Genomic DNA, 144,179 nt, shown 5'->3' on the forward strand with positions numbered 1-144,179 from the left:
GCATCTAGGTTAAAGTTGGGGTATATATATTGTAAGACGATGGCTGGTCAGGTAGTGGAGGTGGTGTACATCTCATCCAGACTACTAAACTGGGTGAGATGAGAAAACTCCAGAAAGAACGTTTCTCAGCAGATAACTATTGTCTGCTGAGGGTTATTTCATAGTTCCAGTTACTGGGCTGGATTTTTAGGAATGGCAGGTAGGTTGGTAGTGGGACCTGTCATTTCACCTCCCTCCAGTCCACACTTTGGGGATGTTCTGGCAGTGACTCAGCTGCAGAGAGTCTGCTCATCAAGGGAGGCTTAAGAAGTCAGCTCCAGCAGCAGACTGTGGCAGAGCTTGGCTGGAGTGCCAAACATAGAGGTCATATTTTTGGAGGTGTGTCCTGAATGATTCTTCTGGCTTTTGATTTCTGTGATTCTAGGTGAGGTAACCTATTCTATGTTTAGTTATAGCCTTGCTTGGCAGGTTTTTTTTTTTTTTGTACTGTTTCCTTTTGTTGCTGCACTACCTTTTTTGAGTGAAAATAAAACTCTACCTATGTTGTGCACTAAAGAATATGGACTTTTGTGTCTATGTCACCCCACCTTGCAACCCCAGACCCTGACAATTGGTGGAGAATGCAGGCATACAGCGGTTGCTAGGGGCAACAACACGTCCACTCCTTGCTGGAGAATTTTTTTTTTTTTTATGTCTTGGGTGAAGGCTGCTGCCGCTATACAGACCCAGACTATGGAGGAGATACTGAAGCATCTTGTACAGTCCAATGTGCAGCAACAACAAACTAATCATTTACTGATGGAGCAAATTGTGCTCCTTAAAGAGACTGTTGTCACTAGCCCGCAAAGACCTGTGGAGCACAGAGATGAGAAGTGGGCTGTGCAAAGAACTTTGCAAAAGATGACCCCAGATGATGATGTGGAGGCCTTCCTGACTGTATTTGAGAGAGTGGCCGAATGGGAGAAACTGCCAGCTGCTGCTGCTGCTGACTGGGCAGACCTCATTGCACCCTATTTGACCGGTGAACCCCAGAAGGCCTATTATGACCTCTGCCAGCAGGATGTCCAGGACTATGATAAACTAAATGGAGATACATTTTGCTGCACACACCATTGGTTTGAGGTGTAATCAGGTGTAATCATTTATTATACAACAGTGAATATGCCATTGAGACAATGCAAAAAAGTAGGTTTGAATAAAGAGCTGACTAGGTCAAGTAATGTTGACGTTTAGGTCGTATGACCTTCATCGGAAATGATCTAGTATAAGGCAATGTAGGAAGGAGTGTCAGGGCGTGTCACAGACACAGAAACTGCCAGCTGCTGACTAGGCAGACGTCATTGCACCCTATTTGACTGGTGACCCCCAGAAGGCCTATTATGACCTCTGCCAGCAAGATGTTCAGGACTATGATAAACTAAAGGCGGAAATTCTTGCTCGGCTGGGGGTAACCACTGCCCGTGCCCGGCGGGTACATGCCTGGAGCTACCATATGAACAAGCCTGTCAGATCCCAGATGTATGACCTGATTCACCTGGTGAAAAAGTGGTTGGAACCAGACACCTGTACCCCTGAAAAGATGGTGGAGAAGGTGGTCCTAGACCGGTTTACCAGAGCTCTTCCTCCTGCGTTGCAGCGCTGGATTGGACATGGAGACCCTAAAGATGCCAACCAGCTCTTATTTTGGTGCCTACTGTGGAGAGCAAGTTCTTAGCAAAATGGCAAGGCCCATATGAAATTGTGGAAAAAGTAGGGCCAGTCAACTATAAGGTTCACCAACCAGGGAAAAGGAAGCCTTTTCAAATCTACCATGTGAATTTGATTCAGCCCTGGAACCAGAGGTGGCCTCAAACACAGAGGTGGGTGATTCATTGCCACCAATCCCTCCAGTCCGTGTGAATGAGACCCTATCAGTGCCCAAGCAACAGGAGGCAAAAGAGTTCCTGCAGAAAAATAGACACAAGTTCTCTGATCTCCCAGGGCATACACACCTGATAGAGCACCATGTAGAGACAGAACCTGGGAGGAAAGTAAACCTCAACCCCTACAGAATACCAGAGGCACGTAGGGAAGTAGTATCAGCTGAGGTTAAATGTATGCTGGTGTTAGGTGTAGAGATGAGCGAACACTAAAATGTTCGAGGTTCGAAATTCGATTCGAACAGCCGCTCACTGTTCGAGTGTTCGAATGGGTTTCGAACCCCATTATAGTCTATGGGGAACATAAACTCGTTAAGGGGGAAACCCAAATTCGTGTCTGGAGGGTCACCAAGTCCACTATGACACCCCAGGAAATGATACCAACACCCTGGAATGACACTGGGACAGCAGGGGAAGCATGTCTGGGGGCATAAAAGTCACTTTATTTCATGGAAATCCCTGTCAGTTTGCGATTTTCGCAAGCTAACTTTTCCCCATAGAAATGCATTGGCCAGTGCTGATTGGCCAGAGTACGGAACTCGACCAATCAGCGCTGGCTCTGCTGGAGGAGGCGGAGTCTAAGATCGCTCCACACCAGTCTCCATTCAGGTCCGACCTTAGACTCCGCCTCCTCCGGCAGAGCCAGCGCTGATTGGCCGAAGGCTGGCCAATGCATTCCTATGCGAATGCAGAGACTTAGCAGTGCTGAGTCAGTTTTGCTCAACTACACATCTGATGCACACTCGGCACTGCTACATCAGATGTAGCAATCTGATGTAGCAGAGCCGAGGGTGCACTAGAACCCCTGTGCAAACTCAGTTCACACTAATAGAATGCATTGGCCAGCGCTGATTGGCCAATGCATTCTATTAGCCCGATGAAGTAGAGCTGAATGTGTGTGTTAAGCACACACATTCAGCACTGCTTCATCACGCCAATACAATGCATTAGCCAGTGCTGATTGGCCAGAGTACGGAATTCGGCCAATCAGCGCTGGCTCTGCTGGAGGAGGCGGAGTCTAAGGTCGGACCTGAATGGAGACTGGTGTGGAGCGATCTTAGACTCCGCCTCCTCCAGCAGAGCCAGCGCTGATTGGCCGAATTCCGTACTCTGGCCAATCAGCGCTGGCCAATGCATTCTATTAGCCCGATGAAGTAGAGCTGAATGTGTGTGCTAAGCACACACATTCAGCACTGCTTCATCACGCCAATACAATGCATTAGCCAGTGCTGATTGGCCAGAGTACGGAATTCGGCCAATCAGCGCTGGCTCTGCTGGAGGAGGCGGAGTCTAAGGTCGGACCTGAATGGAGACTGGTGTGGAGCGATCTTAGACTCCGCCTCCTCCAGCAGAGCCAGCGCTGATTGGCCGAATTCCGTACTCTGGCCAATCAGCGCTGGCCAATGCATTCTATTAGCCCGATGAAGTAGAGCTGAATGTGTGTGCTAAGCACACACATTCAGCACTGCTTCATCACGCCAATACAATGCATTAGCCAGTGCTGATTGGCCAGAGTACGGAATTCGGCCAATCAGCGCTGGCTCTGCTGGAGGAGGCGGAGTCTAAGGTCGGACCTGAATGGAGACTGGTGTGGAGCGATCTTAGACTCCGCCTCCTCCAGCAGAGCCAGCGCTGATTGGCCGAATTCCGTACTCTGGCCAATCAGCGCTGGCCAATGCATTCTATTAGCCCGATGAAGTAGAGCTGAATGTGTGTGCTAAGCACACACATTCAGCACTGCTTCATCACGCCAATACAATGCATTAGCCAGTGCTGATTGGCCAGAGTACGGAATTCGGCCAATCAGCGCTGGCTCTGCTGGAGGAGGCGGAGTCTAAGGTCGGACCTGAATGGAGACTGGTGTGGAGCGATCTTAGACTCCGCCTCCTCCAGCAGAGCCAGCGCTGATTGGCCGAATTCCGTACTCTGGCCAATCAGCGCTGGCCAATGCATTCTATTAGCCCGATGAAGTAGAGCTGAATGTGTGTGCTAAGCACACACATTCAGCACTGCTTCATCACGCCAATACAATGCATTAGCCAGTGCTGATTGGCAAGAGTACGGAATTCGGCCAATCAGCGCTGGCTCTGCTGGAGGAGGCGGAGTCTAAGGTCGGACCTGAATGGAGACTGGTGTGGAGCGATCTTAGACTCCGCCTCCTCCAGCAGAGCCAGCGCTGATTGGCCGAATTCCGTACTCTGGCCAATCAGCGCTGGCCAATGCATTCTATTAGCCCGATGAAGTAGAGCTGAATGTGTGTGCTTAGCACACACATTCAGCTCTACTTCATCGGGCTAATAGAATGCATTGGCCAATCAGCGCTGGCCAATGCATTCTATTAGCTTGATGAAGCAGAGTGTGCACAAGGGTTCAAGCGCACCCTCGGCTCTGATGTAGCAGAGCCGAGGGTGCACTTGAACCCTTGTGCAGCCTCAGCTCTGCTACATCAGAGCCGAGGGTGCGCTTGAACCCTTGTGCACACTCTGCTTCATCAAGCTAATAGAATGCATTGGCCAGCACTGATTGGCCAGAGTACGGAATTCGGCCAATCAGCGCTGGCCAATGCATCCCTATGGGAAAAAGTTTATCTCACAAAAATCACAATTACACACCCGATAGAGCCCCAAAAAGTTATTTTTAATAACATTCCCCCCTAAATAAAGGTTATCCCTAGCTATCCCTGCCTGTACAGCTATCCCTGTCTCATAGTCACAAAGTTCACATTCTCATATGACCCGGATTTGAAATCCACTATTCGTCTAAAATGGAGGTCACCTGATTTCGGCAGCCAATGACTTTTTCCAATTTTTTTCAATGCCCCCAGTGTCGTAGTTCCTGTCCCACCTCCCCTGCGCTGTTATTGGTGCAAAAAAGGCGCCAGGGAAGGTGGGAGGGGAATCGAATTTTGGCGCACTTTACCACGCGGTGTTCGATTCGATTCGAACATGGCGAACACCCTGATATCCGATCGAACATGTGTTCGATAGAACACTGTTCGCTCATCTCTAGTTAGGTGTAATTGAGGAATCCAAAAGTGAGTGGTCTAACCCAATTGTATTGATACCAAAGCCCAATGGTACTTGGATGTTCTGCAATGACTTTTGAAAATTGAATGAGATTTCAAAGTTTGACGCTTATCCCATGCCCAGGGTTGATGCCAGTTACAGAACCACACTGGACCTGACAAAAGGTTACTGGCAAACACCTTTATCTAAAGAAGCCAAGGAGAAAACTGCCTTTGTTGTTCCAGAAGGGCTGTTCCAATACAGGGTTATGCCATTTGGTTTGCATGGAGCTCCTGCTACCTTTCAGAGGTTGATGGACCAGATCTGGCGGCCTCATCGTGACTACGCAGCGGCTTACCTGGTCGATGTGGTCATTCATAGCCCAGACTGGGGAAGTCACCTCTGTAAGGTGCAGGCAGTACTGGACTCCATGAGTGAGGCAGGCCTTACTATCAACCCTGAGAAATGTGCTTTAGGGCTGGAGGAAGCCAAGTACCTGGGCTATGTCATTGGCAAAGGGGTAATAAAGCCCCAAATCAATAAGGTGGAGGCAATACAAAATTGGCCAAGACCATTGACCAAGAAGCAACTCAGGGGATTTATTGGCATTGCTGGCTAATAGTGGAGGTTTGTGCCAAACTTTGGCTCTATTGCAGCTCCTCTCACTGACCTGACAAAAAGTGGGAAGTCAGTGATGATCCACTGGACACCAGAGGCAGAGGAGGCTTTCCAGAGGTTAAAGCAAGCTCTATACCAGCAGCCACAGCTGATAGCCCCTGACTTTAGGAAGGAGTTCCTGGTGCAGACAGATGCCTCAAATGCAGGTCTAGGAGTGGTACTGTCCCAGGTGGTAAATGGTGAGGAGCTTTCAGTAATGTACCTGAGCAGGAAGCTGTCTCCCGCTGAGAAAAACTACGCCATTGTGGAAAGGGAATGCTTGGCCATTTGCACTGGATGCCCTAAGGTATTACCTCCTGGGGAGAAAGTTTAAGTTAATAACTGACCATGCTCCTCTTACATGGATGAAAATGAATAAGGACAGACATGCTAGGGTTACCCGATGGTTCCTATCCTTGCAAAATTTTTCTTTCAGTGTGGAGCATAGACCCGGGAAATTATTGGGAAATGCTGATGCCCTGTCAAGGGTCCATTGTATGACGGCCACAAATGCCCAGCCCTCCGGTCTGGAGAAGGGGGGGGGGTATGTAAGCCAATGGCTGGTAAGGTAATAGAGGGGGTGTACATCTCACCCAGACTACTAAGGTGGGGGAGATGAGAAAACTCCAGAAAGATCATTTCTCAATAACTATTGTCTGCTGAGGGTTATTTCAAAGTTCCAGTTACTGGGCTGGATTTTTAGGAATGGCAGGTAGGTTTGGTAGTGGGACCTGCCATTCCACCCCCTCCAGTCCACACTTTGGGATGTTCCGGCAGTGACTCAGCTGCAGAGAGTCTCCTCATCAAGGAGGCTTAAGAAGTCAACTCCAGCAGCAGAACGGGGGCAGAGCTTGGCTGGAGTGCCAAACAGAGAGGTCGTTTTTTGGAGCTGTGTCCTGAATTATTCAACTGGCTTTTGATTTCTGCTACAGGTGAGGTAATCTACTCTATGTTTAGTTAGAGCCTAGCCGGGCAGGTATTTATTTTTGTGTTGTTTTCTTTTGTTGCTGCACCGTTTTGTTTTGAGTCAAAATAAAACTCTTCTTTTGTTTTGGACTAAAGAAACTGGACTTGTGTGTCTATGCCACCCCACCTAGCAACCCTAGACCTTGAAAATATATATATACACTCACCGGCCACTTTATTAGGTACACCATGCTAGTAACGGGTTGGACCCCCTTTTGCCTTCAGAACTGCCTCAATTCTTTGTGGCATAGATTCAACAAGGTGCTGGAAGCATTCCTCAGAGATTTTGGTCCATATTGACATGATGCCATCACACAGTTGCCGCAGATTTGTCGGCTGCACATCCATGATGCGAATCTCCCGTTCCACCACATCCCAAAGATGCTCTATTGGATTGAGATCTGGTGACTGTGGAGGCCATTGGAGTACAGTGAACTCATTGTCATGTTCAAGAAACCAGTCTGAGATGATTCCAGCTTTATGACATGGCGCATTATCCTGCTGAAAGTAGCCATCAGATGTTGGGTACATTGTGGTCATAAAGGGATGGACATGGTCAGCAACAATACTCAGGTAGGCTTTGGCGTTGCAACGATGCTCAATTGGTACCAAGGGGCCCAAAGAGTGCAAAGAAAATATTCCCCACAAGATGACACCACCACCACCAGCCTGAACCGTTGATACAAGGCAGGATGGATCCATGCTTTCATGTTGTTGACACCAAATTCTGACCCTACCATCCGAATGTCGCAGCAGAAATCGAGACTCATCAGACCAGGCAACGTTTTTCCAATCTTCAATTGTCCAATTTCGATGAGCTTGTGCAAATTGTAACCTCAGTTTCTTGTTCTTAGCTGAAAGGAGTGGCACCCGGTGTGGTCTTCTGCTGCTGTAGCCCATCTGCCTCAAAGTTCGACGTACTGTGCGTTCAGAGATGCTCTTCTGGCTACCTTGGTTGTAACGGGTGGCTATTTGAGTCACTGTTGCCTTTCTATCAGCTCGAACCAGTCTGGCCGTTCTCCTCTGACCTCTGGCATCAACAACGCATTTCCGCCCACAGAACTGCCGCTCACTGGATGTTTTTTTCTTTTTTGGACCATTCTCTGTAAACCCTAGAGATGGTTGTGCGTGAAAATCCCAGTAGATCAGCAGTTTCTGAAATACTCAGACCAGCCCTTCTGGCACCAACAACCATGCCACGTTCAAAGGCACTCAAATCACCTTTCTTCCCCATACTGATGCTCGGTTTGAACTGCAGGAGATTGTCTTGACCATGTCTACATGCCTAAATGCACTGAGTTGCCGCCATGTGATTGGCTGATTAGAAATTAAGTGTTAACGAGCAGTTGGACAGGTGTACCTAATAAAGTGGCCGGTGAGTGTATGTATCTGCTGGAAAATGAGGTATATTGATAAATACTCTGGTATGGGTTGATTTTTCACTTTCTATGTCTGCATTATTGATTTTGTGGTTGTTATGTTTGAATCAATACATTAATCGTAATTTTAAAAAAAGAATTAAAAAAGAGAAAACAATGGAAAATAAATACCTCAACTCAGCCCTGGTTTGGATGTAGAGGCAGAACTCTGATTGGTTCTCTGTCTCAATGTTGTGACTGGTTGAGCAGACCCAAACAGACCACCTAAAAGCAATAGTGGCAAAGTAAGTGCTGTACAGTATCTACCCCAGCAACACTGTGCCGAAGGGAATGACATCTGATGGGTTCCCAAAAGAGACTAAAAAGTGAAGCACCCAGCTGTGCCACACTATAGAATGTAAGCCGATGGCTGGTCAGGTAATGGAGGAGGTGTACATCTCAACCAGACTACTAAGATGGATGAGATGAGAAAACTCCAGAAGGAATGTTTGTTCTCAGCAGACAACTTTCGTCTGTTGAGCATTTTGGTAAATGCTCAGTATTAGGCTGGATTTTTAGGAATGGCAGGTAGGACGGTAGTGGGACTTGTCATTCCACTCCCTCCAGTCCACACTTTGGGGATGTTTCGGCAGCGATTCAGTTGCAGAGAGTCTGCTCATCAAGGGAGGGTTAAGAAGCCAGCTCCAGCAGCAGACTTTGGGACAGAGCTTGGCTGGAGAGCCAAAGAAAGAGGTCATATTTTTGGAGCTGTGTCCTGAATGATTCTACTGGCTTTTGATTTCTGTTATTCTAGGTGAGGTAACCTATTCTATGTTTAGTTAGAGCCAAGCCGGGCAGGTATTTATTATTGTATTGTTTCCTTTTGTTTCTGCATTACCTTTTTGAGTGAAAATAAATTCTACCTTTGTTTTGGACTAAAGACTTTGGACTGGACTTTTGGTGTCTATGCCACCCCACCTAGCAACCCCAGACCCTGACAAGAAGAATATTCATCGCCCAGGTCACACCGTGCTCTGAGTCTGAAGAAAGCTTGCCATCCTCCCATTAAGATATGTGCAGAAGTACCTGGAGTACGACTATTGTGTGTCAGACGGTACAAGGCGAGTTAAGTTGAATGTCTACTGTGAATGCAGAGTAAAAGCTGGTGAATAGGGTTGAGACGATTTTGAGATTTCAGGAATGATTTTAAAATCCGATTTCCGATCATTTTTGATTCGAACCCGATCCTAATGTAAGTCAATGGGATTTTTTTTAATGATCAAAGAACGGATTTTAAAAACGATCCTGTTCACTACACATCGTGGATTCCAAAAATTGAAGCCTCCATGCTGTGTAGTGATTAAAAAATCCGCCAGCTACTTAGTCCCCCCCACTTATCTGCACAGAACTGCTGCTGCCTCCTCTCCCAATGTGTACCCCGCTCCCCGGAGCTCCGGGGTGTTGTTCTCTCCTCTCTCTCTTCTCACGCCGGCAGAGCGCTGTGCCCACCCCCTTGTTGTGGCTTAGGAGAGTGTGGGCGGGTACCTCTCCCCTCTACTGGCGTGAGAGGAGAGGAGAGAACAAGTGCTCCGGGGAGTGGCAGCGGTTCTGTGCAGGTAAGTCGGTTGAGTGATCAGGATCGGAATTCTGTTCCCGATCTTTTTTAGGTGGGATCGGAACCCAATCGCGATCATGAAATTTACTGGATCGCCGATCGGGATCCGATATTTTTCTATCCCGATCGCTCAACCCTACTGATGAAGCAATTTTCCTTGAATGAATGTACACAGGTCACACTCTATTGTATACCAGCTATTGCAACTAATGAAAGTCATGAATTGATTCTGTAACTGTTCATTAGACCGTTTTGTGCTAAGTGTATAACAGCCAAGCTTATGTGCCTCTAAGAGCTCTTGTTTGCTAGTACTATGAAGTATTTGTAACACTAGGATGAGTTCACACAGTTTTTTGGTCAGGGTTTTGAGGCAGTTTCGGCCTGAAGAAACATCCTCCTCTGGACTAGGCCCATTCATCGGGCCTAATGTGGAGCAGAGTGCACGACTGGATGCCAGGGAAGTGCACTGGCTTTCATTCGCGGCTACCTGGTTTTTGGATCGGAACCTGAGTCAGTCTCCGCCTCAGGTTCCAGACCAAAAAAATCCATCTGAGCTTACCCTTACAGTGCAAATATATGGCACAGGACTCTCCCCATCACATAATATTATTCCACTTGAAATGAATGAGGGTGGAAAAGCTGTCAGAATGTAATATATTTTGTTATTACAAAGAGATCCTGTGGAAACTTGGCAGTATTTTATGAAGGACCTTCTAATACAGGATACATTCAATCTCACTGATGTATTAAAGCAGCACAAGAAAAAAATGTTTAATGTGCACTTTAACAGCAGACCTTAGGCTTACTCAGCTAAATGTTTTATCTCCATATTCTCAGGAGAGCAGAGCTCCACTGCTGAACTGACTGATGGCTCGGAGTGAATGTAAGCCAGCAAATGGTGAGTAGTGGTCATTAGCTGGAATGACATTAGGGCAGCATAGACCAAATGTCTATGCAGTTTAAGAGAAACTCCAGTGAGAAGTGGAGTTTTGCATGATTAATTCCTGCTGGCAGCCCTGTGTGCTATGTCTGCATCACAGCTCCCTCATTATAATCTTACACATGCGTGTATACTGCACGGTGCCTGAACCGGCCATGGAGCTATTGGGGCCTGCACAGTACTATAGGGAATTAATATACTGGGAAGATACTCAGTAACACCAGATCGTCAGCATATGTAGGACTATCCTCTGCCCGCGACTTCATCTACGTGTTGTTGGCATCAATGATCTGTCTATATTCAGCAAATTGCTGCCATTGATGGTTCACCTGCTCCGGCGTTTCGGCAGTTCTCAAGCTGTCCTGGTGCTAAACCTGTTCCTTGTGCCGTGCCTGTGATTGTTCCAGCATCTTAGCAGTTGGCTGGGATGCCATATAATGAGCGTGTTGTTGGCGTCGATGTTCAGCCTACTCCAGTGTTTCGGCAGCTCTCAAGCTGGCCTGCCGCTGAACTTGTTCCTCGCACCATACCTGTGATTGTGTCAACATCTCAGAAGCTCGCTGGGACGCCATATAATGAGCGTGTTGTTGGCGTTGATGATCTGCCTGCTCACGTGTTTTGGCTGCTCTAAGAGCCGCTTGATGCCTAGCTTTTTCAATCCTGCTGAGCTCTGCTTGAAGAAAAGTCTGTGTATCTTTATCTCACAGCCCTGCCCCCCTGTCCGCAGGGCCCCCCCATGTGGAAACTGTCTCTCCCTGTGCACTGGCTCCCCTCTCCCTCCCTCACCCCCCCCTACTGTGGCCCTAACCTGGAAGGCACCTCCAACACCCACCACCCCTGAGCAACCCCCCCTTCCCCAACATCCCCTGCTGTGGCACCTCCTTCCCCGCGGGCAAATAACTCTGCGTACTTACCTAAGGCTGGGACGCGACAGGGTGTGCGAGTGCAGACACAGGCTGCATGATCGCTAGCTCACGAACTGACACAGAGAATGCATAGGCCGCTGTGGGACAGGAGGTCGAACAGAGCATTCCGGCAGTGGCGCCGGTGACCTCGGGCACTTTTGCGGCGGACCAGCTCGGACCATTGGTAAGCGCAGACAGCCGGCACAGGCGATGCAGTTTTGGCAGCCACACACTACGGCGGTCTGTTCAGGACGTGCAGGAGGTTTGCGAGCCGCCATGTTTCTCTGCTGGCTGGCCGCCGGCTGGCGCCGCCCACGCAGTCCAGCCAGCCAACCGAGTGAAAGGCTGAAGGGCCTGGGATGACGGCGGCGGTGAAGTCCAGGGGTGTACGTGGATTTAAAGTACCCTATCTTTCAATCCCGGACCCAAGTACTGTATGTGTGAAATTTCAAGGTAATCTGTTCGTCCATTTACACGTGATTCTGGAACAAACATCCAAACACACAAACCCACAACCATCCAAACACACAAACTTTCATATTTTTATAATATTAGTAGGATTAGTAGGATAGTATTACAGTGAAGGAGCCATAGTGTAGGCTACTACCAGGAAGCTGTTGGGTGAGATCCCTCAACAAATTCCTCTAGTGGGCTCTAGGCCCTTCAGTCTGACACTGGTGTATGGGGTCATAACCTGGGGTATAACTGTTTTGTAGTCAAAGTTCACTGAAGCAAATTAACGGGTTCACTGAGACATGGACTTTGCACATTCAGAAATTTGAGAACATCTAGTCTTACAGTCAATTTTTTTACGTCTGAAACTCCCTTTAATGTCTGAACACTGGGCAGGGCTGCTTTAACCGTAGGGCAAATTGTGCATCTGTACCAGGCTCTATGATAGTGGGGGCACCCTCAGCTGACCTGTATTATGTAGAACAGTCCTACACTTCGGGTACAGCCCTGCTGTTTTGCGCATCAAAGGATGCAGATAGAGTTTAATACAATGGTGGAGTTATCAACTCTAGGCTACACTCTTCAGGGTAAGTTCACACAGAGTACTTTGGTCAGGATTTTGAGGCCGTATCTGCCTCAAAATCTTGACCAAAAAGATGGCTCCCATTGAAATCACTTTTTGCCGAAGCGAGATGCTCATTCTTCAGGCCGAGTTGCCTCACGATTCGGCCTGAAGACACTCCCTCCTCCGGACTAGGCCCATACATTGAGCCTAATCCGGAGCAGAGCGCGCGGCTGGATGCCATTGCAGTGCACCAGCTTTCAGTCGCGGCTACTCAGCTCAGGTTCCGATCCAAAAAACCCTGTGTGAACTTACCCTCAGGCTTTAGCTGACGATGTTTGCTGCAGAGATGCCTGATGAGTGCTGAGCAGCAAACATCACTACAGCCGTAGGCTGCAGGCAACTCCTTGGAGACGGGGCTCGGTGAGTATCTTTGTTTGTTTTTTTTTACTTGTATGTAATATACTGTACAATGAAGCCTCTTCAAAAGACCACTTCTTTGAGAAGACCACCCCCCCCCCTTCACTAGGCCTCATTTGTCTGATGCTTTGAGTGTTTATGTAAAATGTTGAATTTAGATGGATGTAAGTGTAGCATGTTGATTTATAGTGTAGGGTAACTTGTACTGTATATCATGCTATCATACTATGTATGACGACTGTACTGTATATATTTATTGCGTACTGTGTCTCAGCCTGCGCTATATTACACTACATTGCTTGTTGACAACTGATTGCCTTTAAAGGAATTTTCAATAAAAATCAGTACAGATTGGTGATGGTCCAATACCTGGCACTACCGCTGATCAGCTGTTTTAAGCGGTAGTGACACTTAGATGAATGCCGCTTCCACTTCACAGGCCTGTAGGTTCACATTCATTAGTCAAATAACCCCTTTACCAAGTTATAAATAATATCAATATCTTTTTATGTTATAGACAGGACTTTGGTCCCCCTAGGCTGAAGGGCCTGGTAGTGATTGCTACTTCTGCACCCCCTATAATTATGCCCCTGTTACTGCCACTTAGTGAACATGGGCCATTGTGTTAATACCTGGGCAGTAAGTACAGACTATTGCAGAATGTGCAGGAATTACATACATGTTGCAGACGGATGTGATATCGGTTTCATCTTTACAATATATTCAGCATGTTAATCTTATTCATTGTAGTGCCTGTTATACCCACTGACTCATCATCATAGCATTGCTCTAGTTATATAGTTCTAGTTATATTCTTGTTTATCCTAATGGAAAGGAAGGATCCCACCAGTGGGAGTATGGGCTTTGGAGGGTGGTGTGAGGGGAGGGGTATAGAGGTGCCCTCCCATCCAGCCACTAGTCCAGCTTGCTGTGTTGTAGCTCCTCGCCCTGCTTAGCCTAGCCTCTGGAGCTGGCATGTGCCACCTTGCAGCGCTGATCCCCTGAGGTGTGAGCTACAGCCTGCCTGTGTGCCTGCATTGCACTAGGGAGGAGGAGAGAAGGAAGGAAGGACTGAGGGAGGAGGAGGGAGCGTGTGGGCAGCCAGATGCTGCTGCTGCTGCTGCCTTGTATTGTTGATCTTCTGCCGCTGCTGGGATCCCTCCATCTCCCCGTGTGGTATTTCCATGCAGAGCCCTTATAATGTGGCCCATCCTCGAGCAGTGCTGGAGCTTCCTGTACACAGACTGAGGTATCTTCTGCAGCACAAGCCTGGCACAGCTAGTGAGGGAGCCTGAGGTGGGTGCTGCTCTTCTCTGTATGACAGGATTGTATATACGTGAGTGTGTAATGGGCAGACATGGGCAGCTGTGTGTACATACAGATCTGTTATTCTGTCTCATAACCACGCCTTGCATGCTACTGGTGTGTTACCACAGCACACAGCCGCGCTGCTCCCATAGACGGGTGGGAGGAGCCTGGCAGGTGGGCGGGGCTCCCATGTGTGCAGCATGTATAAGCAACGATCTATGGACCCTCAAGAACTGACTGTCTGGGCATAGACTGGCTGGGCATAGACTGGCTGGACTTCATATCCCACTAGTGCCAAGTCTTGCACTGACTTACTTGCTGAAATACTGATTTTGATGCCCATTTGTGCTTTGAATATCTAACATTTGATGATGTCATTGTGCCCTGTGGTGACATCACTCAGCCATGTCCATACTGTGTCAATAAAATGAGTGCACTTATCTTCCTAACATGGCAATTACATATTTAGGATAACTGTTACATTGGGCCAATAGAGATAATAGGACTGCCTGCCCTGATTTCTGGAGTATATAATGGCCCAGCACGTGTAACACAATACCAGGCCTTAGCTCACTTTACCCTTTCCTTTTGGAAATGGGCTGCCTGCCAAGCATGCCCCTCAAACAATGGTGTTCAATGCTGCGTAAGCTGTAATAACAATGTTATAAAAAGTAAGAGCTCCTCCTATTGTTGACTGCAGATTGCCAGATGGTACCCACACAGAGCCAGTCTCTGAATAAGAGTACATTACAGAGCATAGGATCAGATGTGGCTGGCACCACGACTAGCCCATGTGTTTGCATCACAGGACATATAGTTGGCACATGATCCTGTCCGTTACTAGTCAGAAATAAAGAATCAGAAAGTGTTTACTTAGAAAGTACAATGGCCATTAAAGTAAATCTCCCCATAGACATTAGCTTTTTGTTGTGAGATGTATGGACAATCTGATGTCCATAGGTTTGGGCAGACCATGACGGCTGACATCATAGAAGGTGGGCTTTGCTACTGCTTTCTTGAGAGTGGCGCCTGGCCACTATTTAACTGGCACATATTGAGGGAATTAGGAATAGCATCTGTGCCCGTGGCCAGTTTAGGAGTCTTCTATAACCTAAAGCTTAATATTTAGTACTTATTCATAATGTATAGATATTAGAGATGAGCGAGTACTGTTCGGATCAGCCAATCCGAACAGCACGCTCGCATAGAAATGAATGGACATAACCGGCACGCGGGGGGTTAAGTGGCCGGCCGCCGTCAAAGCGGAAGTACCAGGTGCATCCATTCATTTCTATGGAGCGTGCTGTTCGGATCGGCTGATCTGAACAGTACTCGCTCATCTCTAATAGATATGTCTTAACATTTTATTTCAAGATTTGGTACTATTCCGTTATCGGGCCAGCAGCAGCGCATTTCAGCACCAGCTTTCGGGACAGCAGTTCAGTTCAGCAGCGGGAATTACAATGACATCCGAGGACTGCTGGCCCGATGCTTGTGCCCAGTAGCCAGTACATCAATGACCCCCCCTCCATCTCCTCCTCCTTCCAGTGCTGCCCCCCAGCTCTCCTTACATCTACCCCGTACCCTCTCCCCGCCACATGACTAAGCCGATGCTGGCCCGATGATAGAGGCCGTGCTTGTGTGTAGTAGGCAGTACATCGATCGATGCCCTCATCCTCCTCTTCCTTCCAGTGCTGCCCCCCAGCTCTTCTTACATCTGCCCCGTACCCTCTCCCTGTAATAGGCCTCACCGTAAATCTTGAGCAATGAATGCTACTAGATAGCCGCCGGACGCTGCAGAAAGTTTGTCCCTCCGGCTCGCTGTAGCTCACCGTTCCTATAGTCGGCGTGTTTCTTGTCAGGGCCTGGATTGAGCCCCGGTGTCTTTCCTTTCGGTCTCGGTACTAGCGCTGAGGTGAGGCCTAGTCGTGTGGCGGGGAGAGGGTACGGGGAAGATGTAAGGAGAGCTGGGGGGCAGCACTGGCAGGAGGAGAAGGATGGGGGAGGGGGGTCATCGATGTACTGGTTACTGGGCACAAGCATCGGGCCAGCAGTCCTCGGATGTCATTGTAATTCCCGCTGCTGAACTGCTGTCCCGAAAGCTGCTGCTGAACTGCGCTGCTGCTGGCCCGATAACGGAATAGTACCCAAGATTTTTGTTAATACAAATAAAAATTCGCTCCAACCAATACTTTATCAGATACTATCATCAAGGGTGCAATTTTTGCAGAATTTTCAACTGGATGGCCTATCTCTTTTGTACATACCTCTGTGGGGTGCTGAACTGCAACACCCAATACAAGACATGAAAGAGCTTTTTTTGTTGCAGATTTTGCTGCGTTTTTTTGAGCCAAAGCCAAGAATGGCTACAAAAGGTATGGGAAATATATAGGAAGTACTTATATTTCTACCTTTTGCTGAATCCACTCCTGACTTTGGCTCAAAAAACGCTGCAAAATCTGCAACAAAAAAAAAGCTGCGTTTCCGCCACGTAGGGCCTCAGCCTAAAACAGGAATGACACATATGCGTTACGTAGCAAATAATGTATTATCTACATTTTATTCTAGACACTGCTTGACAATATTTTCTGCGGTGAATTATTTTCCCTCTATGTAACCCTAGGCTATTTACCTCCACATGAAAGCAACACAGCTTGATCTTCTGATGCTGAGACAACCCTACGGACGTGTTCCCACAGCCTTATCCCTCGTTCACATCTGCGTTGTTATTCTGTTCCAGGGAGTCCGCATGAGGATCCCCCGAATGGAATACCAAACGCAATTGCAGGCACTGTACAGTAAAAGCACACGGACCCCATAGACTATAATGGGATCCGTGTGCTTGCCGCCAGATCTCCACACAGAACATGCAGACAGGAAAGTAGTTCACAATCTACTTTCATGTCCGCATAATTCATGCGGGCAGTGCGCGGCAAGCACACGGACCCCATTATAGTCTATGGGGTCCATGTGCTTTTTACCGACGCAGATGTGAACCAACCCTAACCTGTTAAATCCCCTATTGCACCAGAATTGCCTATTCCAATGTGCTCATCTGGTCTTTGTTCACCAGGCTGCAATGGGAATCTTACATCAACAACATGTGACTGCTACAGTCAGTCACTGCCTCGGGGTACAGTCTCGTGTGAAGGGGTAGACATAATATCAGATAGTTTAACTTATGAATTTTACAGAGCACTGAGAAGAAATAAAGGTGTACAGGACAATGCAATATTATTCCAGACATGCCAAGACAGAGCACGAGAGTTATAATACTCTGCTATGCACGGTTAATCTTTTTATAATGCAATGCATGTTTTTTAATAATAGTGAGGTCACATGTCAGATAGCATTAAAAGGTGTTTCTGCTTTACTGCTCTGTTATAGCAACAGAAAAACTGAAATTCTGTCATGGTTGGATCCATCGTATGACTTACAAAACAGATCCTGATAGACCTCATTGTCTATATGTTGGGTATTCATTAGGGCCCCTTCACATGGAGTTTACGCTCCGTGTATTCTGTCTATGCTCCACTCATTTTGTTCATTTTAGGGCAAAAAGACGTGCGTTATATGAACATACCATTGAACTCAATGGCTAACTACATTTTACACGTGTATTTTTACACGTGTAAAATGTACAGAATACACCGAGCGTAGACAGAATACACAGAGTGTAAACTCTGTGTGAAGGAGCCCTAAAATGAGCGGAGCGTAGACAGAATACACGAAGCTTAAACTCCGTGTGAAGGGGCCCTAAAGTGTCAATAAAGTCCTGCATGCACTATTTCAGTTTTCCATATGATATGTTACAAAATGATTTTAAAAAAATAAATATTTGTGGAGTGGAATTGGGGAAAAAATGTGATTATGGCATTATTTAAGGTATTTTGCTGGCATGCAAATATGATGTTACATTTATTCTGTGGATCAGTGAGATTAGAGAAGAACCAAATGTAGGCTTAGGCCCCACGTAGAGTCCCAGAGCGCTTTTGACAGACAGTCTGTAGGGATTTTTGCCCGTTCACTACCTTTGCTTCTGTGGCCCCATTCATTCAATGAATAGTGCACGGCCATAAAACTGGACCGGAATAGAACCTGTCCTGAGTTTTGCGGCCTGAACTGTTGGCCCGCACATTGATCCATGTAATACATGGTCATGTGCGTGGGCCGACAGAAATAAATGGTCATCTGCAAAGGGCCTTAGGCTATTCATGAACCTGAACATCATGCAGGAGAAGGACTCCTAGTGTTATAGCTATAGTGAATTTGGGATAAGGCCCCATATAAAAAATATGTTTTTGCTGCATTTTTTTTTTTGCTGTGTTTTTTTTTACCTACGTTATGCTATGAGGGGTCTTGGCCTTTAACAGTTTATTGCTTATATAGTATAAGGTAGTATGTTAAGCCAGGCTTTATAACAACTGAATAAAGCTATGTTCACACATGGACTCTTAGTTGATATTGTGATAATAATAGTGCCATATTTTTATGTATTTTATAGAGTCTATTTACTATACATTGGGTAAACTGCCCTCAGTTCTTCCTTGTATCATATTGAGTGTGTCATTGTTTGTCTATAGCCTTATTTTTGTATGCTGTGTATTCTGACAAGCTCATACTTACGGCATTATTTGTTTTATAATAAGCATGATGTTGGTGCCACAGTCCTCCAGTATTGTAATACTATAGAATTTTACTTACCTAGGCTTACTCCGTGGTTCTTGCTGCGTTTATTGGTGCATGAAATGCAGATCATGAATGCCTTGCATTCCGTGTAAAAAAAATTCTGTAAATCTCCCAAATTGTTCCCTGCCCTCGGTGTACCTGTGGGCTGATTTTCATATCTCTAAGGCTGAAGCCCCACATGGTGTAAACTGAATCAACTGAATCCCGTCCACACATTGCAGAAAAATACTTGCATCGGAAATGTTGCGATTTCCAAAAGAGTTACGTTTTTAGAAATTGCAGCATGTCAATTATACCTACGGAAACGCAGTTGCTTTCCATATAGGTATAACTGAAGCAGAAAGTCCACAGAGGAAAACTCTGTGGACTTTCTGTGAAAAGCGCTGCAGGAAAAAAAGTGACACTTTTTTCCTGAAATGCTTTTTGACAGCTAGTGGAAATCAATGGGAGGCTTTTTTTCAGTGTGGAAAATTCAGCGCCAAATAGAGCGCCATTTTCCTCCGTGTGAATGGACCCTAAGCCTAAAAAGATTATTGCGTCATCAGTTTGTGGCCACAGAGATCGTCATAGGTTCCAGCACCGCCTCTCTCTTCTGCTTCTGAAAGGAGGAGACGTGTCAGGAACAGAAAATAAAGATGGCGCTGGAATTGATGACGCTGTGCTCTGAGCACAGGGGGACGCACTCTTTGATTTCTGAGCACAATTAACGGCGGCGCAGACCTTCAAAATAAAGGAAAGAGATGGTTTTTAATGAAAGAGTCCCTTTAAAGGCTACTACAAAGCAGTAACATTAGTTTAGGAGGCAATTAGTTTTAACTGTATGTTTATTAGAGAATTAACAATAAACAAAACAACATAGACGTATAGAGCACATATAAAGCTGTGGTCACACAAGGGTTGGGTGATCGTTTGGGGACGCTATCCCCCATTCATCTTAAAGTATACAGAGAGGAAAGTCCTGCAAAGAGGAATTTTCTCTCTGCCGATTTTGGGTGGAAACCTGGCGGACACCATTATAGTTTCCATGAATAGCTGCTTTTTAAACGGATAGGATAACCACAACGGTTTTGGAAATCACAGTTTTTCTGCTGTGTTTATTTTTCTGCAATATGTGGATGAGATATGCTAGGATCCCATCCACCTTGCAGGGATTGTAAAAAAAACCATGATGTTTCTGCCACATGGGACCCCGGCTTGAAAATGTACAAAATAGGCAATTTGGACCTGATAGACTCCCTTTAAGTAAGTCATCTTCTGTATTCTCATAAGGAGTTCCCCTTTATGAAATATCAGTCAATGGCTGTCTGACAGTAGCACACAAATGCCTGATCTGCTAACATAGAAGCTTTGACTATGACATTCATATGCAGAATTGGAATTTCTTTCTATAGCCTTCAGTGTTCTCAAGAAATCAGTGCTGTTAACTTTGTTGCCTGACGTGCTATTTAGGCTCAATACTGTCAGATGGGCGGTGCCAGGAATGAACAGACAAGGGATGTGATTCTGAGCTCTGACACTGGCTGCCTCTCATTGGAGCTCTAAATCACGCCCCCTTGTCTTACACATAAAATATAGCATAAAACAGAGGGCATAAATGTTCTTTTTTAAGAGAGGGCAAAGGGCAGTTCAGGGTTGAGTCATGTATTTTGCATTAGTTGTGCTGAAATTCTGCTTGTGGAATTTGACTCGAACATTTCATACAATGACACGGTCAATTTATACTATAGAAAAACAATTCTTGCAAAGTTTTTTTTTTGGTGTTCTAGTAAAACACTTTAAGGGTGTGTTCACACAAAGTAAAATGGAGCGTGATCTGGCATGTATACGGCGTGTCAGAGTTTGAGCGGTCAAAAAGATCCCATTGATTTCAATGGGAGTTACGAGCGTATACGTCGCGTTATTTTGCGCCCGTAATTTTGCGGACGCAGATTTCGTTCTACCTCGCAGGAACTGTAATACACAGTGTTTTTTTATTGCGGAGCCCCAGCCTCACACTTGTTTACCCAGGAAAACACATCATTTATGAGATTTCTAATTTGAGTGCATATCTCCAGTACTCCTGTTAGTTTGCATTGTTATTAATATCAGATAAGGATATCAATGTTTTTACTGTTTATAACAGCAGTGTTTTAATTTTGCAGGTCTATTAAATAAGTTAGGTCTGTTTGTACAAACAAATGATCCTTCCTAGACATATGCCAGACAGATAGCCAGGAAAGGTGCCCATAAACATTGTAAGCGGAAAGCTGTTCTTCACAACCTACCACGTATAATGAAATTTGGCTTTGCCGAGGATGCTCATTCTCTGAATAGAGAGACGGAACTAAGCCATTACCATCTCTGGTGGCTGCTTATCACCAAGGAGAGCAAAGAATCAAGCCTGTTGAAATCCAACATGCTCTTTCCTTTTTCCGCTAACATCATGTTTTGGGGAGTCAAAACACCCTCATATTCATAACAATATGAATGAAGTTATATGGTCCTGTCAAAATCGTCTCTAATATGTATGAGGACCTTTGGTCCTCTAAGGCTGGGTTCACACTACCGATGTTAATGCCAGTTGCTATCTTTCGTCATAGGATGACTGCAACGGACATTAACCGTTGCAGAGAAGGGATACAGACTGATTCTGTGTCCGTTCCTATTGACACTAGTATAAATAACATGAGTGGCGCTATCATCTGTTATGTCTCTTTATGGAAGATAAAGTGGTGCAAACAGGTAGTATAGTTGAAGTAACATCACACTCAAACTTCTATAAGTGGCTGAAAAAATGAATTATGACCATTGTTTCAATATTGGTTATGAGACAGTGTGAATGATCGCATAGTATTTTATTAAACCAATTGGCCAAATCGAAATCAGCTATTACTGATGAGTGCAATGGTAGCCTTAAAAACAAGGTACATCCTGTTTTAATAGTCAGTGTTTTGTCACCCCCATATGTTGAGTAAAAGCATATATACCAGTAGGAAGTTTATTTTTTGCAAAAGATTTAGAAACTACATAGTGGGTCCAGTAACAGCCTGTAAGACCGCACCTCAGAAAGTATCTGTCATTAACCTTACGTATCAATTTAGCCTTGGAGTGTTAAGATAGCCTCACTGTAATTTCCAGTGCAAACAGCGTCGTTTGGTATGATTAAGGCATCTGTATGATCTCTGATCAGAAACTATCAGTGTGGACTTAGCCTTATGATTGTCTGGAATATTACAATATACTTCCTGTATTTGCAAACAGTAACAAGGTTAATGAGTTAATGTAGAGAAGTTGTTTGGGAGGCTGACATGCTTCCATGGCTCTAGCAGTGAGATGATATGACATGATAAACAGCAGGAAAAACTTAGTAGTAGGCTAATTCTAGTGACCTTCCCTGTGTTACCCGTATGCCTGTCTTATGGAAAAAGTCAGTTTGCTCCCTGTGTATTCTTGTGTTTCCAAAGAATTCACAAAGTTATTTGCAGTCATGCAAGAGATCAGTGAATGTGGGCATATTCTACACAGACAGGTTAGCACTTTGTATACGGGTGTGTTAGGGCTAGTTCACACGGGGACAAGGAGGCGGATTTTGACAGCGGATTTCGCCTCAAAATCCACCTCCATAGAATGGTGGTATATTTAGAGGGCTAGTGTTTTTTTCCGCCATTTGAAAAAAGAAGCGACATGACCTTACTTCAGGTGTTTTCCACCTGAAGAAAGCAATAGAAGTGAATGGGAGGCAAAAAACACTTGTTTTTTTCCGCGCGTTTTTTTTTTTTTTTTGCGGACCATTCACTTTACGGGAGGGGAAAACCGCCTGGTGTTTTTTGAAGCGGTTTATACAAAAAACGCTCCAAAAAAAGGTCCAAAAAGCGCCGCAAGGTCCAAAAAACGCTTCCTAATTCCGTTTTTTTTCCAGGACCAAAATAAGCCACACGTAATTTATGTGTGAACTAGCACTTATCCCTTTAATGTATGTGGAAAAATATGCATCATGTTGTTAAAAAATTATGGGTACATGTCCATACCTCCCAACTATCCATGATTCAGCTTGGTAGTCTGGAATTTCATGTGTGGCCCTGCTGTTCCAGGTGGTGGGTGGTATGTCTGAGCTTCAACTCTGTGTTCTCAGGATGTAGATAAAGTCAGATACAATAGAGAAGCAGGAAGCTCTCTAACTCATCTGTTTCTCCATTCACCCCATGTCACTGCAGTCAGCAGCTTAGACACAGGGGCAATGATGTCACTACATTGTGACTGCAGATCCAAGGTGCTGGAGGAACAGGACAAAGTGACTATTATTTTTTGTAGAATGTCATAAGGGTATGGGGAGACCACTGTGTTAGCGTTATACTATGTGTGGGGCATTATATTATGTGGAGGCCTCTATGGTTATATTATACAATATAATGGCACTATGGGGGCATGATATAGGCACTAAGGGGATGTTATACTATGTAAGGACACTAGTGGGGCTTTATACTGTGTTTGGGCACTAAGGGGGCATTATATTGTTTGGGGCATTATCCTGTGTGTTACTCCATGGCGAGATTATACTATGTGGTGGTGTTGTGGGAGCATTATAAGGCATTAATGGGGCATTATACTGTGTGGGGTCTCAGGGGTATTATACTGTGGGTGGACAATAATGGGGCATTATACCATGTGGAGGCACTAAAGGTGCATTATACTGTATGTGTATACTAAGAAGGCCTCATCACTGTATGCTAAAATGAGAAGGGCATTGCAATTGTATGGAGGCAAAGGGAACTGGATAAGGTGAAAGAGGCATGGGTGGGATTAGGGGTATAGTTTAGCATATGTATATTTGCTGGTTTGTCCCTCTTTTTGTTCTCTGAAATTTGGGTGGTGTGTTAAAGTTCAGCTTCAGGATGGAAGTACTGTATTAAATATTAAAGCCCAACTAAACGTTCAGACAACTTTAGATTTTTTTTTTTTTTTTTACTGCATTTGTGTCATTATTATTTCCAGAGATATTACTGGTTGAAAACACAGTCAGGATTAGCTTCATACAATATAGATATCCTAATCCCAATTGTGTTTTCAACCAGTGAAATCTTTGGAAATACTAAAGATAGAATTGCATTCTTAGACTCTCCTCTTTCATACATTACCAAAAGCAAGTTTCTATGTTTTATAATGCTCGAGATATAACTGTTTGAAGGGACCCTCCCCCACCCTCATTTTCTTTTCATTTCACACAAACTATACATTGTGTACATTGAGAAGTCAGGACAGCCTTCAATAGATAAGCAAGGAAAAGAGTAACAAAATTTGTTAATAACGTGTGTTACAAAATGTATTACACTACGTTCACACCTGCATTTGGGTTTCCGTTCATAGGGCCACTTGGAGATCCCATGAATGGAAACCTAATCCACTTAAAGAAGCAGTTACCTGTAGAAATCCGTGGAGCCCATAGACTATAATGGGGTCCGCCTGGTTTACACCCAAAAAATATGGAATGATGCTTGAATGGGCAATGAGCACAGGTGTGAATCCAGCCTTAAGGACACAAATACTGTTACAAAAACCTAAAGCTGTTTGTAAGTTTAGTTACATTTTACCTGTCACTTTTGTAATGGCAGTGCAGATTTCCTTATTTTAGGCATAACCTGACGGTCACTGTTATGGGGACACGGAGCTGACATTTTGTCTGGGCAATGACTTGTGACATTGTCTGTTATGGGATTTACTCTGGCTATTTGTTATGTAGACATTGCAGCTCATGTTATGAGTATAACATGGGCACATATAAGTGTTCCTCTTTTCCAATTGCAAAACTTGTGACAGATGCGTGTGTTAGATTTGCATACTCTTCTTTATCAGTTGTGTATTACTTACATTTAGGAAAGCTGTATCTGCAAAAGGAAGTGTGTTTTCTGGAGCCAGGAAACGACATGAAACCAGAACGCCTTCTTTATCCACACTATGTTTCGCCCTTTGTTTGTATTATGTTGTTCTGCTTCATTATAGAAAAAATAAATGCAGATGAAAAATGACAACTGTAGCTAACAGATCCCCTTGACTATAATGGGGGACTATAATGGGGGTCCGTTAGCTTTCTGTTAGGAATCCCAATATTTTATTGGATTATTTGAGAGCAAGAATAACAACCATACATGTTGCTGTCTGGCTATAGAGGACCTGGCATGTCCACGCTTTACTTACTGTAATAAATGATGGTCCAGAACTGGAAACTGCTGGGATTGGCTGTTCACTAGATTGGCTTGTTAAAGAGGACTTTTCACCACTTCCACCAGTTCAAGTTCTTAGCATCTGTTAATAGGTGCCGCTTCACTGATTTCAGCACAGTTGGAAATTTGAGGTGGGGCAGTCGTAAAGTGGATGGTTGGGTGGAAGGGTTGGTGGTTTGAGGTGCCTTGGTGTCTCGTCATTCTCCTCGTTTGGTAACAGGTGGACAGTGGACATATGGTGGGTGGGGATGAGTGAATGGGTGGGTGGTTTGGGGTGTAGTAGCCCTTGGGGGTCTCATCTTCCCCTCAGTTGGTGGCAGGTGGAAACATATTGGGAGGCTATCTCCACTGTAGACTCCTCTTCTCCCAGTAGGATGTAGAGTTTCCTTTTCTCATCTACATAGGTGAAATCTGGGATGTGGGCTGAGAGCCTTTGGAAGTAGACGGCCCTTACAGCTGAGTATTTGGTGCAGGAAGTGGGCCTCGTTCTCTATGGCCCCCTGGGCACAGTGTTGGCACAGTCTGTTCTCCCGTGGCTTGTACATCTGCCTGTGCTGCCCCTTCTCCATCTCCAAACACCCTGTCCAGCTTAAAAAGCGGTTACCCACCTACCCAAGAGACTATAATAGGATCCGCTGTGTTTCTGTCGTTTTTAAACTGAAACCAGCGAAGAGAAAAGTCACCCTTGTAGGACTTTTCTCTCCACCAATTTTAGATAGTATCTGCAGTGACACTTCAACTGTGATGTGAATCTAGCCTGGGTGTTTTTGAAAACGCAGTTTTTCCACTGTGTATTTTTTTCTGCATTGTGTGTATGATATTAGCCAGAAACTCATTCACTTTGCAGGTAATGTAAAAGGAAGTGTTTTTTCTGTGGCATTTACCCCATGAGCAAAACATTGTGTTTTTGCAACGTGAGGCTTCAGTCTCAGTTAAAGCCCCACGTTGTTGTGGAAATGCAGCTTTTTTGGTGAAAATTTTGGTGCGTTTTTTTGAGCCAAAGCCAGGAGTGGATTGTGCAGAAGGCAAAAGTATAAGACCTTCCTATATATTTCCTATTTCTTTTGTAGCCATTCCAAAAAAAAAACAAAAAACCAGAGCAAAATTTGCAACAGAAATAGCAGTGTTTCTGCAACTTGGGGCTTTAGTTTCACACAGTTTGGTAAATCTGCCCTATTATCTTATTGTCTATGAACTCAGAGAATTGTACCATATTTATCACTGCCACTAATTCCCTTTCTGCAAATATAACATGGTTAAGGCACTTTTCCCTGCTGTATCTTGCAGAGATAAACTGTTACACAATAACAGAGTTTGGCAGGATGGTGGAATGTAAGGGTCAGCAATAGTGCAATAGAGTCTGTGTACTCTTGCAGAATACTGCTTTTTTCCAGATAAATTTCTCCTTACAGAAGAAAACAGGGCCTGGAACAATTTTTTTTAAATGACAGGAAATTCACTTTTTAAGGATTCTCCATCCATAACACGTGTGTCAAAATATATTATACTATAAAGCAATAATAGATGTATGTTTGAAGTAGAGACTTATGGCCCACCGTCGTCTTTACACTGCTACACGCATGAACAGAGCTTGGCCATTACTTTGTTTGACTCTATGATGATATTTCTGGTCATGTTCCAAAATAGTCCTGTGCTGAGAGATCACTGAATATATTTATCACTATTATTAAAGGGGTTGTCTATCCAGAAGAAAAGTATTTAAAAAATAGCTGAGCATGTTACCAAGTGACAATGTATTTATCTTACTGATGTTTTCCATGTCCTTTACTGGTCTCTATTTCCTATTTCCTCTCAATAAGAACATGTAACCACTGCAGGCACTGAGTGACTATAGAAGGTCACTGCTGCGGCCAGTAATGAGCTGTAGTGGTCGCGTGCCTGTGTTGGACGTTGTTGCTGGAGTAGGAAGTAGAGACTGGCATAGTGCCCAGAAAACACTGGAATCGGACTGGTGTTAGTTGGTAAACTTCTTTAAATAACTCTGTATTGGTATAAAAGGGACTGGCACAAGGTAAATGTGGTGTTAGAACCAGGCAACTATGACCCAAATCATAGTCGCCAATTAAGTGAACATTTTTCCTCTGATCAAGAAACCTTTTTAGCACTTATCAGGGCTCAGCAACTGAAAGCAATTTGCAGAGTGAGAGAAAAGAATATATGTGCCCAGGAACAAGGACTGAGTCAGCAGCCCAATCAGAGTGGTGGTCTGTAACCTAGGCAACAAGCAATAAACAATGAAGAGACATTATAAGCAATATCTGATTTATTTATATGAAAAGGTGAGTAGAAGCCTAGACATTGGAGCAATTGGGGACATAGAGGGAGATTTCTAAAACTGTCTTTGTTGCCCATAGCAACCAATCACAAAACAGCTTCCATTTTAATTTAGACCGTTTCTTAAATCTGCCCCATAGTATTTTCTAACTTTGAAAAGGTTTTTAAAGGGGTTGCTGGCACCTATTGCATATCTCATACTAGTGACCAATCTAATCTGTGGGGGTCTGACATCTGGACCCCGCACAAAACAGCTTTTCTGGTAGAGGACAGGGATCGGATGTAGTCTGCTCCTATTCGAATAACTGAAGCAGACCCGCCCAATGAACAGTGGTGGACCTGGGGAATGGCAGCTCTGTACCTATTACTTGAAAAGGAACAGAGTGCGTCCACTCCCCGCCTTTTACTGTACCTGATCTGTGCGGGGCCAGATTATATGTCATATATTAAAAGAGCTATGGACTTGCCTGAATGGAAAATATTATTACCACTTTACAAAGAATTATTGCGGCCCTTTTTGGAAATCACACTTCAGTTGTTCTGTACTTTATGTACACTGTGTAGTGTTCGGCTCATTCAGCTTTATTCATTTGTGTAACCTTATCTCATAAAATGGCTGCACCACTGTATAAGCACTCCTACCTCTCGTGTCATTCTTTCTACATTATAGATTGCTAGTTGGAAGTGCCCTGTTATAGCTGATTTGTGCAGCTACCCATTGGGTCCATGGCAATATTCTCCCTCTGGGCTCTGCTGCAGTCAATGTGCTGCTTGTCACAGCCTGCCCTGTGTTTCCCCGCGTCATCCACGGATGATGAATGACACATGGACATTTGACTCCCTAATGATTTTTGTTGTATATACACACAAATAAAAAACTTCAGTGATGCTGCATTGACAGATGATTAAATACAGTTGGTAGTTCTTGTGAAGTGAATGAGACTGTTCTATCAGTGACTGGCAGACTCCCCTCTATGACTATGCATACACAGATAGTTGTCACTAACTGATAAGACCACCTCCTTGACTAAATAGCAAAGAGCTATTGACTATTAGAATAGATTTCAATGAATAGTATAATTATTATATTATTTATAATATATATTATAATTATACTGAATATTCCCCTACAAACCTATACCTCAGTCTGCTGAGTGCCCCCTGCTCTATAACACATTGCGTACAGATTGGACGACATTTATAATGTGACAAGTTTCCTTTAATTGGACATTTAAAGAGGACCTTTCATGTCCTTGGGCACATGCAGTATAATATACCATTAGAAAGCCAACAGTGCACTGAATTCAGCGTACTATTGTTTTTCCCGTTATGTGCCCCAGGCCAAGAGTTATCGGTGCTGTTACCGATAGCTCTTCACTTTCAGAAGGACGTTCCTGACAGTTTAGCTGGGCTGACAGTACTCATCCATAGACAAGTACTGGGGGCGTTCAGCACAGCTTAGCATCATCGCTGGGTGGTAATCTGACAGTATAGCGCTATGGACCGTACTGTGAGGAGGAGCGTTCCCCACAGCTCAGCTAGACTGTCAGGAACAGCTTTCTGACAGTGAAGAGCTATTGGTAACAACACTGATATCTCTTGCCTCGGAGCACATAACGGGAAAACCAACAGTACGCTGAATTCACTGTCGGCTTTCTACAAGTATATAAAAGCGCATGTGCCTGAGGGCATGAAAAGTCCTCTTTAAATTACATTTTGTTTAAGAGGAATCTGTCACCATAAAAATGCAGTCTAATCTTAAGGTTGCATATAATGTAGCAGGAGAAGCTGAGCAGATTGATATACAGATTTGTAGGAAAAGATTCATTAGAAATTGTTCATTCTGGGCTTGGAGTCAAATAGGCGGTCCTACTTACCGTACTGGCAGCTATCTTTATATGCACACTTACACACGATAAGCTGTCAGTGACTGAGCAGGAACACCCGCGTGACTACTAAGCCCAGAATGAACAGAAATATATGTGACAAGTTATCCTGTATCTTTTCTAACAAAAAAATGTGTCAATCTGCTCAGCTCCTTCTGCTTTATAACATGCTCCTGGCAGATTGCATTGCATCTTTCGTGCCATGGAGAGGGAGATATGGAAAGGTACTGTCACGTAATGGTTATTTATGCCAGTTTCCCCTCAATTTTGGCAACTGTACTGTATGTTCAGCATGGAGATCAGCTAAATAAATGTTTTTGTTTCCCTGAATGATTGTGCCATTGTCATGTTTATGCATAACAGTGTACTGTACTGTCTGGTTTTGTGGATTTTATTTGTTTTTCGGGAAACACAATGACAATGAATCAAACGTGGCATGTAACATTTTGAGTTGTCTTAAGTATTGGTTTTGAAACAATGAGCTTGTTTTCTTGTACTTTGTGATGTGAGTTATGACTTTCACTATTTGACCGGCTTTTAGCTTGCACCATTAATCACAATTAGAGTCCAGGTACAGGACTTATGCTAGCTTTGTCACATTTGGTTTTGTGTGACAGTTTAAGGGCTAGTTCACACGGCATTCCGCAATGGATTAGGCCCGAATGAATGTGCCATCCGCGGCAGGATAGGGAAGCTTGCTTCTTTTTTCCGCTACTAGTTAGCAGAAAGAACAAGCAAGTGGCTCCCATTGAAGTCAATGGGAGCAGCAGATTTTGAGGCGGATTCCCCATCAAAATTCACTGCCAACTTGCCCCATGTGAACTAGCCCTTACTGTTGTACAATTAACACTTCTATTGAAGTAATAGTTACATACAGTATGCCTACTTTTTATTGTAGTTTTCTTATTCATGAAAGACGTTTCACCACCTTCACCAACTCCAACTCTTTGCATCCTTCAATAGGTGCTTCTCCACTGATTCCAGTGCCATTGTATTTTTCTCTAACCTCCACCATTTCTGAGCAATCAGTTCTGTTAATTTCAGCACCCTATTTGCTAATTAGAGGGGCAGTAGAGGGTCCAGTTAGTAACTTTTTTATACTTCCATGTATATTTATAGAGCATCTTTTTTTTTGCTATTTTGTCAATTCATTTAAAAACTTTATACTCAAATTTTTATCAGAGACAAAACAGCAAAAAAACAACGTTTTTTTTTGTGCTCCAACGTTTAACCATACGTAAAAAATATTTTCATAAGTTTGTTGACCAGGCGCTTTCAGACACACGGATACCATATGTGTATGCATTTTACTGTAATTTGTAACTTTAATATGTATTCTAGGGAAAAGAAACTGAATTAAACCCTTCGTTCTTTAGGGTCTTGAACCCCAGGGGGTCTGATCACTAGTGCAATGTATTACAATGCTAATTCATTGCAAAATATTGGCATTTGTATGACAGGCTGCTTAAAGTAGCCTGTCATAAAAATGTATGGGAGATAAGCCTGGGAGCCTTCAAAAGGCTCCTGGCTGTCATAGCAAAGGGAAGTTGGCCCCGGATCTCGATCTTGCCAGGTACCGCTGGCAAAATGGTGCCTTGGTCAGGGGACACCAGGGGTTTTAATGGTCAGTGTGGGCACTGACCTTGGGCTTTGACGCTGGGTCTTTGCTGTATAATATAGCAGAGACTCGGTAGCTATGTCTGCTGCTCAGCTCCTGAGCAAACCGCCATATTTAAATACCCAACATCTGCCATACTGTTACGGCAGATGTCAGGAAGGGGTTAAAGGATGTAAAGAGTTGGAGTTGGTTCAGGTGGTGAAAGGGCCTAAATAATATAAATTTATATAGCAATGGACTTAAAAAAAAGTATCCAATGATTGTTTATATGCCATTTTTAGACATAGTAACCCACATTTACTAATACTAGTACAGTAAAAAAAAAAGTGACAGCTTTAGCACAGTGGCTGATGCTGGATGACAAATCTGGTGTACATTTCGACTTTCTAGTCTGAATTTTTTACATCCTATCAGTTGTCTTTCTTTGAGCCAGAATTTTATGGCAAAATTTTGGCACAATTTGGTGAATTTTGTTGCATTTAAACCACACCACTTTTATCTACAAAGCCATGTTCTTTAGTCTAGCAGGTAGCATTGAGCCAACTGGAACTTCTATTATTATGCTCTGAGGTCTCTTAAGATCTCAAGAGTACAAAAAGTGGAGTCCCAGTAAAGGCGTAAAACAGATCCCACTAACGTCAATGGGTGCTGGGTGGGTCAATGGGAGGCTTTTTTACCTATTGCTTTCAATATGATACGCACGTATCACATTGAAAGCAATAGGTAAAAAAGCCTCCTATTGATTTCAATGGGTAGCGCACGTAAGCCGGCACCCATTGAAGTCAATGGGATCTGTTTTACGCCGCTCACTCTGAATGAGTTTACGTGTCAGAATGAGCGGAGCGTAAACTCTGTGTGAAGGCACCCTTAATGTTATGCTGCAATTTCCATAACTGCAGCCATTTGGGAATTCGCAGCGTGCCTGCTGCGCATTTTGCTAGAATCCTATCCACTTTGCAGAGACTTCAAAATGCCAAACCAAAGCCCCTGCCTTACTCAGAAGTTTTACTCCTTTGAAGAGTATAATAGTGATTCGTCAGTGGCAGACCCCCAAAATTTTGGGTTTGGTTGAACCTGAAATTTTTGGAAAATTTGGATCAGATCCATCCCAAATAGTAAGTCAGAAAAAATTTATTTCAAAGAAGAGGCATCATGATGTTCCAAATTAGTCACATTTTGGTACTTTTTGAACTAGAGTCTAGCCTTAATCACAATAGTTAATCTGCTCCAGTGTGTTTTAAGCAGCTTAAACGAAACAACATGGACTAGCCCATATGGTGTATGACTGCTATGAACTGTAGTAGTAGCACTGTAGAAGAGATTTCATTAAATCTCATCCATTTGCTGCCCATGATGCAAAGTGATTAGTCAATTATTTCTCTGGATTTTACGCACAGATTGAGTTAGTCTAACCCAAAACCACTTAATGTCTGATGGCTTTTGCTATGCTGACTTGCAGGGGAACACGCATGTTCACACTATGTAACCTTAACCTTTCTGTGCATAAAAAAAAAACTACATGCAACTATGGACCAAAGATAAATTTTCCTAATCACAGAATGGAGAATGAAAACGGGCTATCCTAGCAAGTGACATGGATGTAGCTGTCAGAGGGCAACTCGCTCCACTTTATAATTCTACTCCAACTCCACTCCAAGTTTATAATTATGTAATGTATAAAAACATTGTTATCCTTAAAAGCTGAATACTAGCTATAGTTGCTTATGCTTGAAACCAGGATATAGTGATATGTTGAGAAGAGTATGTGTTATGACCCGGTCTCAGCAGTCTCGGCCTGTTAGGTTCAGGCGCAGAGTGTCCGGACGACATTCAGTGCGTGAACCACCTGATGCACGGCAGGGGAATGTTCACACCAGACATGCAGTTTCTGCTCTGGCACTCGGGCGTGGATCACGTGGTGAGTGGCCTGATGGATCAGTGCCTGGTGTGTCTTGGCCTCTGAAGGGGTTAAGTTCTCTGCAGTGCTGAATACTTTACAGGCCATGGGCGAGGCTTTCTCCTTACTATATAAGGTTGTTGCACATGCTATCTGATGCCGGTCTTAAACGTCTGTTCCTAGTGAATGTCTGTTGTCTGAAGCTGCTACCATCTGCATCCTGGCCCATCCAGTTTCTTGCTCCTGTTCACACAGGACTGGTTCGCTAAGTATTGAGCTTGTATCCAGACATAGTGTTCCGGGCGCAGCGAGCCCTAGGTATTTTTCTGTTTGGAAGTTTGGAATTTTGGTAGGGGTTTTTTGTGTGTGATCCTAAGTTCTGTTTTTTCCTATCCCTTGCTTAAGTTCAGTTATTCTGTGTTTCACGTTTATTCTCTTCCTATGCTTTTGTGTACTCACGTTCACCGTTAGTCCAAGTCTGGACATCCATGGGGGGCTCGTTCTGTATCTGCCTCTCCTTCGTAAACGTGAAGCTAGACAGGGGCTCTATTTCCCTTTGCAGGTTAGCTACTTCTCCGGCTGTGCTCGTGCCCATTCAGGCAAGTTAGTCGGGCCCACGGCTACTTCTAGTTGTGCGAGGCAGGGTGTAGGAGGATCCACACTAGAAGTCCAAACTGCTCATACTTATTATTGTTTGTTTTTATATATGTTTTTCCTGTACCGTACTGAGAAGTTATCAGTCCGGGGCCAGTCCGTGGTCAGGGATCCCCAAACCATAACAGGATGGCACCTGCACTTCAGAGTGCAAGGAAAACAAATGCAAGGCTTACTACCAGAAGACAACTCCCCAAGGTTACCACGCAGGACCAGGAGCAGCTGGCTGTATATGGAACTGCTTAAGCTTTTTCTGTTTGATTGAGATGAACCCTACCAATCAGGAATGAATATGAAAATTTACGTTGTTGTTATCTCTCTTACTTTCTCTGCTACTATTTAACCCCCGGTGGTCTTAAATAAAGTGCGTCAGCACACATTCCTCCACTAAGAGAAGAGTTAATACCAACCTCTGCGCCTGGTGTCAATTACCTGATCGCTAACCCTTAGCTCATATCAATTAGGACAACAACAGTTACCCGGGATAATTGGTCAATTAGTCATAAACGCGACTCTGACCTTGTCACACTGACTTATTCTTGCATTCACCATTTACTTAGGCTGCAAATTTAACTTAAATTGCACCCCAACACAGTTCACTCACTCCAAATACACCGAGCCACCACCATTGATTTGCCAGCTCACCGGAAACCGCACTAATGTATACGGGCATCTCTCCAACAGTCAGACACAAACAAACCTTAATAAGGTAATGGATTTATAAAGAAACAGAAAGTAACCTTAAATTTAACAATGTAATACCCAAAGGTTTCAGTGGTATATATACAAGAAAAGATGACAAAATAACACAACTGTCAGGAGTGTCAATTCAGCTGCTGCTTCTTTAAGGTTGCCATAATTACCTGGCAAAGCTTTTGTGTTGTATATTGCCATTAGCAGCTGAAGAGTCCTATATAAGGCTATTCCTTTCTGATATAGGTGCAGATTAATTATTTTGCTTCCTAGTTTGTGTCTCTATGTCTTGTCTGGGTATACCTGTTTATTTACTGACCTCTGGCTTGCTCCCTGGATTCCCTATTTGCCTTCTGATTCTGCCCTCGACATGCCTGTTTTGATTTGTGACCCTTGGCTTCTTTCCCGGATACTCTCGTCTCCTGATTTTGTATATTACGTTCTCTCCTGGTTTTGACTTGTGCTTGTATGACTTCTTATCTCTTCACGTCACTGTGTAAGTTTTAGTGGACTTTGTGTTGGTTTATGCAGCAGTGCATTTATTATTGGTACATCTTTCTGTTTGGTGACAATTCAAATTCCCAGATTCAGCACAAGTCCAACTGGCCTTGCAGTAAGGTGTGGTGAAGGTGTCTGGGGTCTGTCGTGGCTCATAGAGGTGTACTAGTTTTAAATAGCTGTATCTACTGCTCTCAGTTATTGGCCAATCTTATGCTATTGCTTTTATTGTGGCCTTGCATCTAACCATATCAACAACATTGCAAACAGCCTTTAAATAAATAGGACAAAAACAGAATAATACACTGACTACCAATAAGGACACTCATACAAATAAAGATATCTGTGGTCGCGATCTTCATCACACCTTCCGCCGTTAAATAGGAAACAGCATTGGCATTAGTTTCATGCAAGGTGCCACAAAGTGCAGAGTTGTCCGATTTCGAGAAAGGGGTAATTGTGGGGTACCACAGAAATGGTTGATCCTTAAGGGACATAGCAAGCGAACTGAATTACCCAAAATCGACAATGGCCTATGTGATTACGAAGTGGAAGGTGAACGGTGATTGTCGGAATGTGCCCCGAGTTAGCAGACCCCTGAAACTGGGAGACAGAGACCGACGAGTGCTGGCCAGAGAAACCGCACCCAACCAATGGCTCACATACACCAGGAGTTTCAACAGGCATCTGGAAGTATTGTGTCGATCAATACCATCTGTAAGGAATAGAGATGAGCGAGTACTGTTCGGATCAGCCGATCCGAACAGCACGCTCCATAGAAGTGAATGGATGCACCTGGTACTTCCGCTTTGACGGCGGCCGGCCGCTTAACCCCCCGCGTGCCAGCTACGTCCATTCATTTCTATGCGAGCGTGCTGTTCGGATCGGCTGATCCGAACAGTACTCGCTCATCTCTAGTAAGGAAGCATCTGCTGGATTCTACCAACTATTCAATATGAATAGATGTTGTTTTTCTATTCTACCACAGGTGTCCAAATACTTATTGGTAGAAAGTGTACTTAAATCTTTAGTTCCAGGAGCTTGGAAAATCTTCTATAGTGAAATTGACACACCCTTCTTACCTGGCGTCCACAGATGTGACATCAGTTCTAATATCTCATAGTTTCTTAAGGCTAGTGTTTAAGCACACCTCCCTGCTAGGGTGCCCCCCTCCTCTTACTTCTTGAGGTGAGGGGTTGAACAACTTATCTTTATCTGGGAAAGAGGAATCCCTTTCATAACTTGAAGAGTTTTATGTCTAATGCCAGCTCTGGAGGTCAGCACAGGGGCACTCCGCTTCCTCTCTCAGGGTCACTACACCCCTTACACTATCTGCCCAATCAAAACACACACATTAATACATAAGCTTAATTATATATATATATATATATATATATATATATATATATATATGGAACTGTATTTATATTTTAGTTTTCAAGCAAATTTGTCAGTTTTATTCCCCATTTCTCCTAAATTCTATGCTATTCCCACCAAACACGAACATAAAAAAAATGGCTATATTTAGTTTCAGATTACCCATAGGTCTAATCTACTGTAGCTATTGAGAAGTCATATTAATATGGCATATATAGAAGACCCGAGTGAAGAAGCAATTTATACCAAATGTAAAATGCTGCATTGTTCCTTGAGAAATATCAGTACTTCTTTTTAGTTGATCCGCTGAGCTCCTGTCATTAGAAATGTACCAGTAACTGCTTATATATTACATTACTTTGATGGTAAGCACTAATAAAGTATCTTCCCAAATGATGCTTTTACTGCATGATAAGCATTCTAATGTAGTTACAAAGTTTTTAGCTAGGTCCATAAACCCTATGTACTATGCCTCCTTCTGTTTTGGGTTATGTAAACAGTACCAGTGTGGCAATAAAACTGAACTAGGCATGGCATAAACATTTTATTATAGCAGCGAGAGAACATAAGGAGCCTTTATCTTCCATCGCTCTGAACATGAGCATGCACTGGCTATCCATATTCTTTAGAAATAGTAATATGAAAAAGAGGTATTGGAGCAGTGTAACTACATCCAATGTACATTCATTGATAGAAAAAAATAACAAATCCAGATGGAAATGTTGGATTGCAACAAAAGTTGGGATATTTCAGACACGTAGAGACTGAGTCTTTCCGCAATCTATAAAAATGATCTCATAAGCTACTTTTGGGTAGTGTATCTCCTAGTGAGAGATTGTCGAATGATAGACATACCTTTATGTTGCATTTAAAGACATTTAAAAAGTGGTGTAACCATAACGATGAATCTTCTTCCCTCCCAACCCATAAAGGTTTTTTTCTACAAATAAAGTTAGAATGCTGGTGCATGTTGCTTAGTAAGTCCACCCCATTGCGCCACTTAGAGTGTGCAGTACATTATGGAATATAATGTTTCATGAACAGCTTCTTCAGGCAGAAATTGTGAAATAAATGTCATAGTCTGGTCTTAGCCTGATGACATATCATAGACTATGTAAGGCAATAATTCTCCCTATTGTTTGCAGTGGTTATGTTTTCCTTTTGGCACGTTGCGTATGCCATGTGATCAGTTTTATGTCACTGGGTTTATTGCTCCTTCTGTCAGGAGATGTAGTTGATGTCTGATTACTTGGAAAGCAGGTTGTCTATTAAATTCACTTCTTTGTGTTGTTAAAGCAGGAAGAACAGTAGTGGAAATGAATCGGTGAAAAGAAAATAATCTCCTGACGCTGGAACTTGCCTTGGCTGCTCAGAGTATTCAACATGGACAGCAAGGAGGAAAAGAAGGAAAGAAGATCAGGCTACTTTGCAAGGTTGGTTCCTTTATTGCTCTCGGTGCTATTAGATTATAGGTACAGATTAGATTTTTCCTGTAGAATCTACTGGTGAGGATGTGCCTTACATAAGTTACAGGTATCATAAATATTTTTATGTTACATATGTATATAATGCAGACATTTCCATTTTTATATAGATACAATGTTTTCTTATTTCACAATAACTGTATAATAGAGAAAGCTTATACTTAAGGTAAGTTCTATAATGCACCACCTATTTTGGTTTGAGGGCCATATTGTCAGAATGCACAACTTATAAGTGTCGCAGTAAAATTTGTCATTCCATGTTAATTCCAATTGCAGTTAATGGGAATTACTGAAACAACTGAGTGTGTTGGAAACCTCCTGGCCTGAAGTTGAGGGCTGCTCTTTCTAAGCCACCTTTCTACCTCTTCTTGCCCTGTTTGTGAGGGTTCACAAAATGACATTGCAGGCTGTGTGTGGATTACATATTGTGTTATCATGTATTGTTATTATTATATTATCAGTGATTCCCAACAGGGGTGCTGTGGCACCCAGGGATGCCTTGGAAACCTGCCAGGGGGCAGTAGTATGTTGGCTGGGTGAATGGCTGCATGCCTTCACGTAATGTTATCTGTATTCTTAGGACATTTTTTTGTCTTTTATAAATTTTTTTGCTATGGATGCCCTAAGGAGATTTAAATACCAGGGCAGCCCTGAGTATGAAAAGCTTGGGAAACACTGATATTTTTAACATGTCTTAGACTGCGCAAGCACCAGCAACATCCTCCGACATATCTGTTATTTCCTGTAAGTCCAAGGAGAACATTTTCAGTTCTACAGCTGTATCTTAGATATTTCTGATTCTGAAGGCCTTGAGAGAAATTTTTATACACATTTGTGAATCCATTAAACGGGGTTATCCACCTTTCAGATGGCTTGACTTTAGGATGGATCATCAGTTTAAAATCTATAGGGGGTATTACTGGACCCCAACAGACTAGCTATTCTGGGTCAGAAGAACTCCAGGTAATGTTTACATCTTGAGAGCTTTGCTGCTTACTTGCTGTACAATGTAAAGCGGAGGTTTAGGTACTGCAGCGCTGTCCTAGACTTTAGTAGCCCCTTGTATTAATACAACGTGTGCTTTATAATTTAGGTCTACAGTTTCTTGAAATGTTGACGTTTTAATAAACTATATGGTCCTCTTTCGACACTAAGACATCTGGTGCATCTAACTCCCCATCAGATCTTTTCACTTCAGGTTTGATGGATGTGTGGAGTTACCAACATCTGAATGAAATGGTATATACTTTTTTTTTCACACCCCCATGAAATGTACTTGCGTGATTTGCATGTTTTTTACTGACTAGTCTCTCTTTGATAAAGTTCTGTTATCTTGTATAGGATGTGGTTGGACCATACCCCCATCACTAATACTACCTTTACGCAATGTAATAAATCTCCCTCCCCTTGGTAAATTAAACTTTTTATTCTAAACTCCCATAAATATTATTCCGCCCACAAATTACTTCTGAAGGAATTTTTTAATGATACTCCAGGTATCTCCCCTCCACCCAATGATGGCAAACCTTTTGAGCTCAGAGTGCCAAATTTGTAAAAATTTAAATCTAGCTTAACTCACATGCTGCGTTATAAGCTTTTATGGTTCCACACAGTATCTGATCCCTTTCTATGGCCCACAAACAGTGTGTTATCTGTTCCCCCCTCCCACAACATATGATCCTATGCACCAGTTCTGGCTACTATAGGCAACTCTGAAGAGCGCCAGGAAGCTGTATGTAGCATCCCAGCATTCTTCAGCATCGTGACATAAGTGTAGTGCTGCCTAGAGGAAGAAATGAAGGTTGACCAAGACAGTAGCATGGACAGGTGAGTGAAAATTATTGGCAGCTGCTTATTGCAATAACACAATAAGTATCTGCCGATTTAAAAAAAATGCCCCCCTCCCTTCCCCAGTTTACTTCATGAGGTACCGCCTGAGGCCATCGCCATCATGGAGTGTGCGCCCCTGCAGCTGCCACTTGGTTCAGGCGATGAGTGTCACCAAAATGTCTTGGAGTGTCACCTTTGAGCTAGTAAATGCTTTCAATTGTCACATGATATTCTCCATCTCACTTATTTAACAAAGCACCAGGTTTGTCCCCATAGAGCGAAAATTAGTTATAGCATCTGCTTCACCAATTAGACCTCTATGTGTATAATGCATAATGTATACCACCATGGAATTAATGGTGCTATATAAATAAATAAGAATAATAATATAGCTTTGCGTAGGGTTAAAGCTAATTATTATTAGGCTGAGAACCCACAGTGTGGAAACTAAGCTTTTTTTTATTTATTTTTTTGCCAAAGCCAGGAGTGGTTTAAGCAGAAGGTACAAATATAAGAACTTCCTATATATTTCTGAATCCTTATTTAGCCATTCTTGGCTTTGGCTCAAAAAAACCACAGCAAAATCTGCCACAAAAAAAGCTGTTTCCGCAACGTGGGGCCTCAACCATAACAGTATCAATCGGGCTGGTGCCCTATAGCCATTTCAGCTAAAACATCAGGCCTTCAAAAAAAATACCCCTTTTGTACTCAAAGCTTGATGAGTTTATTATGTCCCCTCAAAATACAGTCAGTTCTAAAGCCAACTTCATTTTATAACCTTAAAGAGAACCGTTCCAAGGCAATCGGTGTTGTTAGTTTTGATGCCTGATATGCTATTTAGGCTCTGCCCTTTCAGGTGGGTAGTGTCAGGTAGAAGCAGGCAGGGTTGTGATTCTGAGGTCTGACAGTGCCTGCCTATGGATTGGAGCTCTGGGTCGTAACCCCATGCCTGCTCCTGCCCACCTAACAGCACGGAAGCTAAATATCATATCAGGTGCCAACAGAGGAAAACTCTGCGTTTTTTTGGCAGCAACACACTACATGGGGCCTTAGGTGTAAACATACTCAGTGGCTGACTTCTATTAGGGCATTTTAGAAACAGAATTTGTATGTACCAATACCATTCCCAATGATTATCTAGACTTGGACTATTCACTGGTTATAATGCTTTTTTTTTTTTTTTACTCTCTTTGTTTTGCATTTCAAATTTGCTAATACATAAGAGATAGGATAATAAAAATACTAGTGGCTGTTGTCACCAAACAGAATCTTATAAACGTTCTTATCTTTGTATTCAATTTGCAGTGTCAATATCTATGGCAACTGTGCTGTCATTGGGTTAGCATTAGCAGCTGCACGTGCATTCATATTAATATCATTGCCCTTGTGAAGGACTTGCTGACAAATGAGTGGAAAAGCAACTGCCATTGTAATTACATTAGATAAAAGTCCTAAAACAGTCAGAACCTGAGATATATTACTGGAGTGGAAAGGGATTTTCAACAAGCACAACTTATATACGACTATAATGTCAGAGCTACAGCCACCTATTCAGCCTCTGCCTTCTTATAAAAAGTCTCCATATATCAGTCTGCCTCGGTAGACACTGTGGTGGCAGCTCTGGTGGAAGCCAAGAACATAAGACGTTCTCCCTAATCTTCCATAAAGGGAGACCATCGATATCTTCCCCACTTTTTATCCAGTGACATTCCTACCCTCATCATGGGTGACTTTAACATCCCTATTGCCCCCCCTCACTCCCCGGCTGCCTCACAGTTTCTCTCATTAACCACTTCTCTTGGTCTCTCACAATGTTCTTCTTCCGCCACACATATAGACGGTAACACGATTGATCTAGTCTTCCATCGACTCCTCACAGTCTCTAAATTTTCTAACTCTTCTCTGCCGCTTTCTGACCACAATCTTCTATCTCTCACCATCAGTGCTCTCTCCCCTTCACAAGACGCCCCTACCCATCACACATATAGGAACTTGCGTGCTATTGACACCCAGCACCTCTCAGATACTCTACAGTCCTCCCTGTCCCCCATCTCTTCAATCTCCTGTCCCAATCTGGCCACCAGTCACTATAATGATACCCTCAAAAATGCATTGGATGAGGTTGCTCCCCCCTCCACTCGTAAAGTCCCACATAGGAGGCATCATCCCTGGCACACGCCACAGACACGATTTCTTCAGCGCTGCTCTAGGTGTGCCGAACGTCTATGGAGAAAATCACGCTCACCTGCAGATTTCCTCCACTTCAAGTTTATGCTTAAAACATATAGCTCTGCCCTTTACCTTGCCAAACAAGACTATTTCACCGCCCTCATCTCTTCTCTCTCCAGCAACCCTAAAAGGCTTTTTGAAACCTTTCACTCCTTACTCACACCCAAGGTGCAGACGCCATTCACAGACCTTAGTGCTGATGACCTGGCCATGTATTTCCATGATAAAATTGATAAGATCCGTCAGGAAATTACTGCCCAAGCCCCAGGTGGCATTGACTCCCACACCTACGATAGTACTGATCCCCTCACCAGCCGCACTTTAGACTGTCCATTCTCATCTTTTGAACCTGTCACAGAAGAGGAAGTTTCCCAGCTACTTTCTTCATCTCGCCCCACAACCTGCAGTAGTGACCCCTTCCCCTCACACCTTCTCCAATCTCTGTCCCCTGCTGTCACTACTTACCTTACTAAAATATTTAACCTCTCTCTCTCTTCTGGAATCTTCCCATCCTCCTTCAAGCATGCTGTTATAATCCCGCTACTGAAAAAACCCTCCCTGGACCCATCCTGTGCTGCTATCGACCCGTCTCTAACCTCCCCTTCATCTCTAAACTTTTGGAACGCCTGGTTTATTCTCGGTTAATCCGTTATCTCTCTGCTAACTCTCTGCTTGACCCCTTACAATCTGGTTTCCGCGCTCTGCACTCTACTGAAACAGCTCTCACAAAAGTCTCTAATGATCTACTAAAGGCTAAATCCAATGGTGACTTCTCTCTTCTTATTCTTCTGGACCTCTCTGCAGCTTTTGACACTGTTGACCATCAACTTCTCCTCACTATGCTCCGCTCAGTTGGCCTCAATGACACTGCGCTCTCCTGGTTCTCCTCTTATCTCTCAGGCCGCACTTTCAGTGTATCATTTGCGGGCTCTGTTTCCTCTCCTCTTTCCCTTGCTGTTGGGGTTCCTCAGGGCTCGGTCCTCGGCCCCCTGCTCTTTTCTCTCTACACAGCCCCCATTGGACAAACCATCGCCAGATTTGGCTTCAGGTACCATCTTTATGCTGATGACACCCAATTATACACATCTTCCCGTGACATCACCCCTGCACTCATTCAGAACACCAGTGACTGTCTCTCTGCTGTCTCTAATATCATGTCCTCGCTCTATCTGAAACTAAATCTCTCTAAGACTGAACTACTACTGTTTCCACCATCTAACAGATCTGTCCCTGATATATCCATTGCAGTCTCAGGCCTTACTATAACTCCTAGGCAGCATGCCCGCTGCCTTGGGGTCATATTTGACGCAGACCTTTCCTTCACCCCTCATATTGAATCACTCGCACGTTCATGTCACCTCCACCTCAAAAACATCTCCAGAATACGCCCTTTCCTTACCAGAGATACACTAAAGACACTTATTGTCTCTCTGATTCATTCTCGCCTTGACTACTGTAAACCCTTACTAATCGGTCTTCCCCTCACTAAACTCTCTCCTCTACAATCTATTCTGAATGCAGCGGCCAGGCTCATCTATCAGGCTAGACGCTACAGCGATGCCTCCGGTCTGTGCCAGTCGCTACATTGGCTGCCTATTCATTATAGAATAAAATATAAAGTTATTACTCTCATCCACAAGGCTCTCCATAATGCCGCACCTCCCTACATTTCTTCCCTCATCTCTGTCTACCGCCCAACCCGTGCTCTCCGCTCATTCAATGACCTAACACTTACATCCTCTATTATCAGAACCTCCCATGCTCGTATACAAGACTTCTCCCGAGCTGCACCACTTCTCTGGAATGCTCTACCCCGGACAATCAGATTAACTCCCAACTTCTACAGTTTCAAACGCAAACTAAAGACGCATCTTTTCAGACAAGCCTATCACAATTCCTAATGCACAAAATTGTCTGAACACTGTATAAGCAATGCCGCCCCTGCTACCTCTTGTGTCACCCTCTCTACCTCATAGATTGTAAGCTCTTTTGAGCAGGGCCCTCAGTCCCATTGTGTGAAATGACGTTCTTTGTTATGTATGTCTGTATCTGAACCCTATAAATTGTACAGCGCTGCGGAATATGTTGGCGTTATATAAATAAAATGTATTATTATTATTATTATTATTATCTTCTGGTTGGGAATGTTGGAAGTCCCTTCTTGAGTGGCATGCTGCACTTTTTCATGGTTTATATAATTATGGGCCCCAAAAAAACAGATAAAAACCATTATAGCCATAATAGTAATTATGAGATTATTACCCTATACCATTTATGGCTTCAAGCAGTTATAAGCCAGAGGTTTGTGACTATTGAACCTCGTCCCGCCGCAAGCATTTTTCATTTTTGACTCCCCGCCTTCGAACCCCATAACATTTTTATTTTTATGTTCACAGAGCCATATGAGGGTTTAATGTTTGTGGGACAAATCCTGCTTCATAAGGTCCCATTTAAAATTCTGTATGATGTACTGGAAATCTGGGAAAAAAAATCTAAATGGGGTGGAATTGGAGAAAAACTGCTTTTGTGCAACTTTTTTTAGGGGCTTTGTTTTTACAGCGTACATTGTGCAGCCAAAATGATATATCTGTATTCTATGCCTCAGTATGATTCCAGGGATACCAAATTTCTTGGAGTCACCATATTTTGACATCTGTAACCTTTTACATTTCCATTTATGGTGATGCACAAAGCATAATTTTTTGCAGGGTTGGATGTACTTTTTACAATATGGGGAATGTCTATTGGTTTTTATCCAAATGTTTATGAGCTGAAACAATGAATAAACTGCTCTTTTAATTTTTTTTCCCACTATTGTGTTCACCATATGGGAATAATATTTTTATAAGTTTGAAGACTGGGCATTTTTGGACACAGTGATACCTAAAGTGTATGTGTTTCACACATTCCTAATGTGTTGTATGCATTTATTTTTATTTTTATGTGTGTTCTAGGGAGGGGGTGGCAGGATGATTTGAAATTTTTATTTATTTATTTATTCTTTTTTACTGTAATTATTCGACTGCCTAGGGGGTCTTGATCACTAATGCAATACATTACAATGCTAATAGAGCAGCCTTTACTACAAATGAATACCAGACAAGCCTGGAATCCTTCAATAGACTCCTGACTTTTATTCCCAGGGTCATTGAACCTCCCCAAAATTGCAGCGCCCATGCACCATCGGAAAATGGCACCTTGGTCAGCTTTTACCGAGGCTCCAGGGGCCTTTAAGCATGTTGCTCCTGATCAGCCTGACATCGGCGATACTATTAGAGGGCGATATTACATGAAGTGATTAAACGCTATTTGCGCTGATATTTAGCTGATATTTACCACGAGTGGTATTGTTAAACTGCTCCTGGCACTTTCCATAAAGGTGAGATTATCAAATTTATCATTGTTCATGCTAGCTTTTTGATATAGCTGGTAACTGAAATCAACACCAGCTACGAGATGTGATTGATAGGTTTTAGTCTATGGATAGTTACCTTGCACAGGATTTTTCACTACCTTCTCAAAACCATATGTGTTACAGCATTTAATAGATGCTGCACCACTGTTTCCAGCACAGATGGATTTTTTCTCTGATTCCCATAATTTCCAAGCAATTAGTGCAGTTAATTTTGGTTCCTGATATGCTAATTAGACTCTCTTCTGCCAAGTGTTTGATGTAAGAAGTAGACAAGGGTGTGTGATTCAGAGCTGACACTGGTTGTCTCTGATATGACAGTGTCAGAACTCACAATCACACCCCTTGCCTGCCCCTGCGTGTGATCACACACACACACACACACACACACACACACACACACACACACACACACACACACACACACACATACAGTATATATATATATATATATATATATATATATATATATACACACACACACATAAATATTATATACACACATGGACAAAATTGTTGTTACCCCTCGTTTAATGAAAGAAAAACCCACAATGGTCACAGAAATAACTTGAATCTGACAAAAGTAATAAATACAAATTCTATGAAAATGAACAAATGAAAGTCAGACATTGCTTTTCGCTTCAAATAATAATAATTTTTTAAATAATAAAACTGATGAAACAAGCCTGGACAGAAATGATGGTTCCCTTAACTCAATATTTGGTTGCACAACCGTTTGAGGCAATTGCTGCAATCAAACGATTCTTGTAACTGTCAATGAGACTTCTGCATCTCTCAACAGGTATTTTGGCCCACTCCTCATGAGCAAACTGCTCCACTTGTCTCGGGTTTGAAGGGGGCCTTTTCCGGGCTCAATAGGATTTAGGTCAGGGCTCATAGAAGGCCACTTCAGAATAGTTCAATGTTTTCCTCTTAGCCATTCTTGGGGGTTTTTAGCTGTAAGTTTTAGGTCATTATCCTGTGGCTATTTTTAAACTGATAGATTAAAGGCTAAATTTTAAAGACATCCAAGTGCTGTGGATCCTTCTATCTACTCGGAGACATGTCATAAAGTTTGCAGTGTACGTGCATGGTTCGAGGAGCACCAGGATGAGTTTACCATACTCCCTTGGCCAGCAAATTCCCCGGACTTGAACCCAATCGAGAATCTGTGGGACCACCTCAATCGGGTTGTTTGCGCCATGGATGCTCAACCGCGTAACCTAGCGCAGCTGGCCACAGCACTGGAGCTGGCATGGCTCAACATCCCAGTGAACATCATCACAACATCCCCTCTCTCCCTGCACGTCTCGCTGCGGTCCGCTCTGCGCTTTGGATTTTGACAGGTGGTCACATTAATGTGACTGAACCGTGTGTGTGTGTGTGTGTGTGTATATATATATACAGTATCTATTTATATTATAAAAATGAATTCTTGTATATATTTTTTTTAAGTTTTATTGTATTTGCTTATGGTGTGTGATTGAGGTCTTGAACCTATATAACATTTGACTCTCGCAGTGCCCCTGATCAATTTGTTTGTTTTTCTTATTTTTAAAGTCTATTCACATGTTCAAAACATATGGCCCCTATAAATCTTTTAAAATGGATAGATTTTAAGTATAAAAACACCAAAATGATCAGGAGCGCAGCACCAAACAAATTAGTGTTTTGTACTTTGCAACTGATCCTCATTAACAGTGAGGTTTTTCTCCTACCAAACTTAAATAGTATTTTTTCTTTCCCTGCATAATGTATTGATATATAGAGATATAGATGTACAATACAGTATATTGCATTTTTAAAAAATATTTTTCAAATAATGTACTGTACTGGATTATAGATCTCTATACCAATATATTATGCATGGAAAGATAAACACCAATGAAGTTTTGTTAACGAAAAATCTCCCACTGTGAATATAAGAGTCAGCAGAGAGGCTGCCTTTTGTACCTAATCATTTGAGCTCAAAACCCCAATCAGACTAATGAAAAATTAAATCAAATAATAATTTTGAATAGATAAGGGATCATAAGGCAACTTTGCCATTAACATTCATTGCACTGAGGTGAAGTCAAAGTGCAGGAAATACTAATGAACCGCCTGGCCGAGTAAAAGTAAACATTGATCAGGTGAAGGGATCTGAAAGTTGGATGAGTTAACATTTGTGCTCTTGCCTCCTCTATCTGTGGAATGCAGGCTGCAGTGTGTTACATTGTTACCAGTTGTAATGGAGCAATTTTGCCAATCAGTATATATATAGGCATTCTCTTGGTTAACCATAGTGAATCTCCACTAAAACATTTCACATATTATTCATTCACGTGACTTGACCTTGTCTTAGTGAGCTTAGTAAAGTAAAGCCTAGATCACCCACACTTGTCATGTTTATATTTCCACCCATTTTCTGGATATCATTTTTATTTTCTGTGGGATAAAGTAAACTTCCTTGAGGTGTATAATCAACCTGTTTCTTGTTTCCATGTGGCGTGTTCTTATCGAGGTACAGAGTGTTCATTATTTCCATTATTTTGGGAACACATTGTCTTATTATGCTTACACCTGAAAATACGATGAGCTGCCAGTAAAATATTACAATTCCTATTTTTGTAATGCCCAGATACACAACACAAGACATTAAAACATTAAAAGTGTAAGAGTGCTTTTCCACACACCCATTGTGTTTAAAACGCCTGGCACCAGCTACCGTCCCACGGAGAGGTAGCGTATTATGACAACACACTGGATGTGTGCAGTAAATATGACCTCATTAAACTGCCTTTTGTCTGGTTCAACTCTTTCAACAAAAGGGGAATAGAAAAAGGCGATCTTTTCTAGTGAACACTGAATTCCTCAAAATCAGAAACTTGAATGATTTTTTCCCGCAATTAATTCTAGGGGATAATAACTCCATTTCATTATAAGGGCCCCTTCACACGGCTGATACGCTGGCTGCTTTAGAACATGTAAACGTTCCGTAGCAGCGGCGTCTAAAGCAGATCGCATTGTTTTCTATGGGAGCCGGCAGACGCGCGCTCGCCATAGAAATGAATGGGCTGCTTTTTCCCATAGAAAACAATGGGAACTGCTTTAGACGCCGCTGCTACGGAACGTTTACACATTCTAAAGCAGCCAGCGTATCAGCCGTGCGAAGGGGCCCTAATTGATATAATAAACTTATGGATGCCATATTTCAGTGGCAGATTAAGGGCTTTGGCTGTTCCCTAAACTCCATCCACACTACCCCACTGTCACACCACGTCTAGAGTTAAAGAGGACCTTTCATCAGATTGGGCACAGGCAGTTCTATATACTGCTGGAAAGCTTTCCCGATCTGTGCCCTGGGTAAAGCGCTATCGGTCCCGGTACCGTAGCGCTTTACAGTCAGAAGGGCGTTCCTGACACTCTGTCAGGAACGTCCTTCTCCACAGCAGCGCCTATTGCGCTGTACTGAGTGAGCGGGGAGGAACTGGTGATCAACAATTGTTTGCTTATTGGTTGGCTGATCGGCTGTGCGATTATATAGGGCTTTTATCAGGAAAGAGCATTCTTGTGAACGCTTGAAAATTGTCCTGGTTATTGCGCCATCTAATAAGACTAGACCAGTGATTTCCAAAGTGGTCCATGGGAGACTTGACGGGACCATTGTTAGATCTAATCTTCACATTTTTTGACGAGTTTTGGGAATATGGTAGAAATGTAGCAACAGGGGGTCCACCAAAACCAGTAAAATTTTGAAAGTGGTCTACGAGAAAAAAAAGTTTGGAAACCTCTGCACTAGACAGTATAAAACTATGCCAGATTAATCACAGTGGTTCAGGCTGGATGATAAATCTGGCACATCTTTAGACTAATTTATACTCCTGAGTTTACATCAAAAAATGGGTCTTAGGCTGAAGCTACATGATGTGGAAAATATGTGCTTTTTTTTGTTGCAGATTTTGATAATGTGTTTTTTTTTTTTTTTGTCTGTTTAGACAAAGTCAGGAGTGGGTTTAGCAGGAGGAAGACGTATAAGTGCTTCCTTTGTATTTGCCATTACTTTTGTAACCACTCTTGACTTTGGCTCAAAATACCGCAATACCATCCGAAGCTATGCCGTTTTCAGATTTAACCATGACCCCGGACAGATTAGGCACAAAAAGTGTCAGTTTTTTGGTGCAAATTATGCCAGAATTCTGGTCATTTTCATTAGACAATACGCCTGTCCTAAGATTCTAGTTTCCCTGTGTTTTTATGCTCTTGATCTAACCTCTAGTAGAATAGTATTGTGTTGATAAAAGGCATAATTATTTCCAGATTAGTTATTACCTGTTTTGGCATTCATCTGGGCAGCTAGATTCAGAATTAACTGGTTGGCACAATACAGTTTGTGATTTCAGTGATCTTAAAAACGTTAGTGCTCTAATACAGTGAAACTTCTTCAGAAGACTACTCCTTTGAGAAGACCCCCTTCCAAAGGCTGATTTTTTCAGTGACTGGTCTTCTCCCTATGATAGTTTCCACTCTGTAATGGAATGGACCACTCCCATATACAACTAAATACCACTTTTGAGCACATTTTTCCATGATAACTTCTTTGAAAAGACTTAGGGAAAAAATGGAAAGGGGAATTACAGTATGTCGGGGATCTAGGAATGCGAGAGGAACCATGCTAGGAGCCAGGAAGAAGCTGAGTAAGCATGCTGAGGACACTACCACCAGGGTGTGCTGTATCAGATGCTCGTCCTGTCATTCCTCAGCATTGTGCACAACTTGCAGCATGCCTAGAGGTGGCAGCAGAGGCCGGCCTGAACAGTAGCATGGATTGGTGAGTAAATTATCAGCCACTATCTATTGCAATAATAAGTAGTGGCCAATTAAAAAATGAATACTGCCCCCAATTTATGTAATGAGGTGCTGCTATCATCTCAGGTCGCTTTGTTGCAGATGAAGCCCTGGGCCACACTGCACAAAATACAAGGCCTTTTGTTTGACACGTGGTGTAAAGCAAATCCCCATTCAGTGCTGATAGTGTGAGCTGCAAGTTATGTCCTTTGTACCTTTACACCTAATAATCATTGCTTTCTACAGACTCAAGCATCAGCACAGTGTTGCCAATGACAATAATCAGGTATTTTTATTGTCTATTCAATAAAATTTAATTTGAGGACTGTATTTTATAGTGTTGAATATGCAATTCTATTTTATTAAATTTTCCTCTGGTCAACATTTCACATGTTTATACTATAGTTACAGTTTAACCAGCTTTCTTTTCATCTACATGAAAAACTACACTACCAGTATACTGTTTGTGGCCTGACTTGGTATGCTTATGTGGGGTGCAGCTCGCTTGTTCTTGAACAGTGAATGAGAATAATACCAGTATACTGTGATCTGTTCTGCAACCTTAGACTAGGGGGTTTTGCATTTGCAGTTGCACTCTACAATAAATTACAGTAGGTTTTAGGATTTTCAAGGCTGGTACTATAAGGATCAGTCCTCTGTAGCAGTTTTAGGGGGTAAGTTCCCTCCAAGCACTAGTGTCAAACGTTGTAACTAGAAAGCAATATATTTAGAAAGAGGCTTCAATTTACATAAGCTACCAGTATAGATAGGATCCTTGAGATGAACCAACCCCTTTAATATTGCATTGGCATGTAATAATTCTGAAGCTTTGAAAATTCAGTATATAATTGCAGTATAATATTGCATTTTACATGATCTGGTAGGCAGGGCTAAAGAGAGGCAACTGGAAACAGATTTGCTTAGTATTAGTAGATTAGTTTGATACATTTTTATTTGGGAATTATTCCGCAACAATTTAGATTGGTTGATAAATCAGGCTCTTTCTGATCCTGTTAATGAATATAATGGTATTTTAATGTGTTAATTTCAGTTCCTGAAGTTGATGTAATGAAAACAGGAAAATGGGTAGGCATGAGGATTTGAGTGCACCTGGGCCAAACTCTTGGCTACACGACTGGGTTGCAACCACTATTTGTGGGCTGCTGCCAGTTTGCAGCAACCAAATGTAGTCTGATAAAGGACAGCTGGTGAACAAATAACACTCAAGACTTATTGATGAGCTCATTGATAAGCGAGGCTAGCCCGTCTGGTCTTATACCATAGAAGAGATACTGTACTGCTAGAAAAGTTAATGATGCCTATGACAGAAAGATGTCAGAACATTCAGTGCATAACAGGCTGAATAGCCACAGATTGGACCGAATAGTCATATTACCCCCTGTCCCACATCAAAAATTCCTACATTACGAACATGAACATCAGAACTGAGCCATTGAAGGAATGGAAAAAAGTGGCTTGATCTGAGGAATCACATTTTTTTAAGCATTATACAGATGGCTGTGTGTCACACCTGGATGCATTTTGGGAAAAAAAGACAAGCTGTTAGGGTAAGTTCACACAGAGTTTTTTGGTCAGGGTTTTGGCATTATCAAAACGGGACCGGAAAACGTGTGAGACGTTTTCTGAGGTGTTTTTTGCCATTTGAAGCGTTTCATGAAGCGTTTTTTGAGGCGTTTTTCGAGGAGTTTCCTGATCCGTTTCCTCTTGGGATGTGGTCATGAATTATATTTTTTTAAAAAAATGGTGTTTCCTGTTAAGGTTTTTACCAAAAATGCTTCAGGTTCCGCTTCAGGTTTTTGACCAAAAAACCGCGATCAGGAAAAATCAGCTCACATTGACTTGCATTGAAGCCATGAGCCGGAAAACGCTCACGGCTTCAAAAAGAATGGACATCTCGCTTCTTTTTTGGCGCTAGTAGAAAAAACCGCTAGCAGAAAAGACTCAGAAGCATTTTGTATACTTTGAATCGTGAGGCGTTTTTTGGTTCAGGGTTTGGAGGCGGATTTCTGCCAAAACCCTGATCAAAAAACTTTGTGTGAACTTAGCCTTAGAGGCACTGACATATATGACATACAGATTTTTTTCTTCATTGTGTGGATGGGAATAGCCAGAATCCCATCCACTTGGCAGATAGTGTAATATGTATACTTGCAACATGGGGCCCTGACCTAAAGCTATTTTTAAAAATAGGTGATAGACATCCATTTAACATATACACGCATATTACAGTACCTGGTGAATGAGATTCTAGCCAATGTCATCCACACATTGCAGAAAAATATGCACAGAGGAAATGCTGCGATTTCCAAAACTATAATGGAAACTCGTAACTATGAAAACACTGAAAGTCCTCAGATAAAACCTCTGCAGACTTTCTGTGAAAGGTCTGCAGGAAGAAATGTACATTGTGATCCCTACATGGGGCTCACAATCTACATAAAAAAAAAAACTATAAAAGTGCAAGTCCAACACAAGATGAGTCCAGCACTACTAGATTGGAAGCCAGAAGAGAGCTGTTTATATATTCATCTGCATATGTGGAATATAAATACAGAAGAGCATACAATATTCTCAGGATGATAAAAGAAGCATAGTAGTATTAATAATTTATTATAGGATACAAAAGGCTTTGTAATTGCTTTTGTTTAGTATTCAGGCATAATAAGCATTATCAGATTTCTCTGCCATTGTGTTCACTACTTAGCCCACAGGATATACAATGAAAGGGGACACAGCGATATGTGTGGTTGTCTTTACAGAAAAACCATTCCACTGCTTTTATTTACTGTGTCCAATTTTTTCAGTTATATTCCATCTTTCTGCCCATTTTCACCAGTTATTTTTATCTGTTACTTAAAACATGCCTCCAGTTATAAACAGTTTTGCATAAATAAATAGTAACTTTGCAATAACCTTTATTACTTTTTACATGCAAGTTTTTGAAGAGGGGAGGGGGAGGAGGAGACTGCTGGAAAAGACACACAAATAATTGCTGCTGCTATACTCTGCTACTCTGTCAGCGAGAGAGAGCTCTTTTGATATTGTCTTCCAGAAATTACCTTATAATTTCACAGAATGAGGATTTAAATCAAATTACAGAGTTCCCCTTCCCTCTCCATAGAATTTGTGTGTGTGTGTGTGTGTGTGTGTGAGAGCTGGATACGGAAACTTATCTTTATGTAACTAAACAGTCTCATTGCCGATAAGGGGAGAAGGAAACATATGTCTTTAATAAGATATATTACAGAGGTTCTTATATTTACCTGTACTATTCATTTATGCAAAGTTGTTTATAATTGGAGGTATGTTTTAAGTGTTATTGTTTTTTTTTTTTTGGGGGGGGGGGTTACAACGTATGTCAGGTCTTTAAACATGGAGGCTGCTCAGCTGCAGAGTGGCCCCGCCATAGCTACCAGGTCTTCACTGTATTATACAGTGGAGACACAAAGTCAATTCCCCTTCCTCCTCTCCCCGCCCCCAAGGTAAAAGAATGTCAAAGCCATCCCCTGTCCAGTTTTCCCGTGGTTTAGGAGGGAAACCCTGGGGTGGACAGCAGCGGTAGTGTGAACACCCTCTAAGTCATTGCATGCCAGTGGTATCATTCATGTGACCTTTCTGATATCATGTTTTGGCTTCTATTATAATAGCATGTCTACTTTTCTTTCTTTTACATATTTATTTATTATGCTTACTTGTATAGCTCCATCATATTCCGCAGTGTTTTACAGACATTGACAGTCACTATCCCATATATATTCAATGTTTATAAGGCTAAGGCCCCACATTGCAGAAACGCAGTCTTTATGGTAGCTGTGGACACCGCAGGAAATACCGCTATGTTTTACAATACCAGCAAAGTATACCAGCATAGACTTCAATGGGACAGTGCAGCAGTACCAAAACCCACAGTTACAGGTTGCATAGCTAGGGGGCAGTGTGGCTCCGTTTTTTTTTTTTTTTAATTATCCTTCTGTAGTGTTGAATGCCCTATGTAGGTATTGTTAACTGAAAATTCTAAAAAAAAAAAGTAGATTGCAAAAAAGAAAAAAATGACGTTTTATTGTTGAACCGTACAGCTATATAACGGTTATTAACATCGTTCATTTAAATAGAGCCGAACTAGTGTGTCTCCAGATTGGAAAAATGTAGAAGGAACATACAACCTTTTCCATAAAGGCCTGCTATTTAGACAAAAGAGGTAATTCAGAATAGCTTCATAATAGCAGAACTAATTTAGTTAAAACTGCTCATGGCTGCAGGCACTTGGTGACAGGCGTGTATTGTATGGCTTCAGAAGTCAAGTATCAGCGCACTCAGTGTTTGAGCTTGGAAGCGGTAATGGAACGCTCTCATACTTACATACAGTGATCATGTTATGCCCAATTCCTGTTTTATTCATACATCTACCACTAATCTTCATTTTTATAAAAAGCACTTTACAATTCATAAAGGTGCATTCATAAAAGAAATGAAATATTACAGAGAAGTAATTTAAACAATTGAAGAGTGAGGGTCCTGTTAGCAAGAGCTTACAATCTTTGAGGAGTTAGGGGTAACATAAGAGGCAAAAGTGCTTGTACAATGGGTCATCCATGTTTTATATGTGGATGCAAAGAGATAAAGTGCGGTCAAAGGGGTTTTCAGGATGGTGATATTGGTGACCTATCCCAAGAGTACTCAACTACTTTTAATAAACGCCCATTGACTGGAGTCCACCATCAAGCAATGATCCAAATTGAACAGCAGCTGAACACGTCCAATATTTACAGTATTTTTTGGACAGAAAGACACGTCTAACAATAAAACGCACAAGAAAAATTAGGAAAAATATTTTTTAATGTAGCATTATACTATTGCTGGGGTACTACCGTAAGTAGCATTATACTGTGGGTAGGGGCACTAAGGAGCTTTATACAGTGAATGGGGGCACTAAGCAGCATTATACTGTGGGTGGCAGCACTAAGGAGAATTATACTGTACTTGGGGGCACTGAGGAGCTTTATATTGTGCTTGGTGTCATACTAAGGAGCATTATACGGTGGGAGGGGGCACTAAGGAGCCTTATATTGTCAGGGGCCTAATACCCCATTATTGTGCCTCCTCACAATATGCTCCTTTGTACCCCCCATAGTATAATTGACTATTAGTGCTCCACAGGTAATTAGCATTAATAGTGGCTAGCAGAAACATTCATCTCCCGCCTGATTTCCCCAAGCCCTGATCCCTTACACTAAGCAGTGACAAGGAGTCTATGCTGCCTGCGCAACGTGTGAGGGCAGCAGGAATGATTACCAATCCCTGCTGCCGCTAGCACAAAGGATCCAGGATTGGGAACAGCAGCAGGAGATGAAGGTTTCAGGTCCAGACAGCTGTGGGCCATAGTCTGGGTTCGGGCTGTGTTCCATTAGTTGAGTATCCCTAATCTATCCTATAATGTATCAGTATATATAACACCTAACCCCCTATAATTAGCTGTATTAAGACATATGTTATGACCTTTTCATTGAATATCAGACACTACACTGTCCGTTGTATAAAGGCTGTGCCTGCTGCTGTAGTTAAAGGGATTCTATCATTAAAATCACATTTTTTGTTGATCACACGTAGGAATAGCCTGAAGAAAGGCTATTGTTCTCCTACCTGTAGATGTTTTCTCCGGGCCACCATTTGGTAGAAATCCCAGTTTTCGTCTGTATGCCAATGAGTTCTCTCGCAACACTTGAGGCAGGCCCCAGCGCTCAAACAGCACTGGGGGCGTCCCCAATGCTGCGAGAAAAATCTCCAGGGCCGCCTCCATCTTCTTCAGGAACGGCCTCTCTGTGTGTCTTCTTCCGGAGCTGGGTTCAAACCTCTAGGCCTCAGGCAGAGCCGACTGGGCATGCCCACAGGCCACAAGAAAAATGGCCGCTTACACAGTAAATAAGCGGCCATTTTCTTGTGGCCTGTGGGCATGCGCAGTCGGCTCTGCCCGACACCTAGAAGTTTGTCAAGTTAAAATCAAAACTGTCTGAGTCATGTAGTCCCCATGGACCACACATGGCTGAATTTACATGACATTTATGACACATTTCAGAATACAGTTCAGTATAAACTCCCCATGCATAACGAAGCTTGCCAGTAATCTTTATTAGGCATATATTTCTTCTGTATATTACATTTCTTAAAGAGAGTATACGACTTCCCCCAAGCATATTCAACTGCCAAAACCATGTTACAACAGAGAACGCTGCAGTGATAAACACCATATCTCTGATTTTTATGGCACTTTTGTGGATTTGAAGAATAACAATTTTGAAGGTTCATGCAAATGAGGCAGTTGGTGCACTGGGGGTGGACCTTCATCCCAGGGAGGACTGATCTTGTCACTCAAGTAGGGTGGGTGATGTTATAGCAGTGGGTGGATCAACTCTCACTGCACATGGTGGCACAGACAGGAGATGATTGGGGTCTGAGGAGTAATAGCATTAAACCAGTGAGCTGAAAACCCACCCTTTAGGCTCGTTCACACGGGGCAAGAGGGGGCGGATTCTGAGCTGAATCCACCTCAGAATCTGCCCCCTCAGTATAGAGCTCTATGTAGACCGCTAGCTTCCTATTTACCGTGAGCAGTATGTTCTGGCTCACGGTAAAAAGAAGAGAGCTGCCCTTTCTTCAGGCGGATTCCACGGCTGAGTCAGCCCCGGCGTCCGCCTTGCGACAGCACTCTCCGGACTAGGCCCATTCATTTGGGCCTACTCTGGAGCGGGAAGCCGTGACTGTCGGCCCAAACTTTTTCATAGGACTGTATATATATGTATGTATGTGTGTATGTTCTTTATCACGGTAACACAGTGGAGGCAGTTGAATATGCTTGAGAAGATGGTAGACTTCCTTCTTTTTTTCAGTGAGAGTCCTTGCAGACATTTGCTAATTAAACAAAAGCTCCTTGTAGCCCATCCCCACCCTGGCTAATAGAGGAGGGTAATGAATGTTTTTCTATGGCTCTGTTTATTCTACCCTCCTAATGCGTCTATTTATAATGGAAGCCATGATGCTGGATTTGGTCAGTTGTCCTACAGATCCAAATGGACACTGACAGAACCCATTGACAAATGATATCAGAGTTTCAATATTTTTGGCTAGTAGAATACTGCTATTGATGATGTCCAAGTAAGATAAGATAAGATAAGATAATCCTTTAATAGTCCCACATTGGGGAAATTTCAGCGTGTTACAGCAGCATTGTAATATAGATACAGGATAATACAGAGTAATATATTACAGACGTAGACACAGATAAGCTGAGAAGAGAAGATATACTAGGAGTCCATGGCAGCTAAGGAAAAACAGAAGAGAAAGAGGAAGACTTCATGGTCATCCTCATAATCATTAGTTCTCTGTGCGGAGTGATCTTCGTTTGGTCTGATGTAGATTATACAGCCTGGTCGCGGTTGGAAGGAAGGACCTGCGATAGCGCTCCTTCTCACACTTGGGGTGAAGCAGACGGTCGCTTAAAGTGCTGCCAAGTCCCATCAGGGTCCCATACATGGGGTGGGATTTGTTCTCCCGCATGGAGGTCACCACAGACAGTATCCTTCTGTCACCCACCACCTGTACTGGGTCCAAGGGGCTCCCCAGGACAGAGCTGGCCCTCCTGATCAGCCTGTCAAGTCTATTTCTGTCCCTGGTTGATATACTGCTTCCCCAGCAGGCCACACCGAAAAAGATGGCTGAGGCAACCACAGAGTTGAAGAAGGCCCTAAGAAGTGTCCCCCGGACTCCGAAGGCCCTCAGCCTCCTGAGCAGGTAGAGTCTGCTGTGGCCCTTTCTGTGCAGCGCCTCCAGGTGATCAGCCCAGTCTAGTTTATTATTGAGGAGCACGCCCAGGTACTTATAGGTCCTGACTATCTCAATACATGTTCCTTGGATCTCCACCGGGGTCGGAGCACCTCTCCGTTTACTAAAGTCCACCACCATCTCCTTGGTCTTCCCAGCATTAATCCTGAGCTGGTTCTGCTGGCACCATTCAACAAAATCCCGGTTTAAGTCTCTGTATTCCCTATCGTCGCCATCAGTGATAAGGCCGACTATAGCAGAGTATATTTCTTGCTATCTACAATGGTTGTACTGTATAGTGCATTTTTATGTTAGTAACAATGTACTTTTTCTTTGATCTTGTTTAGGTTGAAAAAGCGAAAATCCACAAAACAAAATCAAGACCTTGCATCTAGTAATTCGCATGCTGACCCTCCACCTAGCAAAGATGGTAGTTTGAAGGTCATCCTACAACAAGTTCCTGAGAAAGCTCTGAGTCTTGATGAAGATAAGAAAAAGAAAAAAAGTCAAGGGAAGCAACTTCGTCGTAGTGAGAATAAAAGACATAGCACAGGTATGAAAGCTCATTGAGACACATCTCTCTTTCTTACACTTAAAGGGGTTGTCTGGCCTCAAATAGATTTTTCATACTGAGACCTAACCACCAGATAGGTCATCAGTATGTGTGCTTTTGTAGTCTGACTCAGGCAGCCTCTCTTTGCTGGAACCTGCTGGTGGACAGGACATAAGGGCAGCATCGCTCCTATTAAAGCTGCTCTTAGTACTTGAATAAGAGAGGTGTTCCCTTCTGGTACCTGGAGACTGCCAGAACAGCTGATACTAGGGTTTGGGTTTTCGTCGGCCTCTTTCATATGACACAAAAGACAAATTAGTACGTTTTATAATATTTGAAATATAACGTTATGAAGTGACCCTTCCCTACCCTTATTTTCTCTAAACAGTTACATTCAGTGAGAGGCAGAAACAGCTCTCAATGAAGAAGCAAGGGAAAGAATAAAGAAGTGATCTAAAAATTGTTAATGAAGTATATTAAAATATATATATATATATACAGTCCTATGAAAAAGTTTGGGCACCCCTATTAATCTTAATCATTTTTAGTTCTAAATATTTTGGTGTTTGCAACAGCCATTTCAGTTTGATATATCTAATAACTGATGGACACAGTAATATTTCAGGATTGAAATGAGGTTTATTGTACTAACAGAAAATGCGCAATATGCATTAAACCAAAATTTGACCGGTGCAAAAATATGGGCACCTCAACAGAAAAGTGACATTAATATTTAGTACATCCTCCTTTTGCAAAGATAACAGCCTCTAGTCGCTTCCTGTAGCTTTTAATCAGTTCCTGGATCCTGGATGAAGGTATTTTGGACCATTTCTTTCTACAAAACAATTCAAGTTCAGTTAAGTTTGATGGTCGCTGAACATGGACAGCCCGCTCTCAAATGATCTGAAAACAAAGATTGTTCAACATAGTTGTTCAGGGGAAGGATACAAAACGTTGTCTCAGAGATTTAACCTGTCAGTTTCCACTGTGAGGAACATAGTAAGGAAATGGAAGACCACAGGGACAGTTCTTGTTAAGCCCAGAAGTGGCAGGCCAAGAAAAATATCAGAAAGGCAGAGAAGAAGAATGGTGAGAACAGTCAAGGACAATCCACAGACCACCTCCAAAGAGCTGCAGCATCATCTTGCTGCAGATGGTGTCACTGTGCATCGGTCAACTATACAGCGCACTTTGCACAAATAGAAGCTGTATGGGAGAGTGATGAGAAAGAAGCCGTTTCTGCACGTACGCCACAAATAGAGTTGCCTGAGGTATGAAAAAGCACATTTGGACAAGGCAGCTTCATTTTGGAAACAAAAATTGAGTTGTTTGGTTATAAAAAAAAGGCGTTATGCATGGCGTCCAAAAAGAAACAGCATTCCAAGAAAAACACATGCTACCCACTGTAAAATTTGGTGGAGGTTCCATCATGCTTTGGGGCTGTGTGGCCAATGCCGGCATCGGGAATCTTGTTAAAGTTGAGGGTCGCATGGATTCCACTCAGTATCAGCAGATTCTTGAGAATAATGTTCAAGAATCAGTGACGAAGTTGAAGTTACGCCGGGGATGGATATTTCAGCAAGACAATGATCCAAAACACCGCTCCAAATCCTCAGGCATTCATGCAGAGGAACAATTACAATGTTCTGGAATGGCCATCCCAGTCCCCAGACCTGAATATCATTGAACATCTGTGGGATGATTTGAAGCGGGCTGTCCATGCTCGGCGACCATCTAACTTAACTGAACTTGAATTGTTTGTCCAAAATACCTTTATCCAGGATCCAGAAACTGATTAAAAGCTACAGGAAGCGACTAGAGGCTGTTATCTTTGCAAAAGGAGGATGTACTAAATATTAATGTCACTTTTCTGTTGAGGTGCCCATACTTTTGCACCGGTCAAATTTTGGTTTAATGCATATTGCGCATTTTCTGTTAGTACAATAAACCTCATTTCAATCCTGAAATATTACTGTGTCCATCAGTTATTAGATATATCAAACTGAAATGGCTGTTGCAAATACCAAAATATTTAGAACTAAAATGATTAAGATTAATAGGGGTGCCCAAACTTTTTCATAGGACTGTATATATATATTAATGACCCAAATACTCCCAGAAAATCAAAAGTTGTCTGAAAGTTTAGTTACACTTTAATAAAACAAATTTATACTGAAATTTGGAAACCAAAATAAAATTTCAAGCATGGATATTAAATTGTTAAATGCAAACTTAGCACCTTGGCAAAATTGCCATTTTACCACAATAGAAACATCAGTTTTAATAAATATTTTAGTGCTATTGTAACAAAAAAAACCTGTTAGGGCACTTGCTGTATTATGACAAAATGTTTCCATGTAGGTAGGCCTTAACAACAACCAAAAGGGGATCAAAGATGACTCAATATGTAAATAGTAAAGCCTGGAAATTCTCTGGTACTCTATTGCCACCTACCCTATCTATTGCTAATAAAGTCCATAAAAATTCTTCTAATGGTGAATCTGATTCTACATTCTTTTCTAGAAATAATAATAATAAAAATAATAATACTCTTTATTCACATAGCACCAACATATCATAATCCACAGCACTTTACTAGGGAAGTATCAAACATGTCAAATCAGAAATGGCAGTGACACCTCTGACCGTATCATAATGGTTTATAATACTATAAGCTTTCAGTAGTGCTACATCTGTCAGTGCATGGCAGTAGTAACGTGGTATTTCTGAAGCCTTCTGTGTCATGAATCATCATGATGGATACAATAAGTTTAGGTCACAGGAGCCACAGTTGGGCCAGTAAACTTGGCAGAGGCTTGGCATGTGGCCTCCGTGGAATAGGTGTGGCACAGAGAAAGTCTTGTAAATGAGAGTGTGAGAGACGATGTAATAAGGGAGGACTGACAGAGTGAAGAACATGAGTAGGTTGATAAAAAGAAGATGGGAGGAGAGATGTATGGCAGTGGAGTATTGTGGAGAACGTTGTAGACTAGTAGGGGAGTAGTAGACAGATTGATCAACCTAGCAGCTCCATTCATAGAGGCTGGAAGTGATGCCAGTCTTCTTTTAGAATGGTAAATGGGTAAGGTAAAGGGTAAGTAGTTAAATAAATGTAAATAGAGGCATGTAATTTTTGGGTGGGAAAGGGCAGGGTTCTAAGTATGCTCTTTTTTTTAATATATTCTTTATTTATAATTAAACAATAACAAAAATGCAAACAAAACCGCCGCAAGGCAGAACCCGGACAAAAGGGTCCGGCGAGCGTGGGCACACAAATATAACACGACCAAACAGACAAGACAGATCGCAAAAAACAAGAACAGGGAGAATGGGGAAGAACAGCTGGAAAGAGAGAGGATCGGGGGTGGAAGGGAGGAGGAAAAGAGAGGAAAGAAAGAGAAAAAAAAGGGGGGGGGGCAGGGGCAGGCGATCCCGAGCACCAACCCGCCAAATACCAGTTGGCATCAGCCAACTACATCACATCACCTTCAGGAGGGGGGTTGAAGAGCTTCCATAGCGCTGGAACACAAGCCCCAGCAGCGTTGCTCATATGACGGAGGGAAGACTCACGGTAAAATCGAGGAGGTAGATCCGAAAGGTGAAATAGGAAGAAAGCCGATGAGACTGAAGGAGAAACTTGGAAAACCGACCGATCACCCTATTTCACCCAGAAATCATGAAGCCTAGCGCACTAGAATTAGGGAGATAAACATTGGCCAAGGTAAGCAGAGAGCCCGTCAATTCCCACTTCACAAGAAGAAACGCCCAGGTACGTCCATGGAAGCCGCCCTAAACTGCCAGGGAAAAAAGCAACTAATGAGGACACCAACGCTCCTGGATTCGGACTCAGAGTAACAGTTATGGTACGCATCGGGGTACCTGGGAGATGAAAAAGCAGAGGCACCCTCACAGAGATGTGTCGACTGGACAAAGGCAACATGAGTTCTCTACCCCCAATAGGATGGAGCGGGGAGGTTTGTGTCTCTGGAGTGTGAAGACCGTCGGCATGAACGGAAGCGAAGGCAATGGAGTCCATGATCGGAAGCAAAGCCCCTGTGCAGGGAGGAAGGGGGAGAGAGTAGAGAGAGAAAGAAAGGAAACAGAGAAGAGGAGAGACAAAAAAAGGGGGAGAGGAGTGAGAAAGGGGAAAGGAGGAGACAAAGAAGAAAAGAGAACACAGCAAACAACAAGATGAAATTAACAAATCCGCACCAAGCTAACACTGGAATGGGCAACACAAAACAGTGGAAAAAATCCACTACAGCAAGTCTCAGAGGCACACTGCAGTATGCAGTCGGAGAGTTGCCAACCCTAACTAGTTGTGGGGGAGGTAGAATTACAATAGAGCACTACCCGAACCCCAGGCAGCAAAACGCCCTTGAGGCAAAACTGAGTGCCTGGAGGAAGAAAATGGAAAAAGGGGGTCTAGGGCCAAGATCATGGGTCCGGCTCAGGAGAGCCAACAGTGCCTAACGAGCTAAGAAGAGCGGAGCGAGCAACGCGCTGCAGGCCTCAAAAAATGGGAAGCCAACTGTTACATTTGCGTCTATGACCAGACACAGAATACAGATTGCAAAATGCACTGCTAAGGGAACAGGGGTGGGAGACTTTCCCAGACGCTACAGCGGCTGGCTAGGCCCTGCCTGCGGGTCAGCTGTTTCCAAGCTAGCCTTGGCCCCGACAACTTCTGGCTCTCTAACACGAAGACCTAGCCGAAAGATAGGGGAAGAGCTAAAGAGAGTTAGGGACTGGGGATGCTAAGGTGGTCACCCCTAAAGAAACCAAGGTGCAGCTGCAGACAAAACAAACAGAATGGGATGTGCTGGACAACAGACACGCAGCACAACACAATACGCAACAAGATAATGAGGAGAGGGATAGTGGAAGGGTGAGGAAAGGGTTATCACAGGACTGGGGCAAAACAAACTGTAACCCAAACTTCCTCACAAACACCAAGATAGTGACAGGCAACCAGAACTGAAGGACAGGGCAGAGTAGAAGTGTGGAGGGGAAAACCAGACTCACACACAAGGCAACACTCACACCAAGTCAGCTATAGTTTCCACAAACAATCCTCCTCCCTGAGCCATGAATTCTTGTTGGTTACAACGAAAACCGGCAACTAGTGGAGCCAGCCCTCTTCATTACACAGGCCCCAGAACCGTCCGATAGGATGATGGTAATGAAAATCCCTTCCTTTAAAATTGAAAAACTGGTATCGCAAGAAGACTGTCCAAAAATTAGGACATCAATAAGGGCTCCTATAGGGGTGCATAGCATGTGGGACAAAACCCTCACTATGTTTCTGGCGGTCACCACTGTCCATATACGCAGTGCACTACCACTATATTTCACTCAGGTAACCCTATTACCATCTTCTAGCATTCCAAGTACTATGTCTCTATGTAGCAATAAACAAATAATGAGTGTGGGTTAAGGTTTTCAGGTTAGGTCCTATGTCAGTGGCTGTTTCACCACCGTCCCGTCAATCCTAAAGGTCTAGGCTGCCAATCGTTGGACCCCGCTAAATATGTCCCACTCAGATAGTTTGCTAACCTCGACACGTTTCCCTATTCGTTCATCAGGAAGTATATTATACTAGCGTTATTGCAAGGTAGTTGTGCGGTGAAAACCGCAGTTAACGGGGCCAACCCTGCAAGGACCTGCATAAATTAAACAAAGAGATTGGCTTGTCATTAGGTCACGTGACTGTGATGTCCATCATAGGTCCTGTAACCACTGGTATGTAACATCTGCAGATAAGTGAGTGGCCAGGATTCATTGTGTCTTATAGAAGATGTCTGTCGTATGGAGGAGAGGAAGCTACAGTAAAGTGAAAGTAAAACACACAGGTACCTGCTGGAGTTACTATCCCTAGTAATGTCAGGTATTTGGGGTTATTAATTTATTTTCAGTAACTCCATGTGCCTCACATTAATAGCAGTTATCCCCATCATGTCCCTCATATTAACCCCTGTGTGCCCCATATACGGGTTACTAATATGTGAGGCACATGGGGGTACTAATAAAGGACCTTAAAGGGGCTCTATCAGCAAAATTTTGCTATATGAGCCCCACATATGCATGAATAGCCTTTAAAAAGGCTATTCAGGCACCGCTAATCTTATTTTGAACCCCCGTCCCGTTTTAAAATAAAACTATAAAAACATATATGTAAATCCTACCTGAACGTGCCTGCATAGTAGTGCTTCCCTCCGGAGCGCTACTGCACAGGCTTCGGCGCTCAGGATGCTCAGTTCCCCTTACAACTTCAAGAGCGTACTGTGCATGCACAGTACGCTCGCGAACTGCCATTGCTAAAAATGGCGCCGAAGATTGCGCAGTAGCGCTCCGGAGGGAAGCACTACTATGCAGGCGCGGGATTTGGACCCATCACCCCGGAAGAAGAGGACGCTGAAGGCGTGGAAGAACTAGGACCAGAGGGCGTCGTTGCAAGAAGAAAGAAGAGGTAGGCGTGCCATAAGATGACGTCGCCCACCGTGGACGTTTTGGTATGATTTACATATATGTTTTTATAGTTTTATTTTAAAACGGGACGGGGGTTTAAAATAAGATTAGTGGTGGGGCTCATACAGCAAAATTTTGCTGATGGAGCCTCTTTAATTATGAAGATACCTAATTATTACCCCCATATGTCCAACATATTAGTTAACTCTTATGTGAGGCACACAGGGGTTAATGTGAGGGACATGATGAGGTTATCTGCTATTACTATGAGGCACATGGAGTTACTAAGCTATAATGCACATGACCAGACTTTTTATCTGCAATGGTGGATTTCCCCCCCTAGGCTTATACTAGAGTCAATATCTTTTTTTGTGGTAAAATTGGGGCCTTGGCTTAAATTCGGGTTGGCTTATACTCGAGTATATACGGTACTTCCAAAACAAAACTGCTATCATTTTACTCTGGGGTCTCTTCAGAAGTCCTGCTGCTTCATGAGATATACATAGTATCTATAAGTCTATACAATGGTTGTTACTAATCACAGCTAGACAAGATGAGATTACATCTTGATCACTTACATGTGTGAGTGCACTCTCACATGTCTTGTTCTTCTAAATCAATCTTTCTGAACACAGTTATTAAGTAATTAAGGCTGACTCCACGTTGCAGAAATACAGCTTTTTTTGTTGCAGATTTTGCTACGGTTTTACAGCCAAAACCAAGAGTTACAAAAGGAATGGTAAATATATAGGAAGCTCTTATACTTCTATCTTAAGCTCAATCCACTCCTGGCTTTGGCTCAAAAAACTGCAGCAAAATTTCGGGGGTGACTCCAAATCCAGGCCTCCAACGGTTAATAAATTTGATTTCCATTGATGTTTTTTGTGTGATTTTATTGTCATCACATTCAACTTTGTACGGAACAAAGTATTCAATGAGAATATTTCATTCATTCAGATCTAGGATGTGTAATTTGAGTGTTCCCTTTATTTTTTTGAGCAGTGTATATGAAAGTATTACCTTATATATCCTTGCCAAAAGATGGCACTTCCCAGTTTTACAGCAGTTTCCAGAGTTGACTTATCACTCGCTTTCCTCTTTTTACTACAATTACATTCATTGTAAAAATTATATTTGCCATTCCATCATAAATGCATAAATATCAGCTGTTTAGAAGGAAATTGCTGTTCCCCCTACGCCCAACAGCAGCACAACTGGGGTAATCCTGCCCCTATGAGCTGTTAGGACAGGTGGAATATTTAATTACCTAACAGCAATCAACCCCTATAAGAGGTCAGAGGACCAACTCCCCTTTGTGTTTTTTTCTGTCCTGTGGGACAGGACAGGTGGATGGGGGAGAGGTGCTCTGGCCTCTTACAGGGGTCCCCTCTACCCCCCCTAAGTTTTTTACCTTGCTGCGTGGTCCGGATGAGTCTCTCCCCCTGCTCCGGTCCGGGTCCCCGCTGGAGCGTGTGCGGCGGCATCGCGGACGTCGGATACTGCAGGTGCCGGCAGGTAGGAACTTTCGTCGGCCGGCAGGGCCTGGGAACTAGTTTTTTTTGGTTCCCGGTTTCCGCCCGAGCCAGGGACCGTTTCCGGGGAAACCACGCATGCGCAGACCGTGCGGCCAGAGTTACATGCCGCGGCTGTCGGATGACAGTGAAGATCAGCAGGTAAGCCACTGCTGGTGAATAACTTTAAGGCTAATAGGAGGAAGTAGCTCGGACCCAGGTGGCGGGGGCGTGGCTCCGCCCACTGTCCCTCCCCCAGCCGGCCTATTTAAACCCCCCTCCACCACAAGATGGTACCTGTCGCTCCGGTTACAGGTACTTCTGAAGCATTGCTGCCTCAGGATTCAAAGCTCAAGAGCTGGAACTGCTAGTTCGTGCTATCAAGGTTGGTGGAGGGGAGAGTGAGCTGGGGCTGAAACTGTGGTCCGGATTTTTTATATAGTGCTCCTTGGGTTCTTGTCTCTTTCCTTCCTCCCTTTAGTATGTCCTCCTCATCATCCTCGACCCTCCCTCGGAGGAAGACCACGGCGAAGAGGAGACATTTGTCTTGTGCCCAATGTAAAATTCCCCTCCCTGATGCCTGTGAATACAGGTACTGCCAGGGATGCAGAGCGCCTCCCTCTGAGGCTACCCCGATCAGAGAGATGGTCTCCTGGGTTAAGGACTTCGTTTCCCAGTCCATGAGAAAGGTGGACGAGACCATTTCCCACCTCGCCAAGAGGCCCCGGCTGGAGGCTTCGGAGCCCTCCCTCCCGCCTCTTGAGAGGCTTCACATCGGGGAGATTGAGTCCTCTGAGGAGGACCCTGTGGAGGTGGAGAAGGAGGTGTTTCCCCTCGACAAGATGGGCAGACTTTTCAGAGTCCTCAGATCATGTGATCGGGAGGCAGGGGAAGGGCCAAGCAGGAGGGCTAAGTCCTTTAAGGCTAATACTGACCTGGTCCAGGTAATGGAGGGCGAGTGGAAGCGACCCGAGAAAGCATTTACACCTTCCGCTAGATTCAGGGCACTCTTCCCTATGTCAGAGTCCCAGCAGGGTGTCTGTGGACCACCGCCTAAAGTTGACGTGGCAGTTGCCAAACTATCCCGCCGGACAGTCCTGCCAGCCGAGGACGGCTCAAGCCTGCAGGACCCGTTGGACCGCCGCATAGAGGGGTCCCTGAGGCGGGCATACTCTGTCGCCTCGTCACAGGCCTCCGTGGCCATATCGGCTAATGAGGTGGTCTCTGCCCTACAGGCCGAACTATCTTCCCTTGCTAGGGACATAGACACGGGGGTCCACCGGGACGACCTCCTATCGGCTATGACCGATATTAATTTACTGGTGGACCACTTGGCTGAATCCTCCAGGTCGCAACTAAAACTCGCCTCCAAATCTATGGCCCTCACCACTGTGGCCAGGCGACCGTTGTGGGTTAAACCATGGAGGGTGGACAACGCCTCCAGACTAGGGCTTTGTACCCTGCCCTTTGAGCCAGGTAGGCTTTTTGGTAAAGCCCTGGACAAAATCATGGAGGATCTGGCGGACACTAAAACCAAAAATCTGCCGCAGCCGCCTGAAAGGAGAAGAACTGCCTTTCGGGGCCGAGGATCCTCCACCAGAGGCTTCAGGGGGCGTGGACGCTCCACTCCCCAGGGCAGAGGTAGAGGACGCGGCACTTTCCGCGATCGTAAGAAGGATCCCTGACCCATCAGTGGTCTGCCATCCTGGGAGAAATCGGGCCCGTCCATCTAGGGCCCCGACGCAAAGGTCCCAGGGTCATTTGCTACATCAAGGCTCCACCGGCCGAGAGAACATCTTGCCCTTTTTAGGGCCCCAAACAACTTCATCTTTGAATACCCGTCCAGAAGGATCTCTCTCTAGACTTCTTGGTTTCCAGAATCCTGGGCGAAGGACTCAGGTTCATCTTCGACCTAGACCGCTCCCGCCACGGGATGCGGTTTCCTTAAGGGACCTTCAGGCCAGGTATACTCGCAGGTTCTCTCATAGCTCGGCCCAGGACCTTAGATCAAAGGGACGAACACCCAGATGGAAAACCTTGTCCTCAAATTTCCACCCTCCCAGACGGCAGAACTTCAGACCCCCTATTTCCAGGGGAGTAGTATCCACGGGTCTTCCCCCAGCCCCCTAGTAAGGCTGGGGAGCCCTTTAATGGGACAGAGGGCTTCTCTAAGCCAGGATCAAGGAAGACCCGTTAGGATTTTTTACGATTCCATCAAATCTAATCCAGTTCCGGGGATTCACCAGGGACTCTCCTACCTGGAGGCACCTTCTCTATGTCAAGAAGCTGCGAGTCCGGAATCGCTGTCCCTAGGGACTAAAAAAGCCTATCCAGTGAACCATCAGTGCCCAGCCATGATTGGCCCGGCAGACCCATCTTCGCGATGGCAGGTCCTCGGTCAGGTTTACCTAGACCCTGTTGACCACAAATGCCTCCCTGTCCAGGGGAGCTCATCTGGGGGAGACCCTGGTACAGAGCACCTGGCGTTACCTGAAGAGAACGCGCTTACCCAGCTGGCGAGAGATTACCAGAGCTCAAGTGAAGCTTCTGACATGGACTGTACAGTTTCGGGCGTAAAGGACCAGGACGGACAGCCTGATCATAGCCAATTACGGTCATTCCAGACGGAAGATGAGAGCCCTCTCCACGTTACCAGACGCCAGGATCCTCATCTATTCGGATCTATGAATCTCCCAGCGACCAGCGGTTCAGATTCCAGGTTACAGTCTGCGGGACTGACTCACCAGAATGTGGATGACCTTAGCCAGGTCATCCCCCGACCAGGGTGCTCTCCACTTTCCTACCAAAGGATGAGGTCTCCCCGAGGTGGATCTGATGGCCACCTCAAACAGCGCCGCAATAGAGGAACGTTGCTCCCCAGTTCGGGAAGACAATCCTCCGGCGCTGTATGCCCTGTCAATACCGGGGAGGTTCAGACGGAAGTGCGTCTACCCTCATCAACTGAGGATTCGGAAGGTATTGACAAAACGCAGGCAGAACCAGAGCTTGGCAAGGAGCTCGCCATTCTGGTTAGAAAGGGCATGGTTCACCGTCTTCACTCTCATGAGACGGAGGAACACCTGGAGGCTTCCACCAGTGTAAACTCTGGTAATCCGGAACAGTCGGCCCTATCAAGGCCTGAACAGATGCAACCTCACTGCCTGGAGGGTAGCCAGCCTTTAGCTGGCAAAAGAGGATTATCCCAGGGAGTGCTAAGAACTTTGGCGCACTCAAGAGCGGAGTCAACTAACCAGAGCTACCGGAGGGTCACCCGAATCTTTCAGAACTGGTGTTCGAGTAACCAGCGCGACCCTGATAGGAATGCAGTCTTGGAGTTCCTACAAGACGGCCTGGAGAAGGGGCTAGCACCTGCTACCTTGAAAGTCCAAGTCTCAGCTCTGTCCGCTCTCCTGGAGACCCGGCTAGCACTAGATCCTCTGATTAAACAATTTCTAAGAGGGGCTAGTAGACTTCGTCCTCAGGTGCAGTCTCCGGTCCCGAGCTGGGACCTGGCCGCAGTTCTGCAGGGGCTCTGTGCGCCCCCCTTTGAGCCCCTAGCTGAAGTGGATTTGAAGTACCTAGCATACAAGATAACTTTCCTGTTGGCAATAACCTCCGCCAAGAGGGTCGGTGAGCTACAAGCCCTAGCGGCTTCTGAGCCATTTATAACCTTCTTTCCAGACAGAGTGCAACTAAGGTTCGTCCCAGGATTCTTGCCAAAGGTACCCACACCTCAGAACATTAACCAGGCAATCGTCTTACCAGCGTTTTTCCCCTCTCCCACCTCTGAGTGGGAAGAAAGGATGCACAAGTTGGACTTGGTGAGAGCGTTGCAGATTTATCATGAGCGGACTGCGTCCTTTCGGAAGTCGGAGAATTTGCTGATCAATGTGTTTGGCCACACCAAGGGGACCAAAGCATCCAAACCAACTCTATCAAGATGGATTAGAGAAGCCATTATCTGCTCCCTACGTGCTCAGGACCTCCCGGTACCAGACCTTATCCGTGCCCATGCCACCCGAGCAGTGGCGACATCATGGGCCGAGAGACGTTTTCTTTCCTTGGAACAGATATGTGCAGCGGCTTCTTGGAGTTCTCAGCTAACTTTCGCCAAACATTATAGACTTGAGTGGCGAACAAGGGAGTCCACAGCATTTGGACATTCAGTATTGGCATCAGCTTGCCAGGATCACCCGCCCTAGGGTAAAGCGATACTTGCTAAATCCCCAGTTGTGCTGCTGTTGGGCGTAGGGGGAACGAAAGATTGTGAATGACAATCTGTTTTCCCTTAGCCCAAACAGCAGCACAAGGCTCCCTCCCTATGCTGTATTTGTACTATTTGTTTGTACTATGTCATATTACTCCTGTTAAATAGATGTCTAAAACTTTTTACTTGCTACTAACACAAAGGGGAGTTGGTCCTCTGACCTCTTATAGGGGTTGATTGCTGTTAGGTAATTAAATATTCCACCTGTCCTAACAGCTCATAGGGGCAGGATTACCCCAGTTGTGCTGCTGTTTGGGCTAAGGGAAAACAGATTGTCATTCACAATCTTTCGTTATATCTGCTAGAACCTACCAATCATCTATTACGAGCCATCTTGAGCTCCTTTATCTGATATTTATACTGTATATTCACTTTCACAAACTATGGGAAATGCCATCACATCGCGCAGTGGAAAGACCACTCAGATTGCGCTTGGTGAGTAGCAATGGGATATTTCTGAATCGGTCACAGCATACCTTTCATTTCTTATAGTGATTTTGTAAAAGTAAAGCTGAGTTGTCATTGGGTGCTATGAACCACAAAGAGGCAATTGTCTTAAATAAATCTAATAATGGTATTTGTGGCCATAATGCCCAGGATGGGATTTTAAGTTACGTACTAGAGGCATGTGTCTGTGGGCAATCCTTTGGGTAAGGGTACCTGCTGTACAGGAATTGGTATAGATTATAGCTGATGTAATAAGTGCATAAACAACAATATAAAGCATGTGTTTTTTGATGTGGTTAGTTATGTTTAATGGAGGTATCATAAAAATATAATTCTGGATGCAGGACAGATGCAGACTGCAGAATTACCAATAGCATTGTGGGACTGGTTTAGCACCTATTACAGTTGTGCATGTACTATATGTTCCAAGCATTTTTAGGTTGCTTATCTCATGGTAAATATGTATACCGCTGATAATGCATAAACTATTCTTCTATACATGTAATGGCATTAGGTCCTATGTAAAGACACATTGGAAACCATTAGAAGTCAGTGAAGAAGGGGCAACACAGTGGCTCAGTGGTTGGCACTGCAGCCTTGCAACGCTGGAGTCCTGGGTTCGAACCTTGCCAGAGACAACATCTGTAAGGAGTTTGTACAGTGTTGGCCAAAAGTATTGGCACCCCTGCAATTCTGTCAGATAATACTCGTTTTCTTCCAGAAAATGATTGCAAGCACAAACTCTTTGGTATTAATCTCTTCATTTATTTTGCTTGCAATGAAAAAACACAAAAGAGAATGAAAAAAAAGTCAAATCATTGATCATTTTACACAAAACTCCAAAAATGGGCCGGACAAAAGTATTGGTACCCTCAGCCTAATACTTGGTAGCACAACCTTTAGACAAAATAACTGCGAACAACCGCTTCCGAACAAATCAATGAGTTTCTTACAATGCTCTGCTGGAATTTTAGACCATTCTTCTTTGGCAAACTGCTCCAAGTTCCTGAGATTTGAAGGGTGCCTTCTCCAAACTGCCATTTTGAGATCTCTCCACAGGTGTTCTATGGGATTCAGGTCTGGACTCATTGCTGGCCACTTTAGAAGTCTCCAGTGCTTTCTCTCAAACCATTTTCTAGTGCTGACCTGAAGTGTGTTTTGGGTCATTGTCCTGCTGGAAGACCCATGACCTCTGAGGGAGACCTAGCTTTCTCACACTGAGCCCTACATTATGCTGCACAATGTGTTGGTAGTCTTCAGACTTCATAATGCCATGCACATGGTCAAGCAGTCCAGTGCCAGAGGCAGCAAAGCAACCCCAAAACATCAGGGAATTTCCGCCATGTTTGACTGTAGGGACCGTGTTCTTTTCTTTATAGGCCTCTTTTTTTTTTTTCCTGTAAACTCTATGTTGATGCCTTTTCCCCAAAAAGCTCTACTTTTGTCTCATCTGACCAGAGAACATTCTTCCAAAACCTTTTTGGCTTTCTCAGGTAAGTTTTGGCAAACTCCAGCCTGGCTTTTTTAGGTCTCTGGGTAAGAAGTGGGGTCTTCCTGGGTATCCTACCATACAGTCCCTTTTCATTCAGACACCGATGGATAGTACGGGTTGACACTGTTGTACCCTCGGACTGCAGGGCAGCTTGAACTTGTTTGGATGTTAGTCGAGGTTCTTTATCCACCATCCGCACAATCATGCGTTGAAATCTCTCGTCAATTTTTCTTTTCCGTCCACATCTAGGGAGGTTAGCCACAGTGCCATGGGCTTTAAACTTCTTGATGACACTGCACACAGTAGACACAGGAACATTCAGGTCTTTGGAGATGGACTTGTAACCTTGAGATTGCTCATGCTTCCTCACAATTTTGCTTTTCAAGTCCTTCGACAGTTCTTTGGTCTTCTTTCTTTTCTCCATGCTCAATGTGGTCCACACAAGGACACAGGACAGAGGTTGAGTCAACTTTAATCCATTTCAACTGGCTGCAAGTGTGATTTAGTTATTGCCACCACCTGTTAGGTACCTAAGGTAAGTAACAGGTGCTGTTGATTACACAAATTAGAGAAGCATGACATGATTTTTCAAACAGTGCCAATACTTTTGTCCACTCCCTTTTTTATGTTTGCTGTGGAATTATATCCAATTTGGCTTTTTGACAATTCTTTTTGTGGTTTTCCATTGAAAACAAATTAAATGAAGATAATAATACCAAAGAGTTTGTGCTTGCAATCATTTTCTGGAAGAAAATGAGTATTATCTGACAGAATTTCAGGGGTGCCGATACTTTTGGCCAACACTGTATGTTCTCCCCGTGTTTGCATAGATTCCTTCCCATACTCCAAAGACATACTAATAGGGAAAAGTATACGTAAAATAAAAAAAAGTCCGTGAAGAATCCAGTGTTCCATTTTTTTTTGGTTTTCTACTCCTATAATGGAAAAAACTGGAAAACTGGAAATGAACTTTCACTTAATGTGTTTGTCTTGCGATACAACACTATATTGTTTTTTCATATACAGTATATCATGTTTTTTGCAGTTTCTCTTTGATGCCATCGACATATTAGTTACGCTCTACAGTGACACATAGCTGTAAGCAATTCTTGGTAAAACTGTGGCATCTGAAAAATTCACTGACTTCGTGTAACTTTGTGCTCAGTGCTGTCTTTCAGGACTGTGACCAATAATAGACATTAAAGTGAAAAGAACTGCTGGTTCTGTTTGATCAGGATTCTTCAAAAAAGTGAACAACTTTGACACTTAGCAAAGATGGTATTGCCACTAGAGGGAGCATGGTGCATATATATTTACAATATATTGCTACCCTCAAGTAAACAGTAATAGGATGTTCACTGAGAAAATCATAATGCAAAGTATATCTCATATGTATTCAAGAAAAAAGACAAGAAAGAAGCATAAGTCCTCATTCATGTGTGATAAATTTATCATAATGTTTATTAGACTGAGCACATTACAATTATAAAAACCATTACAAAGAATTACAACAGTTAATAACATTTGCTTCACATGTGACTTCCCATGATAAGGAATGCAAAGGACATGATTCAAAAATATTGGGGAAAATTTAGGCCGCGTTCACATCTGCGTCGGAGTCTCCATAGGAGATTCTGCCACAGATTCCTGCATGGAGGACTTTTCTCTCCGTCGGTTTCAGTATAAAAACAGTTGAAACCCGGCGGATCCCATTATAGTGACGGGCTCTCCATCGTTCAGTTCCCCCAGTGGATCCGAACAACAGAGAGCCTGGCACAAGTGTGAACCTAGCCTTATTAGGATTAGCATTGCATATGCCAAAATTAATAAAGGCCCTGCAGGCGCAAATCACAGCGGCTCCTGTCTCTTAATAAATAAGGTGCACACCCATGTTCCAACATGGTGGCTCGCTGGTTAGAATGGCTGCCATTCAATGAGGGAGTTGTAGGTTTAACGCCAACCAAACCAACAACATCTGCAAAGAATATGAACATTGTCCTTCCTACACGCCTAGATTGTGTCCCCTATATGTGACAGTGATAGACAACATCTGTAAAGCACTGTAGAACATGATGGTGCTACATAAGTAAGCAAAATAAATAAATAATGGCTATACCAATCCGGAACTGATGTAGAATCCCTTTACAACTTATGGCAAAAAACTGACATGAATTATAATATGTTGGGCAGAGGCGTCTACCACCTAGACACCCACTCCTGAAGGTAACCTGAAGTCGCCCACCCACCAGATGGTTACACACAGATACTCGCTCCTCAGTGAAGTTCCCTTTGCCTGAGGTAAATGTTGAAGACACAGTAAATACAGCAGGTGGAATACTTCAGTGGAATACAGTTGACGGTTAAACAGCAAGAGCAGAATTTAAAGCCTAATTTTCTAGACCACAGGCCACAGTGATGAACAGCATGCTGCGGCTGTTGCTGGGGATTGGCTTCCTATTGATTTCGCTCTCCTACTCACAAGTGCCTCTCAGGTGCATTGGTTGGCTGCACCAAAGGGCACCTTTTTGGCTGAGGCCCCACGTTGCGGAAGCACAGCTTTTTGTTGCAGATTTTGTTGTGCTTTTTGAGACAAAGCCAGGAGTGGATTGAGCAGAAGGGAGAAGTATAAGAACTTCCTATATTTTTGTCCATTCCTTTTATAGCCATTCTTGGCTTCAAAAAAACACAGCAAAATCTGCAACAACAAAAAAAAGCTAAGTTTCCGCAACATGGGGCCTTAGTTATAAGAGGCTACAAGTACAGTCTTGGGTAATCTGGGTGAGAACTGACACAGCAAAGGAAAACAATTAACATACTCTCTTGCAGTGCAACTTCACTCCTTATCTAACGGTATGTTCAGAATTTTTTGCAGCAGATTTTGACATGGAATCCATCTCAAAATCCACCTCAGCTAGCTAGTAACGGAAAAAAGAAGCGAGCTGCCCTATCTTGCCACGGATACCGCAGCTGACTCAGCCATGGCGCGAGGCTCCCTCCCGATTAGGCCCATTCTTTAGGCCTAATCTGGCATGGAATGCTGTGACTGGATGCCAGTGTACTGCACTGGCATCCCATCGCGGCTAGCCGCGCGGAAGTGTTCGTACGCGAAATGCAAATTCCGCCATGTGAACATACCCTAAGGAGTCAGCACGAGATACAGCTTACAGAAAAAAAACTAAAACATTGTTAGATGACCTGCAACATTTAAAGGCAGTCTACGACTTTCCACAAGAATATTCAACTGCTACCACCTCATCACAGAGCACATTACAGTGATAAATAATATAACTTTGTTTTGTATGTCACTTTTGTTAAATTTGGAGAAAAAAAACTTTGAAGTGATATGCACATGAGGCAGTTGGTGCACTGTGGGGTGAAGCCTCAGCCCTAGGAACACTGCTTGTCACTTAAATAGGATGAGTGATGTTATAGTAACTCTCACTGCAAGGGGTGGTGCAGGCAAGAGTTGGCAGGGGTCTAAGCAGCAAGAGCAATGCTCCATGGCTGAAGGCCTGTCCTCATTGTGCAAACAACATCATTTGCGTAACATTTGAAAGTGCTATACATAAGAAAGGCATGTTGTTTATGTACCCTGCAACATGGTGGAGGCAGTGGAATATGCTTCAAAAAGGTGATAGACATTTCATGTACTGTTAGTACACCTCTGTAGTCCTGTACTGTGAAGGGGAGTGTTCCTGAACGCCCAGTGATGTGCCTGGCTGCTCATTGCATTCATATTGGTAGCTGAATCTAACACACCGAATTCAGTGAAGTCAGTTTTACACTCCCCATCTTAGGGGACATGAAAGGTCCACTGTAAAGTGATATAAGCATATAACACAATATACCAGTCAATACACAACACATGAACCAGCAATGTAACAAAAGATCTTCTGTGGACTGATCTGCTACTCTGACCCCTGTAAAAGGGATTCTCCAGTAGTAGTAAATAATAATGTTGGTGTTTGTATAATATCAATTCCTCAAGGTTTTCAAAATCTCTTTATCCAGTGGATATCATATTGTACAAGAATTGGATTCAGCTCCAAACAGCTGATCTGTGCAGGGGCCAGCTGTCAGCCTACTACTGTTCAGATTTTTATGGTCTATACTAAGGATAGGTCATTAAAAAAAATCCCGAACAACTCCTTTAACAGCTTTCAATAAGTTGGAAATAAGTTCAGGGCTCATTTTTGGCAGCTCTAGGTGCTCACTTCATGAACAATGAAATGTGTAGTGTCGACAGTTGCCAAAAATGAATCCCTGACTCATCTCCGACACATTAAATCCTTTTAAAGTCCGAAATGGAGGCACTAAGGCAAAAGTTTTACCTAAAATTCTAGCGTCTTGGTTTTTCGTTACTGCTGTGGCCAATGGTTGGATGAGCATGCATTTCCGGTCACTTCCTGCAATGTTGATATGGAAGCTAGAGGTGGGAACATTGGAATGGCAATGATGGAGGATTGATGAGGTGGCTATAGCTTGTTTTATTTTTTATTTTTTTTAAACCCATTTTGAGCCGACTGCCAATAAGCTGAGTAGGGGCACAGCTTTTTTTGTTGCAGATTTTGTTGTTTTGCATTTTTAGCCAAAGCCAGTAGTGGATCGAGAAGGGGAAATGCATAAATGCATACAGCAAAAACTAAATATAAAAATATAGTACCTGTAATGAAAAAAGTAACATACATCTTTATATGATAAAAGGTTCAAGTGACCCAAGTCACCAAAGGGTTAAGTGCATACAAAGAGAAGAACCTGGATTAATATTTACACACGTATGGCAAGAAATATAGATAAATGTGCAACCAATCCTGTTGCAGCTCTTATAATAGCAAGCAGTGCGAGAAGAAAGAAGCAGCCACCTGATTGGTTAGCTTTGTCTGCAGCCATCACACAGTTATAGACCTTGTTTTACCTGGAGTCTTTTCAGGTCACATGTTCATGAGCAGAGATGTGACAACTGCATATCCCTCCATACACATGTAGTAATGGTGACTGGACCGATGGACAGACTTCTGTGTCAATTCAATAAAGCTGTATAAAGAAAAAAATGTAATTAGCAAGGTGGTAAGAGGGCAGGTGAGGCCCCTTATAAAGTCTGTGTGAGGGAATGGACGCTAAGCGCATCTGTACCTTGTCTGGAGCCAGCTGGTCTGAGGGAACTGCGCTCCTCAAGTGAAGTAGCCGGCGTGTCTTGTACTGAAGCAGCGGTCATCTGCTAGCACTGAGGGCTCGGCATTGTTATAGTTGAAGGGGTAACCATGTTTGCTGTGGAGTTTATGAATGGCGCTGACTACTATGAAGAAGAGAAGCCGTGTGAGCCCGCCACTGTGTCTGAGGAGCAGCAAGCGTCACAGGCGAGGGAGCCCCCTGCAGCTGCAGCTTCTCCCAAGAGCCCCGTGGACCCCCTGTATGCCCCCCTATCAAAAACGACTTACAGCTGGTCCCTTGACCTCAGCCAGCCCCCCTACTGTGCCAGTGGTAGGTGTGCTGATATCTGTAGTACAACTCTCCGGCATTTATTGTATTGGTTATAAAGGGTAGGGGGTGCTTGAAGTAATCCCAAACAATTCTTCCAGCATTGAGGTCACCAAACACTTTACACGATCGGGGTATTACTATAGGAAAATATAATTTTACTTTCAAAGACTTTGGACACCTGTCACTAGTGTCTTAATAGTGATCCTTTACTCAGAGAGTGAAGTGTTAATTTGGTGTATGCTCCTTAATCAGGTTATAAAAACTGCCAATAGAACAGATTACATCTCTCCTTAGCAACCCTGTGTAAGACTGGGATTGCAGGATGGAATTATGATCTGCACTCCTGGAATAATACATGTGCTAATCCCATATAGAACCCTTCCTGTGTACTGTCAAGACTAGTCTGTCATGCTGGAAGCACAAGGCACCATGTAGCGAAATGCAGCAAAAAAGGCTGGAAATGTGGTGTTTTTGTTTTTGTTTTTTTTTTTTTAAATTAAATAAACCATTGTCTGAGGTTACACACTTTGTAGATGCAGTATAGTCCCTGAAGTCTTTCTTCTGCTAAATCAGCTTTTGTTTGCTTTTGTCTATGAAGCTGTGAATTGCTATATCTCTGCAGGACTGTTGTGCTATTGTCATTACAGTATGGGACAGTGGCCCCCTCAAGGATTTACAGCTTCATAGATAACTATGCTATGATGAGTCTGGAATACAAGGACTATATATTTCTGGACCACGTTAAAAGTGGTGTCAAACACTTAGGGGGTGTACACACTAACGTTGGTGCCCATCTGCAGTTCTTGGCCATTACAAGATTTTAGTAACTGACAATACGGTAGCTGAACCGTCAGAAATCAGTTAAAATCTCCATTCACTTTAATGGAACTTGGTCTTGTCTGTTTACACCCAAGTCTGTGGTTTTTGTTTTTACGGACCCCCTTCATAATGGAATCCAACCTATTCATTCTTTGCAGTGATCCTGGGCTTCAAAATAACAGGACCTGTCTGGGTTTTGCCTCAGGAGCTCACAGTGTAGGCTTGTGATAAACGTGTGTGATGAGACTAATTGTTTAGAGGCAGTGGCTTATTACAACCTTTTGGTAACATGCAGAGGTCACATAACCAATAATGAGGAAAACATAGCTATTTAAAGGGGCTGGCTACTCTCAGAGCAATAATTTGATAAAATTTTAAAAAAAAAAATTCGAATTTTGTGGAAAATCCTGATATCTAGGAGTTTTTTCAGCACACCAAAATACATGGAAATTAGATGAAAATAATCAAACAGCTTTTTAGTCGCAGACCTGTGTAATGAGAATAGTGTTATGGTTTTTGTAATTTGTTTTCCAATATAATTTCTGTATCAATTCGTCATGGCTTTCTAAATCTCTGCCTGCTGTTAGTGGATAAAAAAATCAGTCCCTGGTCATGTGATGTGCACAGCTTGTTCTGATTACACTGCTGTGACTGTAACTAGCTGTGTCATCACATGGCCATGAACTGATTTTTATCCACTAGTAGCAAGTGAAATGACTGACAGCAAGCAGATCTAGAGAACTGTAAAGAATTGATAAAGTATATTGGAAAATTGTACAACTTTATTTATTTTTTTAAATACAGACAATAAGACTCTAACAATATTGGTCTGGAATTGGCCAACCCCTTTAATGCCTCCACTTAGAGCCTGTCACCAGGTCTGGAAAGCTCAGTGATATCCTCATCTGTCACTGCCACCCTGAGCATTTTGGGACTTTGTCACACACAACTCTCAGCCTGAGCCACTCTAATTAGCCCCATTAATCGGAGACTAATCAGCAAGTGAAGGGAAGTGAGGCAGAAAATGGAGATGGATCATAGGCAGAAATCTTCCTTGGGGAAAGGCACCACATAGTGGGACACAGCAAAAGCGTTGTGGGAAAAACTGCAGGGAAAATGCATCAGTTTTTCCTGCAGTGCTTTTCACAAAGTCCTCAGGTTTTTGTTTTTTTTTTCTGTTTACTTTCTGCTCAATTATATCTGTAAGAAACTCCAGTGTTTCCGGACTGTAGGTATAATTGAAATCCCATCTTCTACACATTGCAAAGAAAAAAAAATTTGCAGCAAAGTGGTTTTCAAAAAAAGCTTGCGTCTTCTACCTGCGGAAAAGCTGGTGTTTCTGTCTTAAGTATAAGGGCAGAAAGTTTGCAGAAGAAAAGTCAGTTGTTTTTTTTTGTTTTTTTTTTTTCTGTTTCGCTACATGGGTGCCTTAGGCTAAATTTCTCCACGTTCTGCCATGTAAATGGAGCCTCCGCAGGTAACAGGGGCACTATTACCTATGTGGGGGACCAGCTCCTGTAGAGGGACACTTACAGTAGTACTGCCCTAAGTGTGCTCCTCCACACTTGTACTCTATTAATAGAAGCATTACTGCAGATGTTAGTGGTACAACTGTTTGTATCTACTTCATACTGCCAGTTGTTTGGGGGATTCCTTCTACCAAAGTGCCCACACTCACTGTATAGATGACAATAAAAGTGCAGCCTAAGCCCTGGCCTTTCCTAAATGTTCTGGCTCTTGTGTACATTAAAGGGGGGGGATGGGGGGACATGGAGGCTGCCATAAATAATATTGCGTAGCTAATTTTTAATTTTTTTTCATGCTTTGTAAACTAAAAGGTACACAGTGAGAGCAGGTAGATGAATCATGGAAAGTGTAGTTTGTCCCCAGACTCGCTGCATGTAAATAAGCTATACATGGAGCAGCAAGTAAAATAAAGCCAAAGGCTAAACCAGGGAACAGTGAGTATTTAGCACTGCTGTGGATGGATTTTCATACCGCTAAAGGGATTATCCAGTTTACAAAAATAATTTCCAAGATAACATGCAAAATATAGTAGCAGACTATGTAAGTATTACAAACCAGCACCATCTCAAACTATACCTACATCTATATAACCTATCTTGTATCTCTCAATAGTTTGTCATTCTGCTGCCAATAGCATTATTTTCCATATTTTACCAATGTAAATGTTGGCATTTATGGGTGCAGTTCAAGCTGCATGTTAACTTCCACCTGTATTTTCAGATGGAACTGCCCTAGTTGCATTTCAGCTGAAAATTAATTGAAAACCTGGCTTATCGTCCTAGTCAAAACATGCTATTACTGTGCTTATTACTGCAAATAAAATCAGTTATTGTAAAAAGTCAGCCTCATGTGAAGCGAATTCAAGGGGGCTTGTCATCAGGAAGTTCCGTATCAGACTAATCACCGAATATTTCAGCTTATCTGCATAAGAATAAAACGTTGATTTTCATGAAAATGGAGCTGCAATGCAGAATAAGGAATCTTTGGAAAGTGTATCTTTACAAGGTAGTCATTGGTTTGATTTTTTTTTTTTATTTTTTTTTTCCTGCTGACAATGTCATTTACGTACAAATGCTTATTTTTAAGGGGTGTCAGGCAGTGGCTGGGAGAGGCGATATAGTGCTGTACAGGCTTTTATTTAAAGGCAAACTATACCTTTGAAACATGGAACAGCCCCCGGGATGCGTGTAAAAAGTGGTTTTAGACCATGCAAATGAGGTCCACAGAGCATGGGGGGGGGGTGTTGTCTTCCATCCCGGAGCACAGCCACATCATCGGTAACAACCCCCATCCTGTTGTGAACCACTGTGGATTGTCATAAATGGAGGACAGCATGCTATAGGAACATGCTGTAAAATGACCGGAACTTAATGTATAGTTGATGGGGGGTCCCCTGGGTGCTGTTGGAGTATGTTATATTGTTACATGATGACTTGGTAGAGCAATGAAAGTAACAATGCATATTATCCTGTCTATTCCCCTCCTAAAAGCTTGTATTATAACATATATAATTCTTTGCATTTGCCTTGTGATCATAGCTGCAATATGTTATATGCAACTAGTCAAAATCCAGCTACATCTTCAAATGGTCTTGGAGAGGATCTGAAGCAAACAATATATGAACCCTTTTATTTTTTTAATTTTTTTATTTTTCAGGAGAAATTCAAAATAACAAAAACGAGAAGAGGGAGAAAAAAATGGTTATGAAAAAGCCTTTGGGAACCATTGAATACACAGTAAGTGATGTCAGTCTAGAAACACTTTAGTTTAACACCTGGCTTATGGCTCACAGAACTGAAGTGAGGAGTAATCACAGATAAATTATAATGGAAAGATTTGCATTTTTCTATGTCTTCAACCTGCTCCTATCAAATACTGAATAAGTCCTTACTCTACATAGCCGTGCTCGTTTGCTTTGATGGCGATTAACTTCATGGCAGGCTCTTCTGTAGGTGCACTGAAGCTCTCAATCAGAACAGCGGTCCTTCCCAGTTCATTTAGAAGAACCTTGTGGCTCAAAGCCAAGAAAAAGGGTGACTCAGAGTCTAAAAATAGAATGTGGGAAGCTGTTTGGCTCAGGTCTGGATGATCTATTAGATAACTCTTCAGACAACCTTTGGTTCTTATCCCTTAAGAAAAAAACCAGAGGTCCATTCCTTGCTACGAAAGTGATTTCCCTCAAAATAAGAAACTCCCATAGCAAAAGTGGTAAGGGGCTTATTTTTGCCCAGCATAGCAAGGGCTCCCAGCAATGATGCAAGGCCTTCAGTGGAAGTAAGGATGTCCACGTTTGTTCAGGCCTAAAAGTTAATCTCTGCAAGTCTTAGTTTTGGAGGGCACAAGTCAGAGGTTCAAACTAGCATTTTGTATGAACAGGGGGGTCAGGCCAGGGGATGAGCGCCAGCATTAGTACTGGCAAACTTCACTAAACTGTCTGTCCATGAAGTGGCAGTTTGCTAGATAAAGTCTATAGTACAAAGGAGACATGTCACTGTACAATGGAGGGGCACACTTTAATAGGATTTGCTACTGTATGTTTTGCTTTTTCAAGCCCAGACTGTTTTCTAAAGATTTTATGCCTGTAAAACATTTGGTCCATGGTATTTTATGTAATCTTTCCATGTTACATCGTCACTGTAAAAGCTGAATGCTTAAGTCTGTTTAAGCTGTTGGTTGACTTCAAATGAACATTCTTCAGTTGTTCCTGGATTTATTCGTGTCAAGGCAGCTTTGTTTCCTTGTTTAGTAGCTGAGGAACGATTTAGCCACTGAAAACTGAATTCTAAGAAGCCATGGCTGCTCGAATTGGCACAGCTCTGCTCGCCAGATATGACTGGAGAAATACGTTATAGTAATTTGCCACAGCCTCAACATAATGTAGAGAGCCATCTGCTTCTGGTTTCATACTGTCCAGCAGCAATCATCCATATTGGCTACCTACATCATATATAGGTGATCTGAAGGCTGAACAAACCCTCTATACAACTTTGTAACTGTCTAACAATAGTAGGTTGGTGTGCCTCTTTAATTGTAGGATTTTTATGCCCCTGTGGTGTGGGAATAGTTACCCCACTCGGGTGAAGAGAATATTTAGTTTTGTTTCAGGCAGACTGATATGACTGGAGAACATTACACACAAGGAGACAACCTTGTGGGCTAAAGTTATCAAATAATGCAGCCAATTTGGTAGATTCAGAACAGTCCTACAAGAGGCAATGGGTCCTTAACCCTTAAGTACTATCTTATACCACTACCATAGACATATCATTATGATAGCCACCATAATAGTTCTTAAGGGTTAATACTTCAGACCTATTGGCTTCAGTCAGTCTAGTACTGTCACAATACCAGCAGTTTAGTGTTATATCAACTGCTCAGTCCCTTTGGGTGACTGCCACTTGGCAGCAATATTCTACTACACCTCTCCTGCAGAGTTATAGACTTCAGTCACCTGTCTCCATGGGACAGTCTTTCATACATTCACCATTTCATGGTGCGCACTCTTGTGACAGGTGGGCTGATATCCTCCATTTAGGACTGACTGCATCTCAAGCTGCAGCTTAACCCCTTCCTGCCACAACCATTTTGGTTTAAATTTCCCTCTGCCTTACAACTTTATTTTCCATTTCCAGAACCATATGAGGGCTTATTTGTTTTTGCAGGCCAAATTGTACTTCATAATGGTACCAGTTAATAATTCATATAATGTCCTGAAAACAAATAAAAAAAAAAAAAAAAAAATTCAAATTGGAGAAAAACTGTTTTACAGGTTTAATTTTTATGGCTTTCACTGTATAGCCAAAATGACATGTTGTCTGTATTTTGTAGGTTGAAAAGATTGAGTCCAAATTTATATTACCCCAGGATCTTGATGCACCCTAAAATGACGCCATCAGGAAAATGGTGCTTCAGTGTGTCCTTACAGCTAACATTAGCCTATGGCAACAAAGATGTAAAGAGATTAGTACAGATTTCAAGGGCAGTATAGAAAAGTAGAGGAAGTTTGTTAACCTGATAGTTTCATCGGTTTCACTTTGAATGTATCATTCTATAGAATTGCCTCTGTATTTTATGGGCCCTGACACACCAATATTAGTCTGGGACACTAGTGCTCTTCAATTTTGGTACATATTCAGCTTTTTAACATTAGGCTTTATATTTTTGTAACCCTGCATGCGACAGAGTTAAAAGCGACAGAGTTAAAAACACCAGAGTAGACTGTTCACACCTTGCTTGTCCTAGATCTGATGCAGTATATTATAATGTACCAATAGATGTTTGAAGCTGCAATAAAAGGGAGCACAGAATTATTATTTATTTATTTTTTTTTTTTTCCACATAATCCTTCATAACAAAGTCCTAAAATACATGGCTTACCATGGTTTTCAAAACCCCTCAAAAATAAGGGGTGTGCCACAGGGACAAAATGTGCTGCATATTACAGCTGATGGTGGATAAAACATGAAAATAACAATATTGTTCTTTCTAGGCATCGAACACTGACACCTTAAACGCTATAGCTCTGAGATTCAATGTCACTCCAAACAAACTTGTGGAACTGAACAAACTCTTTACACATACCATTGTACCGGGACAGGTAAATATTACTTAGTGTTTTTGTGTTTGTTTGTTTTTTCTCTCCATAAAAACCTTTAAGGCCCCATGGGACATGCCACAGCGCTTTAAACAAAGCTTGCGGCGCTTTCCTCCTTGAAGTTTGTTACAATTATATCTATGGGGAAACCGCCAACGTTTCCGTAGGTATAATTAACATGCTGCGATTTCCAAAGCCGCATAGTTTTGGAAATCATGGCTTGTCCACACTGGTTTTTACTGCAAAGTGCGCATGGGATTCACTGAAATCCCATCCATTTTGTACTGTAAAACGCTGCAGTTTTTTCCACGACATTTCTGCCAAGGGCAAATCGTGGCATTTCTGGCCCAAGAGGGCCCAGCCTAAAAAAAAAAATTTCCCTCACCCCAAGGCATTTCAACATGCATTTTTTGGATATAGGCTAGATGTTGTCAAGAATGGGTGTTGTATTGACAAAAAATCAGCAATACTTCAGCAGCTGAGCTACTGATATATGAATTTTCTATTGTCTAAGGGTTACATGTAGTATACATACATGGGATTAAAGTTACCCTGAAAAGTAATATATCATTTTCAGTAACAGAGCTCTCAATTGTTTTGACAGATACTTTATGTTCCAGTCTGTGAACCTTACTCTAGTGTAAAAGATGCAAATTCTGGCATTCTTGCTTCTCCATTGTCGTCTGATGCGGAGTATGACAAACTACCAGTAAGTTTGTATTGTTAGACAAAATGTCATGTACAACGATTAGGCAAAGCAGTGTCCGTTAGGTAGTAGACAGTAGCCCCCAAAATCCCTTTCGCACTACTTGAAATGCTGTAGAACTCCATAGAAGCCGTACATTCTTTATCCGGTAAGTGCCAGCTATTGAAGTCTGCAAAAGCAGGGGGAGCGGTTTAGAGCTGGGCAGCACTTCTATCATGGGTCTCACAGCGGTCAAGTGACCAGTTTCCATGGAAGATATACTGTACCTCTGACAAAATCAAATTTCAAAAGGGAAATAGACACAGATGATCCAGAAAGTTGGCCTAATGTGTGGGGAGTATTTGCCAAACTGCTTTTTAACAGCCGTCCTCAGATGGTTAATAGTATGTGGCCTAAGACCATAGTTCTTAAATAGGTTCTCTTCAAGGTTACCTAGAAACACTACTTTAATGTCCTCTAACACTGCCAGTGTCATACCATCGGTATGTGCCCCCGTTGCAGAGATATTAGTGCTGTTATTGCTGGGCAGTGAGGAAGGCCCCTGTTAAATATATGAACAGTGCAAGACAACACACACACACACACACACACACACACACACACACACACACACACACACACACACACACACACACACACACACACACACACACACACACACACACACACACACACACACACACACACACACACACACACACACACACACACACACACACACACACACACACACTCTCTTTGACCCAACTGGTTTATAAGATTGTTGTCTTCTTGTTTTCTACATAAAGGATGCAGACATGGCAAGAAAAGCCACCAAACCTATAGAAAGAGTCTTGTCGTCTACTTCTGAGGAAGAGGAGCCCGTTGTTGTGAAGTTCTTGAAAATGAACTGTAGATACATCACAGATGGGAAGGTGGGTTCAGTGCAAATAGGTTTATGAACAGTGGTGGCACTTGTCAGTTGCCAGCTTTTTCTCTGATCTATGTGATCAGAGAACTTGTGATCTATGAAAAGACCATGCTCCTATTTTTTTATTTTTTGATTGCCTTTTGGGTTTTGAAATGTGATTCTGAATGTAATATGTCAATTTTGTGTGCAGGGTGTTGTTGGTGGAGTCATGATAGTCACGCCCAACAATGTCATGTTTGATCCCCATAAATCTGATCCACTGGTTATTGAGAATGGCTGTGAAGAATATGGACTTATTTGTCCCATGGAAGAAGTAGTATCTGTTGCCCTTTACAGTGATATTTCCCACATGAAGATTAAAGATGCATTGCCATCGTAAGTTGCAATCATTTACTCAGTAGTATACACAATTTACTATAAGGTAAAGTATCTGATTTTTATTGCTCTTCACCCTTAGGTTTCTCTGTCATTAATGAACAAAACTGTTTTTGATGTCTCTATAAATTTTGTTTTTTTGTCCCCGCCCCCCCCCCCCCCCCTTAGTACAGGACTAAGCATGACCACTAAGTTTAAACTTACATACTTTAAAAATTCCTGACCAGTCTTATTTAAAGGATTGGAGCAACCCATGTAAACGCCCAGGGGAGGTGTGAAACTTAGAGGTGGAAGGGAGGGGGTGAGAGAAAAATCCAATACATGCCTGTCCCCAGCGCTCCATTGTCCATTTAGGCTCCTACTGGTGGCTGGAAAGTAATACCTCACACTCTTTCATCACTGGTTCCTTACTGGTGGCCATTGATTGATCTCGGCAGTCATGTGGAGTCCAGGACTTCCAGCAACAAGACACTAACCTGAGCCTGAACAGACAAACCCTTAACCCCATACTGATTTGGTGTTAAGGGTTGGAAAAGGCCATTATAGTTTTGGACACCTACAGCTTGTGAACCTTATTCTAGTGTAAAAGATGCAAATTCTGGCATTCTTGCTTCTCCATTGTCGTCTGATGCGGAATATGACAAACTACCAGTAAGTTTGTATTGTTAGACAAAATGTCATGTACAACTATTAGGCAAAGCATGGTCAGTTAGTTAGGTAGTAGACAATAGCCCCCAAAATCCCTTTCGCACTGTTATTTGAAATCTGACACAATAGTCCAGGCCAAGAACCATTAATTTTAATGTCTGAGATTTTAGACTTCTTACCTAAACCATAAATGGCCATGAATAGAATTCATTTCGGGAACAGATTAATTGCAGGGAGAGATGCTAATTGGTCAGGCTGTGACAAGATGACATTGTTACTAGAGACAAAATAAAGCTTAGGCAAGGTATTCCTGAGGAGTACTTTGCTCAGAAAGTGGTCTGCTACCCAGTACCCCCACTCATCAGCTGTTGTAGTTGCCAGGTCTACACAGTATATTGTACCCTGGCACAACCTCTACAGTATATGAAGCCATTTTCTTATACCTCAATATACTATGTAGATGCAGCAGCTGATCTGTGGCAGTGCGGAGAATCAAATCTATATTTACTTTGTCAGCCCCTTTATTCAAATGGATTGCTTTTGGCTGGGAAATGAATTGTAATTTGGAAAAGAGATCTAATATTACATTGCATATGACACTGGATATTTACAACTGAAGTCTTTTGTATTATGCTGTTGTGAACTGAACTGTGTGGGGGAAAAAAACTGTTCAAGGCCTCGAGTTTCTTTTGTTGCGTAACAATCAGTTGAAACCCATCACAGTACTTGGTATGAAATGAAGACTTGTTTCTTATATTTGGAAGTTATCACTTAATTTTATTGCCATCAGCCATGTCATTCACTGCACACTTATCATATTATTTTCCTTTTATTATACTTGCATTTATTTAGTCTTTTTGTATAATTTTACACTTCTGTGCCATTTTTTTGTTTTTAAAGTATATTTTAGTTGCACTTCAGTTGTACTTTTTATTTTTAATTTGTTTTTATTTTTATTTCTACCATTCCACACCCATCCGACATTTTCTGTCAACAGCGATATACCCAAGGATCTTTGTCCTCTGTACAGGCCTGGAGAATGGGAAGATCTCTCGTCTGAAAAAGACATCAATCCATTCAGCAAGTTCAAATCCCTCAACAAGGAAAAAAGGCAAAACTTGGTTACTGGTTTAGGTACCATAGAGAAGGAAAAGCTTACAGATGTAGTCACTGAACAAAAGCAAGACACACATGCTGCACCAGATAACTTGTCCAAAGTGCTTTTAACTGATAATACAATCACAGAAGATGCTGAGCTAAAATTATCTGTAATTTTGGATTCTGAAACCAAAAAACCTGGTCATTCACCATCGGAAGACTTTATAGAGTTGGTAGATTCTTTATCACAGCAGAATGCTAACAATATTTCTGAAGACTCAGAAAGACTAGCAGTAGCTCATCTGGTAGATGACTCAAAGACCTCAAACTCTGCTTCTCCTAAGGAGGATCTGAATTGCAATGAGACATTAGAAACAACCTCAGAGACAATGACCACTGACTCACTAGCTAGGATAAATATTAGTGATATGCCTTGTGAAAAAGAAACTATGACCAAAAATGTAGAACTTTCCCTGAGTCCAACTGAAACCAACAAATCTGTTCCCTTGGCTGGTAGTAAAAAACCACAAGACTCCACTTGCATCCTGTTAAAAACGAAGAATGAAGAATCCACCATGGTACCTTTAAATAACGAGAACGTTCCATTACAGTCAGGCACTGCCTCAGAAGAGTCTCCAGATTCACTGTCTCCTTGCTCTCCTGAAGAAAACTGCCAAAAAGAAACCCAAATGGACAGCGAGTCTGAGCTAAAACAGTGGATTCTGAAAAGAATGCAGGGACCAATTGAAGGTAATCTTGAGTTCATGTCTTATGTGCTGCTATTGCAATAACCTTTAAATATGGATTCACTACCATGCCACTGTCATCCTTGTGATGGGCCGTTTGGTTGTGAAAGAGGCTTGGGTAGACTGAAGTGTGTAAGGCTGGGTTCACACTACCGTTAATGCCCATTGGGGTCTTCAGTCATGAAATGACAACAATGGACATTGAACTGTTGCAGAGAATGAACAGACTGATTCTTTGTCAAGTTTACATTAGTCAATGGGAACGGACTTTCTTCCTGTCTTTTTACATTCGTTGTGCATGCAAGACTGTCTTCAATTACAAGGTAAACTAGCATGAAAAGGAACCCTTTGAAGGCAATGGGATTTTTTTTTTTTTTTTCCCCCAGCGCTGAAATTCAGCACCTATTTTCCTCCATGTGAATGGACCCTTAAAGAGGACCTTTCATCAGATTGGACACAGGCAGTTCCATATACTGCTGGAAAGCCGACAGTGCGCTGAATTCAGCGCACTGTCGGCTTTCCCGATCTGTGCCCCGGGTAAAGAGCTATCTGTCCCGGTACCGTAGTGCTTTAGTCAGAAGGGCGTTTGACAGTCAGTCAGGTACGTCCTTCTCCACAGCAGTGCCTATCGCGCTGTACTGTGTGAGCGGGGAAGAACCCCCCTCCCCTCCTGATAATACCCGTCTATGGACGAGCACTGTGAACAGAGGGAGGGGGTGTTCAAGGGAGCATCAGAACAATGGAGAAAAGGGTTATTGTGGTGAGTGGGGTTTTTTTTTTTTTTTTTTTTTTTTCCCCAAATCTATTTGCAGATTTTCCTGTGGACTACTTGCAGGAAAACGAGGCATCGATTGTCTCTAGTTTCATTGACTTTGAGGGAAAGTTTCAGCAGGTACTTGCTTATTTGGAAGCAGACATTGACATGTGGTGGGTTTAAAAAAAACAAAAAAAAACTGTTTTTTTAGAAGACTCAACAGCGTAACACTTGCTGTTAGTGTGTTCTATTGCACATATTTATTTCTGTAAAATCCACAATCTAGTACCATGTTGGATGAAACTTTAGTGTTTCCTATAGTAACTTTACTAAATATAAGCACGATAACTGAATCCATTACCATTGTTTCTCCTAGATATGCTGCCATCTAAAGAAGAAAAGAGCAAAATCCCTCCTATGTTTTTGTGCATCAAAGTTGGTAAACCAATGAGGAAATCCTTTGCCACTCAGACTACAGCAATGGTTCAGCAGTACGCAAGGAAGAGAAAACAGCCTGAATACTGGTTTGCAGTTCCTCAAGAAAGGTGTGTTTGAGTTTTTTTTGAAACTGCAACCCCCCCCCCCCCCCCCCCCCCCCGTTATAATTTCCTATGTACAGTATTAGGGGTAACTATCTGATCGCCAGGGGTTCAAGTGTTTTCTCCCACAGATGCAAAACTTTCACTGTGGGAGGTCCAAACAATTGGCTTCACTACAATAGATCATGGAATTGTAGTGCATTAAATTGGATTGTAATCTAGCCTAGTTTTTCTGATAAAAGAACTGGTCTGAGTTTACAGCATCAAAATCATGTGGTGTTACGTTTATTACATCAGCTGACCCATGAACTGTGCCATGTGAGGTTATCTAGAAGCCATCATTGTACACACAGATGAGAGAATATATATATATATATATATATATATATATATATATATATATATATAATTTTTTTTATTTTTTTTATTTTTTTTTGTGCAGTGGCCCCATAAGAATTGTCCAGTTTTGCACTGGTATATTTTGTATATTGTTTGTGTGTGTGTCCATAAGCTTTACTCCAGGTTTCCATAACAACCTGCGATCGGTTGTTATGGAGTCCTGGAGTAAAGCTGTGTGTACGTGACCTTGTGTAACAGTGTCATCCACAGTGCCCTACCCTTTTAAAGCTGACATAAAGCAGTGAAGAAAAATGGCTGGGTTGCTATGGAAACCTGGAGTAAAACTATAATATGTGGTACTCTGTGCAGACTCGCATATCTAATCCTCCGGGACATGGAATTGTGTGTAAATGCACATATCTAATCCTGCGGCATGTGTAACTGTGTGCATTGGCACGTATCCAATCCTCCAGCGTGTGGTATTGTGTGCAGTGGCGCATAGCTAATCCTGTGGTGTGTGCAGATGTGCATATCTAATCCTCCAGCGTGTGGTACTGTGTTCAGACGTACATATCTAATCCTCCGGCCGGCATGTGATACTGTGTGAAGATGCATGCATCTAATCCTCTGTGTGTGATACTGTGTGCTGACTTGTGTATTTAATCCTCTAGCGTGTGGTACTTTGTGCAGAGGTGTGTATCTAATCCTTTGACATGTGAAACTGTATGCAGACGCACATGTCTAATCTTCCAGCATGTGGTACTGTGTGCAGACGCGTGTTTGTAACACTCCCTTTGTGGTATTGCGTGCAAACGTGCATATCTAATACTCCGCTGTGTGGTGGCCCGTATCTAATCCTGCGGCATGTGGAACTGTGTGCAGACATGTGTATCTAATCTTCTGGCATGTGGAACTGTGCAGACGCACGTATCTAATCTTTCGGCGTGTGGTATTTTGTGCACATATGCCTATCTAATTCTCTGATATGTGATACTGTGTGTTCACCTGTGTATCTAATCCTCTGATGCGTGTAGCTCTGCTCGGATATAAGTGTTGGATTGTACATGTGGAGTGACAATTTGTATTGCAGTTGCAATATGAGTGAAAGACTTGCAGGTTTGTTTTGGCTAATGGGGGGGGGGGGGGGGGGGGGAGGGTTTTGGGAAAGCTGTATCTCCGGAACGGTACGTCCTAGTGATTTGAGTTCTCGTCTTAAACCTTCCCTGACACCTGAAGTATCTGTGTGCCAAATTTGGTGAAGATCGGTCCAGTCGTTTGGTTGTGCATAAAGAACACAGACAAATTCATTTTTATAATAGATATATATAAGATTATGATTTGGAGAAATGGCATGCAATCCCTCTCCCAGAGAACAGGAGCTGGCAATGAGCTACATATAAAACCTTATGATGGTGTATTGCATTTTTGTCCTGTTATCTATGCCTCAAGCATTACAGTTGTGCCTAAATCTGTCTTTAAATGAGACTGCTACATGGATTGCCACTATTCCTGGACAGCCTCTTTAATCCCTTCCTGACATCCACCAAAATGGTACAATCTATGTCTATTTAAATATGGTGGCTGCCATAGCGCCAGGTCTCTGCTGTATAATACAGTAGAGACCCGGCACTAATGCCCATGATCAGTGCCCACATTAAGACCTCGGCACCTCAGTCAAAGCTTACCGGGGTGCCATTTTTGCCATGGATTGCTTGCACCCAGAGTGAGAGCCAGTGCCAGCATCCCTATTGAAGGCTCCCAAGCTTGTCTGACATTCATTTGTATGACAGATTAATTTATTCAGCCTGACATGCACTGCAAAATATTGTCATTTGTATTAGCATTGCAATGTATAGTATTAGTGATCAGACACCTCGTGGGTCTAACAAATGGTATTATAGAAAAATTCAAACCTTCCACTCTGCGTAGAGTACAGACAGTAAAAATTACTGTGAAACACATACAAATTAGGTATCCCTGTGTCCAAAAAATGGATGGTCTACATGCTGTATGGGGAAACTCCGTAGCAGGGGGGAAAAAATTAATCAAAAGCCGAACTGCCATTGTTTCGTCGTATAACTGAAAAGTACACCTGACTCTGCAAAACACTCCCTATCCATTTCCCTACATGGAAACATAAGTTACAGGTGTCATATTATGGCAACTTGGGGAGGGGAAGCGGGCAATTTTTTTTTTTTGCCAATGGTTTTGGATTTATGTAAAACTTTTTTTTTTTTTTGTAAGGGTTTGATGCAAATCAAACCATATAAATTTGGTATCCTCAGAACCATACCAAAACCTAGAATACAGATGACGTGTCATTTAGCTGCAGAGTGAATGCTGTAAAAACGAAGCCTAGAAGTCCCACAAATGCACTTTTTCTTCATATCCACCCCATTCTGTCCCCCCCTCCCCCCCCCCCCCCCCCCAAGTACATTGTACAGAATAATTGTTTGCAGGACATTTTTCTTAATGATGCTACCATTAAGACCTCAATGGCTCAGTGGAAAATAAGTTATGAAGTTTGGAGTGGAGGGGAAAGTTGGAAACTAAAATTTAAGAATTCCTCTGGCAGAGGAAGGTGTTAAAAAGTTGTAAAGTCCTAAAGTTTTATTTTTGCTTACATTGATAGTGAGTATACTCTAAACTTTTACAGAACTGTGACACTGATAAAGGATATAACTTGGATCATTAGAAATAATAAATAAAAAATCTTGTTTACAAAGCTTCTTCACTTTCCTGGAATTTAAAGGTGTTTTTTCATCTTGCGAAATATGCTGTCGCTCTGTAGCCTCCATATGCTTGTTTGTGCCTTTAACTTTCACAATATTTTTTTTTTTCTTAGTAACGTCTTACTGTTTATTGCAGCATGTTGCAAGTCCGTTACTCAATGTTTATAAATGATCTGTGGCACAAAAATTTCATAAATTAAAATACCATCTAGAGACCTTCTACCCCCTACTCTAGTAGGAAACTATTTAAAGGGGCTCTCATTGGGAAAAGTTATTTAACTAAGCACATACTTGCACAGCCTTTAGAAAGGCTAATCCACACGTACATTTTGTATGTAAATTGCCTCAGTAGTTTTTGACTTTTTTTTTTTTTTTTTCATATGCTAATTAGCCTCCTCAGTGCACCCGGAAGTGTCTGAGCACAGACTATTCTTTGTATGAGAGCAGAGAGATGACTCATCAGCACAGCAGCCTCTCTGCTCTCACACACAATAGCAGAGGGTGCACACAGACACTTCTAGAGTGCATAGTGGAGGCTAATTAGCATATGAAAAAAAAAATGGTCAGTCAAAAACTACTGAGGCGATTTACATACAAAAGGTATTTGTAGAATAGCCTTTCTAACGGCTGTGCAAGGATGTGCTTATCTAAAAATGACTTTTCCCAATGATAGAGCCCCTTTCACTGCCAAGGGCCTCTGGAAATTTTGCACCTCCAGTAGCCAGAGCAATTTTCAGTTTTGATACTTCTGAATAAAACACATATTTCTGAATTAAATATTTGTCAAAGACCCCCATACCAATATATTGAAAGCCGAGAACCAGGGGAATATAGCTTGAACAGTTCTATCTTGGAATGCTACATTATACTTGAGTTGGTTTAAAGTCTAAGGCAGGGGAGGGCAATTTTCCCATGGGGCCACATGAGAAATTATAACGGTTCTAGAGGGCCATGCGCATCATGGCAAATTTAGCTCCCCACTTCTCCGCTGACTCTGCCCATTCTCAATAATTTTTCCATGTGCCCCACAAAGTAAAATCCTCCTACAGTCACCCTAACATTATACCTTCCCCCCCACACACACATTATAACGTTTCCCTCAAAATGTCCCACAGTATTAAGTCCCTCTCCTGGTGCCCCAGTATAAACTAGCAGACACTAGAGGGGACATTAAACTGGGGCAGCTGGAGGGGGACACTAAACTGGGGGCAACTAGAGGCAGACATGTCCCCCTCAGCTACTCCCCATGGTTTAATATCCTCCTCCAGCTGCTCAGTTTAATGTTACCCTCCATCTGCCCCCTAGTTTAATGTCCCCCCCCCCCCCCCACATGTGCATTCAGTTTAACTGCCCCCTCTTGCTCACACATGCTGTCTCTTCTCTATCATCCAGCAGCCTCCATTGCCGGCAGCTTGCAGCAAGCACACAGTCCCGTGTGGCTCCGCCCACTAACGAGTCATAGCCTATCCTGGTGAGAGGCTATGATGACATCATCACAGGTCCTTGAAAAACCTTCCACTAGCTATGCGGGCCGGACAGAAGCAGTCAGAGGGCCGGATGTGGCCCGCGTGCCGCACATTGCCCAGGTCTGGTCTAAGGTGTCTTTAATTCATCAATACTAAATATGTGACTAAACTCCCTTTAAGACCCTAAAAAAAAGTGCACCTCTAAATCTTGGGTATTTTTATTTTTTATTTTTTTTGCCTTAAATGTGAAAAAATATAGCAGCATGAATAAAACATGCCATAGCATTAGAATCAATGACTAAACCCCATAAACCTATATATTTCCAAACAGCAGACACCCTTGCGATCATAAAAATACCTTCTAGCTTATTATACTCACAGCCACCTTCATGCAACTTTTTATCAAACCTTTATTTTTTGCAAAAAATTCCACAAGTTCAGCTTTGAGACTAAATCTCTGACAGTTTGAACTATATTCATCTAATACTTCCTAAAACTTAGACAAGGGTGTGAGGCGTTTATACATACCACATGTGTATACACCCAGACACTATGTTCTCAATACTGCAAAAATCACAAACACCCAAAATCTGCTTCATCTTCAAATCTGAAAGTAGTAGTGACATGGATAAAACATTCCACACACCAGAAACAATGACTTAACTGCCAAAAACTATATATTTCCAAACCGCAGACATCCTGGTGATCATAAAAACACCATCCAATTTATTATACTCACAGCCACCTTCATGCAACTTTGATATATATATATATATATATATATATATATATATATATATATATATATTTAATATTTATTTTTTTTAATTTTTTTTTTTGCAATAGTGATATAAAAAGTTCACGTTTGGGCATCAGATGTCTTGTAGCATCAGTTTTGTCACATCACATGCTTTAAACTCATTTGCCCCAAATACTACTGCTGTTATGGCGCTATCATGGATGACAGTGTTACTAGCAAATGAATGTTGCAAGGCCACGATTTACTACACCACACTGTGCATTAGAAATTTGACACCTTGTGGTACAATTTAAATCGGCCTCAATACAAAGACCAGGCTCACTAGGACAATCGGGGCAGTAAAAGCGACTGTCTTTTCTCTTCCCTGTTTTAGCACAAACTCTACAACGTTTCTGTGCATTGAGTTTACCAAGAGTAGACTGTATTTTGCTTGCAAAATGCCTACCAGTAAGCCTGTGTGTAATGTCATTTTAAGTGGCTAGCTCTACTTCCTGCTCTGTAGTCACCAGAGCTGTAATAAGTTTGGCTTGATATTTTAAAAAGGACATTTTGTCTGTCTGAAGATCTCTATACAACATGGGAATTCAAAACCGCAACTTTCTTATACCAGGCTAAACTTTTACGGGTGGCATCATAGTAATATATATTTGGTCTGATTTGTCTACGTCACTCATATATTTACTATAGTCTTGGATCTATACAGGCTAGACAATGGGTTCCCCATGGTCAGCTTTCTGCACCGAAATGGTGGACTCATCGTGTATTGTGGACAACATTAAGACATTTCTTTTGTCAAAATATGTAAAGGCCTAGAGTTCTCCACTTCTTAGGGCAAACGATTCTCCAAGATTAAGTTTTTTGGATAGAGGGTTTCTTCACAATGCCCATAGCTAAATCTAAACCCCCAAATTTTTTTGAGCTCTACTAAATTTGTGGGATACCATTGTTGAGCTCTAGATTGGGGGGGCATGAATGCCTGCAGCAATAAACTGCTCAGCATATAGATTAGTTTGTTCAACCATATTCTGCAAAATGTCCTGTTACAAATAAATGAAGAGAAAATCAATAACCTGGAAATTGAGTATTAATATTACCACCAGTTGTTGCAGTGAATGGTGGAATATTGGGAGTATAAAAATTAGGAGCTGTCCAACTTAATTCTTCACTGCGGACTGAAGGATTAGTATCACTATGGCACCATTACTTCTGTCTCTTGCTCTGCTATAGCTGAAGATGTAACATGAAGACTTGCCCCAATGTGACGTCTCTTATCTGGTGTCTCATCAGTAGATGGTTCACTTTCTGAATCTGAGGGCAAATTCTCAGAATCAGACCATCACTAAGTTCACTGCTTGATTCGCCCATAAATTCATAGGCCTCATTGACTGAAAACCACTTAGTCATTTCTGTAACATATGAGTGGTAATATTGATTTACCAAGAAGTCAATACCAATATAAAGAAAACTGTCAAAGCTGATTTCTTTGCGCACTAAGCAATACTAACTTAACAGTATATAATTGCTTAAATTTAAAGAAGAATCCCTTAATTTGAAGTTATAGGAAATGGGGGGCTTTGGATAATAAGAGTGGGGTCAGTATATAAGGGACAGGGGTAAGGTGCTAAGAAATTAAAGGGGTATGTACGTGTATAAATTTTATTCTGTTAGTGAATGTGGTGGAAGTGCTTAGTGATACTCAGGTTTGAAGATGATCTGCAATCCTCAGAAATGGTCCGCAATCCTGAAGCATCCAACAAGTCAACTGCTGCTAATGCTGCTGCTTTAGGTGGTATGCTTCAGGATTGGGAAAAGAGGATTTTCAACTTATTGGGAGGGGGCTGTCAGACATGCTGATCTCTGGGTTAATGCAAATTTGGGGTGGACCACTCTCCATCTCAAATGCATCTAAGCAGTAAGTTCTGCCCCTTACCATATGGGATGGTGACTGGATTAACAAAAGTTCATCCTTTGACCACCCCTTATAGTAAGTAATAAAATAAGTAAATTTAACCCCTTAACGCTAAATCACGTACATTGTACGTCAGGGAATGTGGTTAGTTCCCGCATTCCCACGTACCTGTACGTGATGGAGATCGCACGGGCTCAGAAGCAGAGCATGTGCGAGCTCCATGGGAGGCCGGCTGTATCTGACAGCCAGGCTTCCCCTGTAGCAGCAGGGACGGTGATTGCACCGACCCCCACTGTTTAACCCTTAAGGTGCCATGATCCATAGTGATCATGGCACCCTAGGGGTTTGGCCGGCTATAAAGCATGCTGCCGGCTGCTTAAGGAGTCTGTGTGCTGTAATTTACAGCTACACGCTGCTCCTTAATCCCTCCCCCCATCGGAGCGAGCTCCGATGGGGGGAGGGTTAACCCCTTGGATGCCAGGACGAGAGGAAGCTAGTCTATGCATCTGCATAGCTAGCTTCCTCTATAGACTTGCAATACACGTGTATTGCAAGTCTATAGTTAGTATAGAACCAGCGATCCTCTCTGATCACTGGTTCTAGTGTGCTTGCAGCACAAATAAAAAAATGTAAAGGTTTTTTAAAAAAAATAGTGTAAAACAAAAAACTGTTACATTTCTTGTAAATCTGGAAAATTGCTGTTACACTTGTAAGCCTTGTAACGTCCAAAATAAATTAAAATACAATCAAAAGATGATGCAGAGATATGGGAGATAGTTATACCACCAAAATACAGGAATAAATATCTGCCTGAAAAGCAAAGAATTTCACATTTTGAAAATTGCAATTTTTTTTCCAAATTTCCATCAAATTTCCTATTTTTTTTTTTTTAATAAGTAAATACAAAAATATTGATTAGGGTTTACCACTAACATGAAGTATAATGTGTTACGAGAAAACATTCTCAAAATCACTTGTGTTAAGTTAAAGCGTCTCAAAGTTATTGCCATTTAAAGTGACGCATGTCAATTTTGAAAAAATAGGCCTGGTCCTTAACATACTTTTGGGCTGTGTCCTTAAGGGGTTAAAAAATGCCAGAATAGAACTGATTGGGCTATTTCAATATGCAAAAAAAAAAGCTCCAAGCAAACTACAAGTGTGCTATATATATAATACTAGCTGGTACCCGCGACCTTCGTCTGCGGTGATTGTAGAAGTGGGTATATACAGGTGTGGGTAAGGTTTTCGTAGTGTGTATAAGGTATGGGATATGAAATGTAACTTTGTATCTTGTTTTTTCTATAATTCAGAGAGTACGTGAGACTTTTGTGTTGAAGGTAATTTGTATTTGAGCTGCTATATATACGGTGTTGTGAGAAACTTTACATAGTGACTTTGGGATAGAAGTATTTGAAGTTAACCCTTTCCCGCCGATGGCATTTTTTGACTCCCCTCCTTCTAAACCCCATAACTTTTTTGTTTGCTCTTAGAGCAATAGGAGGTCTTAATTTTTCCTGGGACAAATTTTTCTTCAGATGTCACCATTAAAGGGATTCTACCACTAAAACACTTTTTTTTCTAGTTACCACGTCGGAATAGCCTTTAAAAAGGCTATTCGTCTCTTACCTGTGGAAGTGCTCTCCGCCGCGCCGTTCGTTCAAAATACCGGTTTGTACCGGTATGCTAATGAGTTCTCTCGCAGCGATGGGGGCGTCCCCATTGCAGCTCGAAAACTCACCACAGCGCCGCCTCTCCGGTGTCCTCCCCTTGCCTCTTCAGCGTCTGTCGGACGCCTGCGCAGTATGCTCTCTGTTCGGCGAAGATTGCCGAATGTACTGCGCATGCGCGAAAGTGCGGTGCCCGCACTATGGCTGGGACCGCTATTTCGCGCATGCGCAGTACGTTCGGCAATCTTCGTCGAACAGGGCGTACTGCGCAGGCGTCCGACAGTACGCTGAAGAAGCAAGGGGAGGACACCGGAGAGGCGGCGCTGCGGTGAGTTTTCGAGCTGCAATGGGGACGCCCCCATCACTGCTCCTGCGATGGGGACGCCCCCATCGCTGCGAGAGAACGCATTAGCATACCGGTACAAACCGGTATTTTGAACGAACGGCGCGGCGGAGAGCACTTCCACAGGTAAGAGACGAATAGCCTTTTTAAAGGATATTCCGACGTGGTAACTAGAATAAAAGTGTGTTAGTGGTAGAATCCCTTTAATTATTCTATATAATGTACTGGGAAGCAGGGAAAAAATTCAAAATTGGGTGGATTTGAAGAAAAAATGCATTTCTGCGACTTTCTTATGGGCTTTGGTTTTACGGTGTTCACTGTGCAACCAAAATGACATGTCCCCTGTATTCTGTGTTTTGTTACGATTCCGGGGATACCAAATTTATATGGTTTTATTTACATTTTGACCCCTTAAAAAAAATCCAAAACTGTGTTAAAAAATTATTTTTTGAAAAGTCGCCATATTCCGACAGCCATAACTTTTTTTTATACGTGCGTGTACGGGGATGTATAGGGCGTCTTTTTTTTGCGGGACCGGATGTACTTTGTAGTTCTACCATTTTCGGGAAATGTTATTGCTTTGATCACTTTTTATTAAAATTTTTATCAGAATCAAAACAGTGAAAAAATGGCGGTTTGGCACTTTTGACCATTTTTCCCGCTACAGCGTTTACCGAACAGGAAAAATATTTGTATAGCTTTGTAAAGCGGGCAATTTCGGACGCAGGGATACCTAACATGTATGTGTTTTCACAGTTTTTTAACTACGTTTATATGTGTTCTAGGGAAAAGGGGTGATTTGAATGTTTAATCCTTTTTATATTTTTTTTACTTTTTTAGACTTTTTTTTTTTTTTTGCATTTATTAGACCTCCTAGGGGTATTGACATGGGTGGGCGGTGTCAGGAATTGTCAGAGCGGTGGGGGTCTGCAAACATGGCTGCTCCAGAGCGTTAAAGAGCGCCTCCTGGAGTATCGTTAAGGTGAGGGGCAAAGTGGTAAAGTATATGTGATTGTGTGGGGTTAGGGGCGAGGCTGTAGAGGGCAATATGAATTTTGTGGCTTGCTATTGTCCAAAGTGTGTGAGATTGCAGAGATGGTGGTGTGAGTTTGGGTTTTGTGGGGGTCCTGGCACAAACGTATGTGTGCTATTGTGACGAAAAGTAGCCTATTGTTTAATCGGGTATATTAACTATGTTTGTGGAAAATTTCAGCCAAATCGGTGGAGCGGGTTTTCCGTGATTGAGGAACAAACATCCGAACATGCAAACCCACAAACTCACAAACTTTCACATTTATAATATTAATAGGATATATTATATAATATATAATTTATATAACACCCCTCCTGTGGTCATGGACAGGGTATACAGGGACATGACTTTCTCTGCTCAATACTATAATGCAGGGAGCTCCCAATACACTGGGTGCCCCCTGCACTTATGTTACCCTTGCTGTTTCTCTGATACAGTCACACAGGGAGCTGTCACATGACTAGACAGCTCCCTGTGTGTATGCTGTCTCCACCACTGCTTTCTAGGCTCCGCACTTTAGACAGGTAAGGACAGTTTCTATGCAGATTGGAACCTATTGGTCACCAGATCGTTACCTTATTCTGAAGCTCAGACATATTTAGCTTCCAAATGAGATGAAAATGCTGACGCTAGTACAGCTGTCTTTAGTCGACAGCTATGATCAGCAACCCCTTGGACAGCTGATCACTGGCTTATAGCCCAAATGAGATGAAAATTGTGACATTAGTCACAATTTTCATCTCACAGTAGTACTTTGTACGAGCACTGCCCGTTCTTCAGCACTACAGACAAGGGAGGGAGCAGTACTGCAGTCTCTTATGTGATAGCTGCGATCCACGACCTTTTGGTCAGCTGATCGCTGGCTTATTTTTTTAGGCCATGTTCCTAGCTTTCAAATGAGATGACAATTGTGATGCTGCTTGCAATGTTCATCTCACTGTAAAGTGTGTCGTATATGCAAATAATGCTTGGGGATCACAGGGGGCATAGAGCACAACTTCATCAGAGCTCACGTCTCCTCCTGTGCTGTTCCTACACACCCCTTAGAATTCATGGTGCTCCTCTCCCACCCCCACCCCCCGACACTGCCTTCAGCGGGATCAAAATCTTGTAATGTGCATTTCATGAATTGGTAACTTTTAGTTATGTTTTGTATAACTCACAGGGACTTTAAGATTTGTTTTTCATCACACTTTGTCCTAAGTGGAAACTGCTTCAATTTTTATGGTAATCTTTGGAATGTGTGTTTAGGCCTAAGGGTGAAGTAATAAAATTTGGGCTTAATATGGTTATGAAAGTCAGGTGACATATTTTTGTCAAAGTATATATTGTGGTGACCTGAAAATTGTCAAATTACATTTTCTTTTACTGCCCACCCTTTTTGTAAAGGTGAAGAGCTACGGTACTGGCACCGATAGCTCTTCACCGGGGGCACAGAATGGGAAAGCCGACAGTGTGCTGAATTCCATGCACTGTTGGCTTTCTAGCGGTGCATTACACTGCATGTGCCCCAGGTGGTGAAAAGTCCTCTTTAAGCAATATACTGAAATAAGATAACTAGACACTGTGCACTGAGATGGAAACTTGTCTGAGATAAATTTGACAAAGGCAGCAGAGATATTGGCATGTTGAACAGCTGCCATGTTGAGGCTGGCACAACTGTAAAACTGGCACACTTAAGCCACTGACAAGCTGCTGAATAGACTAATATAATAGAAATCTCATCTTTTAATAATTAAAAGGACTGAGGATTAACAAGTAGTAGAACACTTAGTCATTGGAGGAATAAGGAAACTAATGTCATTGTCGTGTCCTAGGTCTGCAGTTAGAGCTTTAGAACAACTTTATTTTATAGTTTACATTATTTAGATTTAAATAAGTGAAACTTCGCAGCTAACTTTGAAATTTCCTTTTACAATAAGCTTGATACTGTGGTAACATAGCTTGCTTTTTTTTTTTATAATGCTAAAGAAAAACTATGCAGTAGCATAACTAAATTATTTCTACAATATTTTTGACTGCCTTGTTGACAAATTGGTTGAAACAATTTTGTCTCGTTAAAGCGAGTCATTCTATTCTGTTGCTTAGCTATTACCATCCATTGTTGTCATGGCTTCCCCCCCCCTCCCCTCATGTGATGAATGAAAGCAAAGGCAATTAAATAATGGTAGTGTGAACACTTAATGATCCATCATAAAATCAGTGCAACATACTAAAAAGTCTCGTAGAATGAAAAATGTAGATGGAGCACCTTTCAGTTGTCTTTGTAGTTACTGACTTACTCTTCCTTTGCCCAGGGGGCAAGGATGGGAGTGGTTACTGGTGTGGCTGTGCCCCAGAAAGTGAAGGCCACGCCCCCTGTGCTCATTGTACTAAACTGCTTTTTACACGCGTCCCAGTGGCATATTAACATTTCAAAGGCATAGTTATGCTGAGTTCACACAGGGTTTTTTTGGTCAGGAATCCGCCTCAAAATTCGCCTCCCAATAGAGTTCTATTGGGAGCCTTTTTTTGGAGGCTCATTGTGAAACAAATTCCTGACCAAAAATCTCTGAACTCAGCCTTAGACTTTGCTATTAAAGGGGCTCTATCAGCAAAATTTTGCTGTATGAGCCCCACATGTGTGAATAGCCTTTAAAAAGGCCATTCAGGCACCGCTAATCTTATTTTAAACCCAGCTTCTGTTTTAAAATAAAACTATAAAAACATATATGTAAATTATACCTGAACGTGGGCGGTCGTGCACGATCCGACGTCATCTTCTGGCACACCTACCTCTTTCTTCTTGCAGCGACGCCCTCTGGTTCCGGCTCTTCCACGGCTTCATCCTCGTCGTCTTCTGGCTGGAAGAAGACTAGGATGAATCCGCAGAAGAGCTAGGACCAGAGGGCGTCGCTGCAAGAAGAAAGAGGTAGGTGTGCCAGAAGATGTCGGATCGTGCACGACCGCCCACGTTCAGGTATGATTTACATATGTTTTTATAGTTTTAAAACTGGACGGGGGTTTAAAATAAGATTAGCGGTGACTGAATAGCCTTTTTAAAGGCTATTCACGCATATGTGGGGCTCGTACAACAAAATTTTGCTGATAGAGCCCCTTTAAGGTCATGTATAGCAGTGGCACGGGAAGTGATGCTCCCTTCTTAAAAAAAAAAAAAAAAAAAAAAAAAAAAAACCCATGGGTGTTAAAGGTCTGTAGTGACCTAGAAATAAAGGAAAATTCCAACCACCAGTCCAGTTTCAAGTAACTGTATAGAAAAGTGCCTGGAAAGGTTTCTATAATTAACTACCGGTAAACATCAAGGACTTTAACCGTGTGGTTTTTTTTGTTTGTTTTTTTTTTACGCTAGCAGAATTTCCGTTTGACCTACTTTCCTTATAACTTAATATCTGCAGTTTAGGCAGAAGCAATATTTTGGCTTTAGTTAAAACTATAAAAACTAATAATTAACTTTGATCAGATCCCTGACTGTATAAGTAGTTGTGCTGCTCCTAAAATCAGTTTGCAGGATTTAAGCTGGGATTGCCTGCTCTAACATGGGTGTATCCTACAGCATTAAAGAGTGAGTAACCTACATATGGGCAGTAGTTATTTTATAATTCTTTAGGCTGAAGCCCCACATTGTGGAAACGCAGCTTCTTTTGTTGCAGGTTTTGCTGTGTTCTTTTTTTTTTTTCTTTTTTAGACAAATTTTGGAGCTGTGTAAAACATCATAACAAAGCACCCTTTCCACCAAGATCCTCCATGTTGTTGTGTGCTGGAAAATGTCTACAAGGGTTTTCAAACAAGTAGGGACTGTGCTGATGTAGCAGTGTTTCACTTGACACCAATTCATTGCAGCATAATAACTTTAATTATCCGGGTGTATATCGATTGCTATGGCCTCTTCAATTTTTCCTGATCGCCACTAAGTGTATGATGGGTGCCTTTTAAATATGGCACCCATGTCAGGAGCAGAGTAGGCACTGTAGCACTTCTGCCATTCACATGTCTGAGCATTGTACAGTCCTGTGCAAGGCAAGTGGCTGTGCTTAGCTACCCTGTTTCTGTAACAAAATACTAAGTGAGCCTGACAGGGAGTTCATGCAGATGTGTCATAAATGTTGTTGTGGTACACTCCTCTAAATCATTAGGACTGTCAGCTGTCAATCACTGATGGGAGTAATTGAGTCCAGTGATCTGTATGTACAGTCAGTCCAGTGGGTGGTCCAATTAATCCTTCCAAGCATAGAAATGACAAGTTCTACTTAACCCTTTCCTACAATACTATATAGCTGCTCAGCTCCTCTGCTCCATGACATGCTGTCTGTAGAGTTCAGTGATTTTCATGGTGACTGTTTCAAGAAAAACATTTTTAAATTTCTAGACTATTGAATGAAACATTTTTGCTAATGTGAAAAATTTAAAAAAAAGTTGTAGTGTTAAAGATTAAACAATGTAGCGGTGAATCTGTCTTGATCAGTTGCAAGTGGATACGACCTAGAATCGGCCATGATTTCTTTATTGTGGCCAAGTTGTCTTCTCATACATGTAGTGTCCTTGCCTGATATCTTGGTCACAGTAAGGAAAAAGAAAATCATGGCCGGGTTTGACAAGTCTTTCTGTAAAATGAAGAAACGTTTTAGGTCAATTGTTTACAACATTAAATATGGTTTTGTGGGAATGCACTTTGAACCTTTGCCACAACTATGACTGCACTCTATGCAAAAGAATATGGGCCTGAGCAAGTGACTCATATTACTGTATATACACCTTGTAGTGAAGTTATCTTCAGTTATAAGATTGTGCACATAGGTGGTCTTATATTAACTGGAACTTTGCCAGAAAGTCTACATATAGTTTAGTAAGGCCTGACAACAAATGTAAGATGTTTATTTGAAATATATGTAGAAAGATAGTGGTGTGTTTGTTTTTTGTTTTTTTTGGAATCAAAATTCACATTCCTTATATAATTTCACTGTTAGATCAAAAGGTGTGTTTTTTGTTTTTCCTCCACAAACCTGTTTTTCATAAAAGTGATCTTGAAGTTTTGGAAGTTTTAGTGTGTGTATGTGTCCTTTTAAACAAAATAAAAAAAAAATTGAGTGGCAAAGGGGATTTACATTTTATTCTAATTATATTTTTCACAAACAATGATGATTGACATGGAATGGATAAGTATTAAAAGCTGAGGCATAGAACTTGTATGTGTTAATATGAATAATATGTTTGTGAAAAGCATTAGTATTACATATTTTTGAAGAGTTACTATTGCACAAGAAACTGAGAATCATAAAATGTTCTGTCTTCAATACAGTTATATAGATGCAGCATATATCATATAATTACACGAAATCTTTAACAAGCAGTGGTGAGCAATGAAAGCACATGGACCCCATAGACTATAATGGGGGTCATGTGTTTTCCACACTGTCCGCAGGAGTTATACGGAGAGAAGTTCTTCATGAACTACTTTCCTCTTTGCATGACTCGTGCAGAGTCCGTGTGGAAAGAACACTGACCCCATTAGTCTATGGGGTCCATGTGCTTTGACAAGCTGACCACTTGTCTGAATGGATACGATATTTGAAGATGAAACCATTTCGCATTCATGTTTTCTCAGTGAATCTTGCAGATACTATACTGCTCAAATAGTATGAAAATTGATGTATGAAGAACCTCGTGCCCTTATTAACTTGTTTTTGACAAAGTGGAGAGAGAACTTTCTGGATCTAACGCCGCAATTTGTTTTCAAATGAATATACAAATCTCAATTTTCTTTGTTCTACAGTGATGCATAACCAGCATTCTATAAACAGACGTTTGTGTGTTTTGTTTTTTTTTTGGGTTTTTTTTTTTTTTTTTTTTTTTTTGTTTGAGAATTTCAGTAATGCGATACATTCTAGCTTGGGACTATTGGATAATTAACTCTGTAGGTACTGCATTCATAAAATACTTGTCTTCCTTCTGCAGGGTGGATCATCTGTACACATTTTTCGTCCAATGGTCTCCTGAAGTGTACGGAAAAGATGCGAAAGAGCAAGGATTTGTGGTGGTCGAGAAAGAGGAGCTTAACATGATTGACAACTTCTTTAGTGAACCCTCTACTAAGAGCTGGGAGGTAAGATGACAATCTTTGTAGCATTTGAAAAGTAATGAATGGATGAGATATTTTGACATTCCCACACACTCTGCTACAACTAGCATGTCAAGTGTTAAGGTTGTTTTTTTTTTATATATAAAAGTAAATCGCCTATATCCCTGGGGCGGTCATCAATACTTGCATGTTTTCCGGTGCCTCCTCCTCTCATCCTTTCTTCATGCGCAGTCTGGAGGTAACGTCAAGACATGCGCAGTAGGGATGGCAATCCATCTCTACTGTGCAGGCCTCAGTTACTTCTGGTGTGTGTGCAACATCTCCAGGCTGCGCACAGTGAAGAGGAGGAGCAGTCTCCCACATTAGAAGCTGGGTAAGTATGATGCTGTGGGAAGGGGTGGGGGGTGGGTGTAGTTACTTGAGAAGGGCCATCACTGGGAAGGATAGCGTAGCATACTTTAGGGAGACAGGGAGAGGTGGCCTAGTAGTGGGCATGATAGCTTAGTGTAGTTTAGATAGACTGGGAGGAGGGTGTAACACTGTGGGGGGGCGGGGGAGCAGTGACAGAGGTAACATGAAAAGTACACAGGAAGATACATAGTAGGAAGTGAACACTACACAAATGCATAGGATATCACAGACTCCTTTAAAATACTGCTAAAACTGTGCGTTCACTTTGAAACCATTAATAGCACTAACAGACTTTTTTTTTTTTTGGGGGGTGTGGTTCCCCCCCCCCCCCCCTCCTGGAAAACACCTCTTAACAGCACACATCCGTATGTAAAACTACATGTTTGAGGACATGAAGTCCTCTTTAACTTACCTGGTAGAATTTGAGGGTTTTTTTTTTTTTTTTTTTTTTTTCCGGACAGTACTGCAAAAAAAAAAAAAAAAAACGGTTTCGCTGCGGCGAGCATAAAACGCTCACCGGTGCTCACGGCCAGACACTTTTCAAACCCATTCAAATGAATGGGGTTGGAAGATGCCAGCAGGCTTCCGTTTTGTGCAGGAAACGGAAACCTGCAGAACTGACTCACGGGAGCAGATGTGAATGAGCCCTTAACAGTAGCTCATGGTGCAGTAATGCACCCCTTTCCATGATTTACTATTACATCATGGGGCGGGAAGGGGTTAAATACCTAACCTTCGCTGTGATTACTGAAGCAGATGTCTGGAAAGTTTAAGTCATGTTGACTCTCATGATGATCTTTGTATAAATTACATAGTTATTTTGTAAATACATTACATTTGTCTTAATATGCAAATACTTGTCTGACTGCTGCGAATTATCACTAAAAGCAAACATCAAGCCCTAGCAATGAACTCCCTCAACTTTTGATGTACATGTATACCATAATGTTGTGCAGATAGGGGCACCCATCATGAACTACAAATGTTTTGTGCAGTTAGGATATGTTCACATGGAATTTTCTGTAGGCTGATTTTTGAGGTGGAATCCGCCTCAAACGCCTCTCATTTCGAGTCAATAGCATATATAGGTTTTTTGTTTTTTTTTTCCCAGCTAGGAGAAAAACCATCTTAAGGCAGATTTCAGCTTGAAGGACCCATTGAAATCAATAGGAGGCTGAAAAACGCAACACGTGTCATGTTTTAACAGAATTGTGGTTTTTGCAAAAACGTGTTAAAAGCGAAGTTTTTAGGTCCGTAGTGTGCTGCAGCAAAAAGACAAAAAAAAAAAAAGCAACAAAACCTTGTGAAGGGGGGGGGGGGGGAATATGACCCGCCTATATTCAGCAAATTGCTACCATGGTTTGCCTGCTCCGGTGTTTCGGCAGCTCTCAAGCTGTCCTGCTGCTGAACTTTTTCCTCACTCCATGCCTGTGATTGTTCCGGTAGCTCGCTGGGACGCCATATAATGAGCATGTTGTTGTTGTTGTTATTGTTGATTTCCCCCCCCCGCCCCTCAGCTCCGCTTGAGGAGAACTCTGGGACTTCTGGCTACCTTCATAGCTCTTTGTTTTACAATTTTGCGACAAATTAGATTTTGTCAAAAGGCTCAATTAGCCATGAGCGTGTGTAGCTGCTGAACAGTGCTTCTCCAGCTTTGTGGCTTCACCTTTAATTTTGGGTTTGGTGTTTTTTTGGGGGGGGGTTTTGTGCTTGCTAACAGTAGTTTGTTTTTATAGGTTACATGTATCATTCCTGTGACTAGTTTTGTCACTTCTTGGTTAATTTATTTCAAAGTTTTCAAGTGCTCAACTTGTCTTTTATAGTTGCGTTTTTTTGTTTTGTTTTTTTTTTTATTCCATATGTACTTGATGTCTTCACACAGGAATTTACTTCAGCATCTGTTTGATGCAAGGTGCTTCATATCTTGCTTCCGGTAGAGGAAGAGGTTTGTCAGTAAATGGAGCAGTTGCATTGCCTGTTTTCTTAGAATTCTTTATTGGTTACTGGAAAATGATGGCACAGAAAGGGTGGAAAAAAAGTTACGATGTTGTGTTCCTGATATGAAGTTATAGGGGAAACTCAGCAAAAATGAAAATTCCCTTCATAATAGTCTGCCTTGATTTGTTACAAACTTGCCAAATGTTGCAGGAGTTCAGGACACAGCTGCATATTTGGTATAAGCCTCTTCTCTATATGAATCTACTTCCACTACTCTAAAGATTTTGGGGCTATAGATTTTCCAAACCTGCTGTAAAAGCCCTGGATAAGTCCTTCTATAAGCAGTGAATATCATTTAAAGGAAGTCAGTTGGCAGGAAAGTCATAATCAAAATAATCCCAGTACATTGTATGGCTCTTTAAGCACTTTCCAAATATGCCTTTTTCTCTCTAATAATGGAGCACCAAACCTGAAAGACAAAGTGTTTTATCCATATGCAAAATAATAGACAAGGGCTTTTGGGGCATTTCTTATTCCAAAATCTCACTGATCTCTACATCTCATGTTGACAAATCACTTTTATATTCTTAAAGAGGAATTCAGACTTTAGCCAAAGCCAGTAGTGGATTAAGCAGAAGGTAGAAGTACTTCCTATAGCTTTGATTCCTTTTGTAGCCGTTCTTGGCTTTGGCAACAAAATCGGTTTCTGCATCATGAGGCCTCAGCCCAAGGGAGGTTTCAAAAAATAAGTGCACCCAAATACCTTTAGCAGGGTTTTGAGTGATTTCTGGGAGCTCCTGGTATCTTCTGCACTTGGGGAAGGGTGCTTTTTGCAAAAAAAAAAGTTCATCCTGGAAGGCCCTTTTAAAGGGGCTTTATCATTGGGAAAACTTTAACTAAACATACTTGCATAGCCTTTAGTAAGGCTATTCCACACATACCTTTTGTATGTAAATCGCCTCAGTAGGTTTTTTTTTTTTTTTTTTTTGAGCCCGCTTTTATTTGTATGCTTGGAAATCTCTGCAAGCACACTCTTTGAGGAAAAAGTGTGCTTGCTGAGACTTCCAAGCACACAAATAAAAGCGGGCTCATTAAAAAAAAACTACTGAGGCGATTTACATACAAAAGGTATGTCTGGAATAGCCTTACTAAAGGCTATGCAAGTATGTTTAGTTAAAAATGAGTTTTCCCAATGATGGATCCCCTAGAAAGTTAACATTACCTTTTTAAAGTGGTTATGATTAAATTTAAACAAAAAATGTACATGTAGATTCACACACTCCCATGTGTACTTCTGGCTGATGGTGTGCCAGCTTATGAGTAATGTAACCTGTTCTAGCTGTGTGTGAGGTATCGGGTTAAATTTCCTTGTTTGTGATAAGCCAGTGTGTATGTGTTAGCCGTTGGACGTGGTTTGCATTCATTGGTTAATCTTTCTCATGAAGGGCACATGTAGTGATTTCGGAGTGTGTTATCTTGTACATCTCCTGCTATAACCAAAACAGACTACTATGAACATTACTGCATCCAATAGTCTGACATTCAGGAAAGTGAAAAAACTGGCTTATCTGCTATGAAAACTAGTGAAGCTCTTTCCCATAACACATAAAGGTTATTTTTCTCTAGTCCCTTCACTTGTTCTAATCTCTGTACACAAGCTCTGACTGCGGCAAGCTGCTTCATGTACACAACTCCTCCTGATCAGGAAATAGAAAGTCACAGAGCGGTTTCACTTTAGCTTGATAAAATTAAGTTTCTATTTCTGGGCACACCTACCATGCTTCCCCTGAGCATATAAATGATCCACATGGCTCTAGGTTATCAAAGATCTCCAGCAGACACAATGAGGAGCCCTAACAAACCACTGAACATCAAAATCCTCTATGTTGCAAATGGAGTTCAAGAACCCTATGTCCAGGTAGAATTTAATTTGTGTTTTTAAGGTGTGTTTGGGGAGGACGGTTAATGCATTTTTTTTTTTTTTTTTTTTTTTTTTTAACACATCCCATGTTTTCTTAATAAAATAGCATTTTGGCTGTTTTTATTACAAAATTTACTAAAAGGCCTAGGCTGCACAGCAAAAGTCTAGATTGTCTTTTGGATAAATATTGTATGACTAGCATACAAATGAAATTGGTTAATCCAAATCTGCAACTGTCAACTTTCCCCTTACTCTAGTAACCATCATTTATAACCTGAGTCACTTGTAATCCTAGAAAGTGTCTATCATTTGTAAGGGTGTACCACAGCGCTGAACATTAAGGGTCGTGTGGTTGAGGTTTTACAGGTGGAGATGATCTTTACATGTGAGGCACTGAAAAAAAAAAAAACAACCTTCTATTCTCATAGATAATCACCGTAGAAGAGGCAAAACGTCGCAGAAGTACCTGCAGTTATGATGATGAAGAGGAGGAAGAAGGGTCACTTGAGGATTATCTGCCTGACTTGAAACAGAAAAGCATTTTGTTGGATGATGCACACATTGAGAAGGTAAGCTCCTTGGATGTATAATGTATAAATATTATAAGTAACTGCCATACAGGGAATAATGTGGATTTTTTTAAATAGTTTTCAGCACATTTTAATAAGTTTTGCCAAGGATAGACTTTAAACGGAACCCACTCTCCTTAACTCACATTGCATAGTGTGTACTGTACACAAACTGCCTAAAAGAAAAACTATTACCTATAGCAACCAATCTCTGCATAGCTCTCCTTTCATCTTCTGCTCTTAAAAAAATTAAGACTTGTCGTTGTCTGCTATGGGCAACTAAGACCTCTATTTTTCTTATTTATATTTTTAGTTTCATAAATCTGCCTTGTGGAGTACCAGCAGGCTACTTGGCCTGCCTCCAATGTCCCTGTGCTGTATACATGCATATCTTAGTGACAGATCTCTAACTTCTATCTATAGTCCCTGCCTAGTACAGTTTAGTGTGCTATAGCGTTCAGCTCTCAATACAGTCTCAGATTGTAAAATAAAAGTTGGCGGTCTATCCCTGTGTTCAGGTTGTATGCAGTGCGAGGACATCCTAGGCAGATTAAGCAGCTTGACTCTGCCTGTATGCGGGCCATACCCGGTGTGTAACACTAAACATTCTGAACAATTGGGTAAACTGTCAGATTAAGTTTTTGCAATACAAACAGTAAAATAAGCGAAGCTATATAAAATACAAGAAAGATTAGGGGAGGAATAAAAGAGGGGGAAAATGCTAGGGTAAAAAACTGCATGAAATGACTAACCAAGAAAAGTCTGAACGAGGACAAATAGAACACAGAACATAACACCCGACACAAGGTTTGGAAACTACAAGAGGGGAGATCAGAGACCATGGAGCGTGCATACGTATCCCATGTGGGCCAGATTTGTTGAAAGGCATCTGTTGTGTTGCAGAGCATGGTAGTGAGATACTCCAGGTTGTGCACATCTTTGACAAGGGCAGGACCTGTAGGGGAGTGTATGCTTTTCCAGTAGAGTCACGAGTGTTTTAGCAGCAGTGCAAAGATATTAGAGGTCTTTTTGCCCAGGTGACGGGAAGGTAGATGAAGTAAATAAACAAGAGGGTGCAGTGGGCCAACCTGGAGAAAGAGCTAGTCACAACCTCTGTCCAAAAAAAGTACAGATGAAGGGGCAGTTCCAAAAATGTGGAACACTCCCTCTGTGGAGAGCTGCCTGCCTGGTGTTTGTCTACTTGGCCATGTATTTGTGGACGAGGGGAGTGCGTCCCTCTAGAGAACACAGGCTACGGTAATATCTAATATCAGGTCCTTCGTAGAGGTAGATTTTTTTTTTTTTTTTAAAGTTTTTATTGCTGAAAATCTGGTGTAATTCTACAACGTCTAGTCTAACCTTACACCACCTATTAGTTGGCTTTGGTTTGCAACAGATTTTTAGTGCGTTGTCCAGACTTTTGAGGAATTTTTTTATCTACAGTTTTCATATTAAGTGTTCCTCCTCTTCAAGTCCCATCTACTTGTTGGACAAGGCACAGAAATTGACTAAAACACAGTGAGGTGTAAACGACCTAGGGTGTTAAGTTTTTGGTGCAAATTACACCAGAATTAGTTTATCTGCCCCACTTTGGATGTAGCTGTGACCCAAGAGCACCAGGAAGCTCAGCCCATTCCACACAGTGCCGACTTTCACTGTGGACATAACAAAATCTGTCACTTTGCAAGTATGGCCACATCATCCATATGCAAGTTACCTGTTCTGTGCACATGGGAAGTGATTTTTCTTAGCAGCAGGAATGCAGTTCGACACAAATCAACCGTAGTTGCCCCCCCCCCCCCCCCCCCCCCGTAAGGTTCTCTGCTTTAGGATTGTAAAGCTGGGGACAGGTGGAGGCTTCTAACAAATTACACTGAATGCACACTCATATAAAAGATGGGGCTGTCTTGCACCTGAGGGGCGCAAGTTTTCAGATCCCTGCGATTGCAGTGTATGGTAGGGTCTGTTATAGCTGTGTGAATAGCCCTCATTACAACAGTGAAATTATTATGGCCGAATGATGGCTGGTATTAACTCAGTCCAGTGAACTTAGTGTTACATCTTTTCAGTTGGTCTTATTGTGAACTTTTTCTCCTGTAAACAGCTGGCCCCCAGACTGCCTGCTAGGGTTCAAGGATATCCTTGGCATCTGGCTTACAGTACACAGCAACATGGAACCAGCCTGAAGACCTTGTACAGGAATTTGTGTTCTGTGGACAGTCCAGTACTCTTGGTGGTAAAGGACATGGACAACCAGGTATTTGCTGGAGACCTGCATTTCTTCTTTAGTGGAGGATATGTACAATGTCAGATTTTAATCAGTATGATCATAAATGTTAAAATGTGACTGATCCCAAAATGCTATTTACATGGCCCCCAGACTTTTATTTGCTTGGACCAATTTTTTTTCGACTCCTTAGTTTCTATGAATGTAATTACTGAATTTGGTCTCTATTACAATTAAAACTAATAAACCTCTATCAGCCATGTTATGTTTTTCCTGTGTCTGGTACATGTTTGTGATAAAGATCAGAATTAATTTTTCCTTAAAGACATAGACCAAGACCCAACCCTTATGAAAATACAGTAGTACCTAAAATGGTACTACGTGTGGCCATTCACTTCAGATATAGCTGTTGCACTTTTTGATGTATTCGGGGCTTCTTATTGTCTTTAAAACATCAAATTAAATTCGCCTTCAATAAGGTTTTTAGGCTTCATCACTTTTGTCTTGTTTCGTAAACATCGATTTAAGTATTGCAAAATGTATTGGAATGTGCCATTTTAGAATACGGTATTTCCTAATTGACTAAAGCTTTGTTGATGCATGTCCTTATGGAAATTCTTCTCCAACATTCAGATGTTCCAAATAGAATAAGAAACTGAATTTTACTTTGTGTGTAATGAGAGATGCCTGACTTGTACTGCAAATCTAAATTACAGCACTTTGATGAAGTCTCTGGAAAAATGTGTATATAATATTGTATAGTTTGATATAAACCTTATTTTTCTTTTTTTTTTTTTTTTTTAAAGGTATTTGGGGCATATGCAACACACCCGTTTAGGCTCAGTGATCACTATTATGGCACAGGGGAAACATTCCTGTTCAACTTCAACCCTGATTTTAAAGTAAGTGCGGTTTTGTGTTTTTGGTTTTTTTTTTTTTTTTTTTTTTTCCCTTAAATGCCTACAAATAAGAGGCTTCTGGCTATGTGAAGGAATTCATTAATTACCTATTTATATAGGGAATCCCTTTATACCACTCCTTCCCCCCCCCCCCCAACAGCTGGGAAAGAAACTATCCAGACTGCTCCTAAAACCCCAACTGCATTGCATTGGAGGCTCATTAGCCCCCCCCCCCCCTTCCTCCACAAAGGTAGTTCTACTGGCCCTTATAAAAGATGCTCACAAACTAGAATACCTAACTCCTATGCTAAACGACACTGAGGAGTTCGTCTATTAGGAACCCCTAGAATACTCTCTTATACAATATATCTCTTACCCTTGTCTTCTGAATTTACACGTGAGATCGTGCAGCTGCTGATACTGGGAGCCGGCTGTAACTTCAGCCGGAGCTCAGAGAAGGCAGGGAAAGTTAATTACCTTCCATGCCTTCGAGTGCTGTGTAGACAGCTATGGGCACCGCCATGATTCAGCTGCCCTCAACCCGGCAGTCATGTGATCTGTCTGTGTCAGCATATTAAAAGATGGGTTTTATAGGACCCAGATCAGCTCTGTAAGCTGTATATACTAACATCCAGGTGGCTTTATTCCTCCTGCAACTGGGGCTAAATGTGACAGCCCCAGTTATAGGGAAAGTCAGCCTCCATAACAAAGAAAAAAGTGATCAGATGTCCCCAAAGGTCTCTTATGACCTTATGGGGACACAATCTGGAAAAAAAGTAAAATAATTAAAAAAAAATGCACTAATAAAACGCCGTCACAAAAAGGTTATAGCTCCACCCCTGACGACACCATACAAAATAAAAATTAGCGTAAAATAGAGGAAAAACTATTTTACAAAGTTTTTCAGTAGCACTTTCTGTTTTTTCACTTTTTTTTTTTTTAAACAATTTCCCTCTTGTTCATTTTCCCGGATACAAAAAAAATAAAAACCTAATAATGAAGCCCTATGTGTCCCTGAAAAGACGCATAAATTAGTTGAATGAGACATATGAGAATGTTACAGCCCTCAAAACTGCACATACAAAAAACCTAAAATGTGTCTGGTCCTGGAACACAAATTGGCCCGATACTAAAGTGGTTAAAAAAAAAAAAAAAAAAAAATTGGAAGCAACTTGCTGGATCTTGCTACAGAGCAAGTCAGAGAATGTTACCTTCAGATTCTCTTCTTACCAACATCATTTGTTTGCAGATATTCAAATGGAGTGGAGAGAATTCTTACTTCATCAATGGAGATATCTCTTCCCTGGAGCTTGGTGGTGGAGGGTTAGTATTAACATTTACTTAAACAGTGGGCTTGTGGGTGTGTGGTTTTTTTGTTTTTTTCTTTCCTTGTGATATTTGATGCAACACTAACTGGAATTGAGTAATGAAATGGGTGGATGCAGTGCAGTATGTACTTTCTTCTGAGCCTGCCTTAAGTGATGGGGCCCTGGATGGATAAATATTTTTTTTTTTTTTTTTTTTTTTTTTGGTTCCACAGCTTTGCTTTAATGTGTGGCCATGTGTCACCCCCTTTGCCCTCCTCTTGTTTGATTATAGGTTCTAGTGATTGGGTAGCACATTTTCCACTAGAAAAGCCACAGGCATATAAACCTGCGATGTGGTCTTTCCTCTTCTGTTCAGACGTCAGCAAAAGCATATCCTGCTGATGTAAATGATATACTCACTGGAGCCTCCTATGATGGCAGTGGATTGGCTATTTATACTACTAGTAGTTTTATAATGTATTTCTAAATCTGACACTTACGAGCAGTGCTAGTGTAGCACAAGTTTGTGTGATTGACATCTAGACAATGACAGACCATATTGGTGTAATATCCTGCTAAATACAAAGATTTCTGTAGGAACAGCATTGACTAACACTGTAAAGTGATGGCTCTTTAACCCTTATTGTGTTCCCTTCAGCGGTCGATTTGGACTGTGGCTGGACTCTGATTTGTATCATGGACGCAGTAACCCCTGTAGCACTTTCAACAATGACATCTTATCCAAAAAAGAAGACTTCATTGTGCAAGATCTAGAAGTGTGGACCTTTGAGTAAACCTATAGTGGACTATATATAAAGATGTACATTTCAGACATTCAAAGAGGATATCCAGACAAGATGGGAAGGGATCAAACAAACATGGGTTTGATCCTTCTTTTTTTAGAACATTATTCCTGCCGCAGTTGCACTGAAGAATCCATGTGTTTCCAAGAATGCCATACTGTTATGTACATGTCACAGACTGTGCAGGACTGGAATTGAACACTTGGTTATTTGGTTTTTATTCTTGAAGCTTTGTATAAAATGCTAATGTTTAAGGCCTAAACCTCCATGAGTAGAGGGAACACGACAAAATGTTTCATTCTTGCAGTACAATTGTTATGCTGCATTGTGCAGCGTTTCACACTAATGTATGGCCACCAAAAGGAAGATATTATTACATAAGGGAATGTTACCATATACTCTGCAGGTATACTGCAGTTTATTTATTGACCACTAATGCTGATTCATTTTAGACTTCCATTCTTAGCACTATTTTGAGGATTTTAATTATAAAGTACGTATACACATATACTTTACACTACAGTGACCGATATATGATGAATCATGGTAAAGCAAGTACTAAGGTGGGTGGATTGAAGCCATCTATCCATACCATTGAGCATCATAGCTGGTGACACTTGCTGTCCTGATTTTAGAGGTGTAAGAGCATGATATGGAGCAGAAGGTATTGCAGTTTTTATATGTATATCTGTTATTAGTAAAGAGAATGTGGACAAAATGGCTTCCTGTGAAAGAAATGTGATCTATATGATAGTTGACTTTCTTATCGCAGGGACGAGTATTCTATTGAGGAACGCAGGTCGTTTCTGAAAAGCTGCTTATTTTATTTTTGTAATTTTTAATTTTGTCTCCTACATCTTTATTTTTTTTTTTGCCTTTAATTCTTAAAGCAACGTTTTTAGTTGACCTAGTAAATCCTTGCATTTGCTTTTGAGGGTGGTTTGTGCTGTACTTGATATGATTGTTGGTGTCAATGCCTGCCATTTATCTATCTGAAATGCTAGGAGAATTCTTGTAATAAAGTGGATATCCAGAGTCACGGACTGTAGTGATCATTGTGCACCATCTTTGTAAACCTGGCAGTCTAGGCCTTGTTGAATAGCTGCATGTGGTACTAGAGGCCACAACTGGTAGGTAGAATACAATCTGACCACAATGCCTGAATACTTAATGAAGCGCCCCACTAGAAAAAAAAAAAAAATTAAAATGAATAAACTGCTCCTTTTGGCTTCTTAATTCTGGGCCACCAAAAGAGGCAAAGAGGATGTTCATGCTCCAGAGGTTCCATGCACAAGAACTGAAATCTACACCAGTCATAGGGGTGCTGTAGAATTCAGCTATACCTCAACCAATTTTTCAGCCAGAAGTGTCCTGACCTTGGCAAGTAAGTTGAGAAAATGGTGTATTGTATGGTGCGAATGACCATGTGCCACTCTTGGGCTAGAAAACCAGTGTGATAACTTTCATAAATTCCCCCACTGGGTTTCTCGTTTGAGTAAGAGGTCACTTTCAAAGCAAGAGTCTCGATTCTGCTACAGGCCAGCAGATTGACAGTCTGTTCACACACACTGTATGGGACAGATGGTCAGTGCTTTGGGGGGAGATGCAACTTTACAATTTGTCAGTAAGTTATTAAATAACATTATACTACTTGCTGATTCCTTAAGCACCTCACACAAAAAATACATTTATTTGGAGGGCTTTCTTAAAGGGATTGTTCCACTATTGACTTATTCCCTTATAACTGGATAGGAGATGTCAAATTCAGGTAAGACCACCAAAACCACCACAGACTTCCAGCATGGGATTTCTGAAACCATCTGCATGGAGAGATGATTTTGCATGTGTTACACTCCACCCAAGCCTTTGGGACTGCTGGCGCTAACAGAGCATTGACTCTCTACTACTGGCAGTCCCTTTAATGTGACTATGCATCTGTCATCCAACTAATAGTAGAAAAAAGCGGCACTACCGAAAACACAAAGTTCTTTGTTCCTGAGAAAAACAGATGCAATGAGGTGGAGCATAAAGTACGGGTAACTACGTTGTCATATATAAAAGCTAACAAGCTTACCAAATGGTGCCCTCTGCATAAGAAAAATACAAAAAGTAGCAAAGTATAGAAAAAAAAAAGCGCAGGGAACTCTCCAAACAATGGGTTCTTTAAAAGCAGAAGGCAGGCTTTATTTCATCTTTAAAACATCCAGTGCATAGGGATAGAGTAGATGGTATAACAAACGGCTCAAGCGACGATCGTTTCATGCAGTAAGCATTTCATCAGGCTTGCAAGCGATCGTCGCTTGAGCTGTTTGTTATACCATCTACTGTATCCGTATGCACTGAATGGTTTAACCGGTTAAGGACCGGGCCCAAAAGTATGTTAAAGACCAGGCCTTTTTTTTCAAAACTGACGTGTCACTTTAAATGGCAATAACTTTGAGACGCTTTAACATAGACAAGTGATTCTGAGATTGTTTTTTCGTAACACCTTGTACTTCATGTCAGTAGTAAATTTTGGTCGGTATGTTATGTCTTTGATTATTAAAAAATATGAAATTTGGCGAAAATTTGGAAAAAAATGCAGTTTTCAAACTTTGAAATTGCATGTCTTTCAAATAGAAAGTCATACCACCCAAATTTTTTCATAAATATAATTAACCATGTCTTTCATTTATGTAGCAATCAAATTTTAATCACTCTTTAATTTTTTTCAGATATTATAAGGCTTACAAATCAAGCAGTAATTTTCAAAATTTTCAAGAATATTTCCAAAACACATTTTTCAAGGGACCAGTTCAGTTCAGAAGGGAAATTGAAAGGCCTCTGTAATAAAAACCCCCATAAGTCACCCCATTCTAAAAACTGCACTCCTGAAAGAATCCAAAACAGCAGGTAGAAAGTTTTTTAACCCTTTCAGCATTTCACAGCAATTAAAACAAAATGGAGGTCAAATTTACATTTTTCAATTCCTATCACTAATATATTCATTTAGCCCTAGAATTTACACATTTACTAAGAGTTAAAAGAGGAAATGCACCCCACATTTTGTTGCACAATTTCTTCCGAACACGACAATACCCCATAAGTGCTGTTACCCTAATGTACGGGCACACAATCGCTCTCAGAACGGATGGAGCGCTAATTGGATTTTGTAGGCCAGATTTTGATAAAATAGTTTGCAGGCACCATGTCCCATTTGCAGAGCTCCCAAGGTGCCAAAATAGTGGAAACCCCCCAAATGTGACCCCATTTTGGAAACTAGACCCCTCAAGGAATTTATCAAGGGGTATAGTGAGCCCTTTGACTCTACAGGTGTCTCACAGATTTTTTTACCATTTAGACGTGAAAATGAAAAATTACTTTTTTCATAATAAAATGTTACTGTAGCCCCAAATTTTTCATCTTTACAAGGGGTTAAAGGAGAAACTACACCCCATATTTTGTTACACAATTTCTTCCGAACACGACAATACCACATATGTGCTGTTACCCTAATGTACGGGCACACGGTCGCTCTCAGAACAGATGGAGCGCTAATTGGATTTTGTAGGCCAGATTTTGCTAGAATACTTTTCAGGCACCATGTCCCATTTGCAGAGCTCCCAAGGTGCCAAAACAGTGGAAACCCCCAAAATATGACCCCATTTTGGAAACTAGACCCTTCAAGGAATTTATCAAGGGGTATAGTGAGCACTTTGACCCTACAGGAGTTTCACAGAATTGGCCCAGCAAATTGGAAAATGACATTTTTTGCTATAAAATGTTGCTTTAACCCAAAATTTTGCATTTCCACAAGGGGTTAAAGGAGAAAATGCACCCCACAATTTGTTACGCATTTTCCCCCAACTACAGAAATGCCCCATATGTGGCTGTAAAGTGATGTATGGGCATGCTGTGAGGTCCAGAATGTAAAGATCGCTATTGGGATTTTGGAGGGCAAATTTAGCTGGAATATCTTTCAGGCACCATGTTGCATTTGGAGAGCCCCTGAAGTGCCAGAACAGTAGAAACACCCCAAAAATGACCCCATTTTGGAAACTAGACTCCTCAAGGAATTTATCAAGGGGTTTAGTGAGCACTTTGACCCTACAGGAGTTTCACAGAATTGGCCCAGCAAATTGGAAAATGACATTTTTTGCTATAAAATGTTGCTTTAACCCAAAATTTTGCATTTCCACAAGGGGTTAAAGGTGAAATTGCACCCACATTTTGTTACACAATTTCTCCCGAACGTGACAATACCCCATATGTGCTGGTAATCTAATGTACGAATGGATGGAGCGCTAATTGGATTTTGTAGGCCAGATTTTGCTAGAATAGTTTGCAGGCATCATGTCCCTTTTGCAGAGCCCCCAAAGTGCCAAAACAGTGGAAACCCCCAAAATATCACCCCATTTTGGAAACTAGACCCTTCAAGGAATTTATCAAGGGGTATATTGAGCACTTTGACCCTACAGTTGTTTCACAGAATTGGCCCAGCAAATGGGAAAATGACATTTTTTGCTATAAAATGTTGCTTTACCCCAAATTTTGCATTTCCACAAGGGGTTAAAGGAGAAATTGCACCCCACATTTTGTTACCCAATTTCTCCCGAACGTGACAATACCCCATATGTGCTGGTACCCGAATGTACGGGCACACGGTCGCTCTCAGAACGGATGGAGCGCTAATTGGATTTTGTAGGCCAGATTTTGCTAGAATAGTTTGCAGGCATTCAATAAGTGCTTTAGCATCTTCTTAGAGTATCCAGATTTTTTGTGAAATGTTGAAAAAGATGCAAAAAAATGTAATTAGTATTTTTGTTCCCCAATGTATTCATCTAGGGGTATAATTTAGGGAATTTAGAGTTTATAACAATAGGAATTTGCAGGTTTATGCAAAAGATGGGGCTTGGTGACAATCACAAAATTAGAAGTGGAATATTTTCTGGGGAAGAGCTCTAATAATGAAGAACAGTGTGGTATCTCTCAAAGCAAGGGACAATACACAGGCCTGGTTTTGAGGGGCATGAGGGACAATGGTAACGGGTATCTCTGCGTCGCCCATTTTTGGTGCAGACACGGCATTTTTTTTGCGCGTTAGCTCGTGTTGTTGTGGAGGGAAGTAGACTAATAAAATGCCTTTCAGTGAGTCGTTTGACATCTTCAGACTGGGGGGTCTCTATGGGGTCCTGAGGGTCAAAAAGGAGGTTGTGAATTATTTTTTCCTGGAAATCCAGATATTTGTCGGTGCCTCCCTTCTTTTTATAAAGTAAAAAGGCATTTTGGATTCCAATTTGAAAGAGGTAAATGGCCACTTTTTTATACCAGGTTTTGGTTTTTCTTTTTACTAAATAGGGCTGTAAGATTTGATCACTTAAATCCACCCCCCCATGTGTTTGTTATACTCGGACACACTTATTGGCTTATGCTTGTCTGCTGTTGCCCCTCTTTCCCTCACTGCCACTGTTCCTGTGGGGTGTATTGTGCTCAACACATATACATCTCTCCTATCTCTGTATTTCACCGCCAACAGCTCCTCATAAGAATAAGAACAGGACTCCCCCTTTTGTATGCCCTTCCCCACTAGCTGCTGCGGAAAACCAATTCGGTTTTTGCGCATGGTTCCACATGCTCCTGTGCTTGCACAATGCAAGTGTCTAAATAGGGCCACACCTGAATAGAAGTTGTCACAATACAAGTGGTACCCTTTGTGTAGCAGGGGCTGCATTATCTCCACCACTATTTTACTACTGATGGGAAAATTTGGGGGGCATCCTGGGGAATTAATTTTTTTATCTCGTCCCTCATATATTCTGAAGGCGGCGGTGTAGCCAGAACTGCTTTCGCAAAGCTTATATAGCTTTATGCCATATCTTGCCCGTTTGGAAGGGAGATATTGGCGAAAGCTCAGTCTACCGTGAAAACTAAGGAGGGATTCGTCCACACTGACGTTTTGCTCTGGGGTGTAATGTTGTAAAAAGGAGTGGTTCAAATAATTTATGAGGGGTCTCAGTTTGAATAACCGATCACGGTTTGGATCATCACTTGGGGGGGCCTGTGAATTATCACTGAAGTGAAGGAACCTCATTATTCGCTCATAGCGAAGCCTGGACATGACTGCCGAATATATTGGGGTTGACTGTGCGGGACTTTTTGACCAATATGATCTGATTGAGGGCTTTTTTACAATACCCATATTTAGGGTGAGGCCCCAAAATTTTTTCATTTCCACCAGATCTGTGGGTGTCCAATCTTTGGCATGGGCAGAGGAAGGTTTTTGGGTTATGTACTGGGTGGCATATAAATTCGTTTGAAGGACAATTTCATTGAGGAGGTCGTCGCTTATGAATAAACTAAAATAATTCATGTGGGTAAATTGGGAATCATCCACTGTTATGCCAGGAGATGCAGTAAATGGGTGGACTCTAGGGGCAAAAGATGGAGCAGGTGCCCACTGGAGGGAACGCACATCAATTAGTGGGAAAGTGTCACTGTCTGCTGCCGCACTGCTAGTTCCGGCACCTTCACCATCTGAAGAGTCAATGTCATCAGGGAGAACGTCCCCTGAAGACAAATCTGAAATGACACTTGTATTGTCATTTTCATTGTCTGCAAATGTTTCAGTGTCAGACGCATCTGATGCATCTGACCAAAGAATGGCGTATGCCTCCTCACTAGTATAAAACCTCCTCGCCATAATGTCACTGATTGCGAGCCCTCTTTGGTAGAGTGGCTGTAAAGCGCCGCAGAATATGTTAGCGCTATACAAGTCACAGATATATATATATACCTATATGGCGGGTATATATATATGTATATATATATCTAAAATTTATACGGTAGATATATATATAGTGCTAGAGAGCTGATTATTGTGAGCCCTCTTTGGTAGAGTGGCTGTAAAGCGCCGCAGAATATGTTAGCGCTATACAAGTCACAGATATATATATATACCTATATGGCGGGTATATATATATGTATATATATATATATATCTAAAATTTATACGGTAGATATATATATAGTGCTAGAGAGCTGATTATTGTGAGCCCTCTTTGGAAGAGTGGCTGTAAAGCGCCGCAGAATATGTTAGCGCTATACAAGTCACAGATATATATATATACCTATATGGTGGGTATATATATATATGTATATATATATATATCTAAAATTTATACGGTAGATATATATATATATGGTGCTAGAGAGCAATTTATTGTGAGCCCTATAGGGTACGGTGACTGACACTTTCTGTAAAGCGCCACAGAATATGTTAGCGCTATACAAGTGACAGAAATATATATATATACCTATATGGTGGGTATATATATATATATCTCCCTATCTAGCTCTGATATACACAGATATATATATATATATATTTATTTTTTTTTATATATATATATGATCTATATATAGATTTGGGGATAGGGGATTAGGAATTAGGGGATCGATGGGTTTGGGGGCAGGATCGGGCAGTAGAAACTGTGTATATGGGTGTTTTTTAGCAAGCAATGTCTCAAGTCTCTCTCCTTCTTCTCTTCTCCTCACAAAGTAACAATGTGTAAGGAGAAGAGGAGAGGGAGGAGACTTGAGACGCTGCCTGTACTGTAAATAAAAGAGATCGCTGTGACTTGCTGTCACAGCGATCACATGACCGGGGACCAATCAGATCGGTCCCCGGCATCTTCACCAAGTCCCGGGCTAGAGGTAGGGGCGGGACTGTTACCAGGGGGGGGCGCGATCTGCTCCGAAATGGCACCTAAAGACCGGACGTATTTCGACAATAGTCCGGTCTTTAGGTACCAGCACATGAGGCCGTAAATTTACGTACGGCGGTCCTCATGTGGTTAAAAGATGAAATAAAGCCTTCTGCTTTTAAAGAGCCCGTTGTTTGGTGAGTTCCCTGCGCTTTTTTTTTTTTTTTTCTATATTTTGTCATCCAACTAAGCCGAGAGCTACAGAGCCCTTGTTCTACAGATGGGAATTGGACTCGCCTTTTTAAAGGTCCCCATACACACTTAAAGAAAAGCTTGTTGAATTTGGTGGAACCCTTAGATTATCTTGTCAATATGCTGGGTTTCCTTCAATTACCAACTGTTTGTTACATGAGTCTTTATAATGCCTAATCTGTTGCTGCACTAGGCAATAAGCCACCAAAGGTAACCATCATTAGGCTTCATTGAATATGCCATTGCTGTCAAAAATGGTAGGAAACTGGATAAATTGGCTATAGTGCAAATGTGAACAATGCCTAAATAACCCTATAATTTCAGGAAGTGTTAGCCCACAGCTATTCTTTTTTGGCTCCCCAATACACATGCATGCTTGGTTTTGGCTAAGCGTGCACGTTATCAATAAAGACGCAGTCTGTCCCATTGCCCTAACGCTTCATTTGTATGATCCTGCTTAAAGCTAGTATGTCCTAGGCTGACTTGATCTGCATAATCCAATAAATCTACAGTATAATGTAGACTTTTATTAGAACAAGGATATGAGTGATACAAGCAGATTTTATTTATACATAAACAAGCAACAATAAACATTACTAGTAGAAATTTTATTTGAAGCTGTACAAAGGGTATTTTCATACAGGAATACATATTGGTAAGATGACATATCTATTTGCTGTGGAGGCCCATTGCAGAAATCTGAGCTTCAGGTCTCTTTTGCAGGCTTGGTTACGGATTTGCCTCATTCTTTGTAGTTTTGGTACTGGCTTTTATTTTTTTTAATTTTTTTTTTTCTTCATAGCAAACACAAAATTCTGCATAAACATTGTCTAAGTAAATTTCTAGGAATGTTTGCAGATATCAAGCTAAAAAGATATGTACTCCACAGTTCAACAGTCCAGTATTGCTGAGTCAGGTGCTAGATATAGAGAGTATATTCTACTAGTCAATAAACAAGACAGATTGGTGAATAGATTTGTACCAAGCTGGGTTTGACCTGAGCATTCCAGATGACTCCTTGGCTTGCTCATGTGACCACTGGTTGGTGTCACGAGAGCACCAGATGCCGTGAGGAGGTCCAGACTAATAACCTAAGGTGAGTGTGAATGGGGTGGGGGTTTTTTCATCTGGGTTTCCCTTATACTATGGGGTCTGAGGAGACTTTCACATTTAGGGAGCCTTCACACGGAGTATACGCTCCGCTCATTCTGAACGCAAGTGTCGGTCAGAATGAGCGCGTAAAAACCAGCTCCGATTGACTTGAATGGGTGCCGGCATACACGCGTATCACATTGAAAGCAATAGGGAAAAAAAGCCTCCCATTGATTTCAATGGGTAGCGCTTGTATACTGGCACCCATTCAAGTCAATGGGAGCTGGTTTTTACGTGCTCATTCTGAACGACTTTTACGTTCAGAATGAGCGGAGATTATATACTCCGTGTGAAGGCTCCCTAACTTTAACATATATTTGGCTGTTTGCCTTTGAACAAAAAAAGGTTGCCTACCCCCTGCTCGGTGTGCCAATTTTAATTAATCAAAGATGAGGTCCTTGGAGTGCTGGTCAATAATTGTAAGGCTGACAACCCCTAAACTAAAGTCATATACCACAAACCATAACACAGAAGACGGTGGGGTTTTTTTTTGTGGTGTTTGATCACCTCACCTAGGGCTCCACTTATTTATAGTATAACTAGCAGGAGGACCCGGCTTCACACGGGTATATTACACTTTGTTTGTGGCGTGGCCCCATAAGAATTGTCCAATTTTGCACTGGTGTATTCTGTATGTGGTTTGTGTGTATGTCCATAAGCGTTATGTGATTGTGTATCTCATTTTGGATATCAGTGAAAAACCTGTGATCAGTTGTTATTGATACCTGGAGTAAAGCTGTATCTAATCCTTCCCCGTGTAGTACTGTGTTTAGACTCAAGTATCTAATCCTTGTTGATGTGGTACTGTGTGCAGATGCACATATCTAATCCTCCCCCATGTGGTACTGTCTGCTGAGATGCGTATGTAATTCTCTGGTATGTGGTATTGTGTGCAGAGGCATGTATCTAATCCTGCCCCATGTGGTAATGTGTGCAGACACGGGTATCTAATCCTCACCTATGTGGTATTGTGTGCAATGGCGCATATCTAATCCTCCGGCATGTGGTATTGTGTGGAGAGGCGCGTATCTAATACTCTGGCATGTGGTACTGTTTGCAGAGGCACATATCTAATCCTCCCCTGTGTGGTATTGTGTGCATTGGTGTGTATCTAATCCTCCGGTGTGTGGTATTGTGTGAAGATGCATGTATCTAATTCTCTGGCATGTAGAACTGTGTGCAGATGCACGTATCTAATCCTCTGGCATGTGTTACTGTGTTCAGACGCACGTATCTAATGCTCCCCTGTGTGGTATTGTGTGATGAGGCGTCCTATGGTGTGTGTTACTGTGTGCAGACGCACGTATCTAATCCTCTGGCGTGTGGAACTTTAAGCAGACCCGCGTATCTAATCCTACGGCATGTGGTACTGTGTGCGGACGTGCTTATCTGATCCTCTGGTGTGTGGTACTGTGTGCAGATGTGTGTATCCAATCCTCTGGCATGTGGTATTGTGTGCAGACGCATGTATCCAATCCCCCGGCATATGGTACTGTGTGCAGACGTGCATATCCAATCCTCTGGCATGTGGTACTGTGTGCAGATGCGTGTATCTAATCCTCTGGTGGTGGTACTATGTGAAGACATGCATATCTAATCCTCCAGCGTGTTGAACGGTGTGCAGATGTGCGTATCTAATCCTCCTCTGTGTGGTACTGTGTGTAGATGCGCGTATCTAATCCTCTGGCGGTGGTACTTTGTGCAGACACGCGTATCTAATCCTTCAGCATGTGGAACTGTGTGCAGATGCGCATATCTAACCTTTGGTCTTGTGGTACTGTGTGCAGACACGCGTATCTAATCCTCCCCTGTGTGGTATTGTGTGAAGAGGCGCGTATCTAATCCTATGGCGTGTGGAACTGTGTGCAGACACGCGTATCCAATCCTACGGCATGTGGTACTGTGTGCTGAGACGCGTATCTAATCCTCCCGTGTGGTATTGTGTGAAGAGGCGCGTATCTAATCCTACGGGGTGTGGAACTGTGTGTAGACGCGTGTATCTAATCCTATGGCGTGTACAACTGTGCAGACGCGCGTATCTAATCCTATGGAGTGTGGAACTGTGTGCAGACGCGGGTATCTAATCCTTCGGCATGTGGAACCGTGTGCAGACGCATGTATCTAATCCTCTGGTGTGTGATACTGTGTGCTGATCTGTGTATCTAATCCTTTGATGCGTGTATCTCAGTTTGGATATCAGTGTTGGGTTGTGTATGTGGAGTGACCGTGTGTATTGCAGTTGGAATATGAGTGAAAGACTTGCAGGTTTGTATTGGCTAAGGGGGGCATTGTGTTTGGAATGCTGTATCTCAGCAACGGTATGTCCGAGCGAGTTGGAGTCTCGTCTTAAACCTTCCCGGATACCTGAAGTATCTCTGTACCAAATTTGGTTAAGATCGGTCCAGTCGTTTGGTTTGCATTAGAGAACAGACAGACAGAAATTCATTTTTATATCTATAGAGATAGCAATTTCATTTCGGCTGTGTTTTGGTTCAATCAAAACTGTTGGGTGAGGACTAGGGCTGCTGTACCAGGTAAATAAGCCTCATCTGCTGGGGTTGCTGACCGTTGCCTTAGAGAGGGGTTTCTATGAGCCCTAAGACTATTCTAAACTGTTTTGAGCCAAGTGTGGTTCACATCGAACTTGTTTGACCCAAAACAAATCTTGAGAGGTTCGCCCATCTCTAGCAGCGAGGGACTCCAGTGTTGAATCCCCACTGATCTTCAACTGATAACCTATCCTAATTGATGACCTAACCTAAAGAGAAATCAAATCAAAGAAGCTTTATTGGCATGTCCGAATTGGCATTACCAAATCAAGTAGAGTGGTGGGTATGGGGAAGGTGTACATATCGTGGCAGTCCATGGGGTCTCACCTTCCCCTCAGTTGCTGGCAGGTGGACACATATTGAGTGGCGATCTCCACAGTGGACTCCTCCCAGTAGGATATTGAGTTTCCTTTTCTCATCTAAAGAGGTGAAATCTGGGATGTGGGCAGAGAGTTTTTGGAAGTAGACGGCCCTCACAGCTGAGTATTTGGTGCAGTGTAGCAGGAAGGGCCCTAGTCTTCTAGGGCCCCCTGGTCACAGTGCTGGCACAGTCTGTTCTCCCATGGATTGTACGTCTCCCTGAGCCACCCTGTCTCCATCTCCAGATTGTGGGCGCTCAGTCTGTACTGACTCAGGGTTTGTGTTTGGGATGGGATATTTTCTCCAGATAGGTGGCCATGGTGTAGTCCGTTTATAGTAACTGGTACACTGTGAGTATCTTGGAGTTATTTATTGCGTTTCTGCGGCATGTACCGCTCTTTGCCTCCTTCTATGACACCCTTTATTTGAGCCTTGTGCAGGGTATGTAGGGGGTTTTGACTTGGGAGGTGGCTGACTCAGTTAGTGGGTGTGTCGGGTTTGCTCAAGGCTCTGTGGCTTAGCTAGAATTGGTGGTAGTAAGAGTCGGGGCCGCTGCCTTGACTCTGCGCCTGGAATGGTAGTGCCCTCTTTTGCATGGTGAGCCATAGGAGGAGCCTGCCTAGTTCTGCCCGGCATACTATGTTGGAGATGCTGCAATGGACATGGAAGAGGTATTTGCAGAACTCCAGATGGAAGGTCTTTAAAGGGGTATTCCCACGTCGCATACTCACCACTCTTCGCTGCAGTAAATTCTTCTGTCTTCCGGCTTTGTTGTGTCATTGGTGGGCAGGGTTACATATGCAAAGCTAGCGGCGAGAAGTCGTCGCTTCTATGCCACTGGCCCTGCGTGTGCGCTGCCGATGCACTAGGCATCGGACGTACAGCCTTCACAATGTAATACAGACCCGGCATCCGCTATAATAGAGGGGCGGATGCCGGGGAGTGTAGACGCCGGCATAGGTGAAGCCAGCAGCGGCAGGACCGATGCTGCTATTCTGCTCCTCCGCCCCTCCCTCCCCTCCGGAATATCAGCATCACTCCTGCCGCTGCTGGCTTCACCTGTGCCGGCGTCTACACTCCCCAGCATCCGCCTCTCTGTTACAGCGGATGCCGGGTCTGTATAGGTGGCCCCTTCCCCCCCCCCCCCCCAAGTGTAAACTACCCCCTCCAGGCTCGCTCCCGTGCACTTAGCCCCTCCTCCCTACCCCCTCAGAGCAGGCAGATACATCACTTGACTTATGACCAGATAAGTCGAGGGATGTGTATAAAAAAAAAAAAAAAAAAAAAAGTAAGATAGTGGACAAACAAAGCAGCTTTGCTGAAACAATGTATTTAGGAAAAGTCTTACATCCGCATTAACAAGCAGTATAGCTAGGATCCATGTGATGGGACAACCCCTTTAAAAGGAACCAAAATTTCCCTCTCCCCAAAAAATCACCTTCCACACAGGGCTGTTTATCCTTCTTGTCACATACTGTACACCCAGAAGCGGCCTCAAACAACCAGATAACCTTCGTAACATCAGTTCAGAATCTGTCACAATAACTTTACATTAAAGAACTCACAAAACTTGTATGGGAACATAGCAAATGTTACATTTCTTTGTATGGGCTAAAAATGATTTAGACACTTATACAGTGCTGTGCAGAATATTTAGGCAAAGAAAGAATGCTTACAAATATAGAAATGTTAATCGTTTATTTTAGTCAGTTAACAAAATGCAAAGTGACCGAACAGAAAGAGAGATCTAAAGCACATCGATATTTGGGGTGACCGCCCTATGCCTTCCATCAATTCTTCCAGGTATGCTTGCACACAGTTTGTGAAACACCTTGGAGAACTAACCACATATCTTCTGAGGATGTAGGCTTGAACAAATCCTTCTGTCTCTTTATGTAATCCCAGATAGACTTGATAATGTTCAGAGCTCTATCATATCATCACTCCCAGGACTGCTCCAAAGAGTGGCCGCACCATATATTGATTTGATTTAGATTTTTTGAATTTTATTAACTGACAGACATAAGCTATTAAGCATTTTTTCCCTACACCTGCCTAACACTTTTGCATAGTACTATATTTATAGATAGATAGGTAGGTAGAGTAATAGAGATATATATATATTGCACTTATTTTCTCATTTACGTAGTTTTTTTTTTTTTTTTTTTTAATCATTGCAGCAAAAAGGAGGCAGCACTGGGATGTTAAAGGTAAGTTAGCAATGTGGAGAAACATCTCCGCACACTGTGATCTGCTGGCAGGGCCACTTTAATCATACGGCCAACGGTGTACTTGCACTGGGCCCTATGGTAGCGGGGGCCCCCTTTGGACAGCGGGACAGTCCTAGATTTGCTGTCCAGGGCACTAGGTCCTTGCTAACCCAACTAATCGGCGTCCTCAGGCCACCAATTAAATGAAGTAGGGGGCATGACACTATGAGGGCAACCCGGGTGGTTGGGGGGGGGGGGGGACACAAAACTGTGGGTGCAACCTGAAAGGGGCATGTCAGTGTGGGGGGACATGATACTGTGGGGCAACCTGAGTGGAGCATGACATGGTGAAGGAAACTTGGAGGGAGGGTGGCACGGTGGGGGAAACCAGTGGGGTGAGGGGACATATATCTGAGGGGGGACATGAATCTGTGAGGAGCAACCTGTGTGAGAGCCACTAAGTGGCATTATACTTTGTGGAGGCAATTGAAGACTTATGAAATCTTTGCACAGGGCCCACCAATGTGTTAAAACAGCCCTGTCTGCTGGGGGTGGGATTATTATGATAGATTCCCTTTAAGGGTAAGTTCACATGGAGTTTTTTGGATAGGATTTTGAGGCCGTATCCACCTCAAAATCCTGACCAAAAAGACGGCTACCATTGAAATCAACGGGAGCCAGTCAGTTCTTTCTTCCAGGAGCCTGTTTGCTCCGGCTCCCGAATAACAAAGCAAGGTGCTCATTCTTTCAGGCGGAGTCACCTCGCGATTCTGCTTGAAGACACTCCCTCCTCCTGACTAGACCCATTCATTGGGCCTAATCCGGAGCGGAGTGCACGACTGGATGCCGGTGCAGTGCACCGGCTTTCAGTCGCGGCTACCCGGTTTTTGGTCCGGAACCTGAGGCAGCCTCCTCCTCATGTTCCGCACCCAAAACCCCCATATGAACTTAACCTAAGGCGCTCCTTTGCTGAATTAATGAAGGGAGTTGTAATTATGCCATTGTCTAATGTCATCTACAAAGCAGCTCCATTTTAATTCAACCTAATGTACTTCTCGGAAACCTAATCTGCTCCCTCTAATGTCCATGACATTGTATCCTTTATATCCTAAACACATTGCATAGTTTCCTCTTACTGTTACAATACATTGTCTGACACTCCCTGGTGTAGATAAACACTTCTTTGTGCAGCCTCTCCCAAACCAACTGAATCTCTATATATAGTAATATAATCTGGGGGATGGAACACAAGACGCTGAATGGCTATGCTGAGGGCATGTGACTGGTTAGTCAGTGACATTGGAGTAACTGTGGATGATCCTGCAGTCATTGCGGAGTGTTCAGATTAAGATGATGTTACAAGTAGGAATGGCAAGTACATTTACATTAGATGGATAGCTGTAGGTCTGAATTTATGGCGTAACTGTTGAGGACTGTTTTTCTTGTGCATTGTGATTTGTACAGATTGTGCAATGTTCAGTTAATACAGTAGATCTGTTAGCAGCCCTGACACATAATACAAAGTGCCACAGTATAGCTTTACTACAATGCACTTTGCATATATAAAGGGGTTTTCCCATGAACAGACCCATATTTACCTTTATAGACAGTTACAGGTTGTATGCTTTATGTTTTTGCTTACTCCTTGATTGATGTTTTATTTGCCATTTCAATTGCCATTATGAACCCTGAATAACTTCTTTTCTCTCAGGCTGAGTTCCCACATGAAAACTTCAGTGGTAAATTTACATTGAGGAAATTCCTCTTTGGGTTTGTCTGAAAGCCACCGCTGCAAAAGAAAATCTGCTGAAATAGACAAATGCTTAACCTTTTCGCTGCCAAGGGAAATTTTGCACCTCCAGTAGCCAGAGCAATTTTCACAGTTTTGAGATGGAAAAAGCAAACCTAAATTGCAACATTAAAAAAGCATCCAACCCCCCCCCCCATACCTATATATTTTCTTAAAGTAGACACCTGCAGCATTGTCAGAATGCCACTTGGTTATACAAACAGGCACCTTCATGCAATTTTGATTTAAAGTGAATGTTTTATGAAAAAATACAAATAAATGTATATTAGTTGTTAAAAATGGAAACCAAACAATAAATTATATGCACCAAACCTCCTAAAAATAAGAGTTCAACATGTGCAGAGTTCATACATATCACTATAGCCTGCACCCGCATGCACGTGTCTTCAGAAAATCGCTAGTATCATCCTATAAAATGTAGGGATTACACACCATGAAAAGTAAATGAACTCCTAAACCCTATAGATTTTTTGAAAGTAGACAACCTGAAGATTACAAATGTCTTAATGGGTCATCGATAGCCACATCCAGCTTCATGCAACTTTGCGACCAACACAAATAATTTTTTGAAAAAAAAAATTGAGCCGATTTGTTAATAAAGCATATTACAACATTTATTAATGACCAAAATACTGCCAGAAAATCAAAAGTTGTCTAAAAGTTTAGTTACCCTTTAGTTCCAGAATGATGGCGAGTCTGCTATCCAGTGCTTAAATGTTGTGTGAGTATAGAACAGTAGATCTGCAGTCGTCCTGACACTCACAGAATTTAGGAACCTGTTATTCAGCTGAACCGCGGTCACTGCAGGAGATGCTGCTGTCATTCATACAGTCTGACTGGGGGGAGGGGGGTAAATTAATGCCGTTAGCCTAATTTTTGCTGTAAAATAGTCACTAGAAGCATTTTTGCACCAGCTTTAATACTTTTCCAAAAGTATGTGGCTAGGGCAACCACCTGCACTACATTTATCATCAATTATACCACAAAAGTCGCATACTTGATAGAAAAAGAGGCCAGAAATGAAAAAAAATTGTGGCCAACTCCTTGAGATTGCTTTCTTTTGTGTGAATGAGGTATAATATGTGTGCTTGAAAGACGCCCTTGTTTCATCGCCCTCTTGTGGTCATTTAATATTCTGACACTTTAGTTTTTTTACTGAGCTCTTTTTGCAGTATTTTGATTTTGTTTTTAATGTAAATAAAGTTCAATGTTTGTATAAAGAAAAGTTCTGAAAGCCCATATATTTCTCACAGCCAAGAATGAGCTATGTCTGCTAAATACCTGGTTTAACCCCTTCCCGCTGCAGCTATTTTTTGATTATCGTTTTTTTTCCTCCCCACTTTCCAAAAGTATTAACTTTTTATTATTTTTCCCTTACACAGAATTATATGAGGACTTCATTTGTGCTGGGCAAATAGAACTTCTTAATGGTACAATTTAATATACTTGACAATGTACTGTGAAGATGGAGAAAAATGTATTTATGTATTTATTTTTAAATTGGCTGCTACTTATTGTATTATTGCAATAGGTAGCGGGGGATCATTTTTACTCATCCACACTCCTTTCCATGCTGGCTCTAGGGTGCGCTGTAGCATTCTTCAGCATTGTGACGTAAGTGCAGCACCGCCTAGAGGCACCAACAGAGGCTGGCATGCACAAGAGCGTGGACAGGGGAGTAAAAATTATTAACAATAGTTAGTGGCTGATTAGAAAAAGTAATTCCGCCCCCCAGTTTATTCATTGCCTCGTGGAAGATGTGCCCCTAGTTGGGACCTACAGTTTGGGAAACAGATCACTGTATCAACTGTTGCATCCTCATACAGACCTCTATTTAATCATTTGTGTTCCTGGGGCGGGGATGCGGAGCAGTATACATGGTGAATGGCTATGTGGTTATCTGCAGTTGTGGGTGCATTTACTTATATGCGGTTATACCCTTTTTGAGATTGATCTAGGAGTCTGTGACTTGTGTTGTATTATCCCGTTTTCTTTACATATCTATTGGCACAGCACTTAATATTAAAGGGGTTGTCCCATCACAAGGATCCTATCTATACTGCTAGTTTATGTGGATTTAAGACTTTTCCTACATGCATTGCTTTATCAAAACTGCTTTGTTTGGCCGCTATCTTAATTTATTCACTTCATTGTTACACTCCGTTTCTATGGCCCTTGGGATTATCTGCTCAAATGTCAAGTGATGTAGTTGCCTGCTGCTAGGGGGGGAGGGAGGGGCTGGGAGCAGCTCTGAGCTGTTTGTGTCTTTTAAGTAGCGGAGCTTCTCAGAGAGCTCCGGGATTTCTGAGCTCTTATCAGTCGGTTTAATTGAATTTGGCTGATAAAGGCTGAGATAGGGAGTTACCTCTGTATGTAATGCAAGCTGACTCAAATCCAGCTCTGCTACATCAGCTTCACACTGTGGTAATTCATTTACAACCAATCCTGTGCAAGTGAAACCCCGCCCACCTATGTGCCGAGAAAAGCAGGAAGTGAAGAGAGCACAACAGCCTGCAGGTTAGTGAACAAGCATCATGGGAAACCCCTTTAACTTATTTATTATATATCTGTCAGAAAAATTCTACAACATAATTTATAGACTGTTTGCAGAGCATGAACTGTAAACGTTGAAAGGCTCTTGTAAAATACAATTTTTTGGCTTGTAAAGAAAATAAAAATTTCACACCTTTTTTTTATATAACTGTGGACCTAAGTAAACAGTATTGCTTAGTGCTGCTATGCTGTTTTTGTAGACACCACCACTATAGAAGTTATAGAAACAGGGTAGAGCAGCGGCAATCGCCTAATTCCATAAGTCCCAGCCTGGAAGTTAGGATTTGTAGCCAGATACTTACGCCTACGCCATGATTCGCTCAGTTGGGAATAATCCTTTAAGTTTGATAGAGACTCCTACAGGAAAATTTCCACACAAAAATAGTGTACCCAAACAAGAAACACACGGGAAAAAAATCTCTAAGTGTCATAAAAAAAAGGCAAATAAAAATTAGAACTAACACCTACCGTAAAAAAGGTCTAGAACCATTAATAATATGGTGCAAACATTTTCAATGATTAATCCGCCCTGCTGTATGTAGACTTTTCAGTATTATCCTATATACGTTAAAGTAGCATCTGATGGCAGGTTTTTTTTAAACCTAAAATACACCAAAAAAGTGGTGAATGTGATAGTTTTGGTGTATTTTATCACAAGCTGCAGAAGATTTCATCAGTGAAAGGCATAGGAGCTTTACCTTTGACTGGACATGTTCTTCTCTTTAACATGGATCAAATGGCCAAAGCCTAATCTTTCAAAATAATGGATATTTTCGAGGGTGATGTGCCCACTTATGTAACTAGTTGTTCTTCAATGTACTTTTAATTTCTAACATCTATTTGCTATAGGTTACCCTCTAAATGAATAACTCTGACTGAAAAAGGATGGGTGAATTTGGACAGAAAAGCAAGGCAGATGAGAATCAACTGAACAACTCTGTGGCTGATCTCAAGAAGTCATGGCAAACCTGGGCAAAGGAGCATATGGATTACCAGAAACAGAACCCTTTCAGCAATGTTATACAGCCTGGCACTGCCCAACCAGACACGCAGGATCCAGAGTACGGCAAACCCAAAGCTGGCACGCTCACAGAAAAGAGAGGCAAAGATGCTCACAGGCATCTTGGCAAAGAAGCAGAGCAACTGTGCTTGGTCATAAGAAATATTGGAATAACCGGTGAAGATGGCCTTATTAAGGTCACCTTTGGGAAGCTATTTGATGCTTACGTGACTATTTCTAATAAACTAGTAGGGATTTTGTTGAGGGCTAGAAAACATGGGCTGCTGGATTTTGAAGGAGAGATGCTTTGGCAAGGAAGAGACGACCATGTTGTTATCACACTACTGGAATAAAATAAGAGTAATAGTTGATGAAATTATATTTAAGAAAGTCGATTCAAAAAAGACAGTATGGAAGGTTACAACAATTGGTATTACAAGCACAATTATACAATGAATAGTGAACACTCCTATGATGGAGTTATTCAGGTCCCACTGAGGTATCAGTCAATGTTAAAGGGAACATTAAAGGGGTTTTCCAGGCTAAACTTTTAAAGTATAAATCTGCTGGGAGCAGTGAAAAAAAAAAAAAATACACACTCAACTGTTCCAGTTGCTCTGTTGTCGTCCCACGCCTCCCAATTCATTTGCTCCCCGGGTCTATTCCAGCGTTGGGCTGAACCCGCTAATTGGCCTCAGTGGTCACATGTCACTTGACGTCACAGGTAGTGAAATTCAAGCCCTTCACTGATTGGCCTCAGTGGTCACGCTGGAAGACACAGCTGGAGCAGATGATCCGAGACGTGTGGGAGGACATCGGAGCAATGGGGACAGGCGAGTATGCATAATTTTTTTTCCCACTGCCCCCGAGGTTATTTAAACCTTACAGGGGTTGTCCATTTTTGCTTGGACAACCCCTTTAAGCAAGCATACAACACAGATTTCAAGACAGCCTGCAAGTATGAAATTATACTTAAGAAAAAGTTGTTTGTGTTAGAGATTGACAGGGTACAAAAACAACAGCTATAATCTATAAGCTAAGTTGAGTTATCTATATATTATTTGCATGTCACACAATACCACATTTCCCCAGTTGATGCCATAAAAATGTAGCTTAAGGGATTTTCCCATCTACCTGTCTCAGCAGCTTTGCCTGCTGTCTCTACTCACTTCCTGTTTTCTTCAGCAAGTTGTGGGAGGTGGCTTTGATTGTTTGATGGACAGGACACTATGAAGTATCACAATATAGACTTTGCCTTTACCATGAGAGATTATTTATTATGAGTACTATGGGTTAGCGGGCGGACCCCATTACAATCTATGGGGTCTGCAGGTAACCGCTTTTAAAATGGATTGGGTTTCCATTTTTAATGTCCCAAGCAGACCTGAAGAACAGAAACCAGAAGACAGGTGTGAACCTAGCCTTACCATGCTTCTACAGAAAACAGACTCAGCGTTATCTTTTTAGTTTACATAGAGATAACAGAAAGGGCTCCTAGAGCCTTTACCAGCAAACTGCAATTAGCTGAACTGATTGTCCTGACCACAGAGCTGTAGAAAACAATAAGAGCACTTGGCTCCCCAAGACAGCAGTAAGTCCTGTCATCTGTCCTGCTTATCATATAGGTTGTGCTCCATTGAAGAAATATGTAAACAATGGATTGAATAATTTCACATAGCTGGCAAACAAAGCAGCATTGCCAAAGCAATGTATTTAGGAGAACTCTTGAATTTACATAAGTATAGATAGGATCCTTGTGAAAGGAATATCCATTGAAAGCAATTTCGTTAGCAAAATCAGTTGTTAGCTACATTTCAGAGAGCAGACACTTACTCTCTGAGCAGTCTGCAAGAGACCTCCTTTAACCCCCAAACAGTTTTGAACATTTGCTTGAGGTTTGAACAGTTTACATAACAGTCACTTAACCACCCCCCCCCCCTTCCTCCTCTACATACAGTTCTGGATAAACTCTGGGGTTTGGCTGTGCATTACAATTTACCCAGAGCAGTATACATCCAAGGAGACTACAGAGGGAGCAGTCACTTTAAACAGCTCAAGCTCCAGAGCTATGGAGGCTAAAGCCTTAAAAATTAGACCAAGATCTTGTCTTTTACAATATCACTGGTTTAAGTGGAGCTGCATATTCTCACAATTTAACCAGTGTGCAGGGGAACATACAGCTGACCACTTTAACCAGTGTGTCCCTGGTGTATTATAAAGGATTAAAAATAATATCTTAATGCTTCTCTCACTTCAATTAACCCTCTGTTAACTATCTTAGTTGTTTTACAAGCTTGCTAAAATACAAAACAAGATACAAAAGGTGCAAGGTCAAATTCCAAACAAAGGACCATCAGGTTTCTGGAAAGTTCTATACATTAAGAATGGGGGCGGAGTGAAACTATATAAAACTTTGGTTCATGCTATACCAGCCGCCCCATTCATTCCAGACAACTGCTTGGTTCCCATTGTTTGTGATTTGCCTGTATGCTTTGGGGTGTCAGCTAGCTGACACTGGGTACACCTCAGGCTTGTAAGTGTACTTATATTCTTCTTTATTGTATTTTACCTGCTTGTTTGTTTTCATCTTTTTATGAAATCACTTACATCAGTGATGTGTGGCTTCCTTGATTTCCACTATCCTTAGAACCAACAGTAATTCACTGTGATATCAGATGACCCCGGGAAGGGGGTAAATGGGTTAAATAAATAGTTACCATTTTGGAGAGGGCTTTTGTAACTTTAATGTGTTGAATGTACTAGCGCCACATGTTCACATACCAACACTTTACTCAAGTTCCTATTAAATGAGAAGGAAAAAACACACCACAGTATTATTGTATATATATTGGAAATTTATTGAATTCAAAACCAATTTGGACGACAGCAAGGGAGCTCCTTCCATGTAGAAAACTGCTGGAGTTAACTATCATGTTACCTGTCCTAATATGCTAACTGTCCTTTTGTTCCCTTTCAGGCTAAGGCCCCACTTTACAGAAACGCAGCAGAAAAACATGTTGAACTTTACCGTACCAGAAAAGTGAATGAAATTTAATTTAATCCCAACATTTCGGGGGAAAAATGTTGTGGTAATTCACAGCATGATAATTTTAGCTGCAGCATCTTGGATGTTTTCCCTATAGTACCTTTAACTATCATTTTATAGGACCTGAAAGTGAATAAGCTATTACAGTATATTACTACAACCAAGGGGGTGGAATCAGTCATGGTCAGTTTTGGGTGGAGTTGGGAAAAAGTTAGCGACTCCAACTTCAAAATAAAATGTTTAACTATTTTTAATTATGTTGTGCAATTATTGATCTTGTGTAATTAATTAGATGCATAGTTTGTTGCACATATATATTATTAGTTGTTTTTTTTTTGTGTAGCTCTGCAATTTCTGTCTCACAAGGACTTCCAAGTCAATTTATGGCAGAGTCAGCATTGAAGCAGGAGTCCGAGTTGAAGCTGAGGGGAACACAATTTATTGTTTGGCCTACTGACTCCACAGCCTTGACTAAGAGTATACTGCCCAGAACCTCGCATGCTCCATGGAACAACTTGCAGTCTGGTAATTTAGATTTCTTCAATTACTTCCTAATAACTTAGACATGTATTATAAGATGCTAACATTACTTTCTATCACTTCACAACCCAAATTTCAATCAAACAATAAATATGCAGCATTCATTAGTAATATAGCATACAACCACTCTATCTTTTCTTGGGCTGGTACCATCTGGCCCAGTCACCCGGAATGAATATGGAGACTAACTAGATGCTTGAATTTCAACTTGCAGGTAGGTTTGCTTGAAGCCGCTCAAGAAGCTGATCAGCCTGAAGAGATAAAATAATGACATTTTACAGGGTATTTGCTATTGTCATTCTACTGTATACACATTATATTTTAACCATTCATCAACTAGGTAAAACCAAAACTCTAAATGCTTACTATAAACTGTCTAAGGCTGCATTCACACTGAGTAACGCTGGCGTTTTTTGTGCTTATTTTTGCACATAGCGCTGCGTTAACGCCAGGCAACGCCACCGCAAAATAGCGCGGCACAAACGCGGCGTATACGCGGCGCTATGTGCAAAAATAAGCACAAAAAACGCCAGCGTTACTCAGTGTGAATGCAGCCTAACATTTGGTTTAGTTGCCCTTTTATTAAGTTTGGGTAATAATGCATTAAATCTGGGTAAAAATGGGTTAAAATGGGATAAATTGGCCTGGGCGTATGCACAGTAGCATGCTGCTTCTACTACGGACACTGTGCATGCGCCCAGACCATTTTTTTAAGCAATGTCAGTTCGCAAGTGCCGGAGGAGGACGGGACCCGAGGACATCGGAAGAAGAGGAGGCGTGGATGAAGAAGACGAAGCACCCTGAATGCCCGCCCACCGTGCAAAACAACAAATGAACCCCTGAGTGACACACCAGTATGGAAATTTCAATGCAGGGACCTATTCTTCAACACTGCACACATCCAAAAGTGCAGAGTGCACACGTGCTCTTACAGGCCTGGTTTACAAAATACTTGTATTTCCCATATTTATGATTTTGTTGTAGACTTTTAGAAATTTGGGGAATTTTCTGATGAAGCAAAATTTTGTCTCACTTTCTGAGGTGCCAAAAATCAGTCTCATTTTCTGAATTGGCAGGTCTTACCACACATATACAATACTAAGCGGGAAAATTTTAAAATTTACTTCAGATATGGAAGAGTAGGGTGAGGGAAGGTAGTGTACTGCATAGGGGCTCAAGGGTACATTTTAATTTTTTGAAGTTGAAAGCCGACATTACACTGTGTTTTGGGCAAGTCATGTGGGCATTATACTGCATACTGTACCAATGGTATAGTATCTAGCATAAGTAATATACAGTATATTTAAAGGGGCTCTATCATTGGAAAAAGTCATTTTTAACTAATCACATCACATCCTTGCATAGCCTTTAGAAAAGCTATTCCACACCTACCTCTTGTATGTAAATTGCCTCAGTAGATTTTGAATAAGTCTGTTTTTATTTACAGCATAGAGAGGAGAGCTGGCTGACAACTTCCTGTGCATGCTGGAGCCTAATTAGCATGTGAATAAAAATGGACTTATTCAAACACTACTGAGGCAATTTACATACTAAAGGTAGGTGTGGAATAGCCTTTCTAAAGGCTATGCAAGGATGTGCTTAGTATTAAATGACTTTTGCCAATGATAGAGCCCCTTTAAGTACATAGAGAGATATATAGATATAATATTTTTCTATACATATATAGATGTGTCTATAATATAACCGTAGTACCAATTTCAAAATTTAGAATATAATTATTTCATAATCATTCCTAGCATAGTACATTTATTTTTTATATAGTACATGAATCTTTCAAGGTTAAACCATTTTATACTTGGTCTTGTTTGCACTAGAAAATCTGCATAGGAATTGTGTTTTGAAAATGTCAAATATTTACACCTATTTGGTGCACAAATCTTATAAGTGCCTAGCCAGTGTTTACATTTCTCTTCTTTTTGCTGCATTGTGCTGCACTTCATTCATAAATATATCATATTTGATGAACAACATAAAAGTCGGCTTACAAAAAGCCATAATTTTCTATTTATATGATAAATATGCATCTATGCGTTATGTTGTTCCTTTGTTATTATGAATAAATTGACAACTGGGTGGGGATGGGGCTGTTTCTGCACAATTTCTGTTCAATCAGTGCTGTCAGTTACAGGCTGTCTAGGGACACACCCTATTGACAATGGAAATGGTAACATCCAGTCTCTAGTAGGAATAACAGATGAATGGTTCAGTGCAAAGATACAAGAGAAGACATTCCGAATTTGTTATATCAATGGGAATACAAATCTTAAACAGACATACCAGGGCAATTAAAGCAACGCCCCATTACTCAGTAGAGATCGTTCTTCCCCCAGTTATTCAGTTTGCATCAATGTGTTTCTCGCTGGTCGCATTTAGGGTTGCCGAAATCTGGCTACATAATAGCAGGTAATCATCATCAATACATACTGACAAACTCATGACTACATGGTCACTTTAAGGAACACAGGACGGGGAATGGTGTCTGATCACTGGGGGCCCGAGCACTGGATCACCCAGTGATCAGGAGAACTGGAAGTTCCCCTTAAACGCTTCATGTGAGTGGAGCACCAGTGCACTTGTGTGACCAGTGCTTCATTCACTGCTGAGACTGTAATCTTTGGTGGCGCCTGCAACTCCATGGAAGTTAATGGGCTTCAGTTCAACTATTCAGGGATTTACTGTATATACACTTGCATACACATATAATAAACCACATACAGGAACTCATCAGTATAATGCACAGTTCTGTAATGTACTGCATTTACCGTGATAAACCAATAAGAATTCAGTCTGTAAATCATTCGAGAGAGAAATCCCAGCTGACTGGCCGGAGCTAAAACATGAAGATGTAGATGGGATATTGAGCAGAATGGAGGCCAGTGGAAACCAAATCTGCCGGTAAGAGAAGAAGAAAAAAATCAATATGCATTTCAGAACAGAAAACACTAAGGTACAGCACTTAGAAAGGAACAGCTTAAGATGACTTCTGAACAGTGCCAATTAACCCTTCTGTAGAACAACAATACAAAAAAGACATGTTTATAGCTAGCTAAACACCTTAGGTGTGGGCTGAAGGGCTCTCTCGTTCAACAGTCCCATATACATGCAGCTCAGCTGAGTGTGCATATATTCAGAATGGGGAGAGACGGACAAAACTGAAGTCATTATGTTTGGTGGGCATACAACTAATGTGCACCAGCTTATGTGCTGACCAAGAAGAAAATTGTATTTGCTAAACATGACTTTCATTACAGTAACACTGTGATAATGAGAAATAATGATACTGGTTGAACAATGTAATGTACTTCGAGAATACCAATTTATTGTCCAATAATACTACTGATGTGCTTATAAGAGCTCAGATGGATATGTAGAATACTGGAGAGTACCAAAAAAAGCCATTGGGACTCAGATATCAGGAGGGTACTGGTGAAACCAAGCTGATGGATTGCTAAGAAGAGAAAGGGTCATGTTGCTTTAAGAGATACAAGGAGGTATAAATGATAATAATAGACACTTTCTCCACTGACTTCAATAGTAAAAATAACAGAATGTAGGGAAATAGTTTTCTCTACTAGAACAAGGTTTGCTGATAGAATGGATTCCATAAAAGAAAATCAAAAGTGAAATCACAGGGGCTATTAACAGAAATGTTTATCTGTATTTTTTCAGAAGAAACAGTAGAGCTATACTGATATAAAAGAGCCTAAAATTGCCAGAATAAGGCAATTGTCTGGTTTATATAACCCTTTCCACATGCTTTATTAGATCACATGGAGTTAGGTCTAGCCAGAATAGGTCATCTATATACCACAATAGAGGAGTTCTGATACCCAGTATCCCTGCCACTTAGATGTTTGTACAAGTGCTGTGCCCTGTCCAATGCATATCAATCGTAGCATCCTGCACTGTATAGCAGTGATCCTTGGCATTGCAGCTAAAAGTCAATGAACATAATATCAAAGAAGAGAAAACAGAGCTTGATAGCCACAGTCTCTACACTCAGCTGACTAGATGGGGTTAGGTGTTAAATCCCACCAATTTGATATAGATAACATATCCCAAGGAGACATCATTAATATCAAAACCCCAGAAAACGGCTTTCAGTTGTTGAACAAAGCTGCTCTTGTTCTGAAGGATAG

General features: G+C 42.1%; 2 protein-coding genes across 5 annotated transcripts in view; one reads left to right on the forward strand and one right to left on the reverse strand.

Annotated features, from left to right (window-relative positions):
• Positions 1 to 13,900: 13,900 nt before the first annotated feature.
• On the forward strand, positions 13,901 to 117,171 carry NCOA7 (nuclear receptor coactivator 7). 4 transcript variants are annotated; one of them, XM_075267974.1, is made up of 16 exons: positions 13,901 to 14,096; positions 37,209 to 37,345; positions 57,878 to 58,083; positions 81,752 to 81,831; positions 84,585 to 84,692; positions 85,294 to 85,398; positions 86,184 to 86,309; positions 86,496 to 86,680; positions 88,326 to 89,176; positions 90,303 to 90,471; positions 106,667 to 106,814; positions 111,489 to 111,629; positions 113,734 to 113,886; positions 114,663 to 114,758; positions 116,005 to 116,078; positions 116,721 to 117,171. In XM_075267974.1, exons 2-16 carry the CDS (start codon positions 37,296 to 37,298, stop codon positions 116,854 to 116,856), a joined length of 2,628 nt encoding a protein of 875 aa, XP_075124075.1. In that variant the 5' UTR covers positions 13,901 to 14,096; positions 37,209 to 37,295; the 3' UTR covers positions 116,857 to 117,171. The 4 variants fall into 4 exon arrangements, with proteins under 4 accessions (XP_075124075.1, XP_075124077.1, XP_075124076.1 ...); XM_075267976.1 differs by having other exon boundaries at positions 88,359 to 89,176; XM_075267975.1 differs by having other exon boundaries at positions 37,212 to 37,345.
• Positions 117,172 to 139,666: 22,495 nt separating this feature from the next.
• HINT3 (histidine triad nucleotide binding protein 3) overlaps positions 139,667 to 144,179 on the reverse strand; it is a 10,847-nt gene continuing 6,334 nt past the window's right edge. Inside the window, exons 4-5 of the mRNA XM_075267992.1 lie at positions 142,803 to 142,929; positions 139,667 to 140,270 (exon numbers count right to left, since the gene is read on the reverse strand). Of these exons, the coding sequence (XP_075124093.1) occupies positions 140,223 to 140,270; positions 142,803 to 142,929 (175 nt within the window). The 3' untranslated portion in view covers positions 139,667 to 140,222. The remainder of the gene's footprint in view (positions 140,271 to 142,802; positions 142,930 to 144,179) is intronic.

Source organism: Leptodactylus fuscus, chromosome 3 (genome assembly GCF_031893055.1).
Source record: "Leptodactylus fuscus isolate aLepFus1 chromosome 3, aLepFus1.hap2, whole genome shotgun sequence".
Classification (NCBI taxonomy): Eukaryota; Metazoa; Chordata; class Amphibia; order Anura; family Leptodactylidae; genus Leptodactylus; species Leptodactylus fuscus.

Excerpts from the sequence above, each read along its gene's own strand:
- NCOA7 (XM_075267974.1), top strand. The coding sequence starts at position 37,296 with ATGGACAGCAAGGAGGAAAAGAAGGAAAGAAGATCAGGCTACTTTGCA. Across the intron at positions 86,681-88,325 it reads ATTAAAGATGCATTGCCATC|CGATATACCCAAGGATCTTT; the intron begins GTAAGTTGCAAT and ends TTCTGTCAACAG. Across the intron at positions 90,472-106,666 it reads TTTGCAGTTCCTCAAGAAAG|GGTGGATCATCTGTACACAT; the intron begins GTGTGTTTGAGT and ends TTCCTTCTGCAG.